Below are 144,179 nucleotides of genomic sequence, written 5' to 3' on the forward strand. Positions count from 1 at the left end.
ATAAGCATAAATTGCAGCTGCAGCAGCAGCAGCAGCAGCAGCAGCAGCAGGTAGCTGCAGCAGTGGCAGCAGCCCAGAGCCAACAGGCTGCAGGGGCTCAGCAGGCCACCCAGGTGCCGCCTGCACAGGCTGCCCAATCCAATCCCCAGCTATCAGCTGTGGCAGCACCCAGACCTGGAGCCGTGCTGACCGGCACGACTGTTGCCAACCTGCAGGTGGCCAGACTGGTAAGATTGTTAAAAAGATTATTTGATTTTACATAAATACATCATTTGTAACACTCAGAAGAAGTTATGGGAGTAATTGAGAACGCTTGCACTTTAGGTCTTCACCATATGAATCAAAAGACAAGTGTTTGTCTCAAAATCTACCTATAGAGCGGGATGGGATTATATTGGATTTTATCATGGATCACACTAATTTAATTGTGGAGGATTACCATTATTGGGTTATTTGTGAATAGTTTTAGGAGTCACTTGAAAAAGATGGCATAACTGAAAAATAAAGAAACCTTATTGAATAATACTAAAAGAATGTTCACAGAAAAAAATATATTTCTGTCTGTGATGCAAATCCAAAATATTTGTTAACAATATGTCTGGGAAAGTGATTCCAAGTTAATTCATTTTCTTTCCTCTGTTCAAGTTGTGGCATCATGTTTATTTTTTAACAGACTCGAGTGCCAACTCAGGGCCAGATTCAGGCCCAGGCAGGACAGACGGCCCAGGTGACCCTCACGAAGCCGCCTGTGGTTTCTGTGCCTGCTGTTGTCTCATCAGCTGGGGTCACTACTCTGCCAGTCACAGTAGCAGGCATAAGTGTGGCTATTGGTCAGCCCCAGAAAGCAGGTGTGTTGAGTCTTATTGAATCTCTTTTGACAGAAGACATTGTTTCTATGACTTTAATTATGTTTTGCTGTTATTATAGTGATATGCCTGTTCTTGCTCAATCTATGATACACCACTGATTAGAATCCAAATCCAAATATATAAAGTGATTGAGAACATTGTGTTGGACATCCTTTTTGTGACATCCATGCTGTCGTTATCATTATCACAAATGTCTAAATCCTAAAGATCCAATATGTCATTCTCTCTCCTCTCTGTCAGGTGGGCCTGTACTGACGCAGTCATTCCCACAGATGCAGGTCCAGCAGCTGCTTCAGATGAAGAAGCAGCAGCAGCAGGCGGTGGCGGCTGCAGCTCAGCAGAAAGCAGGGCAGACGCAGCAAGGACAGGCCACGGTGCAGCAGAAGGTAAACGCACAACACCAACAGACTCTGGACTTTCACATTGGTAACAAATTATCATTTGTAAGGAGTCTTTTTTTTGTTTTAGTCCACAACAGAAGCAACAAATACAGCATCTAAACATATGTATATACATCTGCATACCGAATGCTTTAGCTAGGTGTGCTTACCACTGTAGTTAACTTTTTGTTAAGTATATTAGTTCAATAGAAATAATAATCTATTGGGAAGATAAAGAAAACTAGTTCTGTTATTTCCCTTAGATCGGCAGCCAGCAGGTTACAGTGCAGGCAGCCCAGCCAGCCCAGCAGAAGGTGACCTATGCTACCACCACACAACTCCAACCAGGAATCAAGACTCAGTTCTTTACTTCCATCTCCCAGGCTCAGAAACCCACTGGAGCCCAACAAATTCAGGTACATTATCACTACCGCAAAATAAATATTTGCTGATTAACAGTGGGTTTGTTTGTTTGTTGATATGAGATTTTCTTGTTGACTTCTCTTATCAGGTGGCTAAGCTCCCACAAATAGTGCAGCAGCAAACCACCGTGGCCAATATTCCACAAATCGTGTCGTCTCCTCAGCAGGTAAAGTTTTTCTTTCAGGCTGACCATTGATCTCGAAGGTAACCTCTGTATGGCTGATAATTTTACTGCATGGTTAAAACTTATCGTAAACTTCATAAGCTTCACATCTTCGACTAAGGCCTCAGGAAATTGGCATCAGAATATTTATTTAAATCACCATTTGTACTATTTGCTGCCTTTCTGTCAAATGTTGCATTCTTTTATGTTTTTATAGTTTGATCTAAAAGCTTAAACTATGACAGATAGCTCTTTGTAAAAGCACCATAATACCTTTCAATGCATTGGAATGGATCACATCAAACCTCGAAAACAGGACAGATACATGTTTTGTTTGTGTTGTTTCTCTTCAGATCCAGACCCAGACTGTGACTCTAACCCAGGCAGCCACGGCTGCTCCTCAGATGCAGATGATTCCTGCTGGGACGACGACGGCCCAGGTAGTCCAGCAGAAGATCATCCAGCAGCAGGTGGTGACTGCAGCCACCTCACCCCAGATCCAGACGCCTCCTCCCCACAGTCCCGCCCAACAGCCTGCTGCACCCTCTTCTGCAGAGTCCCCAGTGCAGCAGGCCGCTCAGACCCAACAGCCCACTAAGGGTCAAGCTCGCCAGGGGGGCATCAGGGCCAAAACTCCTGCCAAGCCCAGCGGGGGAAGCAACTAGGAGAAGCACACTAATGAAACTGAAATTACCAAGTGTTTCCCTGCAGTACAGATGTGACGGTACTGAAGTTGTGATGAGGCGTTCTTGTGGATCCCACAGCAGCTAATGCCACAGACAGACTTTGCATCACATTGTTAATCACATTAAACCGTGACCCCAAACATCTCTAACCCCAAACATCTAACTGATTAAAACTGCGTTCCACATAATTATTACAGTGCTCATACATAAACTATTCTGGCATATCAACCACAGCACTGCTGACCATAATTCTTGTGGGATCCATAATGTTGCTGTACTGAGTCAACATTGTTACTTCTATTCTTTGTCATGAAATGTGGAAATTTTTTGACATTACCACAACTTTCCCCTTGACTACTGCCCAAAACATCAAACGACAGACACAACAGTCATGCCTTCAAATGATGAATATGTTATAACTTGAGAGGCTTATGGGTAATTCTGCATTGGGAAATGAGCTTTCCATTAGAATAAGTGTATTCATAAATAGTCCCTTTTATGTCTAATTACTTTGTTGTCTATAGATACTGAATGGAGAATACTGCACGTTCCTTTAGTCATTTGTTTTTTATTGCAGCAAATACACTGTAAACATGTACTTTAGTATTTTGTGTTTTCTCATAAATTGTCTTTTTTTTATTGATGTCAAGGAAAAAAGAAACTGTAAATATCAATGAAAAACATTTGTACTTGTAAAGTAGTCGTGTTTTCATTGGGTTTTTTCAGCCTAATTGTAATAAAGTGTTTTGTTTTTATACACAGATTCATCTTTTTTCCTTTCGTTTTTTTCATTAAATCCGTTGTAACTACTTGGAAATCTTGTGAATTCTTATAACACATTCCCTGGTTTGTTATAGCATCTTCCACGAGCCTGTTTTTTGCAGCCTAGGATTTGTAGCTGCAACAGTTTGATGGGACTATTTGTTGTCCTTTTTTCTTTAGTGTTTTTTTATTAATATCAATTGTTTTTCTTTTAGTCATTAATTTAACAGTCCTGGAGGCAGCCAGGATCTGGACCAGTAACTATCAGCTGAAAAAAAATCGGCATGTCATAGTCAAAGGGCTGCTGTAAAGTAAACGTTGTGATTTGGCAGACAGTGAGCTTGTATCGTAAGCATCTTGCCTTTACACAGTCTGAGGTAGGCAATAGTGACTAGAAGGCCTCTCAGCAGTTTGCTTGGCCTGGCTGGATGCTGATTTGCCGATATGTCAGCTGAGTAAATCAGACACGAGGGCGAAGGAGTTTAGGATTAACCCAGCCACCCAACACATTAGGAACGTTTGCATTTTAGTCCTTGCCCTTTGCAAACACTTTGTAAATAAAAAAAAACACCTCTAAAAACGAACATGCTTCCATTAAGAAAATTATCCAGATGTGTATATTTCCACAAGGGGGCACTGTTGTATCAGTATCACCTTGCACTCTCTGAGGAAGCCCCACTACTACACTGAGTTTCCCAGCTCATTGTAATTTCCCATCTGCTCCTTGGTGCATACCCTGCATCTACTCTCCCCACTGGCCGGTCCACATTCAGCACTAAATGAGTGAGGGAGGTGAGGTGGAAGAGAGGACGGAGAGATGAACAGATGGGTGAAGCTGGTTCCTTTGGCCTGGGCATGACTCCATCCTTGTGCTCGACCTCTCTTATTTCTATTTACAAGAACTGTACATTGTAAACAGGAGTTTTTTTATTGCATATTGTGGAGGTCAGAGACGTGAAGATCTATACTGGCCCATGTATTAATGCATTAGAACTGGAGGGAGAAACAGCTAGCAGACTTCAGAGCAGAGGAGCTGTCATGGTGTGGTTAAGGAGAGTAGGTACATCACACCACTTCAGTTATACATCTCACAAGCTTCACATCTCTCAGTAATGTGTGCATTTGATGCAACACGCTGCAGAGAAACAGGAAAAGTAAACAATTATATAACCATTCACCACTTCTCCTTCCACCCTCCTTTTATTCAAATGTCAATTTATGACTGAGAGGGATGAGTGCACACAACTGCAAACATGCAAACACAGTGTTTCTGCTTTGATTTCAGACCAGAGGAACAACGCAAGCTCTGTGATCCAGGAACTGGGAGTGAAGTTTACAGCTCTAAGTTCAGTGTGTAGGTAACCCCCATGGCTGCACTTTGGAGTGCTTGTATCTTGATATCTTTATCTCCATTCAAAACGTCATGCATTAGGAGGGGTGCAGGGTAAGGGCGGCCGAGGCTGTCTGAGTCAATCTCGTGCTTCTGCTCAGACACCAGCCTTCTCCGCCATGAGTGTTTACCTCAGGAGGCTCTTTAAAGCTTCTGAACAATGTCAAATGTGTGAGCTAGAGATGAGGGCTGCTGTTTCACTGCTGTGTGTTTTTCTCCATTTGCACTGCGCTGGGAACCAGAGCTCCCTAAGCATGATGGAAAGCAGAGGAGCCATGTAAATGACAGCCTCTGGAAGCATGGATGATACAATAATTACGTGTGTTGACCCGACAACAGTGAAGAGATCAACATGGCAAGGACTTTGTTGTTCCCTAAGAGACAAGCAGAGCTGGAGGAAACAGATGCAGAGGAAAGCTCAGCATGCCGCGGGTGAAAAAAAGCATCCCGGTACAAAGGAGCCCATGAGGTTTGTGCCCTGCTGCACGCTGCCGATGAAAAAGGCCAAATCCTCTGTCTATCATTCTCTCCACGCCCTCTAATGTGCTGGCCAGGAGCTGATCACACAGCCCCGGGGGCTCCCTGCTAATGATGCTCCTCCAATGATGCTGATGATCACCGCTATTGGAAAAGAAACAGGCCATCTATACTGGATGGTTTCCATGGCAACCCGCTGCGACCCCTTTAGTGCAAATCACAGAGCTGGAGGAACAATGGTTTATGTAGCACACACTGGTAATACAGCTTCTCGGTCATGTCTCAGTTCCGTTTCCCTTTAAACACATCAATCACACCAAATAATCGGTCGTTTAGCTTTCGGACCAAAATGTGGATTTCATATTTTGTCTGGCAAGCAAGGTGTTTGACAGTGGAACATCGATATCTTCCAGTTCATAAAATGGCTACAGCAGCTTTTCAATTATGTTGATATGCTGACTTTCTGATCCATACAAATAAGGATAAAAGGTGAGATGATTTCTGTGATGCCCTCCCCCCTGTATCGACACACCTTTGCTGCGTTTAGTCATCTCCTCGTGCTCCTTAGCCGACTACAAGCGCTGAGACTCCTGAGGCCAATACACGACAGGCCTAATACTCTAAATGATGAGTCACGGGTCTGCCGGCGGATTTCACTGAATTGCAGGGGGGTGGTGGTGAGGGGGGGAGTTGTGTGCCAGCGGTAATTGCTCTGCATGCAAGATGGGGTGAGAGAGCACCGGAGCTGACACGCTCCACTTCCCTCGACATAGTGATAGGAAGTGTCATTTGGCACTTTGAAAACGTACCACCAAGATCTGCAGTATAAGTCTGCCATTCTGTGATCCCACCTCCCACTCTTTTCCCCCCATGAATCTGTCTCTCTCTCTCTCTCTCTCTCTCTCTCTCTCTCTCTCTCTCTCTCTCTCTCTCTCTCTCCTTTCCACCAGCTTGCCTCTTCCTCTCTGTTTGCTCCTGTCAGCTGCTCTCATCTTCCATGCAAACGTCTTGTGGTATGACAGTGATGTAAGCAAGTGGCTGTGAATCACAAAGGGAATCTCTGTCTTCTCTCTGAGTCTTGGCGACAACCTTATGTGTCCTGTATGTTTGTCCTGTATGTTTGTCCTGTATGTTTGTGTCCTTTGTGAAATATTCAGATACTCCTCACTGAACCGAGGGAAGATAGTCTTCAGACCTGAATTGCACTCCTGAGTTATAGACTCTACTTTCCAGGTGCACTCCAAATTCAGTAATCCACTGTAATTAAGTGTATCCATTATCCTGTGTTGGAGCACAAATCTTGATCTCCTCTTCAGCACTCACGGTTACAGTCTTATGCTGTCAATTATTTTAATATATTGTGATGTAGGTTTAGATTTTTATGAACAATGACCTGGATTTGGCCAACAGCCACTAATACTGAGAAAAAGTAGTCATAGTGCCCAGTTTTTGCTGAGTGAAATGACCCAGATGTATTTAAGTGGCAACCACGATAAGAGCTGGTTAAATGATCTAATGCTATGGAAAGGTGCTTCAATGCTTCCTTTCTTATCTCCTTGAAGCATCGAGTACACCGGGCCATCGTTTATGAAGGGAAAGACAAATCCTTGCTGCAGACCCATTCCTTGCTGCCGTTGCATAAGGATGTGCCCTAATGTAAGTACAGTCAGATTGTCTTGTATTTTGATTATTTCTATGAATTCTTTGTGTCACCTTTCCTTGACCCTATGGTGATTTCCCTCAAGTGGTTTGGAAAGAGCATCAGACTGCGGCCTGAGAGTAAACATCTCTGCAAATGGCTCTGTGAGGCCGCACAGAGGTGCTTTGGGCTAAATGCAAACATCAGCATGCTAACAGGCTCACAATGAGAATGCTGACATGCTGATGTTTACAGTGTGTTTAACACGTTAACCATCTCAGTTAGCATGCTAACATGTTCGAATTAACACTTAAGATAAGGTACAGCTGAGTTGTCATGACATTTCACCCAAAAAAAACATAGCAATCCATCTGATAGTTGTGGAGATATTTCAGTGAAGACGAAAGTGGTGGCAAACTGACCAGCATTGTTGTAAAATATATTATCGGGCTTTTTGTACAGGATGTGTGGTAGAGACGAAACTGGCTTAAAGGTGACAGGCAGAACTCTTGCTGCTGCATGGCAGCCAGACTGAAGAGCAGACAAGCTATTTTTCTTCGACGTGGATGCTAAGGAGCAAAAGAACAAAGTGGCAAATGTTCAAACCCTCTGACTCAGTCAGTGGTATCACAGATCAGAGCCGAGTGATCTGAGGATGGAGGGGAAAAATAGAAGATAGAATGATGTTTGGGGGGATGGGTTAGAGGGGAGAAGATGTAAAAAACATGGAAGACCCCCCACTCCACCACACACACACACACACACACACACACACACACACACACACACACACACACACACACACACACACACACGCATACACCCCCTTCCATCTTTCCACTAAGCCCCCCACCCCCTAAACAAACTCACACACATGCTGAAAGATGAATGTCCAACAAATGAAGGCAAGAGGCGAGCGAGGGCCCCATGTGAGAGGTGTATTGTGCAGCCGTAGCCTCCATCCCCCCCTTGGAGGCCAGTAATCAAGGGGGCCCAGTCGGCAGAGCCGGGGGGGTCGGGGTGGAACGGGGCAGTGGCGGCTGAGGAGGAGGCCGTTGCTGTCTCACTAGGATGTTATTTATTGGCCTACTTTGACTCTCCTGCTGCCTCCTGCACTCCCTGTCACTCCCATTGATCTTGTCCTGATCTGTCCCCCCGGATGGCTCTACAGACTCTCCTCTTCTTCCTCCTCCTCCTCTTTTCTTATCATGATGTACATTGTGTAAAAAGCTTTCTGCTCCTGGTGTGATGTTTAGAGGAAGCTGAGAAAGTGCTTTCGCATCACTTTAGAGTAGACCATTTGACTACAGGCAATGTGTATGTTTAGGGTCATTAAAGGTAAAGTCATTATTTACATAACATGCATTGCCTTTGGAAATATGGGTTGCACGCCAAGGATGAGCAGTTACAGTCAATCAGGGCACCTTTGTTTCATCTCTTTGTAAACAGTATGTCAATAAGCAACCTACTACCTATCTCAAACAATGTATGGGACTTTGTGCAACACAGCACATTTTTCACAGCACTATAATCTTGGAGGCAAGGGACATACAAAAGAGTAATAATATAATATATAAGACATTTTCCCACAGCAGAGAAACATGTGTTAAGCAATTTATTTGCTTCCCATGAGTCTTCGCCATGTGACTGTAATGGAGCATCGAGCTAAATCCTAAGTGCAAGACAAAAGTCAGCGAGCCACCAAAGTTGATCGGATTCATCCTCTGGGAACAATGAATGTTAATTGGTAAAATGGCAAAGATATTGTTGAGATTCTTCTTAAGTGGTGAGCCACTCACTTATAGTTTGAATACAACCAACAAACCATTGGGGAACTTCACACTTCTCTACATCCTACAAGGTTCTCAATTTCCATTTAATTTCAAATACATATACAGTTGAACAAGTGAAATCACAATTTATTGTCATTTAGTTTTCTCTGTATCTTGTTAGGAAAGAGTAGGATGAAGCTGGGCTGTACAGCTTTTCCAGGAACTTTCCCACCTCCATTGTGACAGTTTGAACAAGGCTTCCATGGGAATTAGGTGTTCAGTACAGAGTGCACCTAAAGCCATTACCTTTATTGCATTATATCCTGCACACAAACATGGAAATCCAATCAGGTTTCCTCCATGTGGTTTGTCTTTCTTCTATCTGAACGTGCTTGGTACATGATAGATCTCTCTTGTGGAATGCTGGGCAACGCCTGGAATGTCCCGGCCATGATAGGAAACATGTGTGTTAGATGAGACGGTTGGTTGGTGGGAGATAATGGAATTCACTGTCACATGTATGCCTTGGGGGGCTCCAGTCAGCCATCTCAGGTGCAACATATGGACAATTCAGCTAACTTTGCTCCATAATCCACCTAAAACCCCTCGCAGTGTGCACTTGTCTGTGTCAATACAGTACACGTACCCCAACATTAGGTATATACACAGTACATATAGGCACCAAATACACACATTCCAGCCACAAATACTCATGAATTTACAACACTGAGCAAAGCAGAAGAACAAGGTTGTTAGTCCTGTTCTTCTGCAGCTGCAGCTACAGAACAGGACAGCTACCGGCCTGAAGAGGCAGATTAAGAACCATACATTTTTTCCAAACATTTGTGGCCTCCAGAGGATGAATCCCAATGACTTTGGTGAACCCCAGATTTATTTTCCTGGCACCACTGGGAGCTTTACTTTTTTTCTTTTATGTCTTGACAAATATTGAATGGATTATCAAGAACTTTGGTGCACACATTCATTACATTCAGGATACATTTTAATAACTTTGATGATCACTAAAATTTGCAGTTTACTTTTGAATTTGTCCAATACTTTTAATCTATGACCAAATACCTGCAAAAATAACGACATTCCCATCAGCTTCAGCTTTACTTTGTGTATGTGCTAATCATCCAATGTTAGCATGTTAACATGTTAATGTACATTGTCATCATTATACATCATATCATGGCATTTTGCTTAAAGCTCTGCTGTTATAAACTGCAGCCTCACAGAGCTGCTACAGGCCGGTAGCCAACATAACAATTACTGTGCATCAAGCATAAATTGCAAGCAATGATGACCATTATATCCTAATTTATGAAGCTCATACTCATGTAATTACTACTGTAAACTCCTGTGTGCTACATTTGAATCAAATCAATACACACTCACTTCACAGAGGCCCTTTTGAGTTGGACTGTGCCTCTGTGCATGGTTGTATAGCTGATCCATAATATGCTCGATCACCCATGGCTGCTGTGTGGCAGAGTCAGCAATGCTGTGCAGGTGCTGCTGCGTTGCCCACAACTTCCAGCCTGCGAGCACGTCAATTACGAGCAGCAGCCTCTCTGACAGAATCGTTTTCTGCCTGCAGGGCTTGGAGACGAAAGTGGAGTGTGCATGCCTGCCTCTAACCTACTTAAACCTCATGCTGTACAAATGGAAGTGTTGATATGCAACATGAGATGTCCTGATGGATTCCTGCCTGCGAGTAGACTGACCAGAATAATAGTGTGAGAATAATGCTCGAGGAAGTAGCCCACTGATGCTGTTACTGTGTGTTTACTTTATGTATTGCTTCTACGAGAATGTGTGACTAGAGGCATATATGCAAATTAAACATTGTGTTAGTCTAAAATATTGGTCAAAATGAGGAGCCAAATCGATTATTCTCTGTTTTAATTGCAGTGTAGAATGATAAAGAAAAACATGCAGGTTTTTGTGAGAGGGAAGTCTTGGGTGTGGGCTCCTGCTGTCAGTTGAGGATCTATAGCATAGTTTCAGTGACTCAAGTTGGCTCCCTAATTCTATTTGCCTCTCAGAGGAACCTCCCCCAAACCTCTCACACACATTTTTAGAGAGCTTTGTTGAGCAAGTCGGGGAGGATAGGGGGTCGGTACTCTTAGCTCCCACTGAGTCTGGACAAGACACATAAATCACACACACACACACACACACACACACACACACACACACACACACACACACACACACACACACACACACACACTGCTATGTCAGGAAGCGATGGGGTCTAGTGTCTGGGTCAGGGGCCTCTTCTCTCGCATTAAAGGTTGGAAGGGGCTAAAAGCAAAGAAGGGGGAGGTCTGGGGGAACAGAAAAGAAACGGGAGGGGTGACTCTTTAGTGTACCTACATTCAGCAATGCACATTTTTTAACTCTTCTATATCTTTATTATTTTTGGGAGCTATGTTTGCTTGTTGTCCATGTGTCTGCGTAGGTTTATTGCTGGTGCTCCCTTTCCTCTCACAGGGGTTTGTTTGGGTTTTGGACTGTTGGTTCGACAAAATCAGCAATTTCAGCAAGACATCATTGTGCATCTGGGAAATCATGTTTCTAAATTAAATACATGTAATGTTTTATATTCTATTAAAAACCCTGAAGGATATTTTGGTTCCTCCCAATGAACTCATCAACTCGTCAACAAATTTCTGAACCAAATGTATTATATCTTCAGTTATAGACCAGTTATATTGACCTTCATCGGGTAACATCCTTCTTTGGTCAGTGAGCTGCTCTAATTAATTATTTATATATATATAACTTTCTTTACCTGTTACTACAGAAGGAAGAGCAAACGTTAGCATTACTTATAGATAAATCCGATAAAATATGTTAGCAAGAGTTGATATTTCAAATTCAAACAGACAGTCACTAATTAGAAATGATCCTTTTTCTACCTCTGTTTTCAATCAAGGGAAATGGAAATTTCCATTTGGTTATATTTTTTTATTTTAGATTAGTCTGTAAATGAACCTTTTCAATGTCCCTTCTTGTGGGGTTTTCCCTTCACTCCTTATATAGCCAGAAAATACAATTAACATGACCAAGGACACAAAGTATAGCCTATAATAAACAAAAAGTGAAAAACAACATAGTTACCACTTTCTTCAGGACATTTCCACAAACATTTTCAAAGCAATAGTTATCATGTGTGTCCAGACAGCCTCCTTCAGACTCTCTGGTCCTCTGCTGTAAGCGGCCCCAGACCCAGACACCAGCTGGGGGCCAGGCCTGGGCTCAGAGCAGAGCAGCTACCCGGCCATGAAGTTACAGAGGGAGGCCGTGCCGACAAAGCCACAACCCAATAGGCCGGCTCCTCCAAAACCACTGAGTGGAAAGCCTCGGGGGAGAAGTCGAGCCAATTGGGGGGAGGTGAAAAGAGGAGTGAATCCCATTTTCAAAAATAATCAGCTGCCATACGACAACACTTTAGAGCAGCTCAATCTTTGAGACTCCTCAACTCATCCTCCACTGTAAAAAAAAATAATGTTTTTTTCATTTTTATTTACTTGTGTAGCATAAGGGGGAGCACAACTTGCACTTTGTTAGAATGACTACGAATTAATCTTGAATTAGTGAATAAGCGAATGTAAATATATGATTAAATATTTATAAGCCGGGACCGCGAGAGTCCTTTGGGTGGATCATGCATGTGTGTTTGTGAATGCATTTGCTTCATCAAAGAGATATGAGGAGACAGAAAGAGAGAATGGTTTGACATTTTAATTGCAAAAGCGTGCATTCATGGCTATGTTGGTATTTACAAGATAACGTATACATCTCACTCCACAGCACTGACACAAAGAATACAGATTTTAACAATGGGACATTTAATCATATGCCCACAGACTGCCACTGAGAAAGACATTTGCAAAAAGCTCCTGGGAAAAAAATCTTTAGTTGTCACATTGTAAGTTTTAAGTATGCATGTATGATATTCTGGAGGTAACTTGCATGTTTGAGAACATGTGTGAGGTGTTAACCAGCTCTTGGAGCTTCCAATGCCGGCTGACGCCACCTCAAAAGAGCATAATTAATTAACATGCCATTATCAGAGCAAAATGCTGGCTTGGGGAGATTAATGCTGTGAGGAGCTGCTAGTGGATTAAAGGTCACATCCTGTGTGTTAATCACCTTGCACCCCTGACCCCTGGAAGGAAACACAGTAGAATGGGCACATTATTGCCACCTGGCTGGGCAACAATCATTACTGGGATCAAAATGAGGACTGCTCCTTTCAGCAGACACAGATAGTGAGTGGGTGTGATAGAGAGGACGTTTTTAGCAAAAGTCACAGAGTGCAAAGCTACACGTGTTGTTGTCAAGTTACACACAAGTACAGAGAGCACAAGGAGAGGATATCATTTCCATTGCGCTATTCAAACAAAACAGTCAACATGCATCCCACACAAGCTGTTCAGCATATACAGTATATTGTTTGCCTTCTTTACAGTCTCCACACTGTCTCTTACGGACATAAACACACAAAGACCCTTTACAAATCTGTTACTAGCATTACATTCTTAGTGCGAAAAGCCTTGAGGACTTTCCAAGGTGGATGGATTCATTTCTAGATGTTCAAGAAAAAACACTTGCAGGCTGGATCGCAGCTATTATATATCATATTTCTGCAGCCCACACACACCTCCCACTCTCCCACATCTGACAAGAATCTCTCAGATCGGATGTGACTCACTAGCTTTGGCAGTCGAAAGCTAAATTCTTTTTCTGTTACTCTGTTACAAGGACCACTCAGCTCTTTCGACTGCCTTTATGTATTTTTTCTCTTGTAGTCAAACACAATAGAATCTGATGTGTGTTGTTGTCATGGAAGACCACACTGTTTTACAGGAAAGTACATACTGTCCAAATAAGGTTTTGATTCTATTCACATGAACGCCATCTGACAGCTGTGGTAGTTTATTTCACATGAATCTGTGGCACACCATCTCAGCATTTTCTGAGCATTCACAAAAGCATGCCAGAAGTCATTTCTGAAAACACACTTCAAGTGTTGTTGGTTCTGTGCAAGAGGACAGAAGGCCAGGTCAGGGGTGGGAAAAGGAGCATACACTGTGATTGCTCAGGGAGTGTTGTAGATGCTTACAGTGCGGCCTCTATTCTCAGAGGACCCTGTTTCCCTGCGTCAACGCTTTCCAGGATGCAGGCGCTTGGTTCACTGCTGTTTGATGGACTATTTTCCCTCCTTCCCGTCTGAGAAGGGTTGTGTACATTTTGACCTTGGTGTCAGCAGAGCCAGACAGAAGCTGCTGAATAGGATATCTTCCTCTTCCTCAAGGACGTATACAGCAACACGCTCCTTTGTGTTTGCGTAGTGTATTTAAAGTAAAGAGAGACCAAAAATAGAGTTAAAATGAGAGTGAATATTGGACTTAGATCCACCTGGAGGCCAGAAACAGGACTCCAAATGAAAGTTAATGTTGATCCATATCTGTAGAATAGCGACAATATAATAACAAGTTCACCATTCATTTACAGAACAAAGTGACAAGATATCACTATTGTGTTTACAGCTTGTTTCTGTTGCCGCAAAGTGACCAAAGGCTCAGTTATTGTAGGTTTAATAATATAATTAAGATACATTAAGATACATTCCAATAAATTGATTTTTTTTAGACCCCTGTTTGTTTAATTCATTTATTTTAAATTAATGTTAGTTATAAAACCTAAAATCTCACCGTTGTTCTTTTAGATCCGTTTGACAATAGGGTTATTTGACGTCTTTGAACAGCCAAGTAACATCTGAGTGTATGTCTGTATTTATCGTATTTGTGGTTCTTTGTCTCTCGTGGGCTATGTGACCTAAAGAAGTTAAGTGCTTAGCTGAGTCACCTACAGCTGGGAGTGGAATTATTATATGTATTAGATTAAATGAGATTGTCTGTTTGTTGAAAGGCACGGCTGAGCACTGAGTAGGAAACTAAACTCTGAATGCCCCCGCTAAGGCTCACTATGTTGCCTCATAACACAGAGAAGATAGCCGTATATGACAGAGCACAGTGTGGAGGCTTAGCTTTGAAGAGAGAGACTCAATTGACTTAATTTCACTCATTATACCGCTTAAATGACTGTACTTTCTCAGTCCAAACATCAGAATTTCCCCAAGGGCATATCTGGATTCCTGATTGAAGCAGTGAAATCCTCAATTACATAATCATAGTCTAACATTTGAGTAGTTGACACTGGAGCAGTTGAGGAAAAAATGGGGACTCAGAAATGAGGAGTGATTGACAAGGGTTTTATTCAGTATCTTTCTGAGGCATGTTTGAGTGTCGAGCTTCCTCCTTTCAGCCGTGCTGCTGAACAGCCTTTTCCTCAGGGTGTCTCCTACTCAACCCTGACACAGACTGCTACTACCTTGTGATCTCACTCGAAAAAAAAGCACATGAAAGATCACACACACACACACACACACACACACACACACACACACACACACACACACACACACACACACACACACACACACACACACACAGAGAGAGAGAGAGTGAGAAAGGGAGTGTGTGACAGAGATTACTCCAATCACAGTATCTGCTATTGCACTCTGTTCTTATCTCTGTACTGTTATCAACTCCCTGTAGACCAGAAGCTCTGTTGACATTTCACCTCATTTCTGGTGTACAATACCAAGGCCATATTATCTTCATCACATGCCTCGTTTTAATTATACTCTCTGTTACATCAAACAACAATTTCCTGCACCATTATTTCAGTCTCTCTGGGATCATTTAAATCATTGCTCTGTTTATAGTGCATCATGAGCTCCGGCATGCGTACAGCTTGACTGTTCTAGTTTATTGGCAACATTTCTCATGAATCAAGGTGACACTTATCTCTGTGTGTTGACACTCTGATTTATGATAGGGCCCTGCATCAACTGACTCAGAAAATGCACTCATATATTTTCACCATCCACTTACAGAATAAGAATAAAGACACTGTGTCCATGTCGGAGACGGCAAAGGCATCAATTTCAGTTGCTTGTAAGATGCATGTGCATGTGATTATGAGTTGCGACAATATGTTGAGCATGTGCTGTGCTGTATGTTGAGCTACCCCCTACACATCTCAGCCTAAAGCAACCCTTCCCCCAACGTAGACATTTTTGCTCTCTATGTGTGACTACATTAGGCCAGCTTCCTCTCCCCAACTGAGTGAGCCTTCTGAGCTGGTCCCTGGGGTGTGTGTCGGTGTGGAAAGAAGGCCTTTTTCCCTGTCCATGGGATGTTATTGATGAGGTGAGGTAATGGATCTCCCCGCTGTGCTCACAGGGACACTGAGGATAAATCAGACAGTGGGTAAGACCCAACCAGCCATTCCACCTCTTTCCAGACTCAACTTCCATTTCATTAGCTTTATTTATGGGGGTTCTGCACTCTTCTGAATCCCGCCCCTTTCAGTCCTCCCAGTGAAAATGCCACTATTCTTCTCCTTCCTCCCTTATATAGTGCTATGGCAACCCATATACATAACTTTCCTTCTTTCCTCCTATTTTCTAGGAAAACCTAGTATACTCCCACACATCTTATTCACAGTTTATGGGGAAGGGGATATGTGAGCAGCCTGGGAACTGACAGCATGTTATCATGCGATGGACAAAGGGTTGGATAGATAATGTTGTACTCTGAAGTGGCGAAGGACTCAGCACTGGGTGGAATTTTAACATTTGACGCAGAAGTGAAAGTCCGTCCACCTCAGCACTTCCTGCAGAGTCGTATTTAAGTTGGCTGAGCAGCTGCAATTCACCTCTGGGCTTATGGCTCAGCCACTTAGCGAGAAAAATGCAGCCAGAACTGACCTCGTCCTTGAGGGAAGAGAAGAAAAAAAATGCCTTATGCGTCCTTGCTGGAAAGAAGTTGAACTTTTATCTTAACCACGGGTTAAAATGTCTTTTCTTTTTTTTTTTGCTAGATAGGTCTATTATTAGGAGGCAGACTTTCTGCTTGAAAAAGGTAAACAAGCTATCACGTCACTACCATATCCAAGCCAACAGAATACCACTTTGATTCCTTTGAGCTCTTTCTTCACATTTCAGTGTTATCACTGCTAGTGATGTCTGTAAATCCCGTGACACGCTATCAGCGACCAAATATCAAGTCAGACTTGCTATATAATATTTTGCCTTATCAATGCCAAAATGTGTTACATGTGTGAAAGCTATTGTATATGCATAATGTGTACTGTATGATGTCTCTGTATCTAATTTATTTAATGTACTAAAACCTGGATTAGACATGGAAGGCAATGATTCATACTCTCCTTACATGCTTTTTCCATTAGAAAGAGACAGGAATGTTATTTTTGTGTTCATTTTATGATGAACATTGATGTCATGACAGTCATTCAGGAACATGTCCATACAAGGTCCACTCTAGTTTACTCTGCATGAATCCATGCAACCTAACAGATGGTTGACTGAGCTCAGCTCCAGCGACGCTGTGCTACTGCCAGTTTCATTACAGGGGTTCACTTGGACACGGGAACAAGTGTGAATATGTCTGTCACGCCCACGGCAGCCAGTAATACTGACGAAATTCAGGCACAATTTGCCCCATGAAAACAGAGAACACATGACATCATGAGATGCCTTATTTTACGTCATGTTAACGCATGTAGATAGATAGATAGATAAAGAGAGATAGAGAAAGAGAGAGAGAGAGAGAGAGCGAGAAAGAGAGAGAGAGAGAGAGAGAGGGGGGGGGGGGTAGGTAGGTACAGTATAAGAAAGACACAAAACATGAGGTTGGAAAAGAGTGATATTATGTCTCAACTGTAACATTTACTCTACATATGATCTTGATAAAGGGAAGGAAGGGGGGAAAAGAGAGAAACGTGTGTGCTGGCAGTTGGCCAGGTGTGGACAGACTCAGGAAGTTAAACTGGAATTCCAACTATGCAGGCAGTAGTTAGACTCTTCAGAGAGATGCTGCCATTTCTGCTCTCAGTGCCGACTTTGTTGTGGCGAGGAGGAGGTAGTTAAGTGAACTCTTGTGGCGGTAAATAAAGTTCAGCCCTGACTTTGTAAACCTAGACTGATTTGTGAATGATACAAGGAAAATACTGTCAAGGTTGAGCAGATTCAAAAAATCCCCTCTTGCTTGCTATCTTTCTCCTCTGATATCTACAGTGAACGATGGCTGTTTGACTCAAGCCCAGTCGTGACAATAATAAATGCCAGCAATGTGGCAAGATGAATTATGTCTCAGCTAAAAATGTACATCACAGCCAAAGGAAGAACTTGACATGTAATTATACCAGCGTTATAAATAGCAACCTTTGCCAAATAGTATCCATCACCTTCATCTAAAAATCACATTTGATTGTATGTTTTTGATTTAATTATACTTGAATCCAATTAGTTTAAGTTTAACTGAACACGCCTTAAGTACTAACTCGGAAGACAATAGAAAAAACTGAGAATGAGTGTAATATTGTGTTTGTAGTCAGCTACAGTTCGGGTATGGCACAAGCAAAAGAGTATTTGAATTTGTAATCAAAGCTGATCATTCACAAAGGGAAGTTCCATCAATCTGGTAGACTGCGTCTTTTAAGATTGAGGTTTTTATGAGGATTTCCCCTCCAGCCTCCTCTCTGTTTCTAAAGAATTTTCTGTTGTTCATCTTTTATTACAGGTTATTATTTATGACTATCTGCAGTACATCTATCAACTGACAGTCTTTGAAATCTCTGATGTCTGCTTAGCTGGTGCAGTCACTATTGTTGTCTTTCATGTGGACTCTGGATCTATTGAAACAATCCTCCCCAGTTCTCTCTCCAAGTCCCTTGTTCAGGTATGTATTTTAGGATCTCAATAAAGTTCACCTGGCCATTTGTGCTTTGTCTGATGCTCCATTTAACTCTCCAGGGGTTCTGGCTGCAGATGAAACACAGCTGTTGATATCAAAACTGGCAAGTGAGAAACATTTGTGCTTAATCAGTGAGCTGACAAATTGGGCATTGCGGAGATGGGGCATAGATTATTCCGAAAGCCCAGCTGAAATAAACAGCTCTCTTTCCTGCTCAGTGATGGCTGGATGAAGATGGTTAGAGGGGGTCTCCCAAACCACAGAGCAGAAAGAAAAACAGGGAAGAAAAACAATCCCCTCTGACATCATAGGGAAGGCTGTCGCTGAAAGTTAGGTCAAGATATAGCCAGAAATTTGCCAGATTGCCAACACCTTATCCAAATGGAATGACCTAATACAAAATCAAAAGTACTCAACATAAAATTGAGTTAAACTAATTATCTGAGCTTGCCAAACCCAAGATTATGTAGCAGCAGGTTTCTTACGTAAATGATTGACTTTAAAGTTAAATATTTTGTGTGACTGAAATAGCTGCAGTGTGGGTGGTGGTTTTAGAAGCCAGTATAGCTGTGAAGCAGACAAAAGAGGTTTCAGACCATTTAGAGAGCACTGGCTTCAGCGGAGTCATCAACTATGTACACAGCATGGGATGTTGTGAACTCCCAAATACTATCCTTCAATGTTAAGATGCTGTATTCACAGCTTGTACTTCTCCACGGGCATCAAGCAGCACAGATGTAGACTTCCTGGAGTGTCAACGCTTGAACTGACCCCTCTTAAAACCTCTGAGTTCAGACTGGAGCTTTAAGGGAGAGAGAATACAGAGGGGTTTGTCCTCATATATGTAGTGTGAGAGACAGGGACAATACAAGCTGTGGATAAAATGACATGTGCCAACAATATGTTTGAGCAGCAAGGATGTATATCCTCATCATACATATAATTGTTTTGTGGATTCCTACAAATAGGCCTGCACCTTGATGGTGATGAACGCAATATATAGTTAGTTATATATTGAAATACAATGTGTGTGTAGATAAGCAATTAGCTAGTGTAAAATGTACACGATATCAAATAATATATATGGCATACATACACTTACGTAAATCCATAAAGAAACGTGACCATGTCTATATGGGATGATATGTACAGGTCGTTCGCAGAAATACATATCAGACATGCTAAATTATCTGTAGAAAGTAGGCTCGTGCAGAGCCAAAGAGGAACGGTGGGGGAAGAAAATACTTGTTGTTTATATATTTTGTTTTGGCTCCTTATGACGATCACTGACTTCAACACTACAGCGCTTTATCACTGAATGTGCTGCGGGCATGGGAAAAGCATAGTCCTTGAGTAAAGAGGAGGGGCGAGAGAGCATGCGGACCTATTGAGAGAGAGAGAGGCGGTTCAGCCCCGCTGTGGTCTCAGCAGCAGCGGCTTAGAGAGAATAGTGCTACACCACTGTGTGTTGTGCAGGAACAGGCACGACATATCTGAAAACCGCCAGCGGAACAAATGAAAACGAAAAGTACTCTTTCGTGTGGATTAATTCAGGGGCGAGACAATCAATCGAAGAGAAGGGCTGTTTAAGCGAATTTGGATCGGAACATCGGCTACTGTACGATAACACCACCGGATGGTATCGCCTGCCCCGCCGCTAAGGTTAGTTAGCTTCCATTGCTGGTTGTCCGTTGGTTTGGGAGGGGGGGGTCTGTCTGTTGTTGGACGACGGGGTCCGGCTATTATTTGGAAAAGGAACCTACATAGCATAATTGACCTTTTTCGAGGCTATACGTTGCATTGAAGGTAACGAACAATGCGTGGTTCGTCGAACATTTGCGAAACGTAGTTCAAAGAACCGTTCGACCAGCCAGTTCCCCACACAACATCTGTATTCATAGTCGGCTGGCTGTCGTCAGTTAGTTAATTATTTTATAAATCATGGACACGTGCTACATTGCTAGGCTAAGCTAGCTAGTAGCTAGCTAGCGGCGCTGCTGCTCAAGCTAGCTGTCAGAACTGTAGAGTAGCCAACGTCAGTTTTATTGAACCTAATTAATCGTGTTATAACTTACGTGTTGAGCTAGTTAAACACATTGTTCTCACACCACGCTACCAATACCCCATAGTAATACATAATACCAATTGATCAGTAAGTGTCAATAATCGTATTATGTATTGTTGTATCATGCTATTCGAGTTAGCCTGCTAACACACAGATTTTAACACACAAATGTTTGCGTTTGTATACATTAGGTTAGTTTTATAATTAAGTTGACTTGATGGCTAATCTCACGTTAGCTGGCAACGCGTTACTTTGTTGCCAGGTGGGCGATAAACAATGATGTCGGGTCCTTGTCACAAATGAAAAGAAACGCAATCTGAATTAGCGTAACATTAAATGGTGTCTCAGAGAGATGCATTGCTTTTGTGACAGGAACCGAAATGTTCTCTTGGAAAACCGTGGTTTTGAAGTTTAATTCTCACATTTGTACTTTTTTATTTTATTTTTAGGTGGGCTGTTTTAGAGTTACTAATTTGAGCTAATAATATTACGGGTAAGCTTGCGTTATTGTGAAGAGCAGTCTCAATTGCTGACTGAGCATACTGTTGTCAAACTTTTAGTGAACACCTACAACTTTACAGTCACATAGTTGACATAGTTATACAACTACCAAACTTTGTGAAATGCCGAACTACTCCAAGTGAGGTGATCGTTGACATAAACAAAGTAACCATGTGTTGTGGAAAGAAGCGGATGTCTGTTTTTTTTTTAGCTGTTCAATATCCACAACCACTGTCATGATTAGCATTCACATACATTCTACGTTTTAGCTGTCACTTAACAGTTTGTCAACATTTTCTGCCTTTGGAAATTAAGGTGGCTCGATTTCAATTGTGATGCAACCAAATGAGGTCTTCGGTGCTTATAAATGAATATACACTTGTATGGCATGGAACTAAATCTGGCATTGAACCGCCATCCACATATTTGATTGTGTTGCTGCATTTGATCTGCTATTGAGTGTTTTATATGTGCTATTTGAAATGACACCTGTACTTGTTTCTCCTAAAGTTTAGGGTGCTAAATGTAAAATCAAAAGCATATCTAATTAGGGCTGTGTATTGGCAAGCACCTCACGATACGATGCGCTGGATGCCATAAACATCGTATGAAATAAAGCATAAGAAATAACTTTCCCAAATCTAAGGCTTTTGGTTGCTTCCAACTACAGTTCACGGTCATATCTATGAGTTACACTCATTGTCTTTATGATTCTTCATAGTTCATTTAATTTGTATGCTCTCTGGCGTTTTGGAGAATAATGCAGCGCATAGATTTCAAACACCTTCGTTCGTGATTGGGCCTCATGCGCCGTCTGTGGAAGCTCGCTCTTAAAAAGCAGGCGATGGCAGCCCTGCTATGTAAACAAACCACAGAGAACCTCCGATTACAACTCGCACACAGAGGGAGAGCAACTTCATTCTCTGCTTAGGTAGACATTACTCCACTATTTCTTTACATAGCAAATAGCTGTTATGATAATGCTCTGAATGTCAATAGAGAACTTTTAAATGTGTAATTTCACAGAAGTGTATTATATTTTATGAGGTTAGTGCAGGTGGTCTTTGTTTCAGGCGATGTGGCCTGCTTCTGCTATAGAATAAAACACTGAGAAACCATGCAACCATAATGTTTGCTGCAACACAAATCAAGTCATCCTCCAACTACCATAAGGGTTCTTATAGTGAATCAGATACACATTCCTGAAGCCTTAGTGAACAGCATTAGCAATTGCCACTCCCATGATGTGTGAAATACATAAATATGGACATTTTGTCATATTGGCAGATACATAAATTACCACATGCACTTGTATTGTGCCCACATCACAGGTTCAAAATATGGTTACTACTGCACAAGTATCCTTATTTTTGGAGACTTTTGTAATATAAGGAGTGGGCATTATACTCAATAAATTAAGTATTTAGTACAGGCTAGCTTTGGCATTTGCCCTGTGCTGAGTAAAGCTTTATTTTGAGAATGCTTTTCTTGGAACATAAACCTACAATAACACATTTTTTGGGGTACTTGGGGACAGCAGACCTTTTTAAGTTGATATGGCAAACTTTTTAGCAATCAGACCCATCTAGCGGTTACGTTGCAACATTATCATTACTTTGGAGTCGTGATCCTGGACACCTGGTGCAAAACGACTTTATTACAGTGGTGAGAGTAAACCATAACTGAAGTTGCAGATAGCTTAACAAAAGGCTGATACTTGTTATAAAGGTCCTTAAAGCCGAGGGGATCCACAGCTTTTAGTGATGTTTCTTTTTTAGATTGATCTTTTTTAAAGATTATGATTTTCATACAGTTATTATGAAAATATTAAGACACAGAGAAGGAAGAGTGAAAGGTTGGGCCTCTACTCAACTGCTAATGGTAGCTGTTTACATAAAAAAAAAAAAAACATCAAGAGTGTGTGCACTCATTGGGGTCGTGTTAATGAAAGCCATACTTCTCTAATGCATCTGTATTTACTGTATTCGGATCGTATACCCAGTCATGGTACCTGGAGACGGTTTGTGTGTCTGACAAGGCAGCCTAGAGAGAACAAAGTCTGACAATAATTCATAATGGTGTGACTCTGCTGACATAAATTCTGTGCACTCGTAGTACAATATCAGCTTAGCTGTTTGGATTGTAGAGTGTTAAAGGAGAGTGAGGAGATATCTCTCCCTTATCCAAAGGGGAAATGGGGGCAAAGATAATCTTGTGCTCAGTGTGGTGCCTCAGGGAGACCGCTTCAGTGCTAGTTCAATTTCTGCTCCTATTATGAAACACAACACGGTTACGAAACTGGAAAGGGGAGAGTCCTGGCTCATTTATTGTCTGTGAAAGAAGAATCCTCACAATGAATTATTGTGGGAAGAAAAGCATTACATCCATTAGAATTCACAAAGGGTGTCTGTTAAAAGGGCTAAAATGTAATTAATTATCACATAAGTAGGTCTGCAACTTAACCAGGTTCTCCGTCTAACTATTAATCCCACAATCAGACAAGAACAATTGTTAATGAGAGAAAATTGCTAGGTCAGACCTTTTTAAACAACTATTGTTTTCATTGTACAAAACTTATATTGTTCATTAGTAATTACTTCCAATTGTCGGCAAGTAATGAAAAGACCATCATGAAAAGAAGAAAAAAAAATACAAGAATTTGGCTCCAGTTGCATTGGCACAACATTTGTTTCATTTGTATGTCAATGCTATAGCTTCTGTGATATACAGCTGCTGTTCTACTAGCATAGTGTTATGACACTGTTGTCCACTGACAGACACTAGCTTTCTGGTACAAAACATTAAGACATTATTTTGTGCATTATGTAAAAGGATGGAGAAATTCACATTATCGTATTAGAAATGGTTCAACTTTGGAAACATTTTTTTTTAAATTGAAGCTTTTTTTTTTTTTACCTGAGCTTGTTTGGCCAAAGGCCGCCAACATTTATGTTTCAACATGCTTGCCGAATCGGCTGAACGCCCTAAACCCAACTCTGGTTGGGTTTAACTGTCCATCTCCTTCCATTTTTATTGATGCAGCCTTTTGTTGAAATCTGAATTTTGGAAGTTTATTTGCAGGTAGGACTTAACAATCAACATCCTCTATAGCCTTGTAATTTGCATAGACTAATATTATGCATCTCTGAGTGTTCATAGATGATCTTCTTTAATTTAGGCAAATCCATTCAAATAAACACTGTTCTCCCAATGAGCATTTCTCACTAAATTTTTAACTGGAATTTATATTTATCCTACTGAAATCACAGCAAATAAAACAATGATCATACGGCATTAACTCAACTTTGGAATGCTGCGGTGGATCTTATAAACCCTTAAGTTAACACGCAGAAACCAAAGTGGGAAATATGAGGCAGTCGCCATGAAACTGCCTCTCAGGCTCATTCCCTCTTCCAACCCCTTTCCCCTTTCACAGAATGAGCAACAGCAGCTGTCTAGCACTTCTTACTAATTGTGGACTGCACCTGGTAGTTTTTGCGTGTGGGTAATGTTATGCTTGACTCGATGTGGTGGAATATTAAGATCAGGCACATTTGGTGTATTGCAGTGCCTCAAATTACTCGCAGTCAAAGTGCCATTGAACTGGACATAGAACCACCTCGGTTCCAGTGGCCGTCCTGAGGCTGAGGTTGAGCAGTTGTACCTTTTTATTCATGGGATTGCCAAGTGGAAAAATCTGGGTTGTGGCATATTATTTTGAGGAACGTGCCGTTCTCATATGTGCCCATACTGATCCTGCACGTAGCCATTAGCCTCATGCTTTTGTCCTCACTTTTTATACTTTCCCACTTTCAGATTCAGGATGCCTTCATCAAAGAGAGGGAGTTGGGGCTGCTAGTCTTAATAGGGTCTATAAGTCAGACAAATTCTGCCTCTGTCACTCTGCAGAGCTCAAAAGGGCCACAAGATGATTTGTATGTCCCTCCAGGAATTTGTGATGCTGCTTGCAATAATCAAATGCAATGTATCCATGCAATATTTGCAAGCGCTAGCAATGTCGTTGATGCAACTTTTCTGCATGACAAAGTTGGATCATAATGAAACTAGTTTTATAGATAGAAACCAGTTCATTAATAATTTCTTGCATACAATCCAATTTAAAAACCATCGTCACTCAACTCCGAAATCAATATTTTTTCTCTGCCCTGAAGATGCCGTGTACATCTGTAATCCCTAGGTGTGTCGCTCCAAATAAGTGCCACCAACTCAAATCTCAGTAAACCAATACAGCTCTCTGACAACTAGTTTAACTCAGGCTGGTTTAATTCATTACTTTACAAAATCTGAATTTCATACTACTGCATCATAAAAATGTATTGCTTTAAATATATATTTTTACAAGCTAATTTTTACACGCCTCAGTGGTAGGAAAACATAAAAACAAAGTGAGATGGTACCGAAACGGTAGAGCACATATGGATGTTCATGAATATGTCTTATTTCATTTTTGTGCTGAATGCACTTTCTTTGAGTAAATAAATGAAGCCAGCATTTCTCATTAGTTTTTCTAATAGTTTGTTGTATATTATGATTATCTGAAGATCACCAGCTGCTCTTATACACACATACATGTATTTTATAATATCATTGTCTCATTCCTTTCTTATGGCCTTGCATTTACCTCCTGTGTGAAAGACTTGCCAGTCCTGTTGTCAAGCTGCAGTTGCAGTACACCTTTGTGATAGAGAGACTAAACTGATAGCTGGTGCTGTGCCAACTTGAAGAGCACAAACTGTCTGAACATGCAAACTATTGTCTTGTTTTTATCTGGAGCCACGATGACAAAAAATGAGACAAGATAGTTTCATGTTTTGTTTCTATTTTTCTATTTAGTTTTTGGTTATGTGAGGTAGTCCAGCATACATATTTTTTCAAATTCCTTTAAAAGGATTCCTCTCCAAAGTCAGAGATGCACTGATTGGATTTTTATTCAGATTCAAGTCCGACCTGCTGATTGAGATTTTTTTTACAATTTGATTTATAACAACTAGGGCTGGGCGGTATGGCCAATAATTCATATCACCGGTATTTTGTAAGATTCTGGCGGTTTCACGGTATATTTCTTTTTTTTTTACAAATAAACGCATTGATTCCATTTACAGCACCAGTCAACTAGACAGCAGTACTGTCAGCGAGCCGTCCATAGCCACAACAGCAGGCAGCAACATTGACTTTTTACAGTTTAATACTGGGAGCGCAGTGGAGCTACTTACCTGTCAGTGTAACTGGGTTCAGTCATGGTTCACACTTGTTATAAAATTACAACGCCGAATTGCATGCTGGGTAGAGTTTGCGCACAAAAAAACCAGGAAGAGACAGACCGGAAGACACGCCACACAAACCGCTGTTCGCCGCCCAACTTCCCAGCATGCAATTTGGCCGTGTAATTTTGAACCATGAGTGAACCAAGTTACCCTGACAGGTAAGTAGGTCCACTGCGCTCCCCAGTAATAAACTGTAAAAAAATAAATGTTGCCGTCTGCTGTTCTTGTGGATATGCATGGCTTCTTGACGGCACTGGTTGCTGACGGTACCGCTGTCTAGTTGACTGCCAAGAGCAACAACAGTTGTTACGTGTAATCACCGGTATGATGGTATATGAAAAATTCATACTGTTTGGAAGTCTGAAACCGGTATACGATTGAACCGGTATACCGCACAGCCCTAATAAGAACTATAATTTACAGCAAGGCTTTAGACTAACTTTTTTCACCATAAAAAAACTTTCCCAAATGTTCTTAATGCCATTGGTATGCGGTTATTTGCACAAAACACACTACAAATGATTTGGAAATAATGTATTGTATTTTTTATTTAAATACCTCCTAATGAAACTTGGCAATTAGAAGTTTAATGTGTATATCATACACCATTGTTTGATTGTTTGTACAAGTTAAACATTCCCTCTTTAATATCTATTTTATATTGTTTTAATCATCTTTTTTTTTATTCAAGATTCTCACAAAATATAACATTTTACAAGATTAGCCTACATTTGAACACATAATGATAGTGTTATAATTTAGCCTTGGCCAATACTGTTTTCCTCAATAGAGCTTGAATGCAAATGCAACCTGAATTCATTAATGTTAGTTGTTAACACAATTTTCAACAGGACTGCTAGCGATCACCCCATGCTAGCGTCAGATGAGCCTGTCGACAACATGCATGGGAATTAATTGCAATATAATAAGTGTCTGATTAAGTTGGTACAACACTATCATTTAACATGTGTGTAAGTTTGACTGGCGTCTGTCTTCAAAATAGGTGGACACTCTTGCCTAGACAGACTATATATCTTTCAAGCTACAAGTAGAACATTTTAATCTGCACAAATTACCAGTGACATTCTGTGACCTTTCAGCCTGAAGAGACAATACAACACTTCAAAGCCTTTTCTTTGTCTAAGCAGTCTATTTAATCAAATAGTTGATTAATAAAGATAGACTTGACTAGACAAATGGACCACATATAAGTAACACAAGTAACATTTTTTTTTTTACTTGAATCCTTTTATTGTTTTGACTCGGAAGTCCAAAAGACCATTATTCAAAAGCCTTATATAATATCCCTTTGATTACGTTTTATTGTTTTGTGTGTTATAGGAAATTAATTAAAAGTTAAATCAATTTATTATTCATAAGCTTGTCTATTTTTATTTCCATTGCTATAAAATAGAGTTCTTATTAAAACCAGTCACCCGTATTCAAACACACTAAAAAAGAGGCAGGCAGCGGATTAGCAGAGATTAGAAATGGCTCTGTGGTAAGTGATTCACTTGACTCTGTTACGCAACACAGACGACAGCACGTTACAGGACATGACTCTTGTTTATGTGTATGCTACAGCTGTGGATAGCGTTATATTTATCTCCGATTAGCATAACTTGTTCTTCCAGGAATGTGTTACAGCATAGTTTGTTTTTCACATTCTGGAAAGCAAGTAGATAAGGATAGCCAAGGGCACACACTTCAGGGTTGATGATCTTTCAGTAGAGATATGAGTGTCATGTGACTGGGACAGGTATGAAGCAGGTATTGGTCCGATACTGTGCCCATGTACTCATACTCGTAAAACTACTAATACAGCCACACCCAATATTACTACGGCATCTTGTCAGTTGAGCCCAATGACCCAGCTGCAATAATAACCAAACACAACTCGGTTCAAAGCATACTTTTTTTTGCCAGCTGCAGTGTATGCGCTTACAGTTCACCTGTTCATTGTGTCATCTGCGTGCCCTGGCATAGTCTGTTTCTGCCAGTGTAGTGTTAGCCCGGTTAGCAAGTGTGTGGGGTGGGGGGTGAGTGTGGTTTATTAAATCCTACAGCTCCTCAAGACCATCTAGACGACCCAAGCTAAATTCCCACGTCTTGCTCGACAGCCAGCTGCCGATTTTTATAAGGGGGTTAGCGAGGAAGTTAGCCACAATAATTTGGACGCATTTAAGGTTAACATCGCTACTGCTAACTATGATATGTTTATCTGGAAAGTAAAATATAAAAATGTAAGTAACAGCATCACGTTGTATTTTTTTATTTGTTGGTCAGTAAGTGAGGAACATCTCATGAAAATAAATAAAATGTCTGAAGTCATTGTTAGATCTGTAATAGTATTATTAGGTACTCGTATTGGTACTCTGAATCGACAAATACTAAAATGTAAGTACTTGTAATTGGTCTGAAAGAAAAGTAGTATTGGTGCATCCCCAGTATGATGGTCCAAGTGGAGTGTAATTACAGGTTATGGTGTGCTTCTGCAGGGAAATTGATGTGACATGTCTAGACTCCTGTCTTGACATGTCACTGGATCCATGACAGTGCAGTTTCAAACAAATAAGTCCCCCGAGTGCATCAAAACATCAAGCTGCTGGTGTGACGTCTAGTCTGTGTTTGCACAGTCCGTCCATAATTCAAAACCTTGTGTATCAAATCTAGTTTGGATGTGTTTGGTATGTTGTTTGTCCAAATAACACCAGCATTTATAGCCATTAGTGTTTGGCATTGCACACACATGGACACCCTCAAACTGTACACGCATACTCTTGAACCCTCTCATGCATAAATAGAAGCTCCGAGTCTGCTGTCATGAGGGGCAAATAGAGGCACTCGGGTTGCATGCTGCCATACAGAAGAACATTTCAAAGCTCTTGAATAATTAAGTAGCAGTGAGGAGGAAGTAGGTCAGCCCAGCAGACAAGTGCACTCCTCAGTTTTATTTCCTGCTCTAAGCATGGCGAGCTAAATGTCAGGTGGGCTTTAAGAACAGAGCCAACAGAGAATAAAGAGGGATTTGTCAGAGATGCTGTCACATTGGTGTAGTGCCATTCAATAGGGTGTGTAGATAGCAATTTTGGACATTCAAAATTAACAAATAATCAGTCATGTTGACAATGTTTGACATTCATGTAATTAATTTGCTTAGTAGGTTAATCAATTAAGCATAATTTATTATTATACCACGTGTACAATCACTTTTTGACACTGTCTAAATGGATATTTCTGGAACACCTTTTACCAAAATACATGTGATTGAATAGTAACTATAAAATAACTTTTACGCTAGTGCAAAAATGGCAACAAACATAATTCCTTGACTTGTGCATCATATTCATCAACATACAAAGGCACAATCTAAATATTGTAGTCCAGCTTGTGATGTTCCTGGCCTGACTGAAGAATGTTAGCTTTACATATCCAGGCTACATCTTGCAAACTGATTTTTTTTATGATGTGATTTAAGTTCAGAAAATATCTGCTTGAGGTTTGACCCTGGTCAGATGTCCAGACTATCGCCAAACTATGGTGAAGGGTTTAATAGAGCATATTTAGTTAGTGGAACATACATGTATCTTAGTTGGCTGTAATCTTTGTTGTGCATTCAATTGCAAATGGTTAACACATGGGGCAACACAGTGCATTTGAGCTGTTAGCTTTTGTCTGTGTGGTGTTAAAGGGCCCTAGTAGGGGTTGTGGAATCTAAGTAAATAACACTGTCAATCATGGTGCTTGTCATTTATTGTAATATACACACACAACTATATATGTTGGTGTTGGGCTGCAAATGTTTTATTGAAATGTGCTACTATGAATGTACTACTGTTATTTAAAAGACCCGGAAGTAAACTGTCTAACTCTTTAGGCTAGGTCTGTTGCAACTTTTCATTAAATATGTACTCCATCTAATCCAGTTTGAATCCAGTTAGAATCCAGTTTGTTGAAATGTGTTTTTGAAGTTGGGAATCAAGAACAAGTACTGTGTGATGTGCAGTCAGTGAAGGCCTCTGTTCTACGTTGGCCAACAGCGTGGGGGAGGGGAGAGCCTTATGTAATTTTACAGTGTTACTGAGGCTGCCGGCAGCAGGGGAACAGGCAGGAAATCCAATCGCTGCTTTGCTGTCCAGCCTGGATACAGCTGGACGATCACATCTGGAGGTACAGGCCACCCAATCACTGGCCCTGCTCATATCTGCTCTGTTTCCTCCCATCGCTGTCAGACACACACTTTTACAGTGCTGAGAAAATGCTAATGATAGATATGATCTGTTGCAAAATAGAAATATCCCATGTGATTTGGCCTGACAAACATTTATTTTTGGATATGATCAACATCATCATCATCAACTGATGAGTATCAGTTGATGATTCATTCTTTTTGTTGTCTTTAAGGGTATAATGATAGACAAAATTCATGGTTATAATTCCCTTTAGAATTGTCATTTACGATACGTTTGTTACATTTTTTTATTGAATACACCTGACCTACCATTAGAAAAATTGCATTAACTTCCTCCACCCAGTTGCACTACAGTCCAGTGCAACTGCAGAGCAGCCGACCCTCACAAAACTCTTATAGCTGCTTATATTTCAAGTTTCATGATTTATCGTAACACTCAAGTCTTAAGACTTTTTGTCCACTTTATGTCCGTCTGAATCTGAGCTACATCTGCAAAAAATAGCCTGAACGGCTCGCTTGCATTGGCCATGTCTGCTACACACAGGAACCTAGTTCCCACTTCTCCGAAATTTGGTGAGACGTAATCGTAACATACGACACTGTGGTATAGTCGTCTAACATCGCACGTTGGGACTACTTTCCTTGCAGGGGGAGCGATGTTTTGACACATTTCTTCACCTCTTTGTAAATCCGGGGCACCACACTGCTACATCCATCATGTGTCGGCGAGACAGGATCCCAGAGCACGACTCAACAGTATGCGGCCGCTTGCTTGTGAGATCCCATGTTGTGATATTAGTCGGATCATGTGACTGGCCGTAGCTTAGAGGGCAATAGGCAACGGCATCTAGAGCTAAGGGAGTGGAGGAGGAGGTTGTTTGACACAAACACAGATTTGAGGCAATTTAAAGGACACCTATAATCCATTTAAACAGGATTTAAAGAAATAAAGTATTGATAGTAGTCGTGGACATATTGATGTATTATCATTGAAAAACATATTGCAATTATAAGCTACATCGATATTTTTTGGACAGCCCTATTAATTCTCAGCATTTTTTTTTTATTGAAAATGTTGTATACATCTGTCTTCTGATTCAGTGGTAGCATGTCTGACAACATTAAAGCTCTTCCAAATGAAGGGCACTGCAATTTAGCATTGTTTATATCTTGATACTACTTTTATTTTTGGTTTCATAATCACTTGTATTGTTTTTCACTCCTTGCTCGATGTGGCAGGTGTTTCTTTGCTCATCATGTTAACATGATGGGAAGTGGGCTGTTTCAGTGAGATTCAAAATGAAAGGTGTGACAGGCTGTGGTTTAGGAAGACGATTGTATCGCTTTCTGTCACGCAAATTACAGCTGTGTCAAAGTTGACTGCGGGTGTTCACACTCAGTGTCTTCAGTTGCTGGCTGTGTGTTGTGTGACCGCTGATATCCTGTCTGAAAGTTGAGCAGTGGTAAGGCAAGATTAGCTTGGGGTGTTCTTTCTCTGTTTGGTACTAATAGCATTGCTTTAGCCACCTGCCTGCACAGAACTGCACTATATATCAAGCTAGCACACACGGGCCATAATTACATCACCTGTGGCCTTTCATAGGCTTTCTCTGTCACTTAACATTTGATTTTACTTCCCTGTTTAAAGCCTTCTATAGCTTGCCTGTTTTTCCACTAATGGTTGGAGGACCTTATTAGTTTGTATTTCTGAGATTTATCTTTGAGAATTTGTATTTCTCTCACTATTACATTATATTTTAGTGTTAAAGCAAAGTAAGATGAGATTTGTAAATGTATTGTGTTTTTAGGGTATGAATGTAAGCCTTTCTTCAACGTATCTATGTTTTGAAGTTAAACATGTACCCACAGTAAATTTTCTTGCGTTATGGCCTCTGCACTACATTGATCACGTGTTGTCTTCCCCTTTTTTAATGTCAGACAGCGTCTTGGATGTTATGACGTGGCAGTGTAAAGGGCGTTGATCTGTGGTGTTCTTGCTGTTATCCAACCATTAATTTAAAGGTGTTGGGAATCACAGTCTCATTTATTGTCTGTTCTCCTGTTACTTCCTCCTCTTTATTTCGATTTGCCTAGTTTTTCAATCGCCATACTCTTCATAACACATGGGACAAGAGGAATACCCAGGGTAGGAAATATACATATTTTTTTGTTACCTTAATCACGTTGTACTTACCTAGTACAAGAAATACAGATAGGACAGACAAAACAAAGAACACAAACAAAACTCAAAAGGGCTATACATAGATTCATTAAATTCAATTTACAAACAAAAAGCTCAGCAGAGCTGAGGGGAAAATGTAATTTCAGAAAATCAAAAAGTACATATTACATTATGTACAGTGTAGAAAAATAATAAATACCTACATACACATACATGAGTGGCTTATTTGTCAAATAGTACCAGTTCATCATCGTCGTCATCTGTGTTACTGTCAGCCATTGGAGAATGACCTGTCGCCTTTTCCCATAAGGTTTTAGGTGGGGCCGCCTTGCTTTCTTCCCACTGCGGAACCATTTTTTTCACAGCATATTCTGCACATGCTGCAGGAGCTGCGTCTTTTTCTTCTGGTCCCTCCAGTGAGATGGATGCTGTCTTCTGCATCAAATTCACAGCTTCCACAATTGGCTCTCTATTATTGAGCTGATTACTCCATGATTCTGGAAAAACAAAAATAGTATGTTACATGTGATAAGGGACTTAATCTAAGCATTTAAACCTTGAGACCCCCAGTTAACTGCATTCTCAACTAATTGTATTTACCCAAATAAAGGATTGGTTGTCAACCACAAGGCAGCAGTAACTTATGAGGATGGGGGAAATGATTAACTGACTGCACTCTGTCTAACGTTAGCTAGCCTGCAAGCGAGCCTTTAGGCCTCAGAGCTAGCTAACGTTAGCTAGCTAAAGCGAACTAAATAATTTCAAAATAATTATTACTAGTTGTCACTCACCGTAGACGATGGCGTGTGTGGATTTTATCTTTTGAACCCGAGATGATGACGGAGACTGTGTTGGCTGATCCTCATTTCTCCTCACACTCAGTCACAGGTCTGATCAAGAAGTGCTCCATTTCTTTTTTTTCTTTTCACATATCTGTCAAGGCAAATCAAAAACATTCTATGGCAACTGGACCGGGTCATATAGGCTACAATGTTTTTGACAAAGGCATTACATTATCATATTTATTCGAGGAAATTATGGGGGCATTTTTTGCCCCTGTCCTATTGATGTCATGGGCAAAGTTACATTTCTTAGGGGCATTTTTGCCCTTGTGTATTTCCGACGCTGGGAATACATTTAAGGTACAAATGTTTAAAATGTTAGCTTTTATTGCACATGAAGCAATAGGGAAAACTACTATTGAGAAAGAGAAAAATTAAAATCAGTAATAAGTTTTTCATGGTACTCAGGGTAAACACAGGGTTGAAAACTACATAGATCATTTTGATAACAGAGAAAATGGGTGAGGTAAGACTTCATGAATGTAGATGGAAAATACTTTCATTCAAAGTTTTTTCCATAATGTTTGGGTGCCAATACCTAGTGTCACTTTTACATGTGAACTGGATAGGGGGATGGGAAAAAATTATTCTTAGAAGCATCGTGATTCTCTTTCAATTTCAAACTCAATTCTCAATGTTATGATCGCCTTAACAATTCTGTGACACCAGGATGTCCGTTCCTTACCGCTGCCCCTGATCACAACAGACGTAAAACATGTGCGTCTTGTTTACATTCTAAGCTAGGCTAAATACTAGCGGCGTTTTTCCCTTTTACTACAAGGATGCTGCTACAGGCCCTATTTTATTTCTTTTCTGTTGGTTCTCTTTGCAATGCTTGGAAATATAACCCTCCAGTTGATATAGCTCTTCTATTTGTTACTAATATTGAATTAATAAAAGATAATGGAAGTAAATTCATCGGTTTGTTGTATAACGAACGATTACAAATATGCAGTGTTGCACAACAAAATTGTAAATTGAACATTCTTTTTTGTTAAATACATATTTTGATGATTATCGGCCAAGATCAGTATTTAGGTTGAGGGTGAGTGAGTAAAAGGACAAGCGAGCGAGAGCCTCCTTGTCCAGGACCTTTTAGTAATGAGGCTCCAGGGAGATAAATCCTTATGAGACCTGACAGGGTGCCACATTCCTAGGCTGAGAGTCCTAGCAGCCCCCCTCCCCTAAACTCAGCTCTCTAGGGCACTGCTTTATAGACTTCTGATGTTGTTCCCAGACCAATCATTATGCCTATTACAGTTCACTCATCTGCCTTTTCACACCATTTCCATGCATTTGACTGAAGCCGTCATCTCTTCTGGCTGTCATAATTGCAGAAGCCCTTGCTGACAACTAAATACCCTAATTGTTTTTTTTTCTGCTTGAAAATACCGGCATAATATTTTATGGGCATATGATTAACAGGAAATGATTGCCGTTATGGTGAAGGGCCAATTACGCCCTCGGTTCTATCATGGTCCAAACTATGCTTTTTAAAGGCTCAAATAATGTTACAAGCCGTTGACTTCCTTGTACTACTACTTTTAGTGCTTGACTGTCGAGCTGCTAAGTCAGACTATATAGAGATTTGATTAACTGTTTGTGTCAGCAGAATGAAACTGTTGTTTGAACTCAGCCTCCTGCTCTCCTGGGCAGGCTGGAAGCGTCTGTGTGCTCCGTGCTAGTATTTCCACAGCCATTCCTAAAATGGAGAGGGAGGGTGGGGGATAAGAGGATGAAATATTGGCTTGCACCGCTGAAGGCTGAGGCCCACTCTGTTCTGTGCAGAAGACGAAAGCAAAAGAGAGGGGAGAAGAAAAGCACGCTGGAGTGAGGTGACTGAGTTCATTCGCAGTGTTGGCATTGAGCCAATGACTTGCCTGTGGGTGTCTGTAACAGTGCCATTGCATGTGTTTAGCCTCTCGTCTGGAAAGGCCCCATTCTCCTCAGAGTTTACGTCAAAGCTCTCTCATTGTGTTGGCCCTCTCATCTTGATTCAGGTTTATTGTCCTTTGATGGATCTTTTGACTGCCTTTTAGACTTGTTTTCGTCCCTCTCAGGGGAATCTGTCTCTGACTGGACAGTCATCAAAGAGAGGCTTCCAAGGAGGATGGCTTATCTCTCCTCCCTTTGTCTTGCTGGCCTCTTTTTTTTGTTGCTTTTTGCTGAGCATATTTGCATGCAATGTCAATTCACAAATTTTCTTCATCTAGTATTTCACTAGCAGTGAGGTCGTCTCAAGCACTTCAGCTCCTCCCTTTGTGTGTTCTGTTTATCCAGGTCTGTCTCAAGAAAACTGTGCAGCAGTTCCTTGAACATTTTTGAGCAAGAAGTTTAGACTACCTGACGCAAAGTCTCTTGCTGGTGTGAAAATTGCAAGGAGTGTTTTCCTATCTCATGGCCTTTCTGAGCCTATGTTTACAGAGCTCCTATGTTCCTTAAAGCCAGAGCCATGTTCAGCCTTTCGTAATAGAGCCCTTTGCGTAATCAAGTGACCCTTTGTGTTTGTGACAGTGTGGCAGGAAGTAAGGGTAGATAGTGCCCCTCTTTGTACTGCAATAAGGAGTCAGACAGAGCCTGGCACACTGGCACACACTATAGGCCATATAATGCCAATGATGTAGATACCTTGCAGTCATAATGTTCATAGTGCTATAAAAAGTTATTGTTTGCTACTAGTTACAGAGGTCATTACTGTCCAGGTTGTAACTGTAGTGACCACTATAAGAAACTATAGCCACCAACGGAGGTAGCTGAACTAGTTACTAGTGAGCTAGTATTATGCAGTTTATAGACCACCATTGTCTGTGATTTTAACCAAGCATTATTTTGTTGTTTTCGGTGAAAATTGTTGCATTTGGGTGTGAAATTATTTGAAATAATTTGTATTTTCCCGCCAACACCACTGTTCACTGTGTCCCAAAGTTTTTCATCAGTCATTAGTTATGGGCACGTGTATGACGTTTAGTGTAAAAGGAACAGATTTCTGGAAAGAGACATTGCTGTTGAGTATTTCAAATGTAAGAAGAGTGCCATGTAATCCCAATATATTCGAGAGAAGGCACACATCTCTACGGCCGATATCTCCAAAACTAGGCAACTCACTCAAAACAATCTAGATTGATAAATAGCACTACAGGTAAGCGGGAAAATGTCTTTTTTTATTTTGGGGTGAACTGTCCCTTTTAACACAACCACAGGTTGTAACGATAATACATTTTACTAAACAAAGGTACTACTTGATGCCAATGAACTCCACAGTTGTGCAGTCACAAGTAGGGATGGCTATCGATTTTTCTTTCTGATACCGGTGCTAAAACGCTAATTTTAAAACGATACCGGTGCCTGAACAGATGCATACAAAAAATTGCATATCTCAATATAATTTCATTAAGTTATGATTACTTTGCAAGATGATACATTATCATATTTAGCCCTATGTTTAAATATGAAGATTTCAGTTTGTTTTGCCTATTACTGGTAATTTCTTCTATTCTTGCTAGTTGTTGTCCAGAGGTATCTTTGTGTCTTTCTGCCCTTTCAGTTGTTATTATATTATACAGTATTTTGTTGTCATTGTAAAAAAACAAAAACTTTATTCAAAAATAACATCTATTTGTTCTACAACCTCAGCATAAAAAATATACAGTAGTCCTCTCAGCAAGGCAGGCGATCAGTGTAAATAAGTCCTTCATAGCACCTTGTCTTTTCTTTGGATTGTGTGTCAGCGTCGGAAATACACAAGGGCAAAGGGCAAAACTGCCCCTAAGAAATATAATTTTGCCCCTGATATCACTAGGATAGGGGCAAAAAATGCCCTCACAATTTCCTCTAATAATTATGATAATTTAATGAACTTAGAAAGGTAATGAACTTAGAAAGGTAATGAACTTGCGCCGTCCGTGTTTAAATCAACCGTCTGGACTTCCTGTCACTCGTAGCGGCGCTGTTCTCACAGCTGTTGCGCAACACAAAGGACAACATGCGCGACACGCCGCGCTGGAAGCGGCCGTCATTCAGACACACTTCCTCACGTGAAATCCACCGAGCTGTGTGGCTAAGGATAATATTATAAACCCATGGTGGAAGGCGTAAATGAAAACTGCTTGCACAAAGATAAGCCCCACCACCTCTTCGGTGCATCCGGCTCGAATGACAACATTGATGACAGTGTTGGTCAGTTTGTCTGCTTGACAATCACATTTTGCTGCAATAAAAATGATTGAAGTGAGATGAAACTTGATCTTCTTAGATACAATATGTTGACAAAGTTTTCCTTTGGGGACAATTTGGGGTGGAAAAAAGGGAATACATCGCAATACTCAATATATCGCAGTATAAAATAGAATCGTGGGACCTCTGGTGATTCCCACCTCTAGTAAGTACAACGTGATTAAGGTAACAAAAAAAAATCAATAATTATAATTTTGAATTATAAAAAAAAAGAAAGAAAAAAGTTATAATTGTTAATAGTTGTTTAAAAAATGTAATAACAATGAATTACCACAAAGAAATAAGAATACAATTGAATATGATTGTCTGATTTATGTTTTCTGTTTGTTATTTTGTTCAAAAAATCTAATAAAAATACTTTGAATCTGTAGACTACTGCCTAATAGTCGTATCGTTGCCATTTGATGACAATTGCTCATATACTGTAAGTCTAAATAATAGGGGTGGGGCGAAAAATTGATTCAGCATAGTATCGCGATAGTTTGTGAGGCGATATTGTATCGATACATGGAAGCCAAGTATCGATCTATTTTTTTTTATGTAATCAATTATGGGAGGCATCAGAGAAAGAAATGAGAAATGCGCCGTCCGCGTGTAAATCAAACGTCTGGACTTCCTGTCACTCGTAGCGGCGTTGCTGCACAGCTGTTGCACTGCGCACAGGACTAAGTCTGCGACACGGCGGAAACTGGCTGCTGGTACACTCGTAGCGCTCAAAGCGGCCGGTGTTACGGAGTAACAGGTGGCCGTGTTAACTGGTGACTTCCGGCCGAAAGTCGCCAATTAACACGGCCGCCTGTTAATCCGTAACACCGTCATCCCGACGCAGTCTCCAGTTCCTGGAGAAGTAATATTATGAACCCAGACACGACGGCGTTTGATGCTCCGACCTCTTTGGGATTTCCACAACAAGTATAACGCAGAAATAGTAGTTATTTTCATGGTGGACGGCAGAAATGGAAACTCTTTGCACGGAGATAAACCACAGAGATAAGCCCCGCCCCCTCTCTGGCGCATCCAGCTCGAATGACGCGACAATGCAGACTGTAACACAAGCAGTTCAGTTTGTCAGGTGCAACATTTATGAACAGACTGAAAACGTTATCTTCTTAGATACAATATGTGGACAAAGTTTTCCATGGGGACAATTTGCAGTGAAAAAAAAAGGGAATGAAATCGCAATACTCAAGATAGTATCATATCAGGACCCAAGTATTGTGATAAAATCGAATCGTGGGACCTCTAGTGATTCTCACCCCTACTAAATAAGTTTATTTATTATTTTGAACAAAGGTTAAACGTTATTTCACAAGTTTCAAAAAGTGCCCCCAATTTTTACTGAAATGTCCCTGGATTTCAGTTGGTGGGGGCAAAAATTTCCCCCTAAAAAATATGTAAATTTCCTACCCTGTTGTCATTAAACATAATAAAGCACCCTGATTTAAATAGATTGCTTTGATCTTGTGACTAGATCAATATATAAAACAAGCTTTCAGTGGGTATCCTATTCATTATTAATTTGCTAAAAAAATAATATTGGAGACAAATTGAATACCGTAGCACATTTTCAATTTTCTCTAAACTATTTCCAATTCTTATTTCATCTACATTGATTCTCAACAGATGTGAAAAATTGCATTTAGTATGGAATCTCATTCACTGTCATCTACAAAATTCAAAGCATGGACTTCTTTTGGGGGCGTTGTCTCAGTGGTGGTGGCTTTCCCTTTCGCTGTACAAAAGTGCAGAAGTCCAAGAGCACTTTGCTATCTGGTCAAGATTTTGGCAAGTTCCATGTTGAGAACCTATATGTTTGCCGCCGTTACTCTTGTGTGGCTCGCACAGTCCTGAAACATGAGCTAGACATTAGTCAGAGGCTCAAAGATATGGCAGGAGTCCTAATGTTTTTTTTGGCAGAAGTCCCAGGGTCACATGTCATGAGTACTAGTCCACCTACTACTAATGTCTGAGACTGGTGCTGTAACCAGCTGACCAGAGACGTTTTCTCAATGCCCACCGTGTTGCTCCCCAGCATCGTCTCCAATTTTAACAGTACATTTGTTGCTGTGTTTTGCCATTTGTGCTGTAATCTGCATGGTCACTGTAATAGGATTATGGCCCTTCTTGCCTCTTTTTTCACTCCTACCTCTTAGGGCTGTGCGATATACCAGTTGAACCGGTATAACGGTTTCAGTTTTCCGTATGGTATGAATTTTTCACATACCGTCATACCGGTCGCTGCTGTTTGGCAGGCAACAACATTTAATGTTCACAGCTTGAAGCTGAAGGAGCAGCGGACCGAGCTACTTACGTCTCATGTTAACTCACTTGACTCAGAGTGTGCAAAAAATGACATCGCCAAAAGGCATGCTGGGTAAATGACACCGCCCACACAGGAAGACTTTCCTGTGCAGGAAGAAGTCTTTTCCTGTGCAGTAAAGTGGGCGGGTTTTACCCATCATGCCTTTTGGCGATGTCATGTCTTGCACACCCTGAATCAACTTCTATCCGTGAGACGTAAGTAGCTCAGACCGCTGTACACATATCTGTGACTGTAAACATTAAATGTTGCTGCCGGCCGAAGAATGACAATAGTCGTTATGGCCGCGCATGCGCCACTAGTATCAAGGTCCTAAAATCCCTCCATGTTTAGCTCCCTATGTACCAATCAAAACAGCTGCTGGCCAGTTGAGAGCGAGTGGTGAATAACGATGGCGGTAGTGATGGCGAGATGAAGCTTCCTGAAGCATTAAAGCTTTCCATCCAATTGGTTCGCTCATGTGCCGAAGCTTCATGGGGCTTCATTTGCTCTACTGCGCCACCAAGTGGACAATACATGTAAAACAGGCAGAGTGATCATAACGACACCATGGCTTTGGTGTGTGAAGCTTTAAATTGAATAAATTATGTTTGTGACGCCAATACATCAATTATTAACTTATTATTATTGTGTCTATCTTTATGATATAATGGTGGGGTCAAAATCAAAACTCGAAGCAAATTGGGAGAGGGTTGTGATGTGACTGTGGGTCAGTGGTTAGAATATCCGACTTTCAGTCAGAGCATCGGTGTTTCGAGCCTCGGCTCTGCTAGTCCATGTTGATGAGTACAATTCTTTAAGTAAAAATAAGAACTTTTCCACAGTGCTGGGCTTTTTGAGACTATTTCGCCTGCTTTATAAAATACCCTTTCACGGACACACATGACGCTGGTACAGAGAGGAAGGGGTAAATCCATTGAGTTTCGCTGCCCCTTATATTTCAATTCGCACGGCAAACACACAAACCATTTTCTGAATCAGTCACGTGGTGCGGGCGGCTCGCGAGGCTTCGAACGTCACCACATACGTCATCGAGACAAGCCTCGATACGCACTTCACCAAAATCTACCTGGATTACTCGACACGCGCATCGAAGCCTCGACACGAAAGGACACATCACTAGATGGCGGTGGCGGTCCTTTTCGGCGTCAATAAATTAATGTGTTTATTTGGAAAAAAAATACCGTTATATACCGTGAAACCGCCGGAATCTTACAAAATACCGTGATATGAATTTTTGGCCATACCGCCCAGCCCTACTACTTCTCTTCCTTTTCAATACCTGTGTGCAGAATAAACCTCTCTTCCCTTAGCACGCCTGTTTTTACTTAAATATTGGTCAATATGTGACAGATTCCTTGTAGATGAGGCCGATCTAGTTTGCATAACATGCTCTTGATGTAGTGCTCTCGTGCAGGGGTCTCCACTTTATTTAATGAACAGCTAATAATTGGCAAATAATAGTTTTGTGTCAGTAGAATGTCTGTGAATTTCATTGGATAGACATCTAAACAGGTTTACAAAGTGACTTTTTGTTGTCAAATGTATTTACATATTCTTTGAACATTAAGCGAGCCACTCAGAAGCTGGTAGCAAGCTGCTTGTCGGAAACCCCTGCTCTAGTGCCTGACTTGAGGCCTACATCTCTATCTGTCATTGAGTTATTTATGTTGCCTGTGAAGCCCCATTAAAATCAGAGTATTTTTGGTTTACGGGCTGGCTTGACTTGGCTGGTTTCTGTCTGAGTCCTCAGTGTGAGGACAGCGGACCATTCAGCAGGCAGTGAAGGAGGGGTTCAGTGTAGCAGGTGCAGGGACTCTCACTTCTTTACCAGGAGCAATGGAGGAGGGAGCAGCTGTGGTAGGGAGGTGATGACATTCTGATATCCGGTGCAGACAGAGACGCACACTTTCATCTCTAGCTACTCTGGAGGTGCTAGCCCAAAAAAAGAAACCGTCCTGCATATTGCATAATATTTTATGCATTGTTCTTTGCCGATATGAAAGCGGCCGAGGCAATTGCACAGGGGTTGCTCAGCTACAAATACTCATGTCCCATGTTTGTTTTTTCTTTTCTCTGCAGGTTTGCTGGCTAAGCGAAACAGCCAATAATGTACGGTATCTGCTCTGCAGCCACACCCACTTCCTGCTTGTAGAGGAAGCGGCTGTGCCAGCATGTCCTCTCACCCCCAGTCTGTGCAGCCGGGCCGGAGGACTGTGGACGCACGGCACCTGCCAAACCCGGCGAGTCTACCACTGCAGCTGCAACGGGCACACACGGTAAGGGGCCAGGCACACAATGTGTTTAATGACACCACCTGTAGTGCCTCGAAAAAAGTAAAACCCTTTTTACTGGAGTTGTAGCTTTTGCTATGTCTGCTTGGATATTGGGTAAACAGTGCATTATTCTGAGCCACTAGAAAGGGCCTGACCCCAGAGGCCTCCCCTGGTGTTTTTCAGAAACATTCCCAGGTTGCAATGTTGTGCACACAGAGCTGGTCCCTCATTATATGTTTGAGTTGACAGTCAAAGCCTTCCCCATTATTTCCACCAAATTATCTTAATTATATGTTCTGATACATATGTCCGTGCTTCAGAGTAGAGTTCTCTCGCTGATGTAGAAATTCATTTAGTGACCTCCATCATTTGCTGGGCCTTTTTTTTTGTTCGCCAAGGCTTACCCCCAAGGATCTCCACAGCTGCACCTGTTGTTAATCCTACCCCTTCCTCTTGTCGTCATTATGAGATGCGTGTTGACTGGCTGTGTCCCACAATCCTTGACATGCAGAGGGACAAGTTTACAGTAGCTGCATGGGTTACCCCATCTGTGTGACAAACGCATAGGAGAGGGAGAGATAAGAGCAGGAGAGAAAATGACTGGATATTTCAAAAGAAACAAGGCAGGGAATGGTAAGAAATGTTCTAACGTTTTCATTAACTTGGGGTCTATGCTGACAACTTGTTTGTGTTCCAGGAAGTCGGACTGGTTGACTACCACTCTCATCATGCCAGGGACTACAGCTCTCACCTGGCCCAGCCCCATCGCCGTCGGCCCTCCTTACTTTCGGAGTTCCAACCTGGAAATGAGAGGTAGGTGCACCGTAATGTTGTACTGTATATCGATTCTAAAAAGTTACCGCGGTACCCGTACGTTAAAAACGATACGATTTGGCATATTGTTAGTATCGATACTTTGTTAAAATAGCGTGCATAGTCAATGCCTGCATGCATTGACTGCATGGAGGCGGGGCTGCCCTGCGCTCACACACACAGCAGGCAGCGATCACTCACAGCGAGTGATCGCTGGGGTGACACGAGTGCGGGAGCTCTTGCCGACCGTCCTCGGCTTGTTGGAAAAAAAGATGCCTGAAGTGAAATCTGGAAATACTTTGGCTACATTGCAGACTGTAAAGGAAAGCCCACTGACACACAGAGACCCGTCTAACAGACCAATGGAGGACACGTCAAACATGGCAAAGCACCTTTCAGGCTCAAACACAATTGCTCATACTTATGGAAAGAACTATGTAGTCATCTTGTCAGATACGGACAATAAGCTTACATAGCCGTGTATAATCAATGCTATGATAGCACCATGTAGTTTTCATTAATATCTTTCTGTATGCTAATATTAATGCCATTTGTTAAGTGTTCAAAACGCTGGGCAGGATCAAGCTGGTAAAAAAGGGAACCATACAGATGTTTTATTTATTACTATTATAGATAAATATACCAGTATTGTATCATATTTGTGGTATTGAATTCTGGTACCGTAAGTATTGGGTATCGTGATATTTATGGAGGGTATCGTATCAAAGTCATAATTTTGGTATTGTGACAACCCTAGTGCACCGTGCTCATATATAGGGTTTATTCTCTCATAAGCAACATATTGTCATTGTTTAAGATGGCACTTTAAGATTACTTGTGCTTTTATTTACATTGTGATTTTTAAATTACATACTGTACAGGGTGCTCTTTGTTAAATACATTTATTTGTGCAGGAGTGCTTACAGTACAAACGAAGCATCATGGCACGTAAACATTAAAATAGGCCAGCCTACTATCCGTTCTGGAACTTAAAATAAAGTATTGCACCATGATATCATCAATCTTATTTCACATCCTCCTCTGCTGGGGATTATAGATGACATGACCTTTTTAGTTTCATAATATTTTTCCCAGATCCTAAATGGATTGTGTTGTTGACTGGTATATCGTTCTGACTTAGACATTCACATGAAACTGGTAGTGATGCCCCTTAAACCTCTTAACATTCCTGTACAATTTGACGAAAAACGCCTATCCAGGTATACCCAAAGTAAATTGCAAGCTGTACTTGAACTATTTGGAGTAAATGCATGGTCTTGGTCTCTTTTGAAAGGTAACAATCTGAAGCTTTTTTACCTCAATAGTCAGAATCACTTTAAGTGCTGCTGACTCACACTAAAGTATAAGGTTTTTATTTTCGTCTGAACATTTCTTTTTAAATAGATGCCTGTAGATGACTATAAATGTGACTTATGGACTGGAAAACAGAATGGGACCATAGCCTGAAGCCTTATCTAGTCTAAGTAAAAAGTTGATAACAATATCACAGAAAATGAATATTTTACACATGTTTTTCTAATGAAATGTCTAAGCGTTTTTTCATTTTGAGACTGAAAATATTCCTAACATATATACTATATACCTAATTAAAAAGGCTTATAGTCTTGCAAACTTATATAGGTACTATTCATATATATATATATATATACTACCAGTATTGCTGACACAGAGAAAATGAAGTATAAATGCATTTTTATGCAAATTTACACTTCAGACTGAAGCTCTATCAGCAGCTGTCTCTTCTCATCAAATTGAAGGCTGTTGGGATTACTTACCCCTAAAAACGAAACTACTTTCGTTCATAACTTTCAGCTGCAATGGAATGATGCAACGCCAGTTGGTGGATATTTATGGATGTAATCACGTGTTTTGGACTAAATCTTTTATGGGATTTATTTTTATTGGACCTTTATGCCGTAACAACGCCGTTTTTGTTGGAATATTATGGATTTATGGATCAATATGAGGCGTCATCGGTGAGTTGTCTTGATTTTCAAATCGCTTGTTTGTTTGTTGTTGTCTGACAAAAGTATTGATTGTAGCTGCTGTGGTGGTCTGATCGTGAAACGGCTGGAATCACAAGAATCGTAGGTTTCCAGAAACATATGGCACTCGTACCGAACTATAAATAGATGTACAGCGTACAACAGAATGTACAACGGAATGTACAGTGTATAGTTGAAATGGACGCCCACGGGACAGCAGAACGTTAAGAGGTTAATGTATTTGCCCTAGTTAAGTCTTGATGCCTGAGGGACAATGCATGCTCAATGGAAGCCTCATGCAGGCTGCATTTTTATACAGTATTATTCTGCTCAAGCCTCTGCCTGTTAACCCTCCCATACTATAATCCTCATGAATGGCATCCGCAAGCCGTTCCTCTGCAATGTTGTGTTAAACGGCTCTGCTACAGACTAATACCAAGTCAGGCAAAGCATTGTATGTATAGCACTTTCCCTCTGGAGACTCAGGTCTTGTACCTACCAGAGTTGTCTATTATTTATATAGCCATGCTTTTTTGAGGATGAGTCTTGATGAGCACTTGTGAATAATTGATGTGCATGCCATGCATTTTGCATCTAGCACAGAGGACTTTTTTTTGTCCAGGCAATTGTCTTGCTTATCTTAAAACATGCAAAAATTACAGAATTGTATTTTCATGAGGTGGATTTTCTTAGAAATATTTGTTGCATGTACTGTATGTCGGATGTGAAATGAGCGCTGTCAAATCATTTGTGTGCCCCTAGTCTCTGGAAGAAAAAGGAGTTGTAGCTGCAGACAGCAGATGGTAGAATGACTCTGTCGCAGTGTGGTCATTGTGTGTTGTGTCGGCGTCTTTAAGTATCAATCAGATGGGATTATGGTCTTCAATGTAAAGGCCAGAGCTGTGTGTTGGTCCTGTTTAACGGTTAGCATAGCCTAGCCCATAATGTGACGACACTGGGTCATGGGTTGATACAGAAATAAATACCACACTGTTCAACTGCTACCCACCAGCTTCTGATTTGCTGACACCCTTCATTCAATCAATTGAGCTTTGGCAATCACACTCGGTGTACATGATGTCTGTTTCTTCAAGGCAGATGCCTTGTGAGACTTCTACACTGGAGAAGTGGGGATGCTTTTCAGTAGATAAAAAATACCCATCATATCAAAAGGGGAGACTAGCAGTTAGCCCACGTTTCTTTGTGGAGACTGTGAAATACAATGCTGGTCTTGCTGGCAGGCGTCTGTGGGTGGGGAGTCCTTTCAGTTGAATACATAAGGCCTTCAGCATTCCTTTACAGGGCTTGAAATCCAGTCTGAAGCCCTCATTCTGTGTTTTCATTCAGAGTCTGAATAGTGTAATTCTGGCCTTGGCAATCCTTCAATCAATGCACACCATGCCTCCATTTGTAGCAAGCTGAGGGTTGCTCACATTCTGATAATGTAAGCACTAACATGGCCTTAGAAGCTGAACTAGGACAGCATTATCTTTTTCTCAGTATGAGAGATATGTGTATCCTTCATCTCCTCTTCAATGGTCTTGCACTGAAGACGAGGTGAAAATGGGCTCGTTTAGTTAATGCTCAAAATGTAACCTAATTACAGGTCAGGAAACCACAACAGCATAATCATAGCTGAGCCACTGTGCTAGTTGTTTGTTTTATCCTCCTCTTTACTCCAGGCAATATCTCAGTCACTCCGCCTCTTCCCATCTGTCTGAGATCACCCAAGCTACTTGAGAAAGGGAGTGAATACATTTTAGAGCAAGCATAACAAGGCAGAGAAAAGAGTGAGTAGGCTGAAAACAAATCTGGTGCAATAATGCAAAATGAGTTTGTAGCTGTGATTATTCTTGACCATCTATCTGGGAGCTATGATTAATGTAGTAAATGTGTATTAAAGTAGTATTCTGAGACTTCTGTTCTGACCTTAGTATTTGTGCATAGTGACATCAGCGTCTTTTCAAATAGTTGTACAAAAAGTTTAGGGCATTTATTTTTGGACTCTACCCCTTTTCCCTCCTTATGTGCACTTACCCAGTTTCATTCATCCCAGCTGTGGTGCAGTTAGCCAGGCTTCCCTTTCTGTTAGCCATCCCTGCAATGTGCACAGCTGTGGAGCCGCTCCTCTGGGGAACAACGAAGAGATTGGCAGCCGTACAAACGCCATAATGCTTTCACAGTAATGGGCTGCTGCTATCAGCATACATGATCTCTGTTCCCTGTTGTAATGGGGCCCAAACCAGTAAGAAAGTAATGGAGCTGTTGTGGGGTGTTGTGTTGTGTTGCTCCCGTCCCTCTCCTCTCCACACACTCCACCCACCCCACCTCTACACACATCTCTTTCTCTCATCCTCCAGACAAATCCTCCCCAGGGATCAGATTATTCTGCACGCTCACAAGAGAGAGAGACGAGGAAAGAAAGGGGGGAGGGGGCTTGATGATGTGATTATGTAAGTGCCAACCCTCTATGGAGATGAGGAAGTGTGCAACTGAATGAGTGAGAAAAATGTGTTCGGGAGAGTCAATGGGTATTCATTTTGGCACCCTATTTTTCGAGGTACTATTTACACAATCCATTTCTTTACTCGCCACCACCCCATGACACCTTTTAACATGCATATTTATACCTGCATATTACATAAGTGACATGACATATATCTCTATAAAGCCGAGGATGGTCTCTATCGTTACAGCACGCCACAAGGCAGAGACAAGCTCCGTGCTCTTTGGCACATAAAGAAACCACACACTAGGCCATTGTGGGCCTGGACCAGCAATTATGGTTGTGTTTTCACTCTTCTCTTCAGCAGCCACATCCATTTTGACACTGGCATCAAAGTCCCTGACATTCTGGCATCTGCTTCCAGGGCAAACTTGAGAAAACCGTTGCCCCAGAAAGAAAAGAGCCATTTACAAGTGGGCTAATAAAATGTCCCCAAATCTAAGTAGCTAGTGCAGTTCAATTTCAGAAGCTGTCATTTGACTACATACCAAAGGTCCATTTTCCTGGTGCACTGTTGCATGTTGCTAACCCCAATGATGAACACATGCAGAACGAGGTTTATTCTAGCATCACACATGCATCCGATCATGGCCAGATCACAATACAGTATAGTGCGTCCCCCTCCTTTGGTGGCTGACTGTTAGCATTCCTGGCCAGCCAAATCAGTTTCTAGTTTTAGGGTACGCTATAGGGAGTGTCATAGCTCCAACTGCAAATCTAAAGAGCACTTTTTTGGCTTTGTGTGTGTAGACATCGACTGCCTAGCAATGCCTGCAAAACCCCACACGAGCAGGTCTACCATATGCTGCTAAATTAAAAATCAGTAGATGCCAGTGTTGCAGTGAGTCACCATTTCCAATGTCCTTGCTTCCCATTTTTTCCACTACTGAGTGACCATTACATGTTCCCATTTTTTTTTTTTTTTTGAAAAATGGTCTTTAGTGATTATTTTATGATGAACCAAATCAAGCCAGCTGGCTAGAGTAAAAATGTAGGTCAGCCTGATCTCTGACTGTAACTGTCATCTCGTGCTTTTGTACAAATGTGTCTTTGTGTGGTTAAATAAAGCCTGTATTAATGGGCACCAGGCCTAGTCTCTTTTTCAGAAGACAGTGTTTCCCATTCATTACCTAGACCCCGCGGACCGCCACAGTTTCATAATGAACCAACAAATATTTTTACACTTCTCAACGAGTGGGGTACGCGCAGTCTGCCCGGGGAATTAAACTTGGTGGGTCAGAGATGGCCACTCGTTGTGGGGGGATCCCCTCAAGGGACCTCTCCCTGGTGCTGGCTGGCCCTTGTCGGGCACATTTCCTCTGTGGCGGTTCACCGCAACCGCCTCTAGGTCATCTTGGAAAGGCCTGGAGTGAAGGTGGCTCGGATCCAACCAAAATAAATCTAACAACTGGGTTGTTGGCAGAACCACGATTTGTGGTTTCAATTATTTCAGCACCAACATTTTTACCCTAATTCTACAAAAATGATAAACCGACTAACTGTTTTTTATATTTTGAGTTATGTTCTTTTTTATTTTGTAATGTTTTTTTGTTGGAATGTGTTCGCCTTTTTCTTTGACAGTGTTCAGGACATAGACTGGAAATGGAGGAAGAGAGAGGAATGACATGTAACAATTGCGCTAATGTGGCATGAATTATAACCACTTGGCGACGAAGGCGCTTTAAATTACTTTTATAGGTAGTAACGAGCAGTACTCAACATGTTTTGTACCAAATGATGTATATCGGGGCATGTCGAGCTGAGAATTGCATTCGCAGCGCAAATTTTATGTGCACTATGGTTTATATGCTCGTGGTATTTCGAGCCCTGCAACTATCACTTGGGTATGCTTTGGAAGTATGTATTCTAATACTGAGGTCTGGTCTAGTATTTCAGGCAAAAGATCATGACAGTCAAACTTCACACATCGTCCTGATCTTTTGTTGGTTATTCTTTGCGACTCATCTGTGACATTATCAAATTTAACTCAGTGTTCATAATTTAGGTTGTAAGTCCATGCTAACTTTGGTATTTTAACATGCATGTTGGCATGTTAATTTATGGATTATAACATGCTGATATGTACCATGTTAAGATTAAACTTGTTGTCATGTTAACCTTAATTTTAAAGTACAGCTGTAACTAATGGGGAATTGTATCAATAGTAGCAAATGTTGCTCTTCAAAAAGTCATCAAAGTTATTATGGTTCATCTTCTGACTTACACAGAATGTCTGTGTGAAATGTCTTTGCAATTCAGAGAATCAGCTGCAATGCGAGTACCCAACAACCTGACGAAAGTACAGTGCTGTAGCAAGGAAAATACTGTTCTTAAATTGAGTATTTCGACCCTGCAATTTTCTTTCATCAGCTTTTACATTAGAAATGTATCACAAGCTCTATATTAAGAACTGTGCCTGTAGCATTGAAGTACTTCAGTAGCTTTCCATACGTTTCTCTAATCTGCTGCATCTGTACTTTGCAGAGGACAGGAACAGCATATCCGCTATGAGCACATGTACCTGCCAGAGCCCGGTGGCCAATCGGAGGTGGAGTATGCAGAGATCAAACGGCCTCGTCTAGAGATGAACCCAGAGTCTCTGATGAGGCCTTCATCCCACCGGCCACAATTGCCTCTCGGAGCGGCTGAAGATATGGCAAAGGTCAGTAACAACTATAAAATACAGTTTATGATGTGACAAGTGGAGTAAATTACAGCTTGATTGTCATGGAATATGTACTTGATTTGGCTATGAATAATGCGTCAATCAAGTATAATTTGTATATGTGTGATGATGATGATGATAATAAAGGGCTATGTGTACATATGTATGTTTTTGAATTGATATACTTTCTTTTTTTAATACAAATGTTTATTGTACTTTACATGAAACAAACACTTCACATTCAATAAAAGAGGCACATAACAAAACAGAAAAATAAGCAGTACTTCCCTTTCAGGCTGTAGAAAAAAAATCCCCTTCTAGATGTGTTTATTATTATAAATGAGCCCCAAAGCTTATCAAAAGTGTTGTATTTACTTATACTATCAACCCAACTTTGCTTGCTTGGTCTATTAACAGATTTCCATGACAGCAATTTTATATTTAGCTTTAGACAAAATTAGGGCTGCAACTAACGATTATTTTAATAATCGATTAATCGGTTGATTATTTTTTCCGATTAATCGATGAATCGGATAAAAAAAAGAAATTAAAAAAGCGTTCATTTCCAACCCTATATTCAAAAACAGAAGTGAGTGCAAAACATCTTCAGAAAGTGCATAAACAGGTTGCTCCTTGAACATCCCTGAGCTGTTAATTAAAACAATAAAATGGACTAACACTAAAAACATACACATGTATACTTTACATCTGCCAAATGTGAGCCCTTTTTACTGTAATTGATCCCTCCAGAGGCTGCATTTAGCATACCCTGCTTTATCAATATGTATGAAATAGTGGGACAGAGGGAAGCTGTACTGCTCCATATAGAGCGTCCTCTTGCTTAAACTCTTTCATTCTGGGTCTCTTATGACCACGACGTCACGTTGTTGGCTAAGCCCAACGACGTGATTTGCTTCATTCTACTTTGAGTAAAAAAACAAAAACCTGCAGCCAGATCCGCCAGTGTGCCGGTTAAACGTTAACGAGAGACAGCGTGAACTGAACCAGACCGGGGGGTGACGGCATGTTTCATCACGTTACGTTTTTTTACAAGCAAGACTGAACTGTAACAGAACATAAAGTAACTTTAACGACAATACACAACCCAAACACGTTAGCTAACGTGATAGCAAGCTGACTAGTAGCTTCCATTAAAAACAAGTTTGAGGAACATGAAGACGCCGATTGGCCAAGACTCGACTCGTCAAAGCTCTTCTATTTTTGAGAAGATCACGACCTCAGCTTTTCTCGTGTCTCACTCCAATCTCAGAAACGCTGGCCGGCCAGTTGCTCTGCGCCGCTCTTTTTTTTCTCCGCGACTTATTGCCCGGCGTAATAATCGCGCGACAACGAATCGATAATGAAATTCGTTGCCAACACTTTTGATAATCGATTTTGTCGATTCGTTGTTGCAGCCCTAGACAAAATATAGAATTAGTAATGTAATGTCAGTTATGTGCCAGTATCTTGGGAATTCATTGTTTTTACCTTCAGGAGTCGGACTTTTACAAGAAGATTTTGAGAAATTATGATTCATAAAGTATATAAGGTGGCTACTTTTCTTTTCAGAAAAATTATGCATTTGTATTAAATTTGTCAGCCTCCTTCATAGCCACAAAGTGTTTTTATAAGACATACCACACCAGAAGTCGCAGAAGGAGATTCTGCAGTGTAGGAGCTGGAGCTCTGTGAGCAGCAGTGGAGAGACTATAACAGAGCTGTGAAACAGCAATTAATAAATAATAGAGCTGACCTAGATTTCAAAAGACTGAGGGTGAAACTGTGTGAACTGCACATCAAAACGACTTGCTTGCAGTGTAGAACCGCTGATGGGGAGGTGTTCCTGACATTACACAGAGTGCTTCAAACTGCCATGGGAGGCAGACAGCCAAGGAATGGTAAATAGATACACCAATAATGGAGGCTACAGGAAAAAAACACATGGACTCTTAAGCTTGCAGGGAAATATTCAGGAATGCCAGTAATTCCGCCCAAAACACAGACGGCCATAAACCCATTATATAAGTCATGTCAGATACAATCACTGCATGGATCAAGTGCACTAAATGATGGTGCATGGAGGGAAAGATGTAACTGGAAATATTGAAATGGGAAAGTGTAGATGCATAGATAGAGGTGAACGGGGGAGAGGGAGGAGTAATAGACGAAGACCATCAAAAAAAGAGGAAGTAACCTTCACCCAATGCTGATGCCTGTAGCATTACTCGCATGTACAGGGAGTCAGAAGGAGAAAAGCAACATTTTGTTACTGTGTAGACCATTGTGCAGTTATCCTGATTTTGTGGTTAATAGAAAATAATAAAATCAGATTAGAATGAGTTGGAGTGTCCTTTTTTACATTGGTGCGCTCAAACCTTTTTCATTAATGTCACTCCTGCCTTATATGGCTCAAAGAATAAGCAGTGCTATTAGTGATATTTATACTGTTGGAAGTCCATGTGACAAACCTGACTAGTAACCCATTCAGCCCAAAAAGGTGATGCTATTCAAACCTCTGTTGGTGGTCTATCTGAAGGAATCTGTGTAGGTTAGCTGGCCCTCTTCTGCAATGAGGGCCAGACCAATAAATAGTCTTTGCTGACATAGTCGGGATTAGTTTATCGCAGATAAATTGGTATTGGCCAATTGTCATTTAAAGCAGTTTTTCAATGAGACTATATACTTAACTGCGTCGTTGTACACAGATTGATGCAGGAGAAACGACAGGGAAGGTTGTGAACTTAGCAGACCCTGACCAAAAAACTAACTGTGATGAAAGTGGAGAAGGGTAATGGAAAACGGAGGGCAGCGCGAGGCGGGGCAGCGCGACTCCTATCGCTTGGTGCCGGTGCTGACTGTCAATGAAGTCAGCTAAATTACTTTTGAACCAGACACCGGTAAACCTTCCTCTTCTGCCGTCCATTGTGACTGAGTGTTCTGCTGAAAACCCTGTCAGCAGCCCAGCAGGAGGGACACGCTTTGGTGCAGAATTTTATAACTGAACGACCAGGACGCACACTTGTGTTTTCTCTCTGTCTGTTTGGAAATCGGATGTTTTCACATCACAGTTGATGGACAAAGGCATTAAACGTAGGTAACTGTAGGTAACTCTTGGCTTTTGGCGACTAATGGATTTGTTGATTTCATCAAAAGATCCTGTCGATATTCATGCAAATGCACCACATATATCTTGTTTACCAGATATGTGGTCATACAATCATGGAAATAAGTAATTCAGCATGAAAAAGCATTACAAAAAATGACCAATGAAGAAATCTTATTCCCCAAAGGCCAAAATGACCGATCGGCTGACTAATCGACTAAGTGGCCTAACATTTAGTAACTTGACAGAACTGATGTTCATAATCAGTCTAGACACTAGACACAAGACTACGTGACTCAGTCACATAGGCTAGTTATTACTAAACCGAACACATTTACCCAGACACGCTACAACACCCAGAGGTAACCTAAAACAAACCTGATGCATGCACAGCCCAAGAGGTCATGCAGTGGAATGTTCTAAATGTGACCGGGGTTGTCGAGGGCATATAAAATGTGTGTGGGGCCAATGGCTTAGCTATTGGCCTGGGACCTTTTCCCACTATGTCACAGTTGTAATAGCTGTGGATGTACTGTTGGCAAGAACAGAGGACAGTGTAGGGCACAACACCAGAAGGCAGACTACTTTGGACCTTGTGGTTTTGTCATACCATGGTTAAGAACCCTCTCTAAACATTTGCTCACACTTACCTACCCTTGAGTTTGCAACGGAACAAAGTGTCAACAGTAATACAAAAATGAAATGAAATTACCAATGGACAACTACAGCAATGAAGGCAATAATGAAAGGAATAGAAGTTTATTATGAATCAACTCCTGCACGGTTGAAAACATCCTTTCCCACTCACAAACCCACCGCTCACCATTCAAAAAATGACATTATCTTTTTTTAATATTATTTTGTGAATCTTATGTTGGGATTCTAATGAACATGCACAAAGATTGTGTTATGATATCTGTTTTTACACCACCACAATTTTTTCCCCCAGAGAGAATGTTTTGCATGTTGAGCTGTAACAATATCATATATATAAAATATGGTGTAAATAAATAAAATATGGTGAATTGTTGTGACTAATTGGCTTTGGCAACTCCGGCTTCTTGGTATAGGACAGCCCTTTAACATCTTCTGGCACTGACATTTTCAATCACAGCAGGTCTACAGGGCTATAATGCAGCCTGCCTAGTCCAGATTAGCTCACTTACATAACCTTCATTTCAGACGTTTAAAAATAACGCAGAACAAAAACCAAGCTGGATCAACACGCACTCATTTTACGGAGGCTAGAACTTGAATGCTGACCAACATGCAGAAAGTAGGATCACACATACACTCACTGAGCAGGAAAAGATTCTGTCCCTGCACAACAAGTGGGTCCTCTCTTACCATTTGTGTGCGTTACATAAACCGGTGCATGTAACCGTAACTCCATTTCCACTCTTGTGAACAGATTAATGAGAATTGTCTTCAAGCATGAGATGCCAGATTATGGAAAAAAGATATGTGGCTGGGCTTTTTAAAGACGGCACACTCAAAGTGTCCATGATAAAACCACTCGTGCACATTTTAAGTTAAATGCACCAATCTGGTACAATTTCAGAGCAAAATTAAGATGCAAGAACTAATGTGCTTTTGTAAACATGTGGTGGAATGTAACCAAGTACATTTAGGCTGCTCAAGTACTGTACTAATTAGGTGTGTGTGTGTGTGTGTGTGTGTGTGTGTGTGTGTGTGTGTGTGTGTGTGTGTGTGTGTGTGTGTGTGTGTGTGTGTGGCCGAATTATTATGTATATAAAGTAGTTCAAATTAGCTCCATCATTACCAGCTGCAACATTAATGGTTATAATTCAAATTATATATATATATTTTTTTTTCTTTTAATTGTGATTTACACCCCTACTTGGAAGTAATTGGTAACCATTTTGATAAGTTGTAGTCATTTTAGAGCAATAGCAAATGCTAAACATTTTTTACACTGAGCTGAGTTTGTGTATTGATAAAAGCGACTGTAATGGAAACACTTAAATTGAGTTTCCACTTCACCGAAGAGACAAAAATTGGTGTGGAGTGATGAGGAAACCCCAACCTTCATCAAATGAATCCATTAAACAAACATTTGCCTTATTTACACCATATTGTACACACAGTATTTGAACAACACAAGCAATTTGAATATGTCAGCGTGGGCTTTGGAATATTGTGATGGATTGACATGTTTCACGATTTTCTGACCGAACGATTAAGTGATTCATCAAGGTAATAATCACCAGATAATCAGTCATGAAAGAATAATCATTAGTTGCAGCCATTATCTCAATTCCCTGGAAATAATCCAATCAGCTTCCATTGAGCAGCTTTTGTGAGGAACCAAGGCACAGTATCCATTAAAAAGTAGTATTGCTCCATCAACCTTGAGAGGTTGTGTGAATAATTCTGTTATTTAGATCAGAGATGGTCCAACTCTAAGAGTTTATGTTATAAGCGTATATTCACAGAATGTGTACGCTTACTTAGGAGTACTGTACTTGGAAGATCAGTGGTTTGATGAATCTTTTCTCTTTACTGTCATCAGTACAGCTGCTCAGTTTAGATTTCTCCCCTACATCCTCAAAAACAGAGTATTTCAAATCAAGTCTCTCTAAACGGAGCTAGCTGCCAGAGCTCTTGCACATAATCCTGGCAAGAAAGGCCGTGACCTCATATTCATTAGTGTGGTCTAGTGATACTGAGACGCTACGCTGGCTTTCATTACCCAGAAGACTTAATTACTGCCGTGTGTTACCTTCCCATAGGATATACAGACTGTGTTTAGATGATTTATTGTAAAGTAACCTTCATGCAATCAGAGGAAGACACAAGAAGTTTTTTAACAGGAGAGAGAAGTGTAGTGTGCAAGTTAATTTGTCTGAGAGGTTTGAAAGTTTCCTTATTCTTGGTTGTATGTCAGATACGTTCCACTAACCGGCTCGCTTATTAGTGTTATCCAAAAATAATTTCTTACCATACAAAATTCCCTTTTGACATATTAATCTGTGTCCACAGTCTTCCTATTTTAATAACATGAATTTATTGTTTGACTTTTGCTCTAGTGTAAAGTTGATCTTACAATTATACACATATTTTACATCTAAGCATGGCCCTTTTCTTTTTGTTGTGCTTCTGTAGGACCGTGGGAGTGGAATGGGGAAGTTGGAGCCAATCTCCCCTGTGAGCCCGGTCCATATGGACCCTGACTTGGATCTGGTGCCGGCTCGCTTCTCCAAGGAGGAGCTGATCCAGAACATGGACCGCGTAGACCGGGAGATCACCATGGTAGAGCAGCAGATCTGCAAGCTCCGCAAAAAACAGGTCTGCACACGGATCATATCATAACTTTGAGATTGTATTGGCTTGTGTTGGGTTTAGAAATTGCAAACTGATGCGATCAAGTTTTATTGCTTAACTCCCTCTTTGTAAAATGGATATATGTTTCCTTGTGGAGATATTCTGCTGTAAATGCCTTTGGCTTGGGAATTGATAATCTTTTCTGCCAAAGGTTTTACCTGTTGATAGTTGTAGCGCTAGATGAATGTGTCGGTGCTGCGGGGCATGCAACTTGATATGACCCACCCTTTTAGAAGATGATTTAGGTACACCAAACATTCTTTTTCATGAGGTGTTTTGTGCAAGAAGAGATTATGTGCAACAATGAAGAAAGTTGAGTAGTAGGCAACACTTTCTGATGCCATTTGTGTGCGTTCCGCACATATTTTTTTTTACAGGCAGGCATACCTAAAAGCACTATGAAGTAGCTTTATCCGTCATGCTTGGAGATGTATAACTCTTTGCCAATGCTGGCCTCCTTGTTGAATTTTCTTTGTGGCAGTGTTTGGCTTGTTTGAAGTGTTCATGTGTAGCTTTCCAGTGCAACTTTGCCTGCCAGGCTCCAGTTGGCATCGGTGTAATAAAGTCTTAAACAGACTTTGCTATGTTGTAATTGCTGCAGTCAAGTTCTGTAGCTGTTTTTTGCTCAATGTGACACGATTCTGTACACTCACTCCTCCAGGCGGCTGCATTCCCCTTTTCCCTCTTCTCTTTGTCTTTTTATTTAGGAGAAAAGTAGGTTAAAAATATAGAAGGCTATAAATAACAGTTTCCATGGGGGAGGAGGATGATTATGGTGGCAGTTTTGTAACTGCTAAACCACTCGTATCCCTGCCACACTGTCTCCCTTTTGGTCGCCTGCCATGTTTAGTAAAGAAACTGTATGGTTATGTTCTTTCTTTTTCACACAACTCCCTTCTCTATCATGCATGCAGTTAAATTCTGTCTATTTACTCATATGACCTAAATAAATCATCATTCAATAGTAGCAAGAGGTTAATGTATTGATGGCAGCTATATGTGTTGTTATTAGGCACACTGATAATTATTTATTATCTTGACCACTGAAAGACTCTAATGGGTATTTATTAATACACTAATAATGTAGACGCAACGTTAACCCTTTAGCCTCCCCACGATAACAACATTACATTAATAATAACAATGACTGGACCACACAACAACAACAACAACACAGACTAGTACAGTATCTTTTGCAGTAAATGAATACAGACACAATTGAGTAAGTATGTAATCACAGTATATGTTACGTTACTGGTAATAATAACAAACATTCCAGTTGTTGTTTTTTTTACTTGCAAGTACTGAGCTGGCGGAGAATGGCCTCCAAATAACATACTGATCAGACAAATGCAAATGCAATTTTTCCTTCTTTTTATGGACTACTTGTTGCTGACAACATTTCACCTGATGAAATAAATGAATACCAGATAATATACTGCTAATGTTTTGTGCGTTGCCCTTTGTTAATTGAAAAGACTTAATTAATCTGGGCTCTTTACCAAATTGCAAAAGGAACCAAAGTAAAGCTGCCTATCTGAATCTAACGTTAGGATTGGAACTTGTGATTGAGAGACCAAGCTCTATTGTTTACAAGCATAAATCAAGACCCTTCCACTCACCCTACCTCAATACAGTGTTTTTATGGATTTCTTTTATTTCTTTTTTTACAGTCCGGCTCTCTTCAAGCATTAAAACATCTGTGCTAATTAAGTGGCATGATAAAACTTAAGAGTTGTGGCAGAGTTAGTGGATTGGGGGGGTGGGGTTGGAGCTTAGGTTACCACCAGCCTGTGTCATGTCAGCCAAGGTCAGGATGGTTGGTTTATTTTATTTTACTCTGAAAGGGAAGAAGGTGAGGGCGGCGTCTCTATGGGAATGTCTGTGTTTCCTGCACCAGATGCTTATCCTGGCCTTTCATGCCACATGAGGATCCCTCTTGCTCCGCTCTCGTGTGGATCCTCTGGAGGCCGCCTTTCCCCCCTTTTGAAGCCCCTGACAAGACATGAGATGGAGGGGGCTGACTTAACTGTAGATCAGCTATATGCACGCCACACAGCAACACTTGGGCCCTGCCTCCAGGGTTTTACCATGATGATAAATTACTTCAAATAAAATATATATATATATATATATATATTACTATTTTCTTTGTATGTGCCTTATATACATAATAAATCCAGAAATTATTTAATACATATCAGTATTGTTATTTTTATACTAGATTCTGTGTAGATCCTCACATACTGTAGTTTGCGAGAATAAGGAAGACCAAAATTAAACTTTATGACCTGTGCTAAAGCAGTTCAGCCAGGTAGCTAACTAGTAACTAATACAGACACATTGATGTTTATTGCTGAATAATAAGCGACAAAGGGTTTGCTTGTATGATATGCTAGGTACTGTACATACGCAAAATGTGGACACACAGCATGCCTTCTTTATGACCGTATGTATCGAAACAGCTGTTTTCTGTGTTGCCTTTAGAAAATGCAATGTATAAATAATTTAAATGTTCAAATAAATATCTCATTATTGCCTACAATTATCACAGGCAGAAGAAAGTGGCTACTTCCGCATGCTGCTTATTGAGGTACTTGAGTGTGGGAGGATTAATGATCCTGACTGGTCCATTAACACCGTATCAACATCTGGCAAATCCAATCTGCCAAAGATGCAAAACGGTTGTAAATGTAAATAGCCCATGAGAGCCAAACAACTTTTCCTTTTTATGCTGAATGTCAGATCAGCATCTCCTCTTTTCTATCTGTGCTCCTTCAAGAAGAGATTGACAGACATAAAAGTAAAGACTGAACCCGCTAAATGGCAGTGAAACATGAAGGTTGACGCACCTCAACCATGCCAGATACTCTTTTAATTCCCAGTTTTATCTGCCAACTCCCAAATTCTTGCTTGCTATCTATCTCTGTTTAGTTCACAGTGGTTCTCTCTCTCTCTCTCTCTCTCTCTCTCTCTCTCTCTCTCTCTCTCTCTCTCTCTCTCTCTCTCTCTCTCTCTCTCCAATTGGAGGTTCCAGTCACACAGCAGGCATTGGCTTTGTTTGCAGGCTGTTGTAGTAACTCTTTGATTAACAAGGCCCTGGGGAGTTAATAGCTATTACAGCTAATAGGACAGTTGGTCTCATCCCTGCTGGAGTGTCTGGGGGAGGGATTGTTGATGTAACACACACTCTTTAACCTCACAACAGGAACTGGTGAGCCACAGGTCTTCCAGGAAAATGGAGGCCCTTTTGGATTTGTCAAGTGTTAACTTTCATCTTTGTGTGTGTGTGTGTTACAGCAACAGCTGGAGGAGGAGGCTGCAAAGCCACACGAGCCAGAGCGGTCCATCTCACCACCACCCAGCGAGGCCAAGCACCGCAGCCTGGTGCAGATCATCTACGATGAGAACAGGGTCAGTAGATTACACACACGCTCAAACTGTGGCCCACAGCTCAGGCCCAAAAATGTTCACTTGATCATATATGCATTGTATTACCGCAAGCAAATGTCGGAGTGAGAGCGAGCTGATGGCTTTCCCCCCATGGTTCAGTATTGTTTCTCTGACCTGATACAAAACTAAATGAAGGCAGACTGTTACTTCTGCTAAATATTCTCTTGCCTGCTTTGGTTATTTGGTTCTAATGCCAGCGATAGGGCAGCGAGTCAGTGTTGGAGATGGAGACAGTAACCTAATGTAAACTAGGTTAGCCAGCAGGTGCAGCTTTGAGTAAACCACAGAGATTTTTACTTTGAGTGAAGCCCCACATATTTACTTATTTCATTACATTTTACAGTTAATTCTATTGACAATGTAGACATAGTGTGGAGTCCTCTTATAATGTGTGTATAATACTGAGCAAAACACGAGGGGCTCTGAAGAGATCGATGTCTGCAGAGGACTTTTCTGTCATTTTCATTTCACGCACGTTTGCTATTTGTAAGCGTTTAGTTAGTCCTAGTCACAGAAATCATTATATGCATTAGTGCTCTGTGCAGAATTGTACCTTTTTATTTTATTAAGGAGTGATTCTCAGTGCTTTCAGTCCCCCTAGTGGTGAAAGTTTTATTAGCATTGACATTTAAAGCAGGGAACTCCTCTCCTACTCTATCACATCCCATCTTCAACATCTTTCAACAAGCCCCCTGTGGGAAACTAGAAGTGTTGGAACAAAGGGAAAGTGCTCTTGAATGCTTTGAACAGCGTCTCTTGACACATTCAAGGCAAATCCGTTTCAAACAATGGCAAAGCAGTGTAGTTTGTTGAAAAGATATGTTGCAAATGGAGAAGCTAGTTTAAAGCCCATGTGTTGGCAAGCAAACAGTCACCATGTTTGAGTGTAATTTAGCAAGAGACTAAATCCCCAACAGCTGCACAGATGTCCCCAGATAAGAACCAAAATATCCTGAGAAGACCTTTTCAAAGGAAAAACCACAGCACTGGGAGTGTCCCTCATGACTTTGACCCTTACTGTCATCAGCTCAACCACAAGCACTTCTATGCAACAGCAGCAGATTGCAGATGGCTCAAGACTCCTCTGAAATCATCCTGGCTTACTTCACAATGTAGCTTGACCTCTGTAACACTTTCCACTTCCCTCTGACTGGCAGGATGTACTCTGGCCTACTGCCTGCCCCCCTAACCTCGCTATCTATCTCTCTCTAGACAGAACCAGCTTGTTCACCTTTTTTCTAGCTTCCCTCACGCTTAGCCCAGTGCTACAGTGACAGAGCATTTACTCATCCAGTTATAGTCATGATTTTAGTCACCATAACATTTGGTCTTATTTATTAATTCCAAATAATTAACATTACATGGACTTCATTAACTTTTGGTTATTTTAAGTGTATCATATCCAAAATCCAAATGAGATTTAACACACTTTTGTTTACATTCAGCCTCATATATGCGTTTCCATTAGGCAGATCATACAGATCACTGCTCTCTCACCAATACGGGCACCTCAGTGACTGTACTTTGGCTGTCATGCATCTGATAAAAGCTATGATGGCCAGTTACCCATCTGTATGACTGCATTTTTTTTTAATTGCTGTAGTAGTTGCTGCTGTAGTAGTTTCTTTCTGATTATTTAAATACAACAGGAAGAACAATCTAGTCAGGATGCCTCCTGGACGCCTCCCATTAGAGGTTTTCCAGGCACGTCCAACTGGTAGGAGACCCCGGGGAAGACCGAGGACACGCTGGAGGGATTATATCTCCCGGCTGGCCTTGGAACGCCTCGGGATCCCCCAGAATGAGCTGGAAAGTGTTGCGGGTGAGAGGGAAGCCTGGGTCGGCCTGCTGAACCTGCTGCCACCGCGACCCGACCCCGGATAAGCGGCTGATAATGGATGGATGGATGGATGGATGGATGGATGGAGGAAGAACAATGGCTTATTTCAGTGTCACTTTAACTGCCACAGGGAACAGACCTCTAAAATGGCCTTTTCTATCAGTCTATTTCAGGAGTAAAGATTAAGTATGTCTCTTTGAGAGACAGATGTATTTACATATTTTCAACAGCTGGCTTAAATGCTGTTAAAATTTATTTCAGCTTGGCTTTTTTTTATATCGGTCATCTATCTGAAGTTGCATTAAGTGGTTACGTGTAAATGGTGTAATGTTATGTTAAAGCTTTGTGTGACATGCCAAGCCTTTTGTGTGTATTTATTTGTGAAAATATATTTATAGTACATTTATTTATATTTGTGCATGTGGGGTATAATTACTCCAGCCTTTTTGAGCTGGCGTCACTATGGTGTCATCTGTCCCCTCTGGGCTCAGTGTCACCAGCTTTCCCAGACAAAACCCTGTGGATGTATATGTCGTATTAAGATGGCCTAGTCTTGCCTCGCTGCTGTCCCTTGTTTTTCACTTGTGCGTTCTCTTCATTGGAGACACAAATGTTTTGTAATGCTGTGATTGTAGTTGCATAAGCACCCACAGTGCTACTTTCATAAGTTTATCTGTTTTCAGGGATCATGTGATCCACTGGGAAACAATCTTTTTGACTGCAGTACAGTTGCTAAGCTTTACAGCTATAATGCCACTGCCAGAGTAGTAGCAGTCCTGTGTGTTACCACGGGGGGCATAAACAAAGGTGTAACTGTGCAACTAATGATTATTTTAATAATCGATTAATCGGTTGATTATTTTTTTCGATGAATCGGATAAAAAAAAGAAATCAAAAAAGCGTTCATTTCCAACCCTATATTCAAAAACAGAAGTGACAGTGCAAAACATCTTCAGAAAGTGCACAAACAGGTTGCTCCTTGAACATCCCTGAGCTGTTAATTAAAACAATAAAATGGACTAACACTAAAAACATACACATGTATACTTTACATCTGCCAAATGTGAGCCCTTTTTACTGTAATTGATCCCTCCAGAGGCTGCATTTAGCATACCCTGCTTTATCAATATGTATGAAATACTGGACAGATGGAAGCTGTACTGCTCCATATAGAGCGTCCTCTTCCTTAAACTCTTTCATTCTGGGTCTCTTATGACCACGACATCACGTTGTTGGCTAAGCCCAACTACGTGATTTGCTTCATTCTACTTTGCTCTGCTCAGCTCTTTTTTTTTTCACCGCGACTTATTGCCCGGCGTAATAATCGCACGACACAACGAATCGATAATGAAATTCGTTGCCAACACTTTTGATAATCGATTTTATCGATTCGTTGTTGCAGCCCTAGTGCAGTCTTGTCTTCAAATTTGCTTAAAATGACATCAAGGGAAATAAGACATCCTTCAGCCTCCCTACTCCTCCCAGAGGATGAAAGGCTGGTTTTAATAATTGCTGTTCATTAACTGCTTCTGTATTAAGCAGGCGTTCTGAGGCAATACTCTGCAGCCTGTTACACTTACTCACTGGTGAGAAATCAACATAAATGAGGAAATCAATGCAAAGAAAATTCAGGAAGAATAATACCATTATGTTACTGTATCTGCATTTGAATAATATGTAAAGTATGGGCATATGTAAATCATCCATGCTTCCTTTTGCCTTTTGTCACAGAGGAAATGCACTTTGAAAACTGGAGCCCTGTCATTTAGCATCACCCATAGGTGGCCTGTGTTGAGTTATGTGCGTGAGCTCCTCCGGGGTCTTACATCAAAGTCTGTTGCGTGAGTCTTGTGTAAACTTAGGAGTAGATCCCAAACACCTCCTGTGCTACCTCTACAGGAAGACAGAGTGAAAAAGACAAGGAAGCAGCATGACATTGTGGGTGGTGAAGAATAAAGGTTGACGTGCACATACACACCGGCAGGTTCTGTCTCTGTTGTCGCCTCTAAAATCTCCCTCTTCATCCAGCCCTCCCTCACTGTACTGCCATCCCATCTGTGAATGTGTCAGTCCTGCCAGTCTCACTGCGAGGTCACTGAAGGAGATGAAGTGAGATGGAAAGCAACAGAGCATGTGGTGTGTCACCAAGGAGGGTCTGTTTGATCGATGAAGCAGAGAGAGTGTGCACAGAGTGGGATAAGGAAACGAGTGGCGAGAACATTGAGAGGGGTAGTCTGGGACACTGTTCACGCATTTGTCTGCTGGAGCTAAATATACAAATGTATGGAGGAGCAGAGCTGCACAGAGGTCATCCAGAGACACAGATGGGAGTTTGTTTGCTGCCCGGCTTCCTGCCCCAACACTTCTTCTCACTTGCTTTATGGTCCCTGCCAGGAGTTTTTGTTGTAGGTAGTGAGCTAGAGGTGAGATATTTCTCCCTTTCATCAGATGTCTCTTCTGAGATCGGCACCAAAGCCCTTACTCTCCCTTACCCCCCCCCCCCCCGCCTCTCTCCTTTCCATGTTTTTTGCTCTATCTCTCCCACTCACTTTCTATTCCACTAGTCTACCTGCCTGCTCTTCCTCTTTTCCTCTCTGCTCAGGGGATGTGAGTAACCTTTTTTGGGGGGAGAGGAAAGAGGGAGCTGAGGCAAGGAGATGTGGCCCAGCTTGAGTTAAAAGCTCTAATAATAGTTGCTGCATCCATCTCTCCAGCCAGCCAACCAGCGAGCAGTAGTGTAGCCTCAGTGATCAAGTGAGCGTGCTCACAGCGTTGCCGTGGTGATGGCTGAGGTGAAGGCGGCCGGCTAATGTACTACTTCTGTTTGTGTTCCCTTACTAGAAAAAGGCAGAAGAGGCTCACAGGATACTGGAGGGACTGGGACCCAAGGTAGAACTGGTGAGTGGAGACTTTGATTGTCTATGTTTTTTTTTTGTTCCCTCCCATCATGTTTTTGAATTATTGAAACAGCATTTTGTTGAATGTCATGTAATGGGGATACAGAATGCTTGAAACAACAAGTGCATAGTTGCAAGGCTCTTTAGCAGAGGTGTAAAGTAACAAAGTAAAAATATTATGTTACTTTACCCAAAGCTTCATAAGCAATATTGAAAACATTGAATATGATGATGCCAAAACCCACTGACAACCGAAACGTAACCCTGCAGATCTTTCTCTTTATTTATTTTAAAGGACTTTTATTTTCAACATTATTCCCAGACTGCTTTTGTTTGCAATATTGTTTTCTCTTATTTGTAATAGTCATATATTTGCTCACACACGCACACTATATTTGTCCACACAACATCCGTTCTTCTACATACACATTTTCATCACTTAGTTGTATTCAACCGATAACCTTATGGGCTCATGCAAGACGCAACATTGATTTTGAGTGAGTTCTTTGGATCGAGTTTGATCAGGTTGTTGGGCTTCAGTCGGCTTTGAGTCACTTATGTTTTTGGCTAAACATTTTTCAATTTTATTTATATATATATATATATATATATATATATATATATATACACATACATTAATATTAGGGCACGGTCAGAGTCATATTGAGATGTTGGAGTGAACTCTGTCACTCTGTCTGTTTGTAATCTGTTCATTTACAATCTGTTGCACACAGTTTTTTAGTGTTTGTTCCTTTTTGTGTTCCAGCCTTTGTACAATCAGCCTTCTGATACCAAGCAGTACCATGAGAACATCAAAATGTGAGTCTGTTACTACATATGCCTACATGCTTCCGCATTAAGAAATGTTTATATCCAGCCATTAAAGTATAACTGACAGACTCTTTAGTGAGTTCAACCATTTATACGGGAGCTCTTGTTGGATTGTTTGAAATGCAAATTGTGTCACCACTGAATGCTTTGTTTTATATCCCCGAAAATTTAAATAATGCATTTCAAGCTGTCCTGATGCCCTTGAAAAGAGTTTACCAAACTAAATTCCCATAATGACTGTAATTGCTCAGTTGGTGAAAATGAAAGCTATCAAAGAAAAACGGGCTTGAAATGCTGAAGAAGTCCTGCACTATAGGGAGAAACTTGACCTGTTATTGATTGTATTTACAGGCCATTTGTTTGTGTACAAATGGAATAACGTATAATGGAGCATATGCACTCCTGTAGTATTTGTGCTGGTATTTTGAAATGCTTTGTAAACATTAAGCTACTAACAGTGGAAAGTGAAACTTGTCTATCTTAGCAGCTATTAATTCCCATAGTGGTTGTATGTTGCCTCTACGAGAGAGAGAGAGGCTCGCCACTTGTCTCCACCCCCACACATCTCAACTCCCCCTTGGCAGACTGCAAAGAATGGCAATTCCGAGGTGTCATTTTGTTTATTTAGCAATGAAACTTACTGGAATAAATGTGTCACGAGCGCAGCTACAGAGGGTAAAAAGATGATGCCAAAGAGCTTATGAAAAAGGACCTGCGCTGTTAGTGAAACATTGTTATGGGGCCATTATTGTGGCAAAATTATTTGCAAATTAATGCACTAGTCATACAAGAAAATAGATAAATAAACAAAACTAACAGCCATTGCTTCTGAAAATGGACTAAAATGAATAATGATTTAAATGAAATAATAATAATAAATGAAATTTAGATGAAATATTAACAGCAGGATGGCTGTCTTGGCATTGCGTTAAATGAATATTGAATTGATGATTTCAATGTCATGTGTTAATGGAATTATGCAGTTAGGGGAGAAGAGATTACACAATTTTGCCATGTCTATCAAGAAGGCTCTGCAATCTTAAATACTATAACTCGCTGTGGAACATCAACGGGCTCCCCGAGAGTTATAATAGCTCGTCTCCACCATTGGCACGGTAGCTTGGGTACAGTGGCATACCACAAGATGTGTCTGACCTCTTGCCAGAACACTGCTCCGTCTTCACCGTTTGATCCCTGCATCGTTTGATCAGTATTATTGCCTCAAAGCAATTAACTACACACACACACACACACACACACACACACACACACATACACACAAAGACACACACACACATACACACACATATACACACACGCACACACTCTTTACTTCTTTGTTTTGATAACCGGTTGGCACTCGTCCCTGCCGGAATAGATAAGTACCGATTTCTCTGTGGAGCTCTCAGCATCTGAGTCCCCATATCATCTACTACACACAGCTAATGATAATTCCTTTGCATATTTAAACTGCTATGAAAACAAAATCAAACTTTGAAGTCTGAAGTGTTCTCCGGTATCTCAGAAGTTGCACAGGCTTAGAGAAGGACAAAAGAAATCTTTCGTATGGGTTCAGAGTTGCTAATCTTTCTCTTTGCCATCTGGTTTCCAGAGAACAATACCGCCTCTGTCTCTTTTGGACTTCGTCTATCACTCCTGTTATTTCTCACTCATTATATGCCACCACGGTAAGTGTGGCTATTAACAGTATTTAGCTGGATTTAACCGTATTTATCTTTTCTGCTGCAATGGTGTGGCTCAATATGTGTCTATTTGTTTGTGAGTGAGTATTCATGTAGGTTGGGGGTTAAGGCCGTTTAGATTAAACTTGAGTTTGGTATTGCAGATAACATGTTTGGGAAATGGAGAATAGGTCACACTGTGTGTTTATCCCTCCCGACCCATACATGTTATCATGCTATCTTCTAATTTTCACAAAACTCATATACCACAAGTACTCCACTTCCTTGTCTTCTGTCCTTTCCTGTGACCTGAAGGACCCCGCGGATCAGCTGAAGTGACTAATGTAGAATAAGATTACATTAATCGGTGGGAAACCTGACCTTTATAATTGACAGATTAAGTGTCGGGAATAAAATTCTGTCTTGCAGCACAGAAAGAGACAAACTGAGTGGCTGCCTCAGGAGATTACTGGCCCTGACCTTTATTTGAAGCGCTGGCTGGCTGTTCCCAGCCCAGACAAGTTTTATAAGTTTGGCTCACCTCGCTGTCCTTTCCACCCAGAAGCAAGTTTATCGAGCGGTGGCATACAAGGACAGGCATTGTTTGCGTTTGAGTGTGGTTTCTGTTTGTTTATTGGGTAAAGAAGCGAGGCGAAGAAAGTGCAGAGGGTAGAAAACGTGTACCCGAAGATCTAGACTAGAGAACATCACATACTTAAATTTGTTTTTTTAAAGTGAAAAACGTAATTAAGTGTTTTGTGCATGTCCTCACCTTTTGCTTTTGTTTATATCCCTCTGCCCCTCTGTTATCTCCATGCCTCTCTTTCTTCAACCCTCTTAGAAACCAGGCAATGAGGAAGAAGCTCATCTTATACTTCAAGAGGAGAAATCATGCTCGTAAGCAGTGGGTAAGTAGAGAACTCAACATGTTTTGACTCTGATGGATGACTAGTGGGAAACTGGGCCAGCTGCTCCTGAAGTGAGTGGCCATTTTAAGCAGACCAAAGATGAATAGAGCTCCGGGCAGGATCTGTTGTCTGTACTCTTACTGTTCCTTGGGAAAATGGATTGCTTTTGAAAAATAAAAGAAGCTCTTACTATAAAATAAAACTACATCTGTTGAATTCTCACGTCAACCAAGCACTTCTAATGAGTGCCAGTGATTGAGATAGACTGAGCCCAAGAGCATGACCATAAATAAAGCAGATCAATGGCGTGAGTCAGGCAGACATCTCAAAATCAACTAGCTTGACAGAAAACCATTAGAGCAAATCATGTTTTGCTATGAAATTTGCATCTATCCACAAGAAGGAAACGTGATGGGAAAGTATATAATATTTTTAAACCACAGAGATAGTGCCAGCGACAACTGTTTTTCACAGCTCTGCATTTATTATTTATTGCAAATTCATGTGAGGCCAGAGAGAACCGATCAAATGGAGCACCTGCATCAAAGCTGGAGGTGTGTGTGTGTGTGTGTGTGTGTGTGTGTGTGTGTGTGTGTGTGTGTGTGTGTGTGTGTGTGTGTGTGTGTGTGTGTGTGTGTGTGTGTGTGTGTGTGTGTGTGTGTGTGTGTGTGTGTGTGTGTGTGGCAGAGTGCAGAGAGACATCACCTTGTGGTTTATGAGCCTACTGAGGGTCGTGTCTCCACCGGGTTTAATGGTCTGCTTTACAGCCGGCCTGTGTGGAGGCTGTGGTCTGTCGTCGGTTCAAGGCCAAACTCCCCATAGAATACCAACATATCATTTTTGCTCCTCATGAACATGTAGAGGTTCATGGTGGGACACAACAGAAAGGTAGAGAGCTTAGGAAGATTTCTGAATACAATTATTGAAGAACAAAGAAAAAAAACGTAGTTTCTTAGACATGATGGTCATTTAGTGTTCTGTCTTTAGAGCAAAGGGAAAGCCGAAAAATAGCTATTTAGGCAGATCTGCAATGGATTGAGGGATCTTCATTTTTTTTATGGTGCTCCAGGAACAGAAATTTTGCCAGCGCTATGACCAGCTGATGGAAGCCTGGGAGAAGAAGGTGGACCGCATCGAAAGCAATCCGCGGCGCCGAGCCAAGGATGGCAAGGTGCGGGAGTACTACGAGAAGCAGTTCCCAGAGATCCGCAAGCAAAGGGAGCTACAGGAGCGCATGCAGAGGTGAGGTCAACAAGTGATTGTTCAACAGAGGAGAAGGCACTTAATTTATGGACATGACTTAATCACTTTGATTTGTTGTCTAGTTACTGCTGTTATTGTAAAGACAACGGGATCTGATTTAATTTGGTGTACGTGGCTCAGTTACAGACAAGTGGGTGCTTTTGAGTGACGGGTCTTCTGTGCTTTCCCTTTTGTAGCCGTGTTGGGCAGAGAGGTGGGCTGGCATCGTCTGCAGCTCGCAGTGAACATGAGGTCTCCGAGATCATTGATGGAATATCAGAGCATGAGGTAAGCTGTTCAAGATGTTTGCCCCTCTACTTCCTCTTCTAACATGGTGGATTCACACTATTACCCTCTTGAAGTTCAAATTGTCTGATTGTATTGACCGTCAAGGTTGGCACTGCAACCAGGAATGAAACCAAAAGTCTGAAGAGATTTATATTGGAATAACATGCAAATATAAATGTGCCTGTTTCTTTAGTAATTGGGCCTAAACAATTTAATAATTGAGAATGTTATGAAATATTTGTATGATTAATTAACTATTTTTATACTGTAAATCCTGTAGATAAGTAATTAAAATAAATCAAGTTGGGCAAGACTATAAATTAACTTCCTTACTCAAAACCACATATATGATGATCTTTATGAATATCTATTTAATTTCCCTAGCTGTACATGGTAATCAAGATAACAGGAACAACTTACTGTAGTTTTGTTTCAGAGGCATTTGGCACTCAACATGGTCATATAATACAGCTGTTATACAGATATTATGGTATGCCACTGCAATATTTGTGGTAGCTACGCTAGCAGGGCTAGCCAAAGCTAAATACTAGCCCTTTAAGGCCACCACAGCCCAGTGGCAAGCACAGCAGCACAGCTGCTTTCAATTGAAATGCTCCCAAAACTTTGATAGTTTCTGGCTGTTTTACTGCCTGTCTCTCTCTTTTTTTTTTTTTTTTTACTGTCTTCCCTCTTTTCTCTTTTCCTTCTCTTTCCATTTATAACATGCACAGCCGACACATAGCCTCAGCTGTTGATGCAACAGTATTTTTTCTCTGTGTACTCGTCCACAGTATTATAGTTCTGTGATTAATGTAGACTTCAAGGCAGAGAATGGAAAAGATCAGCATGGGTAATACAATATCAACCATGTAGTAGCCTGCAGATTTAGCTGCTTTTGGAAAAGTGTCATTATCAAAGGCGTCAGTCTTGTCCAAAAAAGCATGTGCCATAGTTGCATTTAAAAAAATCTAAAAGCTGATAGTTCACACATTTCACGCCCAGTTGAAACCAAATATGGCTGCCTGATTAAATTTAGAATTACGATAAATGTATAGATATTTTCCATAAGAAAACTAAAACATTATATATCTAATTATACTTTTCATAAGAATTGCAACGACGCGTACTGGCCTAACCGGATGATTGTCTTGTTTATAATCAATGTTAAAGGTCTATGCAGAAGATTTGCTCGGCATGAGGTTAGGGTCTGACTCTTCCAATGTGAGCTTTCAGTTTTAAGGAGGCCATGATAGCCACTACTCACACATTAGACCTATTCCTCTCATGTCAGCCTGGTCTCATTTAAGAGGAGCAATGTGTCCAATTGGGACACATTGTCTCAAGAAAAGCTTCCTACCTCAAGATAGCACAGCACCATTCCTAAATCCCCCTCCTATTCTCGGACATTATCTCATTTATAAGATTGTGTAATAGTGGAAAATTGAAGAGTGACAGGAAAGTGAGAGTATACGTTGACTGCTGAGCCAACAAGACATCCTAAACCTCCTCACCTATCTTCTGAACTCTTGAAGACGGATTTCATATAGTGCATGTCAATATGAGCACCATGCTGTCAGATAGTTTCCCTCTCGAGACCGACCCACTCACTTCAGGATGTTGTGTGTGTGTGTGTGTGTGTGTGTGTGTGTGTGTGTGTGTGTGTGTGTGTGTGTGTGTGTGTGTGTGGCATTGGTGTACGCCAGAACACAGAGAAGCAAATGCGGCAGCTGGCGGTCATCCCTCCTATGCTTTTTGACGCTGAGCAGCAGCGCATCAAGTTCATCAACATGAATGGATTGATGGATGACCCCATGAAGGTGTACAAGGACCGGCAGGTTATGAACATGTGGAGCGAGCAGGAGAAGGACACCTTCAGAGAGAAGTAAGAACAACACTCTGGTAAAGTCACAGTGGCAGACATCATTTCCTTTTCTTTTTTATTTACTTTACTTCCTCGCAGCTAGATTGGGTTTTCGTTGGCCAAATATACACCTAAAATATTTTTACTAGGGACTAGTTTGACTAACATTTTCCAATGTATGACCAGACAGCTTTTTTACTATCTTTCAGCTCCCTTCTCATTTTGTAGTTCTCGAGAGCTTTTTTTCAAGCGCTTCTTTTTAAGCAACACCATTGAAGCATGTCTTGTTTTCCCTGAGAAATTAGGGTGACCGAAAATGGGACAAAGTTATTGGTAAGGAAGTGATTCTTCCCCTTTCTTGAGAAACGAGAGGAGGCATCCCTAGCTGCCAAATCGGATCAAACCCACACAGTTGAAATATTGACTTTAAAGTCTACCCAAATGCAAAAGGAAGAGCTTCAGTTTCTCTTTCTCATACTTTTCATCTAAAACATCGAGTAAGATATTTGTATGTGTCATTTTTTATAATTTGTTAGATGTCTTTTTATTTTATTTTATCCAGGATAAATGCAATAGATGTACCTCAGCTTAGTCTTAAATTTAGAATTTTCTTTTTCCATGTCAGTGACATCACCTTCTCAGTCACACGTTTGTGTTATTCTCTGATCTCCTATTAGAATTTTTCAACAAATACCAATGACTTTGAGTCATTCCATTACCGGGTTGCTAGAGTTTCTTTGTTTTTTCTCCCACAGGTTCATCCAGCACCCCAAAAACTTTGGTTTGATTGCATCTTTTCTGGAGAGAAAGGTATTGACACTTTTTTGTTTGTTTTCCCGAGCGATCCAGTCTTCTAAGGAAATTATTATTAAAAATCCATTTCTTCAATGTTTCAGACGGTGGCGGAGTGTGTGCTCTTTTACTACCTGACCAAAAAGAGTGAAAACTACAAGAACATAGTGCGGAGGAACTACAGACGCCGAGGAAGAAGCCAGGTATTCTCACCTTTCAAGCTAATAGTTTGGAAAGAAATCAAGGACCAATCGCACAACAAGCTTTGTTGGCCTGGAAACCTGAGGGCATCATCACTTTTTTTTTTTTTTTTTTTTAAGAAGTCTCATTTTGGCAAGACAACCAAGAAGTCAGCTGCTCACTTAGCTAACTAATACCATTCGCTAGTTGGCGAAAAATTTGTTTTCCATTTCATGTCACCTAAGACTGATGCCGTTCCCTGTTGTCAAATTAGTTTGGCAGGAAGTACCAGTATTCAGTCTAACCCCTATATTTCTATAGTGTATGTAACTTGAGAAAGACCTTCCTCTGCTTTTAACCATTTAGATGGCAGATAATTTATTTCTATGTAGAGTAGATTAGATTTTGACTTTAAACGCACTGGGCACTTTGCAAAGCATACAGCATGGTGTTTCGCAAAAACAGCATGCAATAGGATTTAAAATCTTTGAAAACTACTGAAAATGTGTCTTTGTATTACTTAAAATGTGTCATGTGTGCACAGCCTTAATCTCACCACCAGCACTGGAGCTATATTGATGTCTTTACAGAACAGTGAGTTACATTCGACGCCACAGAACTCCCATAATGAAGAGTTAAAAAAAGTCACACGTGCGCTGATCAATTGACCCAATTTGCTCAACCTCATCATGTCAGCACTATTTCCATAATGACAGTTTTTTTTCTAAACGCTGGTCATTTCTATTGCTAATGAGCTCCCAGTTATTACTTAGCCTCAAATCAGGTGCTAGCTGAACTTCATGGTGGTGGGTGCTAAAGAAATGGCACATTGATTTACTGCTGACCTTTTCCTGTGGGTACAAGGATAGTGTCTCCTCATCTTTCCCGAAGAAACCTCCGCTCATTACCCGCCGGTTTGCTTCCACATCCCTGAGTAGCAGCTAGCAGTAATAGGTTGTCATCTCAGAGGGAGTAGCTGGAGAGGAAGAGCAGAAAGTGCAGTACAATATGTCAGAATGACTGCAAATGCTAACTAATAGAGATTATGTTTTGGTTTTCTCCCAGTGCTGTAGTGAAGTGGCCACACTTTCTATAGGGCTCAGCTTTGGGGATATTTAGATGCTGTGCTAACAGATTTCTATAGTTAGGAGGATAGAGATTATTAGGCAGAACATGAAGCTGTGACCATAATGTCCTTTTGAGTTAATTTTAAATTTTGTGGCTTTCTGCCTAGGTTTATTTCAAAGGGAGGGAAAGGATATTAGTGATATTGTGCAAATGGAGATAAATGTAGCTTTTTTTAAATGAAAGATGAATTTTGATCTGGCTCTTCTGCTTTCCAGCTTTCTGTAATCTGTTTTTTTTTCATAGTTTCTCTGCCCCCTTTCATTCTTTCATCCCCTTTTCTGTCTGCATTTGTGTCCTTTTTATGTTCCATTGCCAGGAGCCACATGTAGTGTGTAGTTGTATAGAGCAGATACTGTATGTAGTAAAGAGATCAACAAGTTTATATTCTTTGGGAGTGGTGAATAGCGCAAAGGCAGCAACTGCAAGTTCTGTTGAGTTATGTTTGCATGGTCAATATTCAGCACTGTTTAAAGTTGTTTTGGTCACACCGCATGTCTGGTCTAATCTGAACTCTAACCCTAAAAGCCCAGACAGACAGGAAATTGGTAAGGAAGTGGTTCTGGATGCTGAAAGAGCATATCTTGGAACTTTCGTATCCTGTTTGGTTTTGTCTATGCAGAAAATGAATAGGATTTTTTGGGGTTAGTAACTATTCTGTACTTTAAAAAAGTGAAACAAAGTCTTTTGAAATGTCAAAGATAGAAATTGTAATATGTTTTATGTTTTAACAAACACCATGTTGCGGTTTGTTGCGTTATTTTATCAAAAAGAAAAACAGCCAGATCTCATACTGTCTTCAGCTGTGTGTGCCCAAAGTACTTTTGTCTGAATAGCGTTTTTGGAAGTGCCTCCTCACTCACCGTGGACAGGCAGAAAAAGTATATTTTTTAAAAGAGACTGTCGCTGGTAATTATAGAGAAATATTGGAGGAATCGGCTGAAGTGAAACAGTTACCTTCTAGGTATACAGGTTACAGGAGAGGTGAGAGTGTTGGTTGGTGAATTAGCATGTCCAGTGACCTGGGATTATCTTTTTAACGGAGTACTTTGTTGTTTCCATCTCCCTTGTTGCAGCACGGCCAGCAGCAGCAGCAGCAGCAGCAGCAGCAGCAGCAACAACAGCAGCAGCAGCAGCAGCAACAACAACAACAACAACAACAAGTGCACCGGGGCAGCCAGGAAGAAAAGGAGAAGGAAGAGAAAGAGAAGGAAGGAGAAAGGGATGAAGAAAAAAATGAAGCTGAAGACAAGGAAGATGGAATGAAGTGAGTCGCTTATTAATACTGACCAAAACTTCCTGTCGGAGTCATCTCAATTGCGTCAAATACTTCTTGAATTTGTAAGTCAAAACATTCTGCGTTGCAGAGATGACCTAACACACTGCTCCATTAGAAAAGCATGCTGACAGAGTGAGAAATAGATGCAGCCAAGTGAAAACATTTCTGTCACATTGTATGAGCCTGACTTGTACAGTTGTGACTATCTTGTCACTTTCCCCATTTCTAAGTTTTGGCAAGCAGGACTGTATCTGGAAATCCAATCATTCTCTAAGCTCTCACTCTCTCACCTTTAGCCAGACATTCCACCTACTGCAAATTCAAGTGTTCTTCATTCTCCCTATTAAAACAGCTCTTTTCCTGTTTATGCATCTACCCTGCCTAATTGGATGCCAAGTTCCATTTTTTAAATTCTATTAGTCTGGATTTCTTTGGTGGGGGAAAATAATCAGTAGGATTAACCTCACTGTAAAGTGTGTGTGTGTGTGTGCGTGTGTGTGTGTGTGTGTGTGTGTGTGTGTGTGTGTGTGTGTGTGTGTGTGTGTGTGTGTGTGTGTGTGTGTGTGTGTGTGTGTGTGTGTGTGTGTGTGTGTGTGTGTGCGCCTTGGAGGAAGCTATGTTTTCAAGCACTGGGCCAGCAAAAGATGCAAAACAATAGATGGAATATCACGGCTTTCTGGTGCCGGAAAATTCATCAATGAATACAATAGTCTTATGCCTGTATGTGTTCACACACTATATTATGATGTCATCTTAGACAGTACATTGCAATAGTTTCAAGTAATAGCAGGTCATATTTATTACCAGTTGTGGACTAGAAGATGATGATGAGGCACTGCTTACTCCCTGCTCTGAGGCGAGCCCGGGGGACTTTGTGACTCCCAGTGCACCCTGCTGCCTGCCTGTCGCTGGCACAGCTGGCTCGTCTATATTTAGACAAGCCACCGGCTCCCCTCAGCAAGATTAATGGTGCTGGGGGAAGATGAATGGAGGAGCAGTGGGTTCAAACTCTGGGGCTGTCTCCTGGCATGCCATTGTGCTGACACTCAATAAATTAACTAGGGGGGGGAGAGGAGAGGGAGAATGAAAAAGCAGTGTCTGTATACACTTTAACATTTTGTCTTTCAAGTTTTTGTTTCAGTCTGCAGAATTCTCTAGTCACATGTTCTCATGCAGACAAACATGTCTTCACCGAGGTTTGTAGCACAAAGTCCAATGTAATAGAAAGGCTGCATTAGGGAAGGTGATGGACACGTACGTTTTAATTCCATTTTTGGGACTGACTGAATGGCCCATATTCGAGTCTCAGAAAAGGTTGTTTTGGAAGTATTTCACTGGTGAGATGTTCCTATGCTTTTTTTTTTTCTTCTCCTCCTTTTTTTTTTTACAGTGACTAACTGTACAACTTCAAACTTCCTGCGTTTCACTCCTGACCCTGTTGACATTTTCTCAAACACAGGGACGACACCTCTGGAGAAGATGCCGAGGACAAAGAGCCTACTGTGGCTTTTAAGGGTCGACGCACAGCCAACAGCCAGGGGCGCCGCAAGGGCCGGATCACCCGCTCGATGACCAGTGAAGTGGAGGAGACCACCACACCACCACTCAACAATGAGCTTGGTCAGTCTCAGTGCACTGCAAATTAGTGCCAATTTACTCTTCTGTCCAGTGTTATTTAAACATTTAAATACATTTAGCATTCAGCTAAAGGCACATGTCATACTGTAATTGGAGAGGGTGATGTGAAATTCATTATGTCAAATCGCAATGAAACTTTTCTAATATTCCTGATAACCACACAGCAATGACAAGAAACTTTATTCCTCATGCATTATAAGGAAACGTATGTGATTTCTAAATTGGTGAAAAACATTAAGATAATAAATGGCTAAATGCAACAATGTAGGATAAAACAATGTTACAACTGTCAGGAGTAATTGAACAAAAGCTCAGGTTTAGAGATGAGTATTTCACTACCATCACCTGACTTTGTCACCTTTGATCTAGTTGTGGCCTCCTGTCCCACACCACAAGAGTGCACTGTTGTTCCTTTTGTCTCCATCCACTTATTCACATTTGGTCTTGCGCTCACTTTTTGTCCAAGTGACACTCATAAATGGCATAATAAGAAATCCAAATTGTAAAACAGTGTACCCTATGATATACAGTTTAAATCACACCTGTTTGCAAAAGTAATATTTAAGGACAAATGTATTCATTTGTGTCAGCAGTGTCTCCCCCCCGCCCCGCCCCGCTAAGCATTTTGTTTCCTCACAGATGGCAAGTCAGCCATGCACACTCTTGCTGCAGGCTACCAGGGATTTTTGATGTTTCAGCAGTTGTGTGTATATACTGCAGTCGCTCCTGCAGCACAGGTTTAGTCACAGGGAATCCCCTGGTGACTTGAACTAAGGGGCTCTCAACAGCAGCCCCGCTCTACAACTGTTTGTTCCCCTGCTGGCAGCAGTGCTTACTGGCCCACAGTGCCCTTCGCAGGTCCTTATAGAGGACACAGAAGCACAGGCTCCCACTCCGCTTCCAACTAGGCAGGGTCGGCCTGGCTTATGGGCTGTGCAGGGAAAGAAGCCAGTTGTTTTGTCTATAATCATTAACTGACTTCTCTCCTTGGATTTCCTGCTTTCTCCATCTAAAACAAACAGTCCCTAGCGACCCACGCTGAAGTGCCTCACTGGCAAGCAGCACAAGCTACCCTGCCCCCCACCCGCGTATTCTTTTTTTCTTTTCTAATTTCTCTCTCTCTTTCCTTTCCTCTTGTCAGTCACTCCCTAACTGACTTTGTGGCAACTGCCCACTCCCCCCTCCTCCCGCCTTCCCTCACTTGGTGGTTCTCTTTTTTTTTAACAGCCAATCTGGAGATGAATGAGAGCTCTCGCTGGACTGAAGAAGAGATGGAAACTGCCAAAAAAGGTAATGCAGTGTAAACCTTTCTTCTCCCTGTGCAGTATAAATACAGTCTAGTTGCTGTGTGTTATAATAAAGTTGCCGAAGGAAAGACCACTCGCAGCAGTTCAAGCACTGTTTTTTTTTGAAAGCATAGACAAGTGATGCGGCTGTGACTTCCTGTTAGTGAGGCAGCAACTGCCACGTGCTGCTGGGTTGTGTCTATGTGCGTGTGTGTCTGCCTGCTCTTTGGAGCCGTTTCCCTGTCTCTCTGGGTCAAGGCGGCCTATCTTTTTATCAGGCTGTAAAGTCTACCTCTTATCAGCCAGCCCCTGCAAATGCAGCAGTCATTAACTCAACATGACTGAAGATTACCCAGAGGCCCATGGCTGATTCACAGAGGTCGCTGACCTTCTGCCCATTTTCCTAGCACCAGTGCTCTGTGTGAGGGTGTTTGACATTGTTTGTTGAGTGCAGTCCATGAGTCTTGGTTACTGAAATGATGAGCGCCTTACCTTCAGTGGTTTCTAATGCGTACTGCTCCTTGGATAGGAATTCCCCACTGATCAGCTGCACCAGATTGATGGTCAGATGTGGTTCTTAACCAATCAGCTAGATTTCCATGTTCCCAGTAAATGTGATTTGTGTTGCAGGCAGTAATGTTGTTGTACAGCCTCAGCTGTCTATTTACATGCTTTTTTTTCTTTTTTAAGATGCTTTTTTAAATATTGGTCTTAGGTGAAATCTTTGTAATGTCGAGCCCTCTGTACTTAACGCAATTTCATTGCAAGGCGGCTGCTGCTTTGTGGCCATTAGTAGATGATGAGTCATCTTTCTTTGTGACTCTCGGTTCTGCTTCTGACTGACTGAACCTGTCTTCCCTTGTAATCCAAACCGGATGAAGTTGCAAACAAGCAGCTCTCAGCAGCTTGAGTGTGATATTGAAACCACATTTGGTCATCATTTATCACATCAGTCTCATGCTGTGTATGTAATGTCTCCTGCAATTTGGGGTTTGTGTATAGATGCGGGTTTGTGTGTTTATAAGGTTATTTTGCAAAACTAGCGCTGGCCTGGCTTGAGCACAGTCCTGTGTAGTAATCCTGGTTAATGTCTTCAGTTCCATTCTCCTGCAGTGGGATTAGTGGGGCTCTCCATCCCAGCGGGATTAGCCTGGCAGCTTGGTGGGAGCAAGGCTTCTATGAAGGGCTTATGTAACCACAACCACGGAGCCTCAGCTACACTCCTGAGGGCCGAAAGAGGAGGAGTTTCTCTTGCCGGTTTTCATCAGTTCTAACAACCACCCCCACACCTGCCAAAAGGGATTCCCCATCCAAGAGCCAACACTCCAAGATCATAACCCCACCCCCCCCATTCCCTCATAGTATTGAATGAACTTGTCAAGGTGCTCTCCCTTGCAGGTTCTTGACATGTATATGTTTTAAAGAGGCTTAGGTGTCCTGATGCCCATGTGTTTATCCCCTTGAGCTAAACAGATCTGAATAATGACATTTATAGTGCCCTGCAGGACATTGGCATTCCAGCATGGTAGCACCAGCCAGCGCAGCCTTCAAGGATGTCATGGATAGATCACTCTTGTCTTCACTGCTCATAAAGACTGGTACAGTCTTTGTGAAGCCTCAAACCCACCAAATGCTCAAACCCACCATTTCTGCCTGCCTGTGTGCATGTGTCTGCGCAAAATATGTGTAGAAAAAGGTTGTCTGCGTGCACTTGGTTAAAGCTGTGTGTGTTTGCATGTGCACCCTTCTTGGCTTGCGTTTATGTAAGTGCACTAATCTGGCAGGCTTTGGGTGCAGGCAGGCAGCTTGATAATGGCTCCTGCTCTGCTTGCTGGAAGAACCCATTTAAAGGAGCAGCAAATAGAGAAGGCCATGTTATATTTTCAGTCTTTCGCCTCCACTGTTGGTCTATCTTCGTCTCTCGTTCTGTCCGCGTCCCTCGGATGGGAGATGGCAACGGCCCAGATTGGCAAAGGCAGTGGAAGATTTGGCAAGCGCCTCTTTTCCCCACTCACTTTGTCTCTCCCCTCACTCCGTGTTGTTATAGACTGGAGAGAGGTCACATTCAAGATGAAAAGCAGGTCAGTCAGGAAAAATGTGAAAGCCTTTATGCTTTCTCATGGTATCAACATCAACTAACCCCCCTCTTCTCACTTTGCTTACTCTCCACTTCTGTATCCTTTCCTTTTCTCCATTGTCTCTCTGGCTCAGCGGCTCTGCTCTCTCTCTCTATATCGTTCCTCTCTCTCTGGGCTGCTCTCACTCTCTCTGCTCTCTGTTTACTCTTGGACTGCCTGAGTGTGTGTTTGCGTCTGTGAGCTAGAGTATTAACAAAAGAGAGAGAGAGAGGGTTTGAGTGAGTGTGTACTCACTCATGCTTTGGTGTGTGGGTGTGTGTGTGTGTGTGTGTGTGTGTGTGTGTGTGTGTGTGTGTGTGTGTGTGTGTGTGTGTGTGTGTGTGTGTGTGCGCATGTGCGTGCCGCGGTGCTGGCAGACTGAGGTAGGGGGAGGGACGTACTGACCGAGGGAGGGAGGGAAAAAAGAGAGATAGAGGAGAGATCAGATGAGGGGAGAGAGAGGCTGAGCACATAGCACCGCCCAACAGTCCCACTTTCCTGTGGAAGTCTTCCCAGACGACCGCCATTGGGGAGAGACACGGCGGAGAAGAACAGACCAGCGCTCACCGGAGTTTAGAGTGAGAGGAAAAGGAGGGGAGAGGCCAGGAGCATGTGCTGTTTTGGAGCATGTCAACCTGACACCGGCTCAAGTATCAAGCCAGCTGGCAGGAAGAGCGTAGAGTCTGAGCTGTTTTCATCTCCTCTGCTCTGGATCGGAAGGCCCAGCCCTGAAGAGCTTCCCGGCTGGCTCCTCTAGAGATCAGACCGTCTGATACTGTTATCCACTGCAGGGCCACGAGACAACGGCTGGAGTGACAGAGAGGAACTACTACTTTCTGACTGCACCAGGTGTTGATTTGACTTTCTCTGGGAGGAGCTAATGGGAATACTGTGTCTGATTGGCTGTTAAGATACCACATGGTTCAGTATTGCTGCTGCTGGTTGGATGTTTGTTCCTGGTGTGTTCCTCCAGCAACTAAGGCCCTGCGTCAACCAGAGCTGCTTCAGGATTGTACTTTGTGTGCTCGCATATAATAAAAAAAAGAAAATGGATGTAGCTGGAGGTCATAACAAAGTGGCCTTTGACTTTCAGTAAATTAATTTCTTAGATTTTTCAGTGGGTGCAGCAAAATGTTTGTCCTACTTGTTTGAATGTGCATGCCATTGTTTGTGTTTGTCTGAGCATGTGTACTTTGTTGTGTATACAATGTGGAGGGTGTCTGACTTGTATGGCAGTCTACCCCCTCCTCTTGTCTCGTAAGACAGCTGTAAAAGGTTAATAAGTGTCGGTCATGTGTCTCAGTCCTCTTGGAACCAGTCAGGCTGCTCGGCCTTCTTTTCTTCCTGGGAGAAGCTTTCCTAGCAATGCCTTTTAGTGGCAGCGATGAATATTTCAGCTGAAAAACCTCTTCCACTTTAACACTTGACAGGTTGTAGGTGCACAGCAGCTTTTAGACACCAGCAGCTCAGACTTGAAGATCACCTTTGCTTGTTATGGTAGTTCTTTTTATACTGCCATTATTAAATTATCAGCATGACAGTGAATAGTATACGTCTTCTCGTGTCTGCTGGAAGATGCACCCCTTTTCCTAGCCCTGCATACGTTATCATATTTTGCGTGGACTGGTTTATGTATCTGCTTATCTTTGTTATAATTCATATAATTAAATACAGTCTTCTGAATATTACCGTAGAAGTTAAACTTGTAAACAACTGTAAACAGACCAACTTTTATTGCAGAGATTACTTATTGATAGCATTAATTCAGTAGAGCGTTGGTATCAGAGTCAATCTTTTTGATTAATATAAGAGCTGAAATGACAGGGCTGTAAACAGCTGTCCTTTCCTCTCCTTTGGCTCGAACTCCTGCTTGTTGTCCTACTGCCTCCATTAAGCGATGAGATGCAAAGACCTCTGAACCCATGTCCAAGGTTATCCCAGGAGGTGTTGGCTCTGTGCCTGTTAATAACACCCCCCCACCCCTCCTCACAACCCTTTGAGAGGCTGTCCTGTTGCCAGGACCTGTCAGGCTGGAACAGGAAACAAGTGGGTGGTGTAAGCTAAGCCTCTTACAACACACACTGTTAATGAGCTGCCTTTAGCGAACAGCAGCATCTGGGGGTGGCACTGAAGCAAAGTCTACGCTATCTGTCTTGCTCATTCACTTGCACTTACACACTGCAGACTGCTTTGCACATCTCTTCTTTTAGCACACATGCAATGAACGGTTGTGTATGTGTGTGTTTCACGACGGGTTGATCTATCACAGCTCTGGCCCAGTGGGTGCCTGTAGACTGTAAGGCACAATCATGTGGTTGACTGAGTAAAGGACCGGGGTTTCTTGGAACTGGGTCACTTCAAAGTCAGTCAGAATATGACACAGAGTGACCCCAGTTGGGAGAATTGGTTATGTCATTGATATGACTGACGGTTCAGCCATCATACTCGGACTCGCCTGTCTCTTACGTCTTCACTCTGTATCTCCCTCCCTGTCTTTACTTAGGAAGCATATGGCATTAAGCCATGCTGTTGCTGGGAGAGTGGGACTGTATGTTGCATCCTGAGCTAAACACCCAGGCTGTGTTACCGTTTTAACAGCTGTATAGAGACAGATGTTTATGACTATTGACCTATCATTCAGAGACTTCCATACTGTGCACTTGAATAGATTGTGGTTGACGATATTGATTATGGTGTATAAACCAAAATAACCATTACATTTACAATCTTTACAACAAGTGCACTTTGCCCAGCTTGCATCATTTGTTTTTTTACAACTGGAAAGAGAATATAGTTTGATATGGAGTAGAGATGCAAGTCGTGCGAGGCCCCATGTCAACCATGTGCAGCTGTCTTTGTTCCTGTCCTGTCCTGTCCTAATCCTTCTGCCTGTCCATCTGTTATTTCCAGGCCTTCTCCAGTATGGTAGGAATTGGTCTGCCATCGCCAAGATGGTGGGATCCAAAACCGTGTCACAGTGCAAGAACTTCTACTTCAACTACAAGAAGAGGCAGAAACTGGATGAGATTCTGCAGCAGCATAAAATGAAATCGGTAAACACAGGGACAGTTTTTGTGAGTCATGTTTGCTCCATGTGATGTTAAAAAAGTTAAGCCATTAACCAGCTTAATCAAGTTATAAGATTGTGCACGGTTATATTCTGAATCTGAAGATGTTTGTCTCCCCAGGCTCTTTGTATTTAGTGTGCTTTTGTTTTGACCCAGGAGAAAGAGCGAAAGGCCCGTCGTAAGGGCAAAGCTCTGCAGAATGAGGAGACCAGTGCCCCTTATACAGCAGAGGAGGAGGAGATGGAGGGCTCAGGAGCCAGTGGCAATGAAGAGGAGGCCCCTGAAGATGGAGAAGGTACAGCACTCCCAAGAGCTACATGCTAATTGCCAAAAGAAAACATTGTGTACATCGTGTAACCTCCATTTATTAATTGAGGAGTTTATCTTCTTGAGCATCATGTATATTGTATTGTTTCAAATAGATTGCTATATATTATGATATGTAGTAGTTTTACAGTAGTAACATGGTTTAAACACTGTTCTGCATCAACATTTGTATAAGGTGATGGGAATCTGCTGTTGCTTTGGAGTTGTTTTTCTTCCCAAATGAACTGAGTTTGGCAAAATGGATCCCTTTACAGACTGAGGTCAAATGTGCAATCCCTGCACACTTTATAAGTTACACCGATACAATGTAATGCTATCCAATACCACATAATTACCACAAGTTCTACATTTTTATGAAGCCTGTAATGGACTGTTAATTCTGAGAAGTTTTAATTCAACTAGTTATCTATTATTATGGTTGTAGTAGTGTGGATGTACTGGAGTGCATTATAGTGAAGGTTTTTAATATTCTTAACCCCTCATATTTTTAAATGGGGTATGCAAGACATTATGGCCACCTTCATATAATGCAGTCCAGTTCAACACCACAGCCAACTAAAGCACATATAGTGGAATTAAAACCTAATACCTTAAGATTTATATTCTAAAATGATAAATATGAAAGCATCCTGAAAATCCTGCTGTAGTTTGTCGATAGTGCGGTCTATATAGTCTACTTCTATCACAATAGAGCGGTAAAGCCCCGGGGGATTTCGTCCATCATCCCAATTGGTTTTGAGTTCCTCCTTATTGTACAGTGAAACCTGATTAGGCAGAAGACTGGCACTGTGAAGAATCTGGTTTAGCAGAAAGAGACAGCGGGAAAAAGATGAAAGAAATAAGGACAAGGAGATATAACATGATTTACAGTATAAGCCCCGTCTTGTCGTCTGATCTGTGTTTCCTTTTGTCCTCTGTCCCTGCCAGGTGGAGCCAACAACAGCTCTGATACGGAGAGCTTGCCCTCGCCACACTCATCAGAGGACAGCAAGGCTAAGGAGGAAGGCTCGAGCAGGTCAAAGGCCAGCTCCACCACTGGGGACAAGGAGGCAGCAGACATGGGCCAGGCAGGGGATGAGAAACCTCCAGTCAAGGAAGATGCAGAATCAGTCATCAAGCAGGAGATAAAGACTGAGACAGGCGAGCCCAGCAAAGAACAACTGCAGCCCAATTCACCCAGCGATGCCATAGATAAAAAACCTCCTACTGCAGAGCTGGAAGAAGGTAAAAGCTCCACCAAGAGCTCCAAGAAGGACCACGGGCCCAGAACAGGTTCCCATGGGGACAGTGACTCTAGTGCCACTTGCAGTGCTGATGAAGTGGAGGAGACGGACAACACAGACAAGAACAGGTAAGCGCTTGTAGCAAGAGATATAGTTGAAAGTATAAAGGTTTTTCAAAATGCAAAAAAACATTAATTTCTCATCTTTTTAAATTTGAAAATAATGTTATACTATTGTTTTTCAGTGACATCATTGGGCCTGCTTAATATTAATAATGTCAAAGGGCTTCTGGTTTTGAGCAGTAGTTTACTGTGGTGTACCACAGCAGATACAAGAAAATAAAGCAGCGAGGGTTTTGAAGTGTTGTTAGTTGCCTAGCTACATTGTACAGCAGGGAAGCCATATTTGGCAAGCCACTTGTGTGTACACCACAGGTTGCTCTTTTCTATTAAGAGAATGTATTTGTCCTTCATATGAATGAATACATTCATACATACGTGGGGGTGTGTGAGTATATAAGTTTGTATGGAAAAAAAAATATATATATATGTATGTATATATATATATATATACATACACATATATATATATATATATATATATATATATATATATATATATATATGTATATATATATATATATATATATATATATATATATATATATATATATATATATATATATATATATATATATATATATATATATATATATATATATATACATACACATATATATATATACATACATACATATATGTGTGTATATATATATGTGTGTATATGTGTATATATGTGTGTGTGTATATATATATATATATATATATATATATATATATATATATATATATATATATATATATATATATATATATATATATATATATATATTTTTTTTTATGTGTATGAATGAGGCCACAAGAAATGGGTGTCAAAGTGCGTGGGAGGAGTGATTAGTCTTGTTTGCACGGTATTTGTTCAATTCTTTCCATGACAGCAGACTGCATGTACTGGCAAAGCCGGGGGAAAAGCTGCCCTCCCTGCCAAAGCAAACAAAGGGACTTTGTGTGTGTGCTTTTGTGTTGTTGTGCATCAAAGTGTGTGTGTGTGTGTGTGTGTCTGTCTGATTCCGAGTATTTTGTGTGCTTTCGACAGATGTGATAGACATGGATATGGATTTTTACTTGCAATTCATTTCCAGTCTCAGCCTCTGTACACACACACACACACACACACACACACACACACACACACACACACACACACACACACACACACACACACACACACACCATGTATTCGTCTTTCTTTTTTGAAGTATTTTCTTTAAAAAAAAAAATATATATATATATATACTCTAATGCAATGTGTTTGGGATCAAGCGGGCAAAGCCAATAACAAACTTATTTCTGTCACTGTGTGCATAGAATGACTTCTCCGCGGCCAAGTCTCCTGAACTACACTCATGATGGGGTCATATCCTCCCCGCTGCAGAAGCCCATGGATCTGAAACAGCTCAAACAAAGGGCTGCTGCTATTCCACCTATTGTGAGTCACTATTGAAACTGTATTTTTCATTTTTCACTCATCCAACAACATTTTCATTGCAGTGGCATCAATGCTGTCTCTGTCTCTCTGCTGAAAGTGATCACAGTATAGCAGGTGGAATTGTTAAGTCATATTTGTATAAAATAAGCCAGCCAGATGGAGGAGAATGGGAAAGATTGCTTTGTGGAGAAGAAATTAGATCCCAGGCATTAGAGAAACATTAGCTTACCAATAAATAAGAGATGTTTATTAGCTATCATGTTTATCAGATACTGTATGTGGCTAACCATATGTCAAATGCCAGGAAGGAGTGGGCTTGTGTTCTGTGTGAGGTGTGATTGTAACATTTGTCTTTCCTCTCATCCTGTGTGTAGATGCCAGAAGCCTCCATGCAAAGCATTCAGCGGAGCGGAGGTGGCCAGGCAGTGCTGCCCCCTCATGCCTTGGCATTGTACCAGCAACAGATCACCATGGCTCATGGGGAGTCATCTCAGGAGGTCAAAATGCAGCAACAGCAGCTTCCAGGCCAGCCAGGCAAACATCAGCCGTACACCTTGCAGGCCGACAGAGACAGGGAGGCTCTTCACAGCAGCAGTCCTCATATTCGCCCGCGCAGCCCCTCCACCAGCGACAAGGATGGTACGCACACCTCCATCATGACAAAAAGAAAACGAATAAATCACCAAAATCACCAGTCAAATCAATACTTCACCAATCGGATAGTATTGAGAGATAGCATAGGATGGTTTATAAGCTAAAGTTACAAATACAGGAACCCCTCTCACAATCTCCAACATTTGTCTTTTTCCCCATGTCATAATTATCTTTCTCTGTGATCCCTAATATCACTGCTCTGCAGGCTGTGTGCATGTGTGTAAACATGGTACATTGCTGAAGTTGTCAATTTAAAAATGAAGGATAAATGGTACCATGACACAAGCAGAGGACTCGTGAGAAGTTTAAAAGAAAATGGAGGTTAATGCTGCATAATTTGCCATTTCAGTCGCGTTTGATCTAGTTTTACTTAGTTGGTTCTTGCTACATGCTCTAACCTTGATTCTGTGTTCTCTAGTGTTTAGGGTATTCAAGTGTTTCTGGGACACTCGTGGAGAGGGAACTGATAAATGATCTGGTATTGCTATTGACCCAGAAGGGAATATAGTCTAGTTCAGTGCAGTTACTGTGAGTTTGTGGAATGTGAATCTCTGAGAGGACAGTGTAAGACTTTTAGCAATGGTCCAGCTATAGACAAGTCTTTTACAACCAACTGGGCACTGCAGCAGCTGTGAACTCTCAACATACAGCATCCACTTTTTGATGCATCTTTAGAAAAGAAAATGGCTTAAAAAGCTCTTTCTACAGTGTCTGACTCGGAGGCAGGTGGGATTATATTTATAAACTACATTGTAGCAACTATTTACTAACATTTGGCTGTTGGTGAAAACAAAAGTCACACCATGTTGCAACAGTAGCTAAGTGTTTTTTGTAGTTGGTGCATGTTTTTTGTGTGAGAGAGAAAAATCTGTGAGGATGCGATGATCTGTGGTGTGTTTGTGTCCCTTCAGAGCTGGAAGGCAACGAGAGGTGGTTACTGACCCTCCTGCAGGGATTAAGTAGGTTCACCCCTTGCCACACCATTCCCTTTTAAATAACACCTTAACCACACTGCAGGTTGATCACCTCCTCTGTTGGATTTTACTGTGTGTACTTTAAAATATTAGCAGTGGCTTGTTGTGTATGTTGGCGTATTAATTCAGTGTTGATTATATCACCCTGGCTGTGAAGTGGCGTGAGGGGTTCTATGTGCTCATAGACAACAATGACATTGGTGTTGATGTTGTTGACAACAGCAGGAGGCTGCGGCTGAAGGACAGCTTCATGGATTAGTGCAGGTCTAACTGAGTGTTGTGTTTTGGTCCTGACTCTGTGTGTTGTTGTTGCAGAAAAGTCCCGGGCTTTCTCCCCGCATGGTGAAGCCAAGAAGCAGGGGCTGGGCCCCGACGACCTGAGGACCTCCAACTTGGGCCGACCAGTTCTCTCCCCCTACCCCATGTCCCCACGAGACATGGCCAAGATCAGTCACGACCAACATCTGCTCCACTTCAACTGTGAGTCCTCTTCTCTTCTTTATATTCTTAACAAGCCTCAGATGTAATTTGTTTTGAATATTGTATTACAAGAACAAAACCTCTACTAATAAAAGTAAAATCTCATAATCTCTCTTGCCTTTCAGCGTTCCAGCAAACCGGCCACCCCTCGCTCCCTAATCTGCCACAGGACAGTGGAAGGCTAGCAGCAGTGAGGCCCCTCACGATGCCAGAACCTCCACCACTCATTTCCTCCACCAAGCCAGGGGGCTCCATCACACAGGTATGGCACCCCAAAAATGAAAACTATGGCCTTTACATGGTCATATTTAACCCACAGAAACCATATCATTTTATATTTTTAGTATTTAAAAATATTTCTAGTCTTGTATAAAAAAAGTAATCTCAGTAGCACATGCTACAAAAGATATTACGGCATACATGAAAAAAAGTAGAATCTGACACACCTATTTCTACGTTGGAGCAATAATAATGAATATCACCATTATGACCAAATGCTTGTTTCTTCAGGGCAACCAAGTGCAGTTGCACAGCCCAGCTCATGGGTTGGACCATGGGAAGATGACCCCTACGCAGATGGGTCTGTCTTGGATGGATCAAAGGAAAGTGGGTGAGTACAAAAAAGAAGTAGTATTTCCTGTTATTGCAATTCTACCTTTCTCATCACAACTGATATTGAGGTTTGATGTATCACCATAGACACGTCTCCCTCATTACTGTTTCTCTGTTTGTCCCTTGTTTTTTCCAAACTATGCAGCCGGTCCTTTTCCTGTGATAAAGCAGGAACAATTGTCCCCTCGCAGCTCGTCCTCTCAAGCAGACAACATGCCAAGCCAGGGGTCGCCTCATGATAATGCTGCTGGACGTGGTGGGTGGTTCACCTTGTCTTTATTTGACTTACATATGCAGTAAACTGGTATTAGTGTTTTCCTTTCGCGTCTTTCCTTTTCCTGTGTAGTGTGTTAACAATTATATTGTGCTTCTTGGAAAAGACTAATATTTAAACGGGACTGTTTTGCTATACAGCCTTGAATAAGAGTAAAATCATGAGTTTTCCCACATGTTTTGTTCAGCCTTGTCATGCTGAAAAGATTAACCTCCTCAGCATGACAATGACCTGAGGCACACAGCATGGACCACACTGGAGCCACTTTGGGACAAGTCTCTGAATGTACTTGAGTAGCCCAGGCTAAACTTAAATCTCAACTGAAAATCAGTGGAGAGTTGAGTTTGCTGAAGCTCATCTAATCTGACAGAGTTTGAGAGGGTGTGAAGAATGGTAGAAACTGCCCAGATCCATGTGTGCAAAGCTAGTTGATACAAACTTATTTAAATAATACTGTTAATACAACAGCATGTGCCTTGATTCCAGCGTTACTCACAGGCCTTTTGGCCAACCTTGCAGAATTGTTTTGCAAACCTTTATCCCCAATGATTGTGTTGGATTTAAAATACTCTTAATGCTGTTTTTCTTTGTTAGTATTGTGACAAACTATGCTATCTTCACAGGTTCTATTCCAGCTGTTCAGGGGGGCAGTATCACTAAGGGCATCCCAGGGACCAGAATGCATCCAGATTCCTCAATCTCCTACCGAGGGGGCTCCATAACTCAGGTGCGCTCAGACCAGCAAAGTACTGTGAGTCTAGATCCATGGTCCTTGCTAAGTCTGTAGTACTACTATAATGTAACCTAACATGCAATCAATTGTAGTAATTGTGGATTTAGACATAGACATATTTTTTACTTTTTGTAATTTGTGGTGGAGGGAGTTCTGTTTCAGGGACAGAGGGAATATGTCCCTGAAACAGAATCTCACATATGTGCAGTTTGTTATTGCTGTGTTGGGTGTGGCAATCCTGATGTGAGTGTGTGTTATGAATATTCTGCTGACAGTGTTCACATTTGAGTAGTGCATTACGACAGACCACTGGCAAACGGTTATCTTCCCCTTTATTTGAAGAACCTCTGAACAACCTTTGAAATTGATTCAGATAAGTCAGTTTAAAAACGAACCACTGTGAATGAGCCATTATGTAGGTTAAGGAGAGACTATATATATATATATATATGTATGTATGTATGTATGTATGTATATATGTATGTATATATATATATATATATATATATATATATATATATATATATATATATATATATATATATATATATATATATATATATATATATATATAGGTTAATGTGATTTGCCTTGGCCATGGTCTGATGGATGTAAATAGAGAACTGAAACTGACTGTTAAACTGTGTCACAGTTCATGATAGTAGAAGCAAACATGGCCGGCACACAGACAACCCACACTCATTACTCAACATCTTTTCTGATGGTTAGCACTCATTCTGCCCAAATCGATTCTGTCATTTGGCCCCGGCCCACACTGTTTAAAGCCAAGTCTGTCAAACAGGCAGCATTTGTGTAACTGGGCTTTGATTTGTGAACTTTTGATGAAAGAGAGCAACAGGTCTATTTAGACGTCATTTGGCAAGCCAAGTGCTGTCCTGCTGGATTTCCCTGCTGCTGTGGCATAGCCACAGCTCTGAGACCCTGTCACCCCAGCAACAGGTGCACACTGTACCGCGTCTGTTCCCCTGTTTGATTTATCTATTTATTCTAGACTCTGGCTAAACCTAGTCATTGATATGCTCACTGTGATATCACATCCAACTGATATACAAGGGAAAACAAGTGTTGACGGGGCTGTTATCCACTATGATGGATTAGTAAGGAGAAGGTGAAAGCGAGAAAGCATAATCATTTGTTTGTTTAGCTTGCAGCCAGATTAGCGCCCAGATATATCAATGTTGCACTTTCTTAGGGAGTAGATGAGGACTGCTTAAGTCAGTGCCATCTGATCCTGTAAACATAACACTCCATTACACATAAACCTACTATTCTGGCCTTCAACCTTCAGCAGTGTCTTCTTGGAAAAGCTGCAACTAATAGATAAGATATGTGATCTCGAGCACGACTGTCTCTTACTCAACCGCCCACCCCGGCTCTCATGCCGTGTAGAAGTATGACTCATACTCAGGCTACGTGTGGTGTGACTCAAGGTTTTAACAAAGCCTGTTGTCATCTACTGTTGCACCACTGCTTCTTCACAGAGTACTACTTTGTATTTCAGAGCTGTGTTTGTTTATTTTGTTTATTTATTCATTTAGAATCACTGTTATATGTCTCCACTTTAACAAACGCTCTTTCTGGGGTGCAAACAAGTCAAGAAAAAGAATAAATGTTTTGTAATTTGATTACAGTCAGCTCCAATTTAACAATCCTGAGAAAAAAAGCAAAGACTATCCTAATCGTGTGCACTATCTGTGTCATAATAGTATCAGTCAGGATTGTTTTTTAACCTGCTCTGTTTTTGAAAGCCCTTCAAAACTGTTTTCTAAACAGATTTTGTAGAGGCTCTTGGAGGCTCTTTATTAACTAACTGATATTAGTTAATTATTCTATTAAGTAGCACTGTAGCTATAACACTCTCTTTTCTTTATAGCATTGGTTGTGGGCTTTGTATTGTCTATCTTATCTACTGTAAAGTTTCATGATAGTGCTTATCCTTAATAAAGGAGTAGTCCGCATAACAAAATTGACCTTTTAGTATAATTTCCTTGACATTTTATTGAATTCATAGTATCCATCCAACATCTTAATTGTGGGATTTGATTTGTGTCGCTACAAGCCTGTGCAGTTAGTTAGCTTGGGTGAATCTGTTGGGAGTCTGTTGTTTCATAACCTGGTGCGGCCTGAGAAGACTATTTTGTGTTGGTTTGCTGAGAATGAGGCTTGATTTCATGTGACTTTGGAACGGAAAGGTGGTTCCCAAAATAGTCTGCTTGACCGAAACTAATTTTGTGGTCCGAACTGCAATGTGTCCTATAAACTTAGACTTCTGATTAAGTGCAGGTATGTCTCCTTTCTTGTCCACAGGGGACGCCAGCTGATGTGCTGTATAAGGGAACCATAACCCGTCTGATCACAGAGGACAGCGCCAGTCGAGCTGAGAGGGAACGGGATGAAGCACTTTCTAAAGGCCATGTGGTCTATGAGGGCATCAGTGGGCACATTCTCACATATGACCGTAAGTACATCAGCTTGGCTGCAGTATATTTTATGCAATTGCCAACGATTACCTTCATTTTGAATAAGATCTGGCACAAGCCCAACAAATGGAATGGTCTTGACTGAGCTAAGTGGCGTTGAGATGGGTCACGACCTTTGCACTGTACAGTTGGACAAATGTTCTGCATTTAGGAAGCAGGAAGCCAGCCAGGCACAAAAGTGTAGGGAAAGGTTAATTTTGGAATGTGTGTATAAATGTGTATATGAATGTGTATGTATTTTATTATAATATTTTACAGTATGAATAGTGTAGTATAAATCAAATGAAGAAATATGTGTCTACATATTATTGACTACTAGCCCTACACTAAGTATTGTTTGACTTATTATAGTAAAATTATATTATCTGTAGGCCCAGCTTCTCAGACCCCTAAAGATGAGGGCCGAGGCCAGTCTGGGGACATTCTAGGCCTGAAGCGTCCGTATGACATTATGGAGGGAGGTATCTCCAGAGGACTGCCCTTGAGGGATTCAATGTCTGCTGCCAACTGTGAAGGTAAGAGACGCCCCCCTTAACCCTGTGCCATGCTCACAAAGAGCTACTGGATGAAATCCTCTTTTTTTCCATGTTTAATCACATTTAACTCATTATTGATGAAATCAGTTACCATTGTCTTACATCTCACTGCTCCTACCTCAGGTCTGATTGGTCGAGCCATGCCTCATGATAGGGACAGTCCTCACCACACACCTTATAAGGATGTTCACCACATCCGTGGCTCCATCTCACAAGGTAGGATGACACCTCGCTACCAAGCATGAGCATGTGATTTTCTGTTCTTCCTCCTTCATTTTAAATCTCCCATACCCGCTGTGTTAAATCGGATCACCTCCAGCTGAATGTGCATTTAGGATAAAAAGGCACGGTGTGTTTTTTGATAACTCTAGAAGAGAAACAGGCTGACATTGTTTTGCCAATCACAGATCAAAGTAATACAATAGAAATGATAAAAGTCTTAAAGATGTAAATGTATCTGCTTGCAAGGTAATGCTGTTTATTATCATTTTTTGTTTTCCTGAAGGTACTCACTCAGGTGCTCTCACTTCATCAGACTGTACTCTCTGTCCTCTTTCAGCAGAGCTGCAGCAAAATATAGTTTTTTCTTTTTCCCTTTCAAGAAACCGACTGTGTCAGTTTACCAGAATTTACCCGCTGGCAGGAGTACTTTCATGTTGATTTCATATTTATCTATCTGACAGCAGTAAAGTCAGATAACCATCTTGTTCAGAGATCGTAGAGATGAAGCTTCTTTCAGAACCTTCACTGGTTCATCTGAGCTGATATAACCCGATTACAACCTTTCTTTTTGTCTCTTGTGTTTATTTCCCCTTTTCTCAGTTCAATTTCATCTAAATTATGCACACATATTTTGAAGTATGCTGCCCGCTCTTGTTTGATTAACATGATTTTAATGTTTTAAGGTATACCTCGTCATCTGGACCCTCAGGATGGCTACCTGAGGAGGGAGCCTAAGCAGATGAAGAGAGAGGGCTCCCCGACACGCGGGCCCGGTTCGCTTTCCGACCCAATGAAGGGCAGAGAGGCCATGGTGCCTACAGTGAAGGAGGCTGGTCGCTCCATCCACCTCATTCCCAGGGAGGAGCTCAGGCAGACTGCCAAGGAGGGCATCATGGCACAGGTACACACATCAACTCTAACAACATATTATCATTATTTATTTATTATTTTACTTATTTTATCGATTTATTGTGCTGTTTTATCCATGTTAAAATGTTACCTTAGTTTGTACCTTTTGTTGGACCTCACTGTTGGATGGTTCTAGTGCCTTGCTTTTGCTTTGCTTTGTTTGTCAAAGCATTTTATAAACTCTGTTTTTAAAGATGCTATATAAATAAGTTATTACTGTTATTAGACCGCTCTATAATTAACTGATGAATTCCTGTTTTGTTCAGGGAACACCCATGAAGCAGGAGGCAACTGGTTCAGGGAAACGTCATGATGTCCGCTCCATTATAGCCAGTTCACCACGTTCCTACCACAATGTACCCTCCCACATGGAAATGCGTGCTGAGAGAGGCCGCTATGATGAGGCACCAAAAGGGCGGCCCAGCGCGGTGGTCAGTACGGCTAGCCCTATAGCCCGCTCTTCTCCCCTTACACTGGGGTCAGAGCAGGGAAGCAAGGCTCATCATAGTCCAGTGAGCTACGAGGACAAAGGCGCCTTAAGGGCCCCTTACCCCGGGCCTTCACATCGTGGCTCCCCTCTGTCCAGGGAGGCAAGCCAAAGGCAGCATGATGGTGGGTATATACCATACAGTTAAGCCAGCTGAAATATTTTACAACAAGCTAGTTCACCCTTCACACCACAAAGACTGTCCATGAAATAATTTTGTGTCCTTGCTTTAACTCCAGGTTCCAGTAAGAATCCGCCACAGGAGCGTAAAGCCACACCAACACCCAGGGAAATGAAATCACCCCTCCAGGGTGTTCCAGATCAACAGACCTATGAGCGGCTGCTGCAGAATCTTGGGGCTGCAGAGGTGTACCGTCAAATCCCCATAGCCTTCGACCCTGCGTCGCTGCCCCGCGGGATCCCCATTGACCCAGGTACAGTCAAGTTAGATTGAAAAACATCTTCTTCTTTTCAGTTATTGTGAACTTGTCAGACCTATCATCATGGACGATTGTATGTTGTCCTTTATGATAGGTCTGACAGAAATTGGAAATATGACTAACAGACATTTCTTAACGGATGTTTCTTGCTCTTCATATCCAGCCTACTACTTGCCTCGCCACCTAACGCCCAACCCGGCGTACCCTCACCCCTACCCCTACCTCATTCGTAGCTTTCCTGACACTACGGCCCTGGAAAACCGCCAGACACTGCTCAATGACTACATCACCTCCCAGCAGATGCACCAGTGGCCTGCAGCTGCAGCCATGGCTGCCCAGCGCTCAGACCTGCTGAGGGGCCTTAGTCCTCGAGACCAGCCCCTTCCTCTACCCTACTCTGCAGCCCCACGAGGTGAGGCTAGCTGAGTTCACAACACTAACTTTCACTCATTTTTCTTTGAAGATGTTTGGAAAAGGGAAAATCTGACACCAAGTGTGCTAGAACGTTTTTTGTTACTTGGATCCGATGTATATCCTAAGCAGCATGTTTCATGCTCAGCTTTGGTGGTATTTTTCTGGCACACGCAAGTTGTGGGCAATCAACTGGTTTGCTGCAGCAATTAAGGTAAAGGTAATTAGGAGCTGGAGAAAGAAACACTTTGCATAATCTGACGGTTGATTGTCGTCACTGTCTGGAGTCATTTTCATTTATATTGGCAAAGCAACAAATACATCAAATATGCAACAGCAGTTGGCATCCATTTGTCTGACTAAATCAAGGTTATACAAAAAAAGCTAAAATGCTTTTAAGTTGCTAAAAAAGGGAGCAATGAGATTGTTTTGTTACATTATATTAAAATATAATGTAATTATGGTGTAAGCAGAATTGAATCAGATCGCATGGTATTCTCTCAATTTAGTGCTTTGGAATTCTATTTTGAACAGAGTGGAAAGACCATGTTTTGGTTTTCCTCACATTATAAACAGAGTTGAAAGATCAGTATTAGAACGCAGCATTAGGCTTTATTTGTCTGTTATCCTCTCAAGCAAAACACGCCTGTAGCTATCAGGGTTTTTCTTTACCATTCTTTTCTTTCTGTTCCCCCAGGAATCATCGATCTTTCTCAGGTGCCGCACTTACCTGTCCTGGTCCCTCCCTCTGCAGGGGCAGCCGGCTCCCCAATGGATCGCATCACCTACATCCCCGGGGGAGCCGCCTCCTTCCCTGTCAGGCCTTACACCACCTCCCCCATCTCACCTGGTACAATTCAGTTCACACAAGCAAAAGTCACTTACATATTTAATATGTTGCACTCTTATTGTTTTTACAATCTTTTTTTTGTTCTTTCTCTTTACCTTTTTCTATACAGTTGGGTCCTCACACATAAACAAGATGCAGGGCGCATCTTCAGAGCGTGAGCGCGAAAGAGACCGTGAGCGCGACCGGGAGAGGGACCGAGAGAGAGACAGAGAGCGAGAGAGAGAGAGGGAGCGTGAACGCGACCGAGAGAGGGATCGGGAAAGAGAACGGGAGAGAGACCGTGAAAGGGACCGGGACAGAGATAGAGACCGAGAGCGTGACAGAGAGAAGGGCGGGTCACTTGGAAATGTGGAGCACGCCCCCATCTGGCGACCAGGTGTGGAGCAGATAGTGTTTTAAATGTTTATATCCAAGTTAAAAGTAACACACTGGCAACACAAATGTAGTTTGGGGAAAGAGTGATGTATTTGTGAAATTAAATGAATCTGTTTGTGTCCCTCAGGTACAGAACACAGCTTGGCAAGCAGCAGCAGCAGTGTGAGACCTTCCTCCCAACCGTACAGCCACCAGCACTCCCCAGTGTCCCCTCGCAACCAGGAGAACGTGCAGCAGAGGCCAAGTGTCCTGCACAACACTGGGGGCAAAAGTCTTTCTCTCAACGATCACTCTAGCTCATCCGTGTTTCGGTAAACTGCATTTTTAGTTCTGTTTAAAGAAGGATGATACAGAGATATTTGAGCTAATTTGATTGTCTTGTTTACCAATCATATTTTGTTTGGCCTGCCAGGTCTATGTCCTCAGGGCCGGCCCGCTACCAAGGTTATCCTGGCCACCTCCAAAGGACAGGTATGCCTCCTGAGGCCTACCCACCTGTCATGGACTCAAATGTAGCCAAAGAGCAGAGTCGCGATGGAGGCAAAAACAGGGGTGGTCTACCCAAGCACTTGCAGGACCAGCACGGGCCCTCCAGTAAATCTGACCCCAAGCTGTCCTGCCCCAGCCCAGGAGGAATGTACCCAGGTTCTTATCCCTCGGCTCCAGGCCGGCCCCAGCACCTGCTCCCTCCCCAGTCGGATAACCCTCCTGGTCGTGGAGAAAGCGGTACACCTAGTAGGGAAAAGACTCAAAACAAAGCGATGTCCGTTCAGGAACAAGAGCTCCGATCACTCGGTAAGACCACCATGACTGCGGCCAACTTCATAAACGCGATTATTATGCGTCAAATTTCTTGTGAAACGGGGATGGCAGAGACGGGCTCGCTTGTTGCCAGCAGCGCCACTGATGGTAAGACGCTCTGGATCACAGGGTCTCCCTCATCACCCAGACCTTCCCCCGTCAGTCTGTGGCCTATTGCACGCTGTGGTGGTTGGCATTATGAAATCAGCCCAATTCATTTACTTTTTTTTTTTCCTTCAATGCTATACTTTTTGGCTTTTTTTTTTGTAAATTATTTTTACAGTTTTATTGTTAGTTTTTCTTTACAAACTTAAAGACCACCAAGGGTGCCCTCTGGAAAACTAAACATCTAGCCCATCCAAATTAGACCTCACTGAAGATGAAGTTTACAATATTGATACAATATTGGCTAACAACTCAACACATGTCATTTTCCATGAAGAAGATCCTAGGTGTCCTTTAAGGTGTTATTTTCAGATAACTAAAGATGGTGGGATGATGAGGCAGAGCCATCCTTTGCTGCTTGTTTTCATTTTCTTTTTGCAGAGGATGTGACATAATTTAACTTGTGGCACCCCTCCTCCCTCCCATTCGGCTGCTTACTTACTTTACTTGCTTAAACATAATGTTTTACCACATGAAGGAAGGCATGACAAGAATAGGCTTTTATATCCCATGTTAAATGAGACTGCCTGTAAATCAAATGTTTGATTAACTTTATACAAGCACTACTGCTTGTCTTTCCTGTAGATACTCATAGACCTATTTGAAACACATTGTGCTGGGCACTACTTTGGACAATGACCATATGCAACCCAGATGACTAAAGTAGCAAATTGATGTGACAGTGCCTTTCATTAAACGTCATTGAAAGCCTTACCAACCACCAAAGTAACTCCCTGGGGTCCCAGAGTGCACCGGTGTTGTACAGGAGGGTTGGAACGGTAAAGGAGAAGGACGTGAAAAAGACTTTTAGCCATCGATGGGGAGGGGGGTACTGCAGCTTCTGCCCCTCCCAAATCTCTGCATGTTCCTGTTTATGGCTCACAGTAATTGATGCTGATTTCTTTTGTTAATTTTTTCCACACATGCCAAACGCTCAACGCATCTCTTTCAATCAAGCCTCTGGGAGTTTGTCAGTCATTTGGAATGTGATTTAGTTTTGTTGTTTTCTCTGCTGTAGAGCAATGTGTGTAGATATTACAAGTCTGTAGGGCAAGTGACACTTTATGCTGGGTGTTTTAAAAACAACTCTTGTCTGTACAGAAGTCAACAGGAAGCATGCCTCTCAAAACAGACAAGACTGCCAGAAAGACATTGATAGGACAGCATCACATCGATGTTGGCATGCATTCACAAACTAGTCGACTGAACCACGAGGGAGATGAAGGCTATTGTTAGCTTTTGTTCAAAGGAACCCAGAGTCTCTTCTGTTGTTGCTAGCTAATAACAAAAACCACAGCATCCTGTCTCTCCGGGAGACTTGTCCTCTCTGGGAGTCTATACAGTCAGTCCTGCTCCCTGCGCTCGCTTACATCATCCACTCCTGAGATAAATACTGTAGTGCAAGACTTGTGTAAGAAATCACATAGTGAGACACAGTGCTCAAGGGGATGAAAATCGTGCTACCACAATGGTCCAACAAGAATTTCATATATTCATGGATAAGCATGAATGAGTCTATTTTGAATTAAGATAATATTCATAAATTCTTTTATTCATGAGCTTACAGTAAATGCATTTTTATTCTTGTCTCTAAGGCATTACCCTTCCTTTTCTTTTCATCTGTTGAGTGCGGAAACATGGTCTTTCAGTTATAAAGTGACTTTCTGAGACTGAAAGTCAGTCAGTGATACAAAACCAGTCAATTATAGCATAATTTCAGGTCAAAGCTAGGTCTGTATGCAAAGAGTTAATTATGCATAATTAAGAGATCTGAAGTAGCTTCTCACACACACTGTCATATAGTCGTTTTAGAGAAAAGCTTGTTCTTTTGAGCTTTCATGTGCACATGCTACATGAAATGTTTAAATTGCACATCCATCATATGTTCTGATGGATGCCCAGTAATTTCTGAAATATGCATTTCATTAGCACATTTTTAGATATCTTGAATTATGTCTCCAGTGACTAAAAACAAAACTAACTTGTATCCATGTTTGGGTGTGATTTTGTGCGTGCGTGTGTGTACATGTGTGTCTGTTCAACAGCTCAACAGAAGATGGAGCCACACAGTCTATACCGTCCTCCGTCTGAGGAGAGACTGTCTCCAGGCCAACAGCCCCCGTCCCCCTGCCTTAAAGGCAGCCAGAGGGTGGTCACCCTGGCACAGCACATCAGTGTAGGTTCAAACAATATGTATGGAGCACATTTCCAAAGTGGTTTAATTGACTTTGGACCCATTTCTGACGATATGTCTTTTATGTAAACAGGAGGTGATAACTAAGGACTACACCAGGCAGAGCCAGCAGCAGCAGCAGCAGCAGCAGCAAAGCTACCACAGCTCTCCTGTCCTGGACTTGACCCGTCCACCCAGTGCCTCCCAGCCACCACCCATCTCACAGGAGTCTGTCCAAGGGCCCAGGTATCCAGAGGGCCTCGGTGCAGAACGCAACAGAGACCGGTAGGAATCATTAACAGAAATATCTGTCAAATGTATTGGGTGGGCACTGTGCTCAACAGTATATATGTATGTATGTATGTATGTATGTATATGTGTGTATGTATGTATGTGTGTGTGTATGTATATATATATATATATATATATATATATATATATATATATATATATATATATATATATATATATATATATACACACACACACACACACACACCTTAACCTCTTTAGGCCCAAGCCCTATTTTTCACGAAAAAGTAATCTTACTCTGGAGAGTAAGTTAGTAATCTTACTCATTTAAATCATTGATCGAGGATTCATCTGCTTGAAACTATGTGATTCATGCTGTAAATATGTCCATCGTTGTATTCTCTGCAGGTCTCCTCCTCAGCCCAAAACATCACCTCTCAGTGTTTCAAATGATGGCATTGAACCCGTGTCTCCTGCTGGAGCCAGCTCTGAACCTGAGGTCCAGGGAGGGGCCTCTTACTCCAACGAGCAGGGAGAGCAAGGGTAATGGATTACATTGCCGTAGATCTACAGAAACAGCTAAAACACTATGTTCTATTAGTTCACTTTATGATGGCTATAGCTTGTATAATATTTAGATTATCAGTGCTGCAACTAAGGATATTTTCCATAGTGAATGTTTGATTAGTTGTTTAATGATACAAGACAGGCTAACATCTATGTCAACAACAAGCAGGCTATAATATACAGACATAAATGAGAGCTCCACCTTTTTATGAGATGAACCATCACATGAGAAATGGTTGAGATGTTTCCTCTGTGTGACATGAAGGTTGGAGATGGAGCTAATGGGCTTCCATGAAAGGCTTCCCATATTTTTTTTTAGAATATAATAATAGTGTCTAGCAGGTGTGCTCCAGGTATCGGAAGTCACTTTGCCAAACCATCCTTGGACAGCTTACGCCAATAGGCTGGAAAGAAGACTCCAGCTAATTGTCAAATTCAGGACAGAGCTGAGGAGGGAAGTTTCCAGTTTTGCTCTATCTTTGTCAAACAGGAAGCCCTGAATTTTAGGAATTATTCATGATTTAGAGGTCTCAATTTACCAGCCAGTTGATGCTCCGGCACTGGTCATGATCCTTGGATAGTCACCATAAGAATTAAATTGCCAATATAAGCGGCTACAATTAGACGGTTTGATGTGTGATCTCATTTTGAGGGGGTCGTGGGTCACCCTGAGGGACAGGGTGAGGAGCTCAAATATCTGGGAAGAGTATCTGATTCCTCCATGTTGGGGAATATCTGAAAACATCAGGTATCAGATGCCCTGCATCTTGCATTATACTATTCTAAATGTAGCCCTTGAAGTAATTCAGCACATTCAATGAGGGTGATGTACTTACATGAATGTTCTACTTTTTGGCCTGCACCAACATGGTTGCAGGACTTATTGGAAGCTGCTTTGGATAAAAGCACAAGTTGTACTATAACTGAGGTATTTCTCAGCAAAGAAGGGAAGTATTGCAGCTAATGGGTTCGTCTTAAATAGTTTAAACGTGTTTGGCCCTGCAAATAGTTTTAGCAGAATTGTTGATGCTTCTCCAACATGCCAATTGCTCAATTTAAATGCAGACCTCCTCTCTGAAAAATAAGTTATCTACAGAATTTACACATCAAAATGTTGCATCTAAACATCCAAACTACACAAAGTATGTTATTGGAATATGTATTTTCTATAATGTATATGTAATATACATATATACAGGGCTTGTTTAGAAGTGTTTGTTAACATGGCTCTCCTTTCCCTCCTGCAGAATGGACTCCCGTTCCCCTCCCAATGCCGCCCAGCCTCCAGCTTTCTTCAGCAAGTTGACAGAGAGCACCTCAGCTATCGTAAGGTCAAAGAAACAGGAGATAATCAAGAAGATGACGGTGGTCGGAAATGAGGGGGATTTCAGTAAGTCTGACCTCTCGGCACAGGCAGGAGTGCACACTTCATTTTTTTTTTTTTTTACGGAAACCTTGTCATTTAATAAAGAGGTTTGATTTTTACAATGAAACCCTTTTCCCACTTTCAGATGTCAGTCAGCCAGGAACAGAGATCTTCAATATGCCGGCTTCTACAACTGCAGGTAATCTATTTAAACCTCATCAACTATTAAATTAATTTAAAGTGAGAAGCCGGCCCCTCATGACACACAATAGTGGATGTATGTTGAGGGTCAACACATGTATATACAGTGGTAATGGAGCGGCATTGAGAAAGTGACTTAACTGAAAGATTGTTAAGCCTGCATCATTCTACAAAACAAAAGTTACTTTGGCAAGTTTGAAAAGTTGAACTGACAGTGTACACACTGTCTTATTTACTGATGACCAATCATGGAGGAGATTGCATGGATGACATAACAACACAACATCAGTCATGTGACAATATGTTAGTAATATCATGTTGACCAACTGCAGGCAGCAATGTTTTAGGTGACTGCAAAATTGGTTCAATTCAGCTTTGTTTTGGTGCCAAACTTGCCATTGTAAACCACACATGACTCGAGTATACTGCTGTTCAAAGCCCCAGTACTTTTCATGATGAATTATTTACTTGTAAAAAATGTCTTACTGTTAAGAACAGTATCCTGTACATCAATATCCTGAACATGGATTTCTCTTTGACAATATCTACCCGACTGCTTGTGTTCACATTGAATTGTATCACATTGAATCACATTGTACAGAAATCCAAAGAGGTCCTGAGGTGGTGTGAGAGGTGGCGTTTACACAGGAAATTGACTTGACCTGTGTTACCAGATGACACAAGTGAGGCGGAAACTGCTGGAACACTTATGATGTAGGATAATTGAAAGACTTGGGAGAGGCCTTCAGAGAAATTCATCACTTCTCAACGCCATCCACTGGGAGGCCTCGAGGCATTACTAACCTACAGTCTATAGTGTCCAAGGATGGACTTAAATAGGAATGCAGCACAAATGCCATAAAATGACTAAAGATGTTTTTCTATTTCCATGCTGTCCTTAAGATTACTGCTCTTCAAAGGGAATCATCAGCGTTCACCTACTGTTTTTGCTTCCGTTTGTCGTCTTCACTGCTTATTTTCAGTGAGATACAATTTAATGCTGTGTGGTTCTGTGACTACGATCACTCTCTCTTCCCCCTCTTCGTACTCTACTTGCTTTATCATTGCAGCGGCTTCTGATAGCATTCTCTGTACTTGCAGTCGCTTTCTCCCTCTAACTTGTGAAACACTCCTTCCTTCCACAGGACCTGTGAGTGTCCGCAGCCATCCAGCTCCAGAGACACCTGGTAACTCAATAGGCCTGGAGGCCATTATAAGAAAGGCCTTAATGGGCAAATACGATGATGAGGAACGCTCACCATCCAACGCTGCTAACCAGATGGGATCAGCTCCGACTGCTGGTATGCCTGTTGCCGACGGACGCGTTGAAGACTTTTTCTCACAAGGTGCAACATCTTCTGACACTTTTGTACTTTTATCTCCACTCCAACATAGTTTTGCATGTGCTGTTCCTGAATGTGAAATCGAAGGCTTTCAGTTTTACCTTGAAGGCACTGGGTTTGCACCATGCTTTTTATCAATTGTTTTAGTTTCCTACAACCAACTTAAAATCACCAGGCAGAGATCTGTTGGCTGTTCAGGACCCAAAGACAAGTGTGCCTTTTCTGTTCGGGCACCATCATCTGCCTGAGGAAATCTGTTTTTACTTTAACCCAATGAATTCCCATTTTATAATTAGGCTTATTGACTGTTATCTTTATCTTTCCTTTTTAAACATTAGCAGGTAATTCTTTATTTATGTCTTCTTTGAAGACTTTTGTAACATTATTTGTCAAACAATAATTTATTAGAATGATTCAAGAATGCTCCTGAAGGATTAAAACATTTAGTTAAGGGATTTCATTGACAGTTTGACATCAGGTATGGTTGAATCAGAAGCTCTAAACGGAGCTGGAAATGTTAGCACAGGATTGTTGCTCTGAAAGTTAAAGCTCGGCCTCCTCTGCTTGCAGGTGGGGGAAAGTCCTCAAAGGGTAGCGGGCGCTCTAATGGGCGGAAGGCCAAATCTCCAGGACCAGGCCTGTCAGGGGGGGAGAGGCCGTCCTCCGTGTCTTCAGTCCACTCTGAGGGAGACTGCAATAGACGAACTCCTCTTACTAACCGTGTCTGGGAGGATCGACCTTCCTCCACAGGTATTAAAATCAGCGGTTAATAGTAAATCAGTTGGTTAGCTGTTGGAGTGGTTTTAGGAAAGCAAAAACAAAATATATGAAACTCATCATAACAATTCTGTCACTCTGCTTTTTGCAGGTTCAACGCCAACTCCCTTCCCGTGTAACCCGTTGATAATGCGTTTCCCCAGCGGGACGGTGTCTGCTCCCTCGCCCTCCTCTGGCCAACTGGGGGGCCCGGGTCCAGGACCTGGACCTGCACAAGGCCGGTCCTGGGAGGAGGAGCCCAAGCCTCTGCTCATGTCTCAGTACGAGACCCTGTCTGACAGCGAGTGACCCAGAAATGTATCGTACCACAAGACCCGCTAACAGTCAACCAGCTCTGCGCTGCTGCAGCCACACACACTAAGACACAGACACATACATGCACACACACACACACACACACACACCTGCTGAGACATCTGCAAACCTAACCACACCATTCCACTCTGCATTTCCTCCGTCAGTCGTCAAGCAAGGATCATGTCCTTCTCCTTTCACACACGAGACCCCAAGCAGCGACGAGCTCAGACACTGCTGCTACGTGTGTGTGTCTGTGTGTGTGTGTGTGTGTGTGTGTGTGTGTGCGTGTGTGTGTGTGTGTGTGTGTGTGTGTGTGTGTGTGTGTATGTTTGCACTTATGTGTTATGCATTCACTCCAGGACTACTCTAAAGGACAAATCACTTTTCTTTTCTTTTTTAAACTTTGCTACTTTTCCTCACTGGCCTTATCAATATAGACACAGTGACCTGCACCTTTTGGGTGTACTGCTCTAATGTTGCTGACAGGGTCATGTTGGTCTGGTCAGGAGCCTGACGATGGCTGCTCTAATGACTAGATATTGACCGCAGATCTAACCTGAGAACAGTGGCGCACACAGCGAGGGCACCTCTCACGTTTCTTCAAAGTGAACGCCAGGTGCAGGCGGCCTGTGCACTGCTACCACTACAGGAACACGTGCGAGGCGATGGGAGGAGGATTAACATCTTGTTTTTCTTGTTTCGGTTCGTTCTTTTGCTCCTTTTTAAAGTCAGTTAGTCCAGTCCTGTGTTTGGAACGTGAGCTGAGACCTTTAGTACATTTTGATGGTGAACTTTTGATGGTGTCATTTGTTGTCTATTATCTGCAATGATGTATCTTTTTGGGGATGAGGGTGGGGGACTAAGATTGTTATGTGGGAAGGGTCATATCATTGGTTTACAGGGTAAACATGCTGTTCATTGCTGATGTCGTCATATATTAGGGTGGGGGGAGGGGGGGGTCCTGAGGAACGGGAAGGCCTGTTGACCTCAGCCATACACGTGGGGAGAGATGATTTGCCAGATGGATGGCAGTGACACTTTCTCACTGTTTTTATATTAATCATGTCTGTGTTTGTTGAAACAGTTTTTGGATATTAAGCACTTAGTTGTCAGTCTGTTCACAATGGCATTTTTAAGAATCTGTGTTTCCTGGGGCAGGTGAAAAATGGACTCAAGAACAGCATAGAAATCCCACTGTGGAGGTATTCTTTAACACCGGTCTGATTATTTTGGTCTTGCCACCGATATTCTTTATCGCTCCCACACTCAAAGCGACAATCACATTTTAGTGAACGATGACGAAGCCGCTTCGAGCAGGTGCAGACCGACCTTAAAGCTGCTTAAAGGCAAACTCCTCAGCATCACTTAGTTTGTTCGCATTGAAAAGGTGAAAAAAGCCATCTTTCTATGACCCTTGGTCCATGGCGGTGTCAGCTTCAGCTGGCCTGTCAGAATCTCGTCTAGGAGCTGTTGTGACGTCTGACCTCTGACCTTTTACTGCCTAGAGGAGGAGCCGAGACCCAACTCCTCATCCAGGCAGATTTTGTACAGTTATGAGATATTCCTAGTGTTAAGTGCCATTTATTTTACATATACAGTTCTGAAGTTACCAAGTGACGCACAATTTTTCTTTTAGCCCCCCCAATGGCAGATTATACTGTCCACGCAGGGAAATCTGAAAACATAACAGCAAATAAAACGTCCTCTTTAAAAAAAAAAAAAAAAACGTTTGCATTTTTTCTTTGCTTCCAAGTCCATCACAGCCTTAGCTTTGACCTGTTTCACTCATTTATCTCCAAAACAAGACAGCACTGTCTCACAGGACAGCTTACCTGGGCCTGCATCAGATGCTTTCTCCACTTTGAGACCATGACACACTTCAAGTGTACTTCATTGCACCCCTTGTGTTTGTACGGGTCGGAGGAAGGCATTCGGAAGCATTCTGGTGGTTTGATGTAACATTAGTTGACATGTTCTCACAGTTTACTGCAGTATTTTCAAGGTCCTCCCTTTGTGTAAATGATGGGAAATGATTCAGACTTACCTCTCTATCTCCAGTTCATTTTGTCAAAGGGGATTCGTACACACATGACTGTTATGGGACTACCTCCTCGCCCTTCTTCATTCATTCTACTGTCGTTGGTGACACATCCAGTATGGCACACCTGCAGAAAGCTCAGTCATGTTTTAGGTTTGATTTAGATGTGTTTTTTTTAATCTATACCGATGGAGGTTTGTAATTTCATCAGGCAAGGCAAAAATGCAGCCAGGCTTTGTACATGAATCACTCTGCGTGCATATCATTTGTCCTCTGGTGAAATTTAAGAATGTGGCGGTAATCAGTCTAAGCCATATCTAGCTGTTCCCTAAACCGATGATGGACTAATACGTAGTTTTTAAAAGTATACCGAAATTATTTTAAAAATGCATCCGTTTGTTTTTTCAATCATGTCCCGAATCTTAAGTAATCATTCAAGGCGTGAAAATACAGTTATTTGCTGATGGGTTCCCTGGACTGTCAAATGGGGGGTGGGTTTGTCATAAACAGTACATTGTTCAACCATTTTGTGCATAATGATTTTTTTTTTATTATAACCCAATGTATAATAGCAAGGATTGTATATAAAACTGAAGAGATGTAAATATTTATGTGGCTTGCTTCAAGGTTGGTATTACAAAAAATAAAAGAAATATTCACATGGTTAAATTCTACATGCCCACCAGCAAGCTTTGTGGATAGCAGTGTAAAAATGGAAAACAAAAAAAACACTGCCTTAATGTTTAAATAAAAAGCTTATTGCCATTCATGGTCTCAGAGTCATGTTATTTATTGCTGCATTTCTGCGTTCTCATACTTCAGTATTTATTTTGCCCTGAAGGAACACTTGACCAGTCCAAAGTAATGGTCTATTACCACCAGGGGACAGTATAAGCATATTATTTTTAACAACAGTTTGACACACAATTTGGGAGGAGATGCTTTATTGCGAATCATTTGAAAATGAAGTGATAAAGTAAAGGTCGGCTGATCTGGTCTCCTGTGATCTTCTGTACAATCGCTCAGCGCGTATGAAGGTCAAACTCCACGTCTGTTATGATCCCTCTACTTGCATAACTCCCATGAGATCTGCAAGGTGACAATGTTATTAAATTAAGACTGATATATAACAAAGTCCTTATATAAATAAGTATTATATACTACTTATACAAAATGTTTTGGAAAGGGCAGAGCAGTGCTGGATAGAGACATTGGTTTCTCCTTGCTGATCATATATTTCAGATTTATAGTAGTTGGTCAAGAGTATATAACCACTGAGGGATGAAAAGTACATTTGGACAAGTAATCAGATAAAACATGTTGTTAGAACTTTTCTGTGCTGCTCAGTCATGAATTAATAATGTACTGCTAAGAAACAGTCAGAACCAATGTTCAGTGCTGCCATTTCAGTTGCATTTGAAAGAGCCGTTTGTGAACTGATTTTCCTGTCTGTATTTTCATAAATCCTAACTTTGGCTTGGATGTAGTCACAGGAGCCGCCCCTCTGTGTTGCAGAGGGTCCACATTAAAGCAGAGCTCAGCAGGAAAATGCAATGTCCTGGTTTCAAGATTAAGCGACAAATACTCAACACAGCAGAGTAAGCGTTTGGGAATTGACTTTTTTTTATTCATTTAGGATATACATCTTTTTAAATTATTTTCTTTGATCAGAACAAGAACAATGATTGATGTACAAAAATATAAAGAGAATTATGAAGTGCCTCAATGCCACATATACAACAGGAAAATATTTTACAGTAACAAAATCAAGTGTTTGGAAACACAAAAGTATTTCACATAAAACCACCAACGTATTAAACTTGACACCCACCAACTTTCTCTCATCGTTCTCCGACATTTCACAGACCATCTACACATAACAAAACTTTCCATCTTTCCTGGAACTTTACAGTATAAAAAGCCATCTTCAAAACAATCTCCTCACCTCATCTATGTTTGTTTTGAAAGAGCAGATCTTATTTTTCTGTTCTTGTCTGGCTCTCTGTATTGCTACTTACTGTTCCCTCATTGAAGCTGCGTGCCGTATCTCCTACCCTAATGTTACCTGGAGGGTTTCTCAAACTATAAAAATAACAAGACCGCAAATTATGAAACTCAACTGAAAGTCGGGGAATTGTTTTACAATGAAGTTAAACTGATACCAATGAAAATCTGAGGTAAAGTCTGAAATTTCAATATTTGCCATATTCAATAATCTAAATAGAGACAGGCAGGAAAAAAAGTCAGGTAAACGCTCAATACACATATATTTTACATCTTCAACAGTAATATCTGATGTGGTTTTTACAGCACCACTTTTTACATGTTGGTAGTTACAGAGTGGTTTAATGCTTTTGGGTTACTTCAGATCAGAAACTTTCCATTTTGACAATTTGTTAATGTCTAAAAACAAAATGAAACAAAATGAGACGGTTGAAACGCAGATTCCCCGCAGCACTAAACGATCCAGATAATTCAGTTGGAAATAGTTCTTGTTTTTGTGTTTGACTCTCATGCAGAAATAGACGAGTGAGTGACCACAGCACAAGTTCACTTTGTTCAGTACCAAGAGTTGAGACAGAGAAGGGTTTCAAATTGTCAAACACGTCTCGTGATTGTCTAATTTTTTAGGGCAATTGTTTGACAAGCTCCATGACGTCAAAGCAGGTTCAAAACAGTTATGAAAAAAGCAAACCATACAATGAGTCTTAAAGGCCCTGAAAAATATACATGTGTGTTCCCACGCATCTTGTAACTACAGATGACGTGTGGTCCTGATGAAGCAGAGTTTAAACTCTTAATAAGGAGGGGTTTTCCACCTGTTCATCAAAACACCCTTCACTCTGACATTATCTTCACCAAAGTGTTCAAATGAAGTTTTAACAGACACGAGGTTAAGCAGGTCTTTAAACTATGAGAACAGTGAGCAAAGACGGGTGAATATTTATTGTTACAAAGAACTTTAGATCTTAAACCAAGTGCTTTAAATATCTCCCTTTTTGAAATATTCTCAAGGCAATCAGTTGTTATTGTGCTGCGATCCTTCTTTTCATTAGGCTTAGTCCTGAGACCGCTCTGGTGAATAAACAGGATACCTTGCAACGTGCAGTTGAGTTTAATTAAATGCTTGATCGAACTAAACAAGCTGCTGTTTGAATGTGTGTTAATTGAAACTGTATAACAAAAGCAAGTGTTCTGTCTCAGTGTGATGAGTTATTACAAAGAGATAAACTATCTTTGGTCCAATTTCTCATATGCAGTACTGAACCCCTCCCACCTGCAATGTCAAGTCCACTGGGAGGACTGATATACAGAAAACAAGTGCAATAAAGCCATATTAGAAAGCTTTGCATTGGTGTGACCGGGTTTGCTCAGACTTGGCTAAATTCCACCACACATGTCATCTTGACTTCTCTCTACATACACAGACGTTACCTTCACTGAGGTTACAATCCAACCTGAAAGAGCAAAGGCCACCAATTTGTCAGCTCTTGTATTAAATAAGACGTTAACCATTGAAGTGCAGCTTTAAACTGCCAGAGAGCAGACTCCCTTTTTAAAGACTGCATCAGTAGAAAGTCTAAATACACTTCGGTGAAATGTCACTCAAGGGATCCCAGAGTTTCCTCCATGGTGAGTACAAAGTCGAGTTTTTAGGGGCTTCGGGTATTACTTGAAGTATTTCCGCTCCCAAGTTCCTAGTCCTCCAAAAGAAATAAGATGATCACCAGGTAGCCTTCTCCCAGTGCGGTCTGGGCTCTACAGGTCCTCTGTGTAGATGATACAGGGACTAGTATCCTCACTCGACTCCAGCTGCACCGTGGAGACAAACCAGCGACGAGAGCCCGTGGCGTTGTAGTTGAGCGTGGTGCGGTAAGAGTTCTTGGCGTGTTTTGGGTAGATAATGGTGGTGCTCTGGTAGCTGATGGGTTTCTGCCGCGGCTCCAGGTACACCTGGGACTTGTAGCTCCTCCAAGTGCAGTTACGCACCGCCACCACTGTCTCGCTGAAGGAGGTGGGCGTGGGAACGGGGGTGCAGTACACCCGGTCCTGGTAGTGCTTGTCGGAGTCGTACTTGACCTCGGAGTTGCACCTGAAAAGAGAGGACTCTTTAGAAACTCATATAAGAGTGATCACTAGGTGGCACTGTTGACAAGAGCATATTGATCAAAATAAGTGAAGGAAGCTCCAATTGAGACCAAATATGTCTTTATGTGTCAACGTTCCCTTACTTGATTTCTTGCTCTGGTTTGGGGTTGACCTCGATACTTTCTCCGAAGAACACAGGGTACATGCGGGTCTTTGGGTCTGTGCTCGTGGAGTTTAGCAGCAGGTAGGGCAGCTGTGCAGAGGAAACACAAGAGTCACAATCTCACAAAGACATCCATGAACTGCTGAACTGTTTGTAACCAGCCTGCCAACGAGTTCATTCAAGGAATTCCAGTAAAAAAAAAAAAAAGAAAGAATCACAGCATGGTTGTTTTTTTTAGCAGAGCCAGGAACCCAAATTAAAAAAACTGACTGCAGTCCCCACCCTCTCCAGGAAAACACGCTCCTTGATCCGCCCTCATGAGAACTCGCCTTGTCCGTGGCACGACTACTACAACAACAATTAGACAAGAAGCACAGCAGTCGGAGCGACACTTCCATTTTAATCCAGAAAAATACACCGCGTGGGTCCACCCGAGTGTTTGTGGTAAATCACTTTCTGGCTGGCTAGAGATGTGTGACCGTGATGACACAGCTTGTGTGTGTGTGTGTGTGGTGTGTGAATGGACTGAAAATAGGCTTGCAGATGTTGGGCCTACAGTAGCTCCAGAACTTCAAAAACTAATAATAATTATATGAATCTCCAGAGCAGCTGGTAGGCCAATGAGGGGAAATTTAAATATTCTCTTTCTGGTCTGCCAAAGGTAAGAAGAGGTCTCATAGGAATAAGTTGTCCACAAGACAGTCTCTAAATATGTTGCTGTGCCTTTGTCATATTTCTTGATTCTCGTGTAAAGTATGGTATTTATTGGTTAAAATGATCAAACATTGCATGTGAGGGCATCTTTCTCAGGTTCATCTTAACTTGACCATCGTCATTCCTCCACTATTACACAGCTCACCATGCACACACAGCCTGATGATTTATCATGCCTAAAATACTCTGGATAACAAAATATTAGGTTCTTGGGCTGCAACTTATCTTAATTTTCATAATCAATAAATCTCCTGATTATTTTGTCAATCAATCAATTAATTGTTTGGTCTATAAAATGTCAAAAATAGAAAAAAAATCTTGCATAACACAATACAGTTGTCTCATTTTATAAGTTGAAACAGGTTTACGTTTGGCATTTTGACTTTAAGAAAGCCTTTAGTGATTAATTATCAAAACATTTGCAGAAAAAATTTCTTTTCATTGAGTAATTGAGTAATCATTTTGAATAAAACAATTTCAGTTATTAGGGGTAGGATGTATATATGTATGAATAATCAATACCTCCCTAATAAGCTCCAACAAACCAGTACTGAGTGTCACAAACTCAGACACATTCATGGGGAAATCCTACAAATATTACTGTATTCATTTTCATGAGATTAATGCAGAGCGTTTGTTTGAACAGTGCAGAACACCAGATGGGATACATACTGTACTCAACTGTACGAACCAGATCTGCTTTTGTACTGACCCATGACCTCTGAGTGTCCTCTCTGGAGCCATAAGGGGACAGACAGAGCTGCACCAATCAGCAACACCGATGACTGTCACACACAGTGTGCAATGTTGTAATTGACCGTTTTGTTTCTGTGTCTCTGACCAATCTGAATCAAATGGCACCTCAACCACTACGCCGACACCTCTCACGTTACACAGGGGAGGCTGTCACATGCTGTGGTTTGGCCGCAGTTAAGCACACATGCCACTGCAGGGGACGAGCAAGAACAGGCCAAGGACACAGCAGATTGCTGCGTGAAGCTCGTCTTACCTACAGCCTGCGATCATCACCACACACGATCTGAACGGTGGCGCTGAACTTGCACAGCTGCTAGTTTTTCAAAGCCAGACTGGAAAGAAAAAAAGGATTCGTCTGCGGGTGGTTCAGTTTCTGCTGCTGGTACTTCATGATCTAAAGAACTGTACGACTATGTGATCGTCTTTACCTCCGCTGCTCCGGCACGGAGAGCATCCCAGGTATTTCTCCACGGTGTGTTCTGGCAACTTCTGCAAAGCAAACACTCGTGAATGGAGGGTAGGTCACCTCCAGGCAGCGGATCTCCCAGTTCGCTCACAAAGCACAAACTCCCCTGGAAGCACATTTCTGCCCAGGAAAAATAGTCTGCAGCTGAGCAACCCACACAATGTACAATGCACAATGCAGAGCTGCTGAGAGAAAACGCCAACTCAAACACACTTTTCCAAGTGCTGGCTGTTTGGCGAAGTGAACCGACTTTGCATCCTGGTGTTTGCAACAACGTTAATGCAAGAGCATCAGTATCACAGAGTGTGGCAGATTTAGAAAAATGTCATGAGATCCTGTCTCCTGAGTTGTCTAATCCACCGACACTTGACCGGGTTTCCTTGAACAGGCCAGTTATCTTTTACAGCTCTGAAATGCATAAGATTAGATCATCACATTGATATTGTTAATGCATCTAGTCTGTCTTATTAATTCATTCAAACATGTATTTAAAGACATGCAAGTATAAAAGTAATTATCCCACATCTGCATACATTTGGCTCAGGTCTAAAAAACAGACAGGCTGTCTGAGGTTTACTCAATGTTGAATTTAGAAGTGAGAGGTCATCAAACACTTATGCAATGGCCTGCAGCCGCTCTAACAAGCCTCTGCACCCCAAAATAGAAGCAGAGGATTGTTCTTAGGTGGCACACAAAAACAACTCATAAATAGATTTGCAAGGAGAAAAAAAGTCAAGCACATTTATGCCTCCTCTCGTCCTGCTAACAAACACATAACCGGAAAACTCTAGAAGTCTATAACTGATGGAGAGTTTTGATTCTTTCCATATACACACAGGCCCACAGATAGGACTCGGATCGCAAGCAGGAGCAGCCCCTATCAGGACTGATCTTTAAAAGGGAAACCACAAAGCAGAGGAGAACTGTGAAGCTCCAGAGGATTAGAGGATCTCTCTCTGTTTCAGGCTTCAGCAAACCAATGTCACGCAACTCCCAAGATGCAGCGCTACATTTCTGAGGCCTCCCTCAGACGCTTTAAAAGCCACCCCGACCTGCGCAGACATGTTCTTCAGACTTTTGAAACTGGGAGTGAGCTGGAAATTATTTTCAATCAAATCCGCCTCATCATGCATGACACAAATCACTGAGAGTCATTTAAATGCACTTAGCAATTATCATAAATAATAGTTCCCATGGAAGATCATCAAGGTCTGTCCTCTATCTCCATCTGATGAAGCAATATTGCCTGTGTGTGCATTGACTGTGTTATATGTCCATTGTAAAGTACACAGTTGTTGCACATATTGCTGAATATATCATGCAATTTCAACTTTAAAATGTAATTATCATAGATGAGTAATAGATTCCTATTAGCCCAGAAGTTATTGGCATTTTCTTAGGAAACAATTCAAGACAATTTAAGAAAGTATGCAATCTGTTAATAAAGGTAAACTCCGGCTTCCAGTGTTGTATTTGTTCATTCATTTGAGACTCAGAGGAATCTATTTAACAGTATTCTCTCCGTTTTCAACTTTAACTTATATTTTCAGCTTTTCATTTCGGTGTTGATTTTCGCAGATTGACACTTTGGGGCCATCAGGTAACAGTAATGATAATAACAATATAGTAAACATTAACGCACACTAGACAACTTTCAAACATCTGTAAGAGAATCACCATTATGAAATACAAAACCCAAAGGTTCCCATACTTAAGATGCCAATCTGACATAGAGGTTCCCAACTTGGGGGTTGTCAATAGACCAGAGATGATAAACAAGTAAATAAATCAGAAACGTGATGATGATTATCAAGGAAGGACTGTAAACACTATTCAAATGAAACAATCTGAGAATGAAATATCCGTCTTGGTTAATCGCCAGTCAAAAACAGATGCAACATGTGAACAAGGGTTGCAAATGGATATTACTTCATTTTAAAGGGTCACAGATCAAAATATCTGGGAATGGGAGGTACCAATCTATTAAACTAGAATGTGCCTTTCATTTAAATTGGTTTCCACAGAGGACACACACCTGCTGCTGGTGAATGTTTTAAAGAGCTTAAAGTCTGTCTATGTATGTGTCTCATTTCTGCTCTCTAATCAACATGGCCGACATGACAGACTTAGAAGAAGAAGCCTGAATCAAACTTGTTCATGACAGTGCTCCATGCAAATCCATTACAGGCCAATACCATTATACTAGTGTTTCTGTCTTGTCATATAGGTGGTGAGACAGAAACCTGATCACACTACTCATGCTCATGTACACACCTAGACTCAGACACCAGGATACTGAGTGAATCACCTGGTGTCATAAAGCTTTCGGTCATCTTGCATGGGAGCCCCTGGAATCCTGGCAAGGACCCCTGGGAGTCCCTGGACCTCAGTTTGGAAACCCAAGTGGGCCTTATTAACTCACTGACCCTAATGACTCCATTTAGTTAGAACCCAGCTGATGCACAAGAGGAAAACATGTATACTGGTTTATTGAGGGCCAGTGACATCTACAGCACAAGTGCAACATCAAAAATGTACAACTAAGGAATTTCTGAGAGAGAGAGAGAGAGAGAAAGAGAGAGAGAGAGAAAGATAGAGAGAGAGAGAGAGAGAGAGAGAGAGAGAGAGAGAAGAGAGAGAGAGAGAGAGAGAGAGAGAGAGAGAGAGAGAGAGAGAGAGAGAGAGAGAGAGAGAGAGAGCTTCCAGATGTTGTGTGAGTGGGACTGAAGGGAAATATGTTTTTGGCCAAACATTAAAAAGCTCTCAGATTTTCAGTTTCTCTCACAGTAGCATCATTATTTAGCCATTAGGTCTTTTAAATATCATAAAGCGTCAATGAAGTGAATGACTGCAAAATTACTGTGGACACAAAACAGACCGGAGTCTGCTTTCAGATTACCAAATTGTTTCAAATCATTAAGTAAATACAGCGATATGTTTCTTACCAGTTTGCCTCTACTCTCCTTTTTATAATATCCATGATGGCTTTCGACGGGCGTCGTGCAGCTGCCGGAGCGCGACTCGATCAGACCCGGGGAGATCGAGCAGAAGGGCGGACTGGGACTGGGGGGCAACCCCGAATCCGGACTGTCGAGCAGCCCTTCCCGGTTTTTTCCTTTTAGGCTATCATCCATCGCTTGTAAATGTAGGTGCCCCACCATTTCTGGGACCACTCAAGTAAAAAACACCCCAGACGGAGTCGCACTGACAAGTTGCGCGCTCCTTGAGTCGAAAAGAAACAATCCTGGGCGACTTTTTCAAGACGACTTCTGCAAGCAGAGAAGATGGGATTCTTTGTTTAGGAAATGCATTTAATCATTGCCCAACCGCCGTGGACAAGACTTCACAGAGTGATCATGAATTCAGCTTTTAAGTGTCCTGTAAATACTGTACCTGCGCGTCGTGAATATGCACCTTTAATCCCGGAATATATTCCAAACAAATAGGCTTGAAAAATCAACCCCAATCTTGACAAAATAATATCAAACTTGACACTAAAGTGTATCAAAGTGAAGTATCAACTATTCATACTTAAAAATAAAAACTATGCTAAAACGTAGTAAAACTCGCAAAAAAACAATGAAGTCGACGGTCCGTCTGGTACCGATCAGGATGAGAGCTCCTCTGCTCTGCTCTGACTGTGTGTGAGAGAGAGAGAGAGAGAGAGAGAGAGAGAGAGAGAGAGAGAGAGAGAGAAAGAGAGAGAGAGAGAGAGAGAGAGAGAGAGAGAGAGTGTGTGTGTGTGTGTGCACGCGCGCGCGCTCACCAGTGGAGAGCTCCTTAATGATCCTGCCAGGCTTTTTTTGTGCACCTGGATCCAGTCCAGCCCTCATGATCTAGATCACTTCCACGCACAACCGACAGGGGCGTGCACGTCCTCCTCGTATGTTGTACGGTGAAGTTTGACGGTTTATGTCATAAACTTTATGATGTGCTGACGTTCCTTTGAGCAAATTACCCAAATCCCTACCTGCTGGAGATGTTGGTTTGATTATGTTATTAGTATTTATGATTAGAATTTGCTAGTTAATTAATATATAAATATAATATATAAATGAGTTGATATAATATGCAACTTCAGAGCAAATAGTTGTATAGATACACACAGATATAGATATTGTTAACTTATGTGTACAGATTGTGTAGCCCTCTAAGGCAAATTTGTGATTTAGGGCTGTATAAAATAAATTGAATCGAATAGATGGGTGGAAGTAACGATTTGCATTTTCTGGTGTGTCGTTTTTGTGTGTACGTACTTTTTAAGTATACAAAAAAAAGTATTTTTTTACTTTTGTATTATTTATCACAAGTATTCAACAAACTAAAAATAAAAGTCGCATGAAAAATGCTTCATAAACTGTGTGAGAATGAAACAGAAGAATGGAGATAAATAAGCAGCTGCATGTTTGTCTGCGGACTCAGGAGGGCGGGGCTCCAGAGAGAAGTATACATGTTTGCTTCAAGCACCATGGGGATGTGGTTATAATTTGCAATTATTATTATAAAAAAAAACAATATGGTACCTATCATAAACCACCGGGCGAACACGCAGTGAGACGCCCACGTGACCTGTCGAAGCGCGTGGCCTGACTAAGGTGATAAACGTAAACGTCATGTGCATCCTTCAGCGGTGACTTCTGCATCGAGGAACTTCTATTTTCCGTGAGGTGTGTGAGGACTTTCTGCTGCTGAGAGTCGACTGGTTGTATTGTGCAATTGAGTTGAAACCAGAGTCAAATTCCATGTATGTGCAAACTTACATGGCCATAAAAGCTGATTCTGATTCTGAAACTGGAGCAGTGTGGAGGACTTCACGGTGCCGTCCAGACAGGTGAGGACAACGATGCGCTGCTGAACTCCCCACACGGGAACAACCACACTGCGCGTGCGCACTGCACGGCTGCGCAGTCTCTCCTTTGCTATCACGTGTTAGTGGTTGCAGCCAATGTGGAGTTTATATGTTGTTTAAATGTCTACGTTGTCTGCGTTGTTGATGTTTAACTATACTGTTTACTCTATAAGAAGCTTCATGCCTCCTTGCATGCATGTTTTATTTATTGTTGATCAATTGTGTTTAATTGCCTGAGGTTTGTCTCTTTTCTGGTTAATTATAATGCTGTTGTAAATTTATATAATTGATAATCAATTGTATGCACACAGTGCTGAGAGCCTGTCTGTTGGTTAGAACCAATGTGGTCTGACTTACTTAAGTACATTTTTATACAAGTAGCATGCTATTTTCTCCACTGCATGTCCCATTGAGGTGAGACATATTGAGACAAGGTAGAGATGGCCTAAATCAGGGGTGTCAAACTAGTTTTAGTTAAGGGGCCACATACTGCCCATTTTTATCTCAAGTGGGCCAGACCAGTAAAATCATAGCATAATAATGCATACATAACGTCAATATGTCTCTATATTTAAATCATTGGTAAAGGTTTTTGGATGATAAACCCTATTTGAAGGTCTTTCTACAATAAACTAAAAAACATAAAGGCCAAAAATTCAGACATCAGCCCACTGTTTATCTGCCTGGGCTCTCCTCTGCAGATTCCCTCGCTTTGTGACGCGTTTGTGACGCCACCTTTACGACGTGATCCATTTTTAATGACTTGCAACACAATGCCTCGCGGTGAAAAATACAGTGAAATGTCCAAAAACGTTATACTTTTTTGCAGCTTGTACGTTCTCCCTGAATTTCGTCACCACGCCTGTTTTTATCCTGATCACTGATGGTGCACCGTATGTTTGACACCCCTAACCTAAATGGACAAATCAATAAAAAGAAAATGGATAAAACAATACAAAAAACTCCACAAAGAACCTCCACAAACATAAAAAACTGTATAATCTACGTAATGCTAAATATTAGTTCCATGTGTGTTAACACATATATTATTTGTGTTTATATTTTTTATTTAGACCTCAAGCTCATTCCATGACTACAAAAGTATACAAATAAGATGGATAACTGCATTGAGTAAAACCTGAGTATAACCTCATTTAATCTGGAATGTTGTTCAAATAAAAATTGTCCAGAAATTGTCTAAAAGGTTTTAACGTATTTAGTTTTAATCCTGCTTTGTTTAGTTTCAGTCATTTCAGTCAGCTGTCTTTGGTAGGCAGTTTGTTTCAGTCGGTAAAAGGATTATTAAAGGATTACTACAGTTATTTTTCATAAGGCCTATGTGTATTTGTGTCTTTGTGTTTACTGTACCCATCCTGCCTGGTGTATTTCAGGACAGGGTGGAGATGGGTGGGAACACTGTGCATCCACCAGTTACTAAATGAGTGCATGGAGGTGCACACACGCACACACATACTCACACTTAGAGCAGACAAAGCAGACCTGAGTGAACAAATGAGCAGACAGCAGTCATCACAGCATGCAGTGGAGAAAGAATGGAATCCTTGTTGATGGTTCCCTCGCCATATTGTCGCTGATCTCTGTTCATACGGTTACTCTTACCAACAGCAGCCCTGCCAAAATGGAAATCAGAGCATAAATATGAGCCAATGCAGAGCTGCACAGAGATCACTGTGTGTCTTAAGTGGTTGATTGTATCTTTGATGGTCCACCAGCTCTCTATGGTGATTACCACAGGTTGTCAGGAAATCATGCATGATGTTTTTTGTTTTTTTTCAGTTCTCAGTTCTCATAAAAACTATGTTTGCCTTTGTTGTCTGGAAGATATACTTAATTGCATGCCTGTGAAAGTTGTGCAGCTGTAATCTTGTTTGCTGAGAATTGTTCTCCCTCCTCTGTGTTATTGTGCTGAAGCCGCAGCAGGAAGCTGTGGAGCGGCGCTGGGAGTTTTACTGGCGTTCCCCGTGTCAGGTGTGTTTTTATGTCATCATGTCCATCTTAAAGAGCCCATCATGTTGATCCTCAGGCATTTAAGGGATTAGTTCTGAGATCTGGTACAGATTAGCCATAAAATACTGGGGCACAGATGATGAGCGTGTTTGTGGGTGTAGGCATGTCTGTGAGGATGCCAACGGGAAGAATTGCTCAATTGCAGCCTCACTAAATGAGAACCCAGAGAGCTCTAAAAATGGCCAGAATGACCATGTTGAAAATGTAATTTGGTATTGTACACATAGGTTGGTGTGGTCACACATCTCGTCCGCTGTACGTGCACACGTTAAAGGATCTGTTCACCCAAATGACAAGAAAAAGAAAAAAAAAGAGTCTCCGTGCTATGTATTGCAGATAGTTTTGGATGAGGTATCAATCTTGGAGATGTATGCCTCCACCCCAAAACAGTGGAAGTGACTTTGTGGTCTTGGAGCCTCGCAGAGCTGCAAGCATGGCTATAGACTTGTATTATTGATGTTGTGAGGAACATAACTGAAATTCCATTCAACTCGAATCTCGAAACGTGGACAAAACTAAGTGCATGGCTAGATATGTGATTTGAATGTCTTGTTTAGGAACAGTGTTACGTTGACAAAGACAGGCAGGCTGTTCTGTTGTTATTATGATGACACTACTGTATAGTAATGGTATTAAACAGTATACCTTCACACAAAAAGTCACACTTCCATGTTTATTCAAAGCATCTGCTGGACACATGTTGGTTTTTAAAACAATGTCTCGTTCACATGTTCACATTTCCCCATGTGACAACTTAATTTCACAGCTAGAAAGACAACTTTGAAAAGATTCAGTTGGGATGTTATTCTTATGTCTTTTGTGAATGTATATGCGTGCATCACCTTGGTTTCACTCAATTAGCAATAGACTCAATTTATGAAAATCCTATTTTGGCCAGGCTAACTTAATGTGTTCTCCATGTGCTCTTATCCATCCCAGGTTCAGGCAAATTCATTATTCTTTGATAACATGTTTTATCCTACTTAATCATTCAGTAAAGTTGCTTTGACACTGTATGTCAGACCCATGACCTTTCAATTATGGATGGCAAATCCGGGACGTTATGGAACAGACACCTTCCCCATTTGGTCAAGCATCCGTCCCCATTATGTGGGAGTTGATTGAAGAGCTCTGCAATCAGGATTTTGTTCCTGAGAACTTTGATATCTCAGGAGGCTTTGAGGCATACACAGAGGGGAGAGGACCGCCAAGCCGTCTGCTGATGATTCATATTTTAGTGCTCCATCATCCTTCCCCCTCATAGGGCAATCACTCACATCCTGCCACACATACACACGCACACGCACACACAACATGAGGACACAAACATGTTTTTGTGCATAGATGCAGAAAATCACACACAGACACAGAGAAATAAAGACACACACACACACACACACACACACACACACACACACACACACACACACACATTCCTGATCTGCAGAACTCTGGCCTAGTCTCAATGCATTCACATAACGTTGCCAAGCCAGCTGTTTCGAACTGGGTCTGAAAAAGAGAAGGGTAATACAGGTGTGTGTGTGTGTGTGTGTGTGTGTGTGTGTGTGTGTGTGTGTGTGTGTGTGTGTGTGTGTGTTTGCATGCAAGCGAGTGGCTGAGACAAACAGACAGAATGAGGTACACCCATAATTTGCCCAAGTCTGTGTTTCCAATGTGAGGGACACATTTTCACAAGGTGTGCAGTATGCCGTGCACGTTGGCGTGTGCACGTGCCGTCTGGAAAAACTCTCAATGTAAACAAACCACAGAGAGGCCAGCCCTGGCAGGGAGGTTGTTTTGAGCCGACGGGGACGTCTCTGTGGTTTCCACACACAACGCTCTTCTTCAGACTCCCGGCCATGAATCGTCTCCATCTCGCAGATAGGTGACCCTTCTCCAGTTTGCTTTTCACACAATGCACACATAAACACTAGTCGATTGGTCAGCGTGCTCACGAGACCCGCACACCTCTGCTCTGTTCTTCTTGGCCTGTTTTAAAAAGAGTTATGAACATGCTTTGACTTGATGGTGGATGAGCCGGGCAGATTCTAAATAAGCCATCCAGAGCTTTGAGTACAATCCATAATGCACCTCACTTCTCTGGAGACTGGCTGCATCTGCTTTTAATGTGTTGAGACCCCTGCCTGGATGAAGAAGACAATCCTCACCCATCAACTCCCTCTCTATCACCACCAAGACTTCGCCTTCTCTCCCCTCCCTACCAATCTATTGTTCTATGGAGACAAATGGTCCAATGCTGCTACCAATCACAGCACCACCAGGCTATGTAAAACAACTATTAATGACCACTTATACACTGGCTCACTGGGTTGTGATGATGGTATTACTCTTGTCATGTTTGCAAACTATTGAGTCACCTGTGACCAATGCATTATTATTATCTTCACAGAACTTCACAGAAAACCAGGGAAGAGTAACATTTCTTTGCAGTCTGTTTGGTAGTGCTATATTTCAGTATACTTTGCACCAGTTTACTTACATCTATGGCACATGTTTAGGCCACAAGCTGCATGCCAATAAGCGTGAGCGTCTCGGGGTGATAACGTTGTTGTTTCCATGTTTTCAACAATTTCAAATCCTTGCCTGATCAGTGAGTGTGTAACTCAGTGCAGCCTGCACACTCTGTGACCTCCTCATTGAGACCTCCCCGAGGCTCCACAGCTGTTGGCCTTGCATGCTAGCAGCTCATCCACGCTCAGCTGTAATCAGTGATTCACCTGCACGCCGCTTCCTCTGACATTTTCGCTTCCTCACAGCTTTGTGTGAACAGTCAATACAGTCAGTAAACACAAGAATGGGTTTTGTTTAATGTGTAACAGCCATTTATGGCACTGACGGTATTAACGGACATGCTCAGTGAGGTAGAGTTAACGAGTGGATCTATATGTTCATATATGTGGATCAATATTCTGTTTCGGTAAATATGCAGAGGTCATTTAAAAGCACAAAGTCGTAAAAAATCGTCAGTCGCTGGGTTTGATGCACATGACTCACTGTCGAAGTCTCCCTGTCACTCTGTCAGACAAATACCAGGGAGTGGAAGTGTTAACAGCATCCACCCTGAGAAAGATGAAATGTGGACAATATGTGCTTTGTGCCAGTTTGTCGATTATTTATTGACTAAACAAGGTGTACAGTGGTCACGGGGGGAACCAGGCTCAGCAGGGGAGCAAACACAGACCTGTGAGTAAGTGGAGGAAGACAAGAAAGGTCACAGCAGGGGTAGAGGACTAAGAGATAAGAGCTGTTTATGTTTCTGGTCCCATTCATCACCATTGAGAGGCATCCATCTCTACACTTGGAGAGAAAAGGCCCTGCCCTTTGCCCTGCTCTCTGTTTCTTTAAAGCATAAACAAGTCCCACTCCCGGGTCCTGACAGCAGCCCTTCCTGTTTGCTCAGCGTGTTTGCTCAGGACTGGGGTTTTGGTTTGAGCATCAGCCTGTGCACAGGTAGTTCTAAGGCACATAATCGAATCAGTGTCAAAACGACAGCAGCTCACCACAGTAACTTAATATATACAGTATTACCCTGCACTTATACCAAAGGGATTTTGTCGGTTGTAGGAAGAAGAACAAACAAGCTGTGACTTCCTCCTCAGTGTCAGAGGGATTTATTCTTGACAATATTCTTTTACTTCCTCTCCGCCCTGGGCCGTAGTTTAATCTCTCGCTAGCCTAGCTTCCATCTCCAAGTGATTTGTGCTTCACTCAAAGTTCACGCATTCTGTCAGATGCTCTAATGCTCTGTCATCGGGGAAGGTTGTGTTTCCCATGGTGCTTTGTGTTTGCCTTCTTGCCTGCAGGGATATAATGACAAGCGTAGACCACCCATGTCTGCTTTGGCCTGAATGTTATTTAAGGAATTCCCCCAGTTTCTCTCTCTCTCTCTCTCTCTCTCTCTCTTTCTCTCTCTCTCTCTCTCTCTCTCTCTCTCTCTCTCTCTCTAATTCTGTGTGTGTGTAAACCCATAAGCTCTAGTTTGCATGCTTAAGCCAATGTGATGAACCCTTATTTTGAAAAGTTCACAGAAAGACTTAAAGTGATTACACTGTAATAACCGATCATTTTCTTTTTCATAACACAAAAATAACGTTTATTCAAAAGATGGGAATATTATTGTTTATGTTATTGCTTGCGTATCATTTGACTTGGAGTGTTGATGCTTTTGTAAAAGTATTTTTAATTTTAAAATTAAATGATACATGTTTGCATGTCTTCTTCTGTTTTAAGAAAGCCGATGCTGGCTTGAAATGGAATAATCAAAGTATATGATATGTGCATTCAGAGTTTTGCCAAATTATTCTCCCTCACTAGGTACAATGTTACATGCAGTATCGTAAATCTCTAATCATTCTCAGTGCCTCTGTCAAATCTGATCAACATTATCATGCCCCCTTATTCCATTCTTTCTTTTTCTGCAGAGTGTTGTAAGATAATACTAAGCACCAGTCAGAGGAGGTGCTGGGGGAACAAGAGGCAGTTTCCAGGAGCTCCCCATTCCCCAGAGGTCAGAGGATCTGCTGCCGAGGACCATCTGCACCCTGGCGATCAAGTTTTTCCTGACTCGGCTGGTTTCCAGAGGTACAAACTGCTATCCATGTGTTTCTCTCTGAAGTGTCAACGCCGTACATGTGTTTCCAACTGAGCACCCTGGGTGAGACGTTCAGAAAGACTTTTGTGTGGGGAGGTTTACTCTTGATCTTGCATAAAAACTCAAGAAGCTGGATTTATAGGAAATGTGGTCTAAATAATAAAAATAAACACTAGCATGCATTGACGATGCAACCAGAGAAAAACATGAATAGCCATGGTGCCAATAGGACTTTTATATATTTCCCACCAGAAAAAGTGAGGAGAATTAAAATTTCAGTTCATCTTAATGTTGAGTTGTCACAATTACTTTCTCACACTTCTATCTCAGATTCTTTCTTCATCGTCTATAGTCAGTCACCCGGTCACTCACACATTTTCTGTCTGTCTCTGTCCTCGCCATGTCCATACATATTTTTCATTCAGTCTGATATTATCTTCAAAGTATTTTTAGAAATAAGTGTTTTTACTTTTACTTAAGTAGCATACTATTTAGCACAAGTATAGTGGCCTATTTTGCTATATTTCCAGTGGCATCTGTTTCAGAGTAATATTTAGAATTATTGCGCCGAAGCAGTAAGTGGACTGGTTATACTGGAACAGAGAGGCCAAGTCAACTGGTTTTATTATGCCTTTCTGTTGAAATAGGGGCAGATTGTTGAGGACTTCACATGTTCAGACGGGTGAGTACAGCAACACACTGTTGAACTCTCCAGATGAGAACGTCAACGACCACTTTGTTGCCTAGCAATGTATTAGTGTGTGTGCAGTATGTAAAAACTGCAGCGTCTCCTTTGCTGTCATATGTGTGCATTAGTGTCTGTTGTCGGTGTAGAGTTTGCATTGTTTCTGTGTATCCACATTGTCTGCTCTGGTGATGTTTTATTCTTTTTACGTTTACTTAACTGCTTACGAAACAGCCTCAATATTGATTCCTCCATATGGCCTATGACATAAGTAAACAAGACCATTAGCAAGAAGATTGGCTGTTTTGAATTATTCTGAATGCTAGTCATCGCTACCAAAGGATTCCGTGCAAAATCAGACAAACCATGCAGGTTCCCCAGAAACTCCTTCAGCTCAGATTTAAGCGGGCCCTCCGGCAGCGACCAGCCCACCGCTGACGGACACAGATCCGCCTTCGCTGCAGTCGGAGCTCCAGCGGCAGATGGAGAGCTGCGGCTGCAGCGCCTAGTCATGACATGTGAAGTGGGGGCCATATGAGGTGATGGGCTCATGAGATAACATTGATGGGCATCTGACAACAAGGTGCAAATAGATGTCAAAGGCCAGCTTTACAGTTGCACGTAGGACTGAAGGTGTCTAGAAAGCCAAGTAACAACATGAAAGTAAAACAAATTCCTCACATTTTTTCCCATTACAATTGCAGCTCAAGGATCCAAAGTACAAACCTCTTCACTCTGCTGGAGAGCTAAGCGGTCATCTTACCATCTCATTGAGAACCCCTTTATGTCGTTGATGGAAATCTTTTGTAAAGTCAAGAGACAGACTGTAAAATGATTAAAGAATTGATCAGTGTTGAAAGTGGCTTAAAGCTCTTGTTGGTAGACTTGTGAATCAGACTTGTCTGCTGTGACACACGCTGACAGAGGCTTTTGTTTTCTGCAACCGCTGTCTGGCCTCAGGCCTCAAGGAGGATCATCTGCAATACACTCATTCATGAGCACACACACATATCTGAGCTGTTGCCCAACACAGCTGTGGGTAAACAGGCTGTGTTTATATGTCCGTGTTTCAACTTGTACACATGCACGCACACACGCACGCACACACACTCACAAACATGAGGGATCATTTTTAGAAAGGCAACGAACGAAGACAAATGGAGTGGGCGTATTTGCAGTGCCACACCAAATGCGCCTGCCACAACTTGTTAGATTGAATAAAATTGCACTCTTGCACAATATAATAACATGCACCTCGTTTCCATTCATCTCAGAGATGTACAGTACTGTGGAAGTATGGCAAATAATTGGTATTATACAATCTAATCAAAAAGACAACTCTAGATTTTAAAATTCTTTAATAATGGTGGAGTAGCTAGATTTGGAGCATTTATAGTGCCAATAGGATCTCAATGTAGCGATGGCTGAGCTGGCGACTTTCAGCTAATGGTGCTAACAGTGCTGTTATATAAATGCTCTGAATGTCATACTGCACCTTTTAAATGCTCACTGCAAATATTTGTATTAACATTTTTGCCAAAAAATTCTTTGATGGAATTTGATTGGTTATAGTGCAGGATGTTTCACAGTCAGAGCCCCAAAAATAACAGCCACTTCTCATTACTCATATCATGTTCTTTGAAAAAGGAACTACAGGCAATTTCTATGAATACACACATCTGTATAAAAACAAATATGAGGAAAAGCAATGCAATGGATAACACCATCAGCTGTGTGTTCATTGAAATTAAAGTGATGTCCATTTCTGACCTAAACGGATATTGCACCATTTAAATTTCAACTAGTGTCGACATTGTCAGTTGATACTTTTGGGTAATTACAATTTTGACCAAATAAGTGCACACGTTAAAACAAGTACCATGAGTATACCTACGAACTCTCTTCTGACTTTCTGACTTACATTTTTTACTTTGTTTAGTTCCGTCAGTTTACTGCTGGATTACAAAACGTTCACCATCATCGTTCTTGCATCACGCTGGTTGTGGTTGCTCAAGAACGGTTGGAGGTGGGAATAACATCATGGTGTACTGCATAATGTTTAAAAAAAATTAAATATTTTGGAGCCAGTGTATTTATAAAGTATTCAAATATAATGATGTGTTGATTAATTGTCCCACAAAACATACTTTCCACCCTCACAGAAACCACTTCGTACTGAAACATCCCCCCTCCCCCCAGTCACAGTTACTTAACATGAAGGTGTTGTGCTGCATGTAAAGGATATCTTGATGGTTAAAAGGGGCTGAACCTTGTTGGGAGGAAGGGCTGTGATCTAGTGAAACGTATACAGCAGTTTGTCAGTGTGGCTGCTACATTCCAGGATGTTATTTCTCAAAACACATCAGTCATGTGCTGCCAGCCATAGCTACTGATTTTGACTTAGTAATACATGTAGTCTGACTCACAGGAGAAACAACATATTTGTTATCTTTAATCTGTTGGATAACAGATAGGTGGAGCTCCGTCAGCAAGTATCAATACAGAAAAATGTAAGTCATTGACTACTATGCTAAATTGGCTTCTTAATTCCACTTATTTACAGTAAACAGACAAACGGCAGTAAATGATCTGGTACACAAACTTAAAAAAGCCAAGATTATTATAGAAATATTCGTCAACCTCGTTGAAACTCGATCCTCTGCAGTGATTGAGAGAGTAGGAGATATCACTGTGGCCCTTTTTTACACAGAATTTGAGGGTTAAAACTTGAGCTTCAGCCTGGTTTTGGCAGCTAGCCTGTTCAGCTGTGTGGGGTTGGACGGAGATCACGTCCTAACCACTGTCCCTGACTGACCTGTGGGCGGCATTAACAGGCAGCCAACAGCAGCTGCTGCGTCTTTATTCGGTACAACATGACCGGTACAGCACATCAGACAGCAGTTAAAAATCGGTTTCCTAGTCAGCCCTTCACATGGTATTTCCAGCCACAATGGTCATATTTCACATTGAATGTAACCATTAACCTTTGAGCATCCAAAGAGAGAATTCATAATGAGATTTGTGCATTTGTAAGCCATGAAAGCCATTTGTGAGCCCTAAATGTTGTGGCAAGTGCAACTCCGCCGTTAAACAGGGGGCACTATTTGAGCTGGAGAGGAGAGATTTGTAACAATGTGTTTCTATTCGCTGTGAGCCAACTGATCAATTTTGCCGTTGAAGTGATTTATGGCTGCAGTGGGAGCCTGGGTTGTTTTGTCATGTGGGCGTCTTATTATGATTTTAGTTCCCCTCATCTGTGTCATCGCTGTATCAAACTGTATCTACCATCTTGTTAAAATGTACTGTGCTCCTAAAGAAATGTTGCATTTCAGTTGTGACTTGAAGATACTTCAACTCCAGCCCCCGAGGCTGCTGACTGACAGATTGAGAGTTATCATGACACTTGAGGTTGGAGATGAGAGGTTTATGTAGTCAGCACATTCCCTCCTTCATTTTCATGTGACAATCCAGAATTTTTCTATCTGTAGAGATATATTTTTTTCTTCTTTTCGTAACACTGTCTTGAAGGCATGTCTGTGCACTATCATGCAGATAGAAAAGAGATGTAGTGTACAGGACTTTTCAGATTCAGACACTAATAGAGTAGTAGTAGAACAGACATTCCCATTCAAATCAACGTAGCAGGATGGTCAGAGGAGCGGCCACTTTTCTGTGAACTTGTGCAATTGCAATCATTGTAACTACCTAACTTTTGTGTAGACTAAACCCTATTATGGACCCACTGACGTGAGGTTTTGCAGGATAACCAAATGCTTCATCAACACATTTGTTTGCCTCATTTTCTGTATCCAGTGTAGCATTATGGTAGAATTAGCAACTTCGCCAATTCCGCTATGCTTTAATGCTGCACTGATTACAGAAAATGGACCGAACAGCAGGCTGGATGCCAACAGCAGCGCTGGGTCTAAATGTAACTCTGCCTCACTCCCATCAGTTCTGGAGAAGGACAATCTACCGAGCTGTGACCTCACTTTGCGTCCCCTCTGACACGTGTTCTTATCATAACAATTTACAACAATCACCATTTCATTTAATTTGACTTCTGTGGTCTGATCTTTACTTTTGGTCCCTGTAAATCAAGTCTCAAATTCTGAACCTACAGGCTGCATTTAATCACACTAAATCAGTAGTTCAGGCCACTGTTATATGCCGTGACCGTTATTAGCGCATATTGCACAGTATTTAGGCTGCCTGGTGTTTGTGCATAAGATTTTTAGAGCACTTCATTAGCATCCTCTGTGTAATTTGAAGTCCTTATAAACATTTTTGTGGACAGGAGTAAGGGAAATGGTGGCACTTATCTCCAGTGGGGGTCTCACCTCAGAGAACCTCATGTGTTGTAAGGTTTTAAACAACTGTGGACTTATCTAAGCAACTTACCCATATACTAAAATTATAGTACTAATAATAAAAAATAGAATCACAAACAATATGTAATTTGCAAAGCTAAATATTATGTCAAGTCACTATTATTCGTAGAAATGAGTGACTATACTACAGTGTCTACAACTGACATAGTATTCCACAGAATCTTTTTATATTTTAATATTGTTAATGATTTTTGTAGTATAGTGTAAAACCAGTAATTTGTGGTTTTATGTGCTGGGCTATAGAGCAGTAATTTCCCGGAGTCTCGTTTAGACAGAGCCAGGCTAACTGTTTCCAGTCTTTATGCTAAGCTAAGCCAACTGTCTCCTGACTTCAGCTTCACACATTTAACAGACAGATAAAACAGGACTATCAAGCTTCTCAACTAAGTCTTGGCTAGAAAGGGAAAAACTAATTGTTGCGATATTCGTTTTTTTTAACAAGCTTCTGAGACTGGCAAGGTTGTGTTTCCTTGGAGGTTAAATCACTTCTGCACAGCACAGATGTGGAGATGCATATTGGTCAAAACTGTAAATTGGAGGTAAAGGAACACAAAGCTAAATGCTTCATGTGTATATTCCCCTGAATTATTTAAAAGCTAGTTCACAGGTTTTTGCATTTCAATTTGTTTGTGTTTGCATTCACAGGATGAAATGGCGAGACTTTTGCATTTTAGTCGGCTCCCGCACTAAGAAAGTCCTAGCAGGAATCTGATCAAGACATTATTGAAGGACGCATTCTTGCCCCTCTGCTCCCTCAGCAACGAGAGGCCATAAACATGATGAAGATTTACTACTGATGCTGTTGATGGATGCATTTAAAACCATCACTTTTCCACTGTCATGTCACTCAAATCTCCTCCTTAGGGTGCAGTTGAGTGAGGTGTATCCTGTCTGCAGTGATTTATCTGAACTGAGTTGACAATGTGATAATTGATAAGGAGCATATAGAGAGTAGAGATCATCCTGTCCTTGTAGAGAATGTTCTCGCTGTTTACGTCTCTAAATTAAATTACGGATATTAAGCTAGCACTCAAAACTAAATGTTAGTCAGACATGATCAAGTCAGATCTTTTTTTTGTTTGATCATAATTATCATATGATTAGTTGCGTAATTGTAATGCAGAGTTTAGATAATGCAAATCTAGGCTGTTTTTACAGTGTGGGCAGTCTGAAGCTATATTCAGTGGAGCAACAAGCAGGCTGAGAGAGACACAAATCAGCAATGGCCTTGTCGAGACCAGATCTCAGGTCAGTCTGTAGTTCCAGGTATTCTCTGCATCTTTAAGCCTAATGCTTTGAATCATTGCTGTTTAGTGCTGTGGGTGTTTTATCCAATGAAACTTACTGACCCTTAACAAAATTACAACTTCATTTCCGAAGAGAGAGATAAACTATCCTTTTATTAATGGTCCACTGAAAATAATCACTTCCTAACTGAACAAGCTGACATTTTTTAGTCGTCAGGTTGTGTTCCCCTTGTTCAAGCTTTTGAGCTCAGCTTGGATACAAATCTCCCACCTATCTCCTTACTAGCTCGAATTAATTGTGCAGTTGATATTAACACTAACTCATTGTTTTCATGCTGAACTTTGCATGAGAAGATTGATACCACTATCATATATACCCCGTCAATACAGTGTTAAGCTGGAGCCAGATGACAGTTAGCTTAACTTAGCATAAAGACTAGAAGCAGGCGAAACAACAAGCCAATCTATCTGTCTGTGGCTTCCTGGAGTCTTGTCGTCACTGTGAGGTCACAGAGCAAGCAGGCAAGATTCCAAGTAGTCACCTAAATCATTCTCTGCAAAAAAGAAAATCCCCCAAAATGTTGCACAGTTCCTTTCACCAAATTGTAGTTAGTATCACGGATTAGCTCTAAATTAAAGTCCTGTTGAGGGAGAAAACAATTGATTTAAAATATACTTATTTCTGTTTTTTTTAGCAGCATTTAATATATTATGCCCTGACAAGAATGTTAGATTGTTGCTACTGCGACGCGCACATTTGATGGCATGCTTGTGCGTGTTAGCACTTACACATGCAGCAACTGGGAGTGTGGTGGCTGAGCAGATCTTTAATGTTTTTGGTGGGGGCTCGACACACACACACACACTCACACACACACACACACACACACACACACACACACACACACACACACACACACACACACACACACACACACACACACACACCTGAGCTTCTGGATCAGGGTGGCTGTCGGGGTAAGCATGCAGACTGTGACTCACACAACGAACGTGACACCTGCGCCGTCCCGGCCGTCACATGTCACTGAACCACACCCTGCTTGCACAAAAACTCTGCTTCTGACGTAAATACTGCTAATGAATCATGCCTGTCTGCCCCTTAAGGCACAGAAAGACTTTTTAGGCTCACTATGTTTGTTAAGACCATTTAATGGCTGCAGCAGTGATGTCTACATTTTCATTGATTCATTTATCGATTTCCTCAGTCGTCATGGTGAGCTAAATGGGGCCGGGGAGTTTTCAAGGCCCAATATTTCCTCAACATGTGTCGAAGTCCATTGATAGCATGTGGTTCCATTTAATGTAGACACATAAAACAACAAGCAGGAAGCATTAAAACCATGTGAGGCTGGTTGTGCAGTTCTCAATCCAGCCTGTGTACTCACAGACCAAGTCAGGGGCACAAACACACCACACTAAGACACACACACACACACACACACACACACACACACACACACACACACACACACATATATATATATACCTGTTGAAGCAATTAGACACGCCTGTTCTCCATATTGGAATAATAAATACAGACCGAGGGGTACTGCAGCACTATAACTAGTTAATGCTTCTCTTTCAGCCCTCTGAGCCTCATTAGAATAAACAGAAGTGGCTTGCCGGTTTGAGAAAGTTGATGAGTGGCAAACAGACCTCATGTTAAAGCAGCATTCACATAAATGTCTTCTGGTTTGTTTAAGCTTACAGGAGCTCCAGTTTTTTGCCATACAGAGTGGTGCAATCAGCGTGAGACAGTTTAGATAATAACTGAGGTGTGTATTTTAATCAATGTGGTGTACTCTTCTATGATTGACTAGACTCTATTTTAAATGTGCTGATATAATGAACTCCACACATGTGGAAAACAAAAGCTTATTTCAACTACTGTTTGACCTAGCTCTGCTGGTGTATATCATTTATGTGTGACACCAAATAGTGCAGAGTGCTACATGGTAAACAATCATAAAAAACCTAGGATTCAGTTCCAAAAACACAAATAGATGACTATTCATAGCTCTAATAAGAGCTGCCAGGGACACCAGCATGCCTTGAAAAGCACTCGTAGAGTTTTGGCACGGCTTGGGGTAGAAATGATGACTGGGTGAAGGGCTGAAGGTGTGAAGTATAATTTCTCCTTTTCCTTGTATTTTGTCTCCTCTCATTCAGCTCTTTCCTTCTACAAAGAGGATCACCCATCTTTCTTTCTCTCTGTTCTCTCCTCACTTTGTAATCTACCTTCAGACCAACATTTGCTCTGTCCATCTGTGCTGCAAACACATGATGTTCCTGAAAGGCATTTGTATATCCAATTAATTCTGTTTGTGCCTGTTTGTACATATGATATGCCCTCACATAATCTTGTCACGTGAACCATGCTGCAGATTGGATTATGAAAGTGTCAAGTCTCTCCCTTATGGTCAAAAGCTATTTTCTTAGTAAGACCATTAACTTGCCATTACCCCCCGCAAACCATAATGGAGGGGTGTGTAATTTAGCAGCATGCTGATTGATTGGTCTGTTTATTTTTTCGTTTTGCCTAACAGGAATTTCAGACTTCAACTTTCAAATTCCTTGCAGATGGCCAGCAGGCCCTTTGAAGCGCCACCGTAATTAACCTTTGGAGGAGAATAACAAACCAGTACACGGGGGCACTGCGGCCTGGCTAAGCTGCTTTGATGTGGTTCCTGTGTTTACTCTGCCATGCTCTGGATGGGAGGTGAACTCCGCTGACATGTCCGGGGCTGCTGAGCGGCACGTCACACCCCAGGGGTCCGCCGCCTCCCGTCGCACCACCAGCAGCATGGAAAGAACGGTTATCGCCTTTCTGAAACATTGGCTACATTTACTTACACAGAGGAGCTTGGCCATCAGCCATAGTCTTCGTAGCGTGTATCATTCTTGGCAGTCGAAGCTCCCTGTTGCCTCAACTGAACCAGTGGATATAATATTCCTTTTGAGTTTGCGTGACCTGACTACTGATCGAGTCACAAAATGCAAATAGCAGCCAGCTTCACCTGTCCATTAAAAGTCAGAAATATACTCGAGTACATGTATTGTTACTAAAGTAAACCAGCATTCATTCAATTATTGGTCACTTAGGGATAAGCTGTAAACAAAACACTGACATATTATCACTTTATAAAGTTGATATGGAGAACATATTAGCAAACAGGTGCTCACTTACACATCCAGCAGACACGTAGCAACATTATCAGTTATTTTGAATTGTGTTTCTGGGACCCTGATGAATGTAAGTCAAGAACTGACGCTCTTTTAGCGAGTGGATGAATATTCATAAGCACTTTGTCTGTCTGCAAAAGCAATGAGCTGAAAGACGCTAAAAAGGCAATTATTGTCTGTGGGTTCAGCCAACACACTTTTTATATTACATGTAGTACTTTTTACATTGTTTACATGAAAATAAAGTAAAATGTGTTATTGCTGAACATATACATTTAAAAAAAAGAGGGAATATCAATTATATGGAATGGTCCTGTTTACATGGTAATACCATTTTACTTTTACTATCATCACCTATGTATTTATATATAGTCAGCATAATATTTTTGCTGCTCAAGGTGGAGCTAATTCTAATTAACGTTAAGACTGCTGGGAAGCTAAGTACATATATCAATGTTTCATACTATACAACATGATATTATGTCTTGCACTGTCACAATATCTCTGTTTATTGAGCAGCACTTGAATAAAGAAAAACAATACTTTAGGTGGCCTGTCCACTGACTTGTGGTACTGCATGAAGAGAATGCTGACAGATGCTGAAAAGGTGTTACATGTATCATATTATTTTAGCCTTCAAAAAAATAATTTGATACATGTAACACCTATTCAGCATCTGTCAGCATTCTCTTCATGCAGTACCTTCCCATGGGTTTCATTCATATGGCTGCTGAGAGACAAAAGCTTTTTTCTTGCTGTTAGCTAAGCACACAATGTGCCTCCTAACTTGACAGAAAACCCCAGAAGGCATGCCATGTTTGACTCCATCAAACAGTTGTGTCTGGAGGCTATTTTGGCTCTTTCCTGCAACACTGTGGTGGCTTTTAATTAGCTGGGGCTTTAGTGGGAGCTCCATCATCAACAGAGTGTGTCGACCGCATCGCTGTTTCTCTGCTCATTAGACCTGCAGTGCAGATATCCACTCAGCAGGTCTAATGGTGTAGCATTGCAGACACTTAATATGAGGTCTTCATCATTCATACAGAGTGCCATTTACTGAGTGCTGTGGCATGAGACCAGTCAGTCATCACTACTCCCCCTGAAAAATGTCACACATTTGTGAGGAGTTAATGCTAAACAGACAGATATCTGGCTTTGCATTCTTTCCCCGGCGCTGTTTTGCTGTCTTGCACAACTCTGTGTGTTAAGTTGAGTATGTCAAATGTCTTTGAGCTGCTCACGTGTGCCCTTGTATTATCAAGTATTTACATTTCTTGTTGATTTACCTCTTACTGCATTGTTTTTTTCTTATCGCTTTTGGTTCACATAATGAATCATATAATTAATAAGGGAGATTTTTTTTTTTCACACACTTCTAAAGCTCCTATTAGCCAGCAGCCTGTATTCTCACTCATAGTATTTTTTTTTTCTTCCTTCAACAACGTCTCCATGTGCATTTTAACAGGCCCGAGGAACAATGTTGGCCTTGTGAAGGCTTTCCATGCGTTTTCTGTTCAGCATGTGGCATTTCAGAGAAACAGATTCCTTTGAATGCTGCACAATGGAAATGGATTTTGTGTGTCAAAATGTGGGCAAAGTGGACTTGGGTTCATTTTCAGAAAAAAAAAAAAAAACATACTCACTTCAATAACTGACTGACATGTATGCACTTGGCTGCTTCCTTTTCGCAGACGTTTTATAACATGTGTTTGCATTGTGAGTGTGCAGTGGGAAGGTTTCCACTGGCCCTGAAGTGTTGGTGGTGGGTGGGAGGCGGTCGAGAGCAGTGGTGTGGCTGTGAGCTGTGGAAAGATCGGTACTCCGTCCTATCTGCTGTGTATAGCTGACATTCTGGCTCAATGGGCCATTTCAACACCTCGACACTCTATCCACATGGGACAGCAGACAGAACGGTAGACCTCTCTCCTCTTAGTCATCCCATCTCTCTGTACCTCTTTTTCTCTGTCTAGACAGACAAATGTGCTTTTTGATTTATTTCATACACTTCCTTTTATACAATATTTTTAATTACAGCTGGATTATCCTTTTTACTCTATTTGGTAAAACCCCTGTCAAGGAGTTTTTCTTGGCTCACATTCAATGTCTATCAACCGTTACATACTGAGTGAACCACTGAGACACAATGAGTATGGATGGGTGTTTTCAATGTGTTTTTTAAAGGAAACCTGTTATCAAGACAAAGAACATATAAGATAATTATTTTGTATTTTTTAAATGCAGACTACAGGCATAGTACATGTGTTTAAAATATTGTAAATTCTGCAAGAACATGTCCGAGCTGAATATGCAACAGGTTTCATTAGCCAATGATTTGTTCATCTCGACTAAACAAAGCAGTCATAGCGACACTGCCACCAACTCTCATTAGCAGTTCAATTACAACAATCAACAAGAAAAACAGCAATATGTATAAGTTATAAGTTTGACTTTAAAGAAGGATCAAATTACTAAAGTAAAGGGGGTTTGATCATCATCAAAAACACAGATGATTACCACCTGCCTGCAATTTATCTTTAGTGTCTTTCAGCTTTGGTTATACAGCTCAAAACTTTACTGTTTTGGTTTGAGTTCAATCTTAGTGCTCGCATCAGCGTAGTTCTTAGACGCAACAGGCCGCTGTGTCATTAGTAGTCAGGAACACACAATATGTCAGTGTTTGATTTACACCTTGATGCACAACCGCAAGCCAAAAAATCTGACAAAATTCTGATTTGCATAATTCAGGTCTGACATTTTATAGACAGATTCCCAAAAACATTTCAGGGAAAAAGGAAATAAATGGTTGCTGAATTGAAACTATAGTGTTGTGGAATTGAATTGTAAACTGAACTTATGGGTGTTCATTTCATTTTCTAATTATTTTTCAAAGCCAAGGTACCAGTTCCTAGTTCTGTCTTGTATTGGTCATTTACATGTGTAAATAGCCTTTTTCTGTTTGAGTCAAAGACTTCTGATTGTTATCTCCACTAACTAATTATTAATTTACTGCATTCCCTCTGCTATCAGTAGGATTAGGGGCGGTGTGCTGCACCCTATTCACAATATGATAAAGCAAATATCAAGTATTGTCAGTTATTTCTGAAACCTGAGTAAAAGGTGCACACGGGTTTGAGCTGATGGAGGCCAAGAGAGAGACAGCGACAAATAAACAGAGCGGGCGTGCCCTTTCGCTTGCACTCCGCTCTTTTTATAACTCCCTACGGGTTCACGGAGGCTGGCTCCTGCGTGACGGTCCAAAGCATTCGGTTACCAAGAAGAATTTAATGTGTGCAAGCTTACATCAGCGGCCACTGTCTGCAACTATATGACTTAGTGCAACCTGATGTGACAGCGTGTCGCACCTTTACTGGCAGCACACTGTCAGAGCGTACAGTTTTGGGGAGCATGAAAAGCAGTTATCTGAAATGAGGATTGAATCACTGTCAGTTACAGTGGCTTGCAAAAGTATTCATACTCCTTGAACGTTTCCACATTTTGTCACATTACACGCCACAAACATAAATATATTTTATTGGAATTTTATGTGAAAGACCAACACAAAGTGTCACACAATTGTGAAGTACAAAGAAAATTATACATGATTTTAAATTTTTTTCACAAATAAAAAACTGAAAAGTGCAGTGTGCAAAATTATTCAGCCCCCCTGAGTCAATACTTTGTGGAACCGCCTTTTGCCCATTCTTCTTTGCAAAACAGCTCAAGGTCGATCAGATTAGATGGAGAGCATATGTATGTATATGTATGATTGGAATGTTTCGGGAGAAAAGAACAAAGGGTTTACAGTATGGCTGTACAGTTGGATAAACTGATAGTGAACAGTGTTTCTTAAAACTTAAACACACTAAATAATAGCACATAATAATAATAATAATAACAATAATAATAATAATAATGAGGCAAATGTGTTGGCAAACATCTACCGATTTACTCATCTAGCAGACACAGTGCGACAACTTTTTTATTTTAAGTCGTGTTGCCATTTGATAAATGTATTAACTTGTTTACCTCTGTTTAGGTCTCCATCAAGTGTTTAAGTGCTCCCTCTGTTCACCAGCTAGTGTGTAACTTTCTCTGTCTGCCGTTTGGTACTCAATATGTAATAGTACAGCCGGTTTGTCAGAGCTTTATAACTAAAAAAACTAAAACTAAAAACTAAAAAAAGCCTATGTGGCTGGAAACAAAGTTGATGGGATCAGTGAGAATGAACTTAGCATTAAAGTTGTTGAGTTGAGTGATAAGTATCCAGGGTTTGTTATTACAAGTGACACGTTTACTCATTTTTAGCATAATAAAATCTATTTATGCAACTTTAAGTGAATGTGGTTTCAACAGTTTCAAGGGAAGATCCAAATAGCAATAATAAAAAAGAAAATTACAGTTTTGTATAACTTTGTATTTTGATGCGTTTGGCTATGTTACTTTTTTAAATTTTCCCAAAACTCTTACAATAATACCTAATAATAAAGAAAGTGTTTTAGGGTAAGACAAGCACGTCCCTATTATGACTCTGTTAAGGGCCACCATTTTGAATGGCTGAAGGCAGTGTAGGTGGTGTGAGCAGAGCTCAGGTTCTGTACTGCGAATGTCATCTTGCAGTCAGAAACACCACTTTACCTTCCCACACCCACAATGACCATCAATCTCCCCATCTGAGGCATCGACAACCAGGAAAGAAACAACCAGTCGGCCTGTGTGCTGTCCTCACTGCCACCTCATCCCTCTATTTACGCCTTTGTACCTCTTCTTTCCCAGACTCCATTGCAACCATTCCTTTTCTCTCACTCACTGCTCCTCTAATTTTCCCCTGTGTGTGTATAACGGGAATCCACTTCATGGCTCCACTGAAACCGAATCCTCAGAATGGGAGTGGGAGAGCAAGCATAGTGTTTGGGGGAGGTTACCCAGGTTCATGGAAGGTCACGGTGAAGCCCACCTAGCAATCCGGCCCTAACGCTGATCAAACAGATGGAGATGTGCTTTGATCATGTGCCCTGAAGCGCTGTCCCATCCAATGTCCTCCAACCAGTTCTAAAGGTGCGTAAGCATCACAAGAGGGGGGTTGGACTTCACCTTCGATCTAGACCTCCAGTCCCACCTGAGTCTTGTGACTGCAGGGCACGGGGATGGTGGTGGGCATTTGAGCCCTGCTTGGAAGGTGACTCCTGGTGCCAGTGTTGGATTTCAAACTCAAGCTACAAAGTGAGAAGCAGAGGCCATGAACCGCCGCTGTCAGGGCAGAGTGAGATATAGGGGGGGAGGAAAGGTGGAGAGAGAGACAGTAAATGAGAGTGACAGAGAGAGATTGGAAAGAGAAGAGAGAGAGACTGAAGAACGCAAGCTTCGTAAACACCCCCGCCGCTTGCTATGCATGCTGGGCATGAATGTGTTTCACCAGAGAGCTTGAGTCCTCGCCACTACTGACAGCCCACAAACCCAAACACATTCATTCTTGGGACCACGGTGGTTTCTGGCACTAAAACTTGAGATTTTATTTATTTCAATTTGGTACATAACTTGTAATTAAATGTTGGCTCTGAGCAAACATTTTTACCGCACACGCTTGGGTAAGGCAGTTGTAGGCGTGAAGTCTTAATGCTTTGCACTTGGTTGTACAACTGGCACCTTTAACACCAGCATTTACGCCATGCTACTTATGTGGGATAAAGTTATTTCATTACAAAACGTTTGATAGAGGACTGACTCGGCTATAGTCGGTGGAACAGTAATGAAAAGTATTTTTCTGTTGTTCTAGATTCATTGTCTACTTTGCTGCAGATCTGCTCTGTATCATAAAAGATGCTAGAGGTAATAGATCTGAGTCCCGACAGCTTTATTCAAACACTTGAGGTGAATCCACTCCCAGCCGCCTAGAGGAATGATAGGAATGAACTTCTCCCCCATGTTCTCTTTTGTCATCCTGGGAAGATGGCGGAGGAGCCATTTATTTGAGAGGATGTAAAACTTGTAGCGGTCTTATGTAAATAGCTGCGCTTAAATTAGAAAATGCGCTTGAATTAGAGTGTTTTGTTGATTATTATCTGTTTATTTTTCGTAGGTCAGGATGTTAGGCTTTTTTATTTAATTCAGTTTTTGAATTCAATGTATTTGTATAGCCCAGAATCACAAATAAATAATTTGCCTCAAAGGACTTTGCAATCTGTGCAGCATCCTCTTGCATCGGCAAAGGAAAAACTCCCCTAAAAAATATTTTACAGAGAAAAAAGGAAGAAACCTTATGGAGAGCAACATAAGAGGGATCCCTCTCCCAGAGAGGACATAGTGTGTCAACTAATTAGAAAATGCTGGGCATAATTAAGTGATAGTAAGACTTAAAATCGACAGTCATGCTAGCTGCTCTGTGAGGCTGCACCTGGGCACAATGGTCCTTTGAGCTAAATGTGAATGTCAGCATGCTAGCTTGCTCAAAATGACAATGCTAATATGCTGATGTTTAGCAGGTATAATGTGTATCTTGTTCACCATCTCAGCTTAGTGTGTTACCATGCTATCATTTGCTATTTAGCACTAAACACAATGTACAGCTGAGGCTGATGGGAATGTTTTTAGTTTGGCCGATATTTGATCATAAACCAAAGGATCACAAAAGTTATTACAGTTTATGTGTGGTCCACACATTTCATCGCAATCCATCTGATATTTGTTGAGACATTTCTCTCAAAATCACAGAAATGTCAGGCAATCAGGATTCATTGTCTAGGAACCATAAACATGTGTTTCATGCCAAAGTCATACCATATATTCACTAAATATGGAAAATCTCTGACCTGCTTGGGGCTCTAGATGAAAAGTCAGTCGATCACCAAAGTAATTAGGATTTGTCCCCTGGGCATCAAACATATCTGTACCAAATGTCATGACAATCGATCTGATTGTTGTCAAGACATTTCACTAAAACCCCAAAAAGTAAAACTCATAGTAACACTAGAAGTCAGCCAAAGTCAGTACAATTCATCTTCAGTTAATATTTGTCGAGATACCAAAGTGGTGGATCGACCGGCTTGTATATGCGTGAGGCATCTCACATACAGACTAAGATACTATTTGAATTGTGTTTGCACTGAACAGAAATTAACCACAGCTTCAGTGTCCACTTGTACAGTGCTCTGCAGACACAGAACATTCTGCCTTAATGTGTCTAGACAGTGGAAAGTATATATATTAGTCACATGTACCATTTATAAACAGCAAAGAGACAGAGACACGATACCGTGATACAGCACTGTTTGGCTCTTGATGACAGATTATACGACAAGCCAATGCCTCTGTCTCACAGAGGGGCAATCCTGGCTCGCCCTGTCACACTCCTCCCTTCATTCCCTTCTATATGTTTGTTGCTGGGCCTCCCCCGTAGTTGCCTGCTCAAGTGGGCTAAACTTAACTCCTGCCTACCATGAATTTTGAACATTTATTACCACACCCTTCCTTGTCAGTGCCGCCGCCTTCTTCTGTGTGTCTGTGCATGCCGCCAATCCAAAGCAGCAGCCGGCAGAGAGCCTGCTGGAAGGCACGCGAAGTACAGAAAATAGGAACGGAACATGTCCGTTAAATGTACAACACAAACATAATGCTGAGAGGGAGTCCATCTAAAAATATCCTGGAACTGCCCCAATGATAGGACCAGTGGCCCCGTCCAAAAATACATGTTATTGTTACGGGAGGAGACAGCAGGCTGCTGTGTGTGGGTGAGTGTTTGGGCGGGTGCGAGTGGGGATACAATACGTGCTTTCTTCTAATCTTTGAAAACAAGTTCAGTAGAGCCACCTGACTACCAAACTGTTTGCCCTGAGAAAACAGGGAAACCTACTACTTATAGAGCAGATACATCACGGTGGATGAAATTTCTTGAAATATGAAACACTGTGTGATTATCCATCCCTGTCTTTCAGTGTGGGTGCGTGTTAGAAAGACAAAGGCAAGAGTGGGAGTAAAAGTATGTTTACATATCCCAGAGTTCTTATCAACACTGTCGACTGAGAGGGAAACCTAATCTCACCTTGACCTTGAACCTGCATGGGACAGCCCTGTTAAAACAAACACACACCACCCTCCCTCAAAGTCTATTTGACACATTGAATGTAAACATTTCTTATCTTAAAAAAAAAAAGAGGCGATTTGTTCACCAAATGTATCAAATAATTCCTGGTGGGTCCAGGTGACTATTTCACAAGTATGGATGCACGAATGGAGGTTCTCCTTTCGATAGGTCTGAAACAATTCAACATTTTGATTATTTTACATGATTTCAATGCACTTTGAATCAAAAAGATTGCTGCTGTCTTAAAGACAAGGATTAAGATGGTGTAGTTATATGACTTGATTAAAGGGAGTTTGTATGAGTTTATTAAGTTAAGATACATATATAGATCCTCTTTCATGCAATAACTGGTGCATTTTACATTTCTGCAAAAAGTAGAACAATAAGAAGACAAAAGGAAAAGCACAATTTATAGAAACTCCAGAAACAGGTGGCTGTGAAAATGTACTTGGACAGAGCTGTGCTTTTAGCTAAACGCTAACACCAGCATGCTTTTATAGTTTCGAAGACAATGCTAATATCCAGTTAAGCGGACATATATAATTAGCCATTAAACAAAGTGCAGCTGAGGCTGGTGGAAATGTCATTATTTGTGCAGGTACTTGGTCTCATACATTTGTATAGGACAGTGACCAAGAAAGTTATGTAAATAATTAATAAAAATGTCCTCCCATATACCACTCTACGATGAGGTGCTTAAAACAGCGACATTACTGTCAGAAGTGGGCAAGTAAACTAAAGTAAAGTCAAGTTTTACTTAAAAATATATTGCCTGAGTTGGTGGGCGGTATGACATCAAGTGCTGATGGCAGTCATGTAGTCAACCAGGACTTGATGCTTTTCTTGGAATCTGAACCCTTTAATGAATTGTGAGAAAAGCAACTGTGCTTCCGGTGAAGACGTCCTCATATTTCTCTGTCAACACCAGCATGTCCGGTCCGACTGTGAGAGCGGATGTCCGGTGGGCCGGTCAGGCCGGTCAGGCCGTGGTCATCCAGGGGTTCGATTACTTGTCTTCCAGAAGCTGCGGTACCTGGGGGCTTCTGTAATGTTATTCTCTTGGAGTGGGAGAGTAAGAAATGATCTGCAATACAGAGAAAGATTGAGAAAGCAGCAGCTGTGCAAACATGGATTCCAGCTTGTCTGCAGCAGATGGGTTGTGAGTGTTGGAGGGTCTGTGGAACAGGGAAACAAGCTTACGGGCTTTCTCCTTGCTACCTGACGCTCTCTGGTCTTCCGATGTGTTGCTCCAGAGCTGCAGATCCTGATTTAATCTTTTCTCTACAAAACAGCAAAACTCCTTTTGCAGTGGTCTGAGACGCGGTTGATGATTGTCTGGATAATCTCAAAATGTTCCATGTTGTCCTGTATAGCTGCAGTCTCATTCCAGGATAGCATGGTTGGTCATTTCCACTGACCTAGTTGGATCTGATTATTGCATCATGAAGTAAGAAGAGGGGATGCACCTGCATTTGGATTTATGAAAATTATCTGTAATGTTTTATATTGATCAGGATGAGTCTAGGTGCCGTAAGAATCTTAAGAACCGTAAGGCTTTCGAAGGCATCTTTTTCCTCCCTCTAATTGCCAGAATAACTGTGACCACCATAGTGCACATTTTTCCTTTAATAATTTCCATGCGTCTTGCAGGGATTGAGAAAATTGCTGTCATAAGTGGTACACAGACATATGCTGTTCCCGCCATGTTAAAGTAAACAGAGGAAACTCACCCTCTTTTTGTTTACCCTGCTTTTCCAGTCGCCAAACAAATACAAAAAATGTGGTCTTAATCAAAACATTGTGAAAGTGCAAATGATTTTTGAACGCAGGCTTCTTGTCTAACTTGAGGAGTCGTTTAATTTGAAACATGTGACGATATAAGGTATAGAATCTTTGTGTCCTTTAATTCCCCAACCTCTCTTTCTCTATTTCCCTCTTTCTCTCTCTGCCTCTCATCTGTGCAGCCTTTCATTTTCCTCCTGGACCATGGCCATTAATTAGCACTCGCTTATCGGAAACAGATGACTTTTAATAAATTATGGTCATGTTTTGAATTGCTTTAATACTTTTCATTCTAGTTCCTTAGCAGCAACATGAAAGCATTCCTCTGCCAGTTC

General features: G+C 41.5%; 3 protein-coding genes across 3 annotated transcripts in view; 2 read left to right on the plus strand and 1 right to left on the minus strand.

The window, feature by feature from the left end:
• The window catches only part of ep400 (E1A binding protein p400), a gene marked incomplete at its 5' end in the record, with an annotated part of 25,980 nt that extends 22,696 nt beyond the window's left edge, over positions 1-3,284 (plus strand). The window contains 6 exons of the mRNA XM_079221999.1: positions 1-227; positions 674-848; positions 1,110-1,255; positions 1,513-1,665; positions 1,761-1,838; positions 2,189-3,284. The exon at positions 1-227 is cut by the window's left edge and continues 16 nt beyond it. Of these exons, the coding sequence (XP_079078125.1) occupies positions 1-227; positions 674-848; positions 1,110-1,255; positions 1,513-1,665; positions 1,761-1,838; positions 2,189-2,500 (1,091 nt within the window). The 3' untranslated portion in view covers positions 2,501-3,284. The remainder of the gene's footprint in view (positions 228-673; positions 849-1,109; positions 1,256-1,512; positions 1,666-1,760; positions 1,839-2,188) is intronic.
• Positions 3,285-42,217: 38,933 nt separating this feature from the next.
• Positions 42,218-105,102, plus strand: ncor2 (nuclear receptor corepressor 2). The gene is made up of 46 exons (XM_079222449.1): positions 42,218-42,323; positions 43,018-43,133; positions 50,130-50,307; positions 56,540-56,722; positions 60,059-60,172; positions 64,893-64,949; positions 65,715-65,767; positions 68,303-68,369; positions 69,439-69,611; positions 69,809-69,899; positions 71,603-71,781; positions 72,516-72,570; positions 72,657-72,755; positions 74,934-75,124; positions 76,596-76,756; positions 78,002-78,064; positions 83,088-83,230; positions 83,402-83,540; positions 84,500-84,923; positions 86,223-86,343; positions 86,718-86,982; positions 87,909-87,956; positions 88,287-88,451; positions 88,577-88,713; positions 88,962-89,061; positions 89,209-89,319; positions 89,961-90,064; positions 92,399-92,549; positions 92,943-93,086; positions 93,231-93,323; positions 94,013-94,230; positions 94,505-94,850; positions 94,965-95,159; positions 95,329-95,577; positions 96,274-96,426; positions 96,536-96,802; positions 96,929-97,112; positions 97,214-97,596; positions 99,813-99,943; positions 100,035-100,225; positions 100,601-100,735; positions 102,007-102,149; positions 102,271-102,324; positions 103,472-103,672; positions 104,240-104,419; positions 104,538-105,102. Exons 1-46 carry the CDS (start codon positions 42,219-42,221, stop codon positions 104,732-104,734), a joined length of 7,257 nt encoding a protein of 2,418 aa, XP_079078575.1. The 5' UTR covers position 42,218; the 3' UTR covers positions 104,735-105,102.
• Positions 105,103-110,540: 5,438 nt separating this feature from the next.
• Positions 110,541-116,395, minus strand: rflna (refilin A; the record flags this gene model as incomplete). The annotated part of the gene is made up of 4 exons (XM_079222107.1): positions 116,363-116,395; positions 115,915-116,238; positions 111,014-111,123; positions 110,541-110,874 (listed from the first exon to the last, which is right to left on the minus strand). The coding sequence occupies exons 2-4, from the start codon at positions 116,128-116,130 to the stop codon at positions 110,541-110,543; spliced, it is 660 nt and encodes a 219-aa protein (XP_079078233.1). The 5' UTR covers positions 116,131-116,238; positions 116,363-116,395.
• Between the last annotated feature and the right edge of the window lie 27,784 nt (positions 116,396-144,179).

This window comes from Taurulus bubalis, assembly GCF_910589615.1.
Source record: "Taurulus bubalis genome assembly, chromosome: 8".
Taxonomy (NCBI): domain Eukaryota; kingdom Metazoa; phylum Chordata; class Actinopteri; order Perciformes; family Cottidae; genus Taurulus; species Taurulus bubalis.

Bases quoted from the DNA above. Each gene is read 5' to 3' on its own strand.
- ncor2 (XM_079222449.1), top strand. From the start codon at position 42,219: ATGTCCTCTCACCCCCAGTCTGTGCAGCCGGGCCGGAGGACTGTGGAC. The intron at 43,134-50,129 runs GTAGGTGCACCG...TGTACTTTGCAG, and splicing joins TTCCAACCTGGAAATGAGAG to AGGACAGGAACAGCATATCC. The intron at 64,950-65,714 runs GTGAGTGGAGAC...TTTGTGTTCCAG, and splicing joins TGGGACCCAAGGTAGAACTG to CCTTTGTACAATCAGCCTTC.